At 40.8% G+C, this 142975-nt stretch overlaps 5 protein-coding genes, 1 long non-coding RNA gene and 1 pseudogene across 23 annotated transcripts; 5 read left to right on the top strand and 2 right to left on the bottom strand.

The window, feature by feature from the left end:
* Positions 1 to 3627: 3627 nt before the first annotated feature.
* Positions 3628 to 50858, top strand: SMAP2 (small ArfGAP2). Of its 7 annotated transcripts, XM_025419780.3 has the most exons (12): positions 4102 to 4241; positions 10517 to 10622; positions 13534 to 13637; positions 34098 to 34231; positions 35486 to 35571; positions 36555 to 36633; positions 39754 to 39840; positions 40851 to 40932; positions 42135 to 42244; positions 43033 to 43198; positions 43649 to 43965; positions 49489 to 50858. In XM_025419780.3, exons 5-12 carry the CDS (start codon positions 35489 to 35491, stop codon positions 49612 to 49614), a joined length of 1050 nt encoding a protein of 349 aa, XP_025275565.1. In that variant the 5' UTR covers positions 4102 to 4241; positions 10517 to 10622; positions 13534 to 13637; positions 34098 to 34231; positions 35486 to 35488; the 3' UTR covers positions 49615 to 50858. The 7 variants fall into 7 exon arrangements, with proteins under 7 accessions (XP_025275560.1, XP_048950489.1, XP_025275561.1 ...); XM_025419779.3 differs by lacking the exon at positions 13534 to 13637; XM_025419778.2 differs by lacking the exons at positions 4102 to 4241; positions 13534 to 13637 and adding an exon at positions 6851 to 6869.
* Positions 50859 to 70933: 20075 nt separating this feature from the next.
* Positions 70934 to 82966, top strand: ZFP69B (ZFP69 zinc finger protein B). Of its 3 annotated transcripts, none has more exons than XM_025419763.3 (6): positions 70934 to 71049; positions 71908 to 72302; positions 75719 to 75804; positions 77694 to 77820; positions 78083 to 78178; positions 81635 to 82966. In XM_025419763.3, exons 2-6 carry the CDS (start codon positions 72176 to 72178, stop codon positions 82798 to 82800), a joined length of 1602 nt encoding a protein of 533 aa, XP_025275548.1. In that variant the 5' UTR covers positions 70934 to 71049; positions 71908 to 72175; the 3' UTR covers positions 82801 to 82966. The 3 variants fall into 3 exon arrangements, with proteins under 3 accessions (XP_025275548.1, XP_025275550.1, XP_025275549.1); XM_025419765.3 differs by having other exon boundaries at positions 70966 to 70985; XM_025419764.3 differs by lacking the exon at positions 70934 to 71049 and adding an exon at positions 71547 to 71827.
* Positions 72243 to 108341, top strand: ZFP69 (ZFP69 zinc finger protein). Of its 7 annotated transcripts, XM_025419769.3 has the most exons (8): positions 91374 to 91603; positions 91948 to 92053; positions 92343 to 92473; positions 92642 to 93113; positions 94385 to 94467; positions 100567 to 100694; positions 100994 to 101092; positions 105571 to 108341. In XM_025419769.3, exons 6-8 carry the CDS (start codon positions 100673 to 100675, stop codon positions 106701 to 106703), a joined length of 1254 nt encoding a protein of 417 aa, XP_025275554.2. In that variant the 5' UTR covers positions 91374 to 91603; positions 91948 to 92053; positions 92343 to 92473; positions 92642 to 93113; positions 94385 to 94467; positions 100567 to 100672; the 3' UTR covers positions 106704 to 108341. The 7 variants fall into 7 exon arrangements, with proteins under 7 accessions (XP_048950487.1, XP_025275554.2, XP_025275553.2 ...); XM_025419768.3 differs by lacking the exon at positions 91948 to 92053; XM_025419767.3 differs by lacking the exon at positions 91374 to 91603 and having other exon boundaries at positions 91892 to 92249.
* LOC118350737 (uncharacterized) lies at positions 104334 to 110248 on the bottom strand. 2 transcript variants are annotated; one of them, XR_007402512.1, is made up of 2 exons: positions 108757 to 110248; positions 104334 to 105867 (listed from the first exon to the last, which is right to left on the bottom strand). It is a non-coding gene; the product is annotated as an uncharacterized LOC118350737 (long non-coding RNA). The 2 variants fall into 2 exon arrangements; XR_007402511.1 differs by having other exon boundaries at positions 104334 to 104531.
* Positions 110249 to 111489: 1241 nt separating this feature from the next.
* On the bottom strand, positions 111490 to 115320 carry LOC112642306 (adenylyl cyclase-associated protein 1-like; annotated as a pseudogene).
* Positions 115321 to 115587: 267 nt separating this feature from the next.
* On the top strand, positions 115588 to 121603 carry EXO5 (exonuclease 5). Its single transcript, XM_025419762.3, has 3 exons — positions 115588 to 115746; positions 116295 to 116467; positions 120067 to 121603. Exon 3 carries the CDS (start codon positions 120078 to 120080, stop codon positions 121206 to 121208), a length of 1131 nt encoding a protein of 376 aa, XP_025275547.1. The 5' UTR covers positions 115588 to 115746; positions 116295 to 116467; positions 120067 to 120077; the 3' UTR covers positions 121209 to 121603.
* Positions 121604 to 131034: 9431 nt separating this feature from the next.
* Positions 131035 to 142133, top strand: LOC112642299 (zinc finger protein 684). Of its 3 annotated transcripts, XM_025419757.3 has the most exons (5): positions 131035 to 131192; positions 132685 to 132723; positions 136811 to 136937; positions 137272 to 137367; positions 140573 to 142133. In XM_025419757.3, the coding sequence occupies exons 2-5, from the start codon at positions 132709 to 132711 to the stop codon at positions 141475 to 141477; spliced, it is 1143 nt and encodes a 380-aa protein (XP_025275542.1). In that variant the 5' UTR covers positions 131035 to 131192; positions 132685 to 132708; the 3' UTR covers positions 141478 to 142133. The 3 variants fall into 3 exon arrangements, with proteins under 3 accessions (XP_025275542.1, XP_025275543.1, XP_025275545.1); XM_025419758.3 differs by lacking the exons at positions 131035 to 131192; positions 132685 to 132723 and adding an exon at positions 138428 to 138471 and having other exon boundaries at positions 136805 to 136937; positions 137180 to 137367; XM_025419760.3 differs by lacking the exons at positions 131035 to 131192; positions 132685 to 132723 and adding an exon at positions 138428 to 138471 and having other exon boundaries at positions 136895 to 136937.
* The last annotated feature ends 842 nt before the right edge of the window (positions 142134 to 142975 follow it).

The raw sequence follows: 142975 nt of genomic DNA, 5'->3' as shown, positions 1-142975 counted from the left end.
ACTGTCACTTAGGGGTGTGATGATTCTGCCAGCAGGAAGGAAGCAGAGAAAATAACTCAGCTTCTCTCCACCTCTGCCCTCTGGTTTCCCATTCATGCCTACCATTGGCTGAAGCCAATCAGATGTCAGCCTGCCACGGGGCTGAGTCGCTGTCTTGCTCAGTAGTTGCCTCTGGGGGCAAGAACGGGGTGAAAAGTGGAATGGTTATAGAGGGGCAATGAGTCACAGCCAGCACAGCAGGTAAGAGTTTGAAATCTAGTGTAACTAAAAGTGTCTCTCTTCAACACAGCCTCTAGAGTAATGCTTTGGCTGATATGGAATTCTGGGTTGGCAACTCTTTTTACTCAGAATTTTCAAGGCAATATTCTATTGTCTCCTGGTTTCCAAAGTTGCTATTGAGAACTCTGTGCCATTCTGATTCCTGATCCTTTTTATGTGACTTGTTTTTTTCCTTCCTGGAAACTTAAGATCTTGTCTTTCCCCCCAGTGTTCTGCAAGATGGTAAGGGGTGAGTTTCTATCATTGTACAGCAGGGTCCGCAGAGTAGGCTCAGGCCAGGTATCCTTGCTCAGGTGCCTCCTGACTGAGCCCTGAAAATGCAAGAAATGTGAATATAGGTGCATTGTTATGTAGCTACAATCCACCAATCATGTGTGATGTCTGGTCATTATTATGCACCTCTGGACAACACAACACAATCCCATTGGTGGGGAGTGAGGCTGGGATTCAGATATTACCAATACAGACAACTATGTCTCCTCTCCCAGATCCATGCTGGTTGACAGTAATAGGCAGTTATATTGTGAAACTAGGGTTGAGGAGGGAAGAGACAGAGATATTTAATAAGAGTAGGGAGCATAAACTGTTTTGAAGAAAGTGGTGGGTTTGTATTGACATACAAGCCTGTTCCCATCAGGTTCCTTGGGTCCCTGGTGATGGGTCTGAACCCCCAGGTTAGAGGGAGAGGTTCAAAAGCTAGGCAAGCTGTCTTTAACAAAGACTGTGAGACTACATACAAGTAATTTGGGGCCCAAATGACGATGTATGACACAGAGTTGGGGAGAGGCCACTCTATCCCTCTTTGTAAGGGATCTCCTGGAATCCCAAGGAGTCCTGGTGCTATGAACATCAAGAAGGAATGCTGTTGACATAGACACCAGCTTTCTCATAGTGGGCTCCATCAGCAACAGAAAAGCATGGCTCTTCCAAGAGTGTCAGGCTGTGGAGATTGCTAGCCAGGAAGTAGGCTTTCACCAGACATGAAATCTGTTGACCATGGACTTCCCAGTCTCCAGAACTGTGAGAAATATATTTCTGTTGTTTATAAGCTAGCCAGTCTACCATATTCCGTTATGGCATTCTGAACCAAGACAACCAGTATTTTGAACGTTGATTGTTGTCATACTAGAGGAAAAGAGAATCAGAGGAGTCTTAAAGCAGCAAATAAATGATTTGGGTGTGAAGTGACACATATCCTTTCTGCTCAAACTCATTGGCCACATCCAACCATAAGAGGGCCAGGAAATAAAATCTATCATGTGGCCAGAAGGCAGAAAGTCAGAAATATTTACTGAAGAGAATTAATAGTCTGTCACTCACTTTGTGGCAAGAGTTGTTCTAAATATATTATAGGCCATTAACTTAGTTAAGTTTTGTAATAATTCTATGAAATAGGTCCTGTTAATATCATCATCATCCCCAATTTGATAGATGAAATAACTGGGGTACAGAGAGTTTAAGTAACCTGATCAAAGTCAAGAGCCACTAAAAGATTTTTAAGCGGGAGGGTGCGATTCAATCAGATTTGCTATTGAGAAAGCTTTCTCCAGAGAGTGGGCTGAAAAATCAAATTGAACTAAGGCTATGAGGCTATTTACATAGTGAAGGGATGGAATGAGGAGGATTGAACTAAGGCACATTTACAACGATTAATCTTGAGCCTCCGTTCCATCAACTTAAGCCTCTGTTTCATCATTTCTTGAAACATGATTATGGTAATACCCATCTTAATGGGTTTTTCTGAGGATTATAAAAAATAACATAAGCAAAACTGACAGTACTAAGGCTCTGGAATTACAGAGGTCTACGTTAAAAATCCCAGCTCTACTACTCACTAGATGAGGGAGCTCATTATTCTAAGTCTCAGTTTGCTCATTTATAAAACACATATTAAAGTCACAAACATTAAATAGGTTAAAGTAAGAAAAATGATTACACGCTGGCTACAGGCTATGCTCCTGGCCGAGCTCAGGAGAAATGCAGAATTCCTTCTAGAGAAAGAAGTGAGATTTTGTTTAGGAAAAATACCTTAATGAACTTATGTGTTTATGAAAGTCAGGTCTCCTAGGCACGCCTAGAAGGGAAGAGGTTTCGACAAAGAATTAAATAATTTTGATTAATAAATAGGAAATATTGGTTTCCCTCTGATGAAATGAAAGTTTTGAGGGAGCCTGGAGGGTTTTACTAGAGAGAACTATGAGCATCTGGTCTTAATCAGTTTCCTTGACCCATTCTTCCCACGGCAGCCAGTGATCTTTTAAAACCACTAATTGGATCATGTTGTTCCCCTTTCCCCTAGCCTAGTGCCTGATACTTAGAAGTTTCTCAGTAACAATTATCTGAGTGAATGAATGAATGAAAACATTAGCCAGGGAGCAGGTGAATCCCTAAAGAAAAACTACTTTTTTTTTTTTTTAAGATTTATTTATTTATTTTAGAGAGAGAGTGAGAGAGGGTGAGTGAGGGGAGGAGCGGAGAGAAGGAGAGAGAATCCTCAGGGAGACTTCCCACTGAGCACAGAGCCCCATGCAGGGCTAATCCCATGCAGGACCCTGAGATCATGACCTGAGCTGAAACCAAGAGTCAGATGCTTAACCAACTGAGCCACCCAGCCTCCCCAAGAAGAGGATTTTTGTGGAGGGGTTCTGTGTAGTGAGGGTGGCTTTGGACAGTGATGCTTAATAATCATTTTAAGTAGTTCCCTATCGTGTGTTTTGCTGTAATCACCCTTCCTCTCTAGCACATCCCTCCACATGACCTTTAGTGAACGTCTGCCGCACAGAACTGCGCTGTTTGGGGAGGATTTAAGACATGAAAGTATCCAGGCACCAGGTAAACAATGCCCTAAGATGGCAGGAAATCTAATGAACAGAGGAACCCAGAATTCAGTGGGAACAGTGAGAGGTGACCAGGATCCTCTGAAAACTTGGGGAGGATGTGCTGTCCCCGTTATCCCGGATTAGGGGGTTGGGCCCTCCATCTGGCTGTTGAGGAAAAGGACAAGCTGGATGACTTTGGAGTAGCCACAACCTTCAGGTTACATAAGAATGACAAATATTTAACTCACAGACACGTTTTGAGGATTATACTGGGATAATTCGTATAAAGCGCTTAACACAGAGCCTGGCACAGGGCAAGAACTCCGCAAGTGTTAATTGTCGAGGTCCTTCCCTCGCTTCCACTCCCTCCACTAGCTTTCCGCGCGGCTCCATTCATTCTTTTCCAAGGACGCGCGGGAGGCGTGGCCGCTCCGCCCCCTCCCCAAGCCCCGCCCCTCGCCGCCGCCGGATTGGCTCCCGAGAGGCGGAGCCGAGGGAAGAGCCCGGCGCGACGCGGTAGGGGCGGGGCGCATGCGCGGGCTGGGCTGGGCGGAGGTGGAGAGGAAGAGCTGCCGGAAGTAGGCGGCTGAGGTGGTGGCCGAGCGGGCGGCAGCTGCCAGGGAAACCGAGGCGCGGGACCCGCTGCCGGCAGACTGACAGACAGACAGGCAGACAGGCAGACAGGCGGGCGGGCGGGCGGGCGGGGGGGCGTCTCTGCGCGCCCCGTTTGCCCGGGCTGAGGGTCTCTAAGTCCGGCAGCCTCCTCAGGACTCGGGCCTTTCCCTGAGCCCGCCAGGGGGCGCCGCGCTGAGGGGCTGCAGAGTGGGGGGCGGGCGCGGCTGACGAGAGGAGGGGCGCAGGGCCCGGCCCGAGGGAGGGCTCCCCACCCCCACCCCACCCCACCCTCACCCTCACCCCTCACCCCCGCTCAGGAGGTGCCCCTGGGCGGGGGACCGGGAGTCCTCACCTCCCGACTGGGCAGGGGTTTCGGGGGGGGCGGGGAGGGCGCGTCGCCCTCTGCCCCCGGCGGCACCCTGGCCATGACCGGCAAGTCGGTGAAGGACGTGGATCGGTACCAGGCGGTCCTGGCCAACCTGCTGCTGGAGGAGGACAACAAGTTCTGTGCCGACTGCCAGTCCAAAGGTAGCGCATCCCTCCCGGCGGGCGAGGGGTCCAGCCTCCGGCCGCGCCGCGCAGGTGGCGTGTGTGGGGAGGGGGCTCCTGGGGCTTGGGCCGCCGATCCCGTCAGGTGGCGGGGCGCGTGCCCCTCCGGCTGGGCCGGCCGCTGGGCGCTCCGCGGCGCCGGCTCGGGGGGCGGGGGGCTGCGAGGGCGGGGGCGGGGGGCGCGCAGGTGAGCCGGTCGGCGCCGCGGGGCTCCGAGTGAGTTGCGGGCCGGCTGTCCTTCCAGGGGCAGCCCGGAGCTCGCCGCCTTCCACATGCAAAGCTGGGGGATGAACTGCAGTGTGTGTGCGTGTGCGTGTGTGTGTGTGCGTGTGTGTGTGGGGAGGTGACATGACGGCAGGAAAACCACTTAAAAATTTTTTTTTTTTTTTTTTTTTTAAGGCGGTGATGGTTGCTGCCCCGCTCTTGGCTGAGCAGCTTCCTCTGTCCTGTTACGGGCTTTGCTGAGACCTGGCAAGCGCATGGTGGGGGTGGGGGTGGGGGTGGGGGGCTTTCTTCTTCCTGGATGTGTGAAGTGGGAACCTGCCGTATATGCAGTGACACAGTGCGGATTTCTAGACAGCCTGGCCCTGGCCGTGAAGTGCGTTGGAGGCTGTGTGTGTGTGTGTGTGTGTGTGTGCGCGCGCGCGCGCGCGCGCGTGCGCGGGCGCAGGGCACGTGCGGTGGGAGAAACTAGCGGCAGATCGTGGCTGGAGTGCAGGATCCGTTTAATCAGTGGAGAGAAAGAAACGGGGTGGATGCATCAGATTTGTCGCTTCTGGGGTCATTACAAAGGCGAAAATGGTGAAATATGAGCGCTGTGAATTGTTAGAGCCATTTTAGTCTTTGCTGTGCCCTCCAAGACGCATGATTTGATCCAATAAAAAATCAGTATGATAGGAAAGCTTGGTTATAAGTGAAGGCTGGGTTATTAGCACTGAAAATTTATAGATTCAAACTTCTGTGAATATTGTTTCCTTAATTTTCTCTCTTTTTAAAAGATTTTATTTATTTATTCATGAGAGAAAGAGAGACAGACAGACAAGCAGAGACACAGGCAGAGGGAGAAGCAGGCTCCATGCAGGGAGCCCGACGTGGGACTCGGGCCTGGGTCTCCAGGATCAGGCCCTCGACTGAAGGTGGCGCCAAACCGCTGAGCCACCGGGGCTGCCCTTCTTTCTGCATTCTTTGGGATGTAATTGGAGAAGTTGGGGAAATTATTTTCCCTTTGGGGAGAAGGGGATAGTTCCCATTTTGGGAGCTATTGTTAATTTGCTCCTGTTCATAATGCAGTGGATTTACCACAGTTGTTTGCCATGTAACATTTGGGCACATGGTCTACAACAAAGATTCAAATGTATTTGTATTTATAGATATTGAGAAGGGAAGTACATGCCTAATTGATGCTCTTAGGTAATTACCTTTTATTTTAGAAAAATAAGGTTATGTTCTTAAGAACAGGGGAATGATACATTGGTTTAAACACCTAATAGTATATTTTAATGTCCTCTTCCAATAGATAAGTGGCATGTACTTTTAGGAAAGTACGTCCCCAGACTTCTCTCCTGAATTTTTGCCTTAGCAAGAATTTGCTTTAAAAAGTATTTTAGAATCTGATTATGTTGAGTAGGTTAATTTCTTATAGGTGACTCTTATTAAATCTTGTCCTAGACTTATTGGAACATTTCAGTGTAAAATTTAGGAGTATGTCTACTGGCTTTACTCAAATTCCCTTATGTCCTCAGTTAACAAATCTTGAGTCACAGTGAAGCAACCCACTAGAGTGACTCCCCACATTTGGGGAATCAAATGCCATTTTGATGATTAGTACTACCCCCAACTCTCCGTTTCTCCTACCACTCATACTTACTCATATTCCAATGAAATATAGCACATGGAAGGGAGAGCTTGATTCACCACTTCTTCCACCAAATTTTCCATTGCTCTTTATCAATAGCATCACTGGGGATCAGGTAATGAACATTAGTTAATTCTTGATGAGAATTACTAACTGCTGGGTTGTAAACTTTATCAACGGCTATTAATGGTAGAATCCTGGTTCCTGAAACTATTTATTTTCACAAATTAGTTTTACATTTTGGCTTGGTAGCTTCAGTAACTTGGCCATTGTATTAAACTTGAGATGACAAGATGTCCATCATCTTTCAAGTTATTTAAATAACATGTTGTTTAGGTCTCAGTTTATTCAGTTTGTGAATTCTCTGGCTCCTTGCACTCTTTCAGTCCTTCTCACTCGTTTTCCTCCTCCTTTCCCCTAATTTTGGTTGTTATAATGATCATACAGGCAACTATTGGATCATGGAAGGAAGAGACACTTGTATCAAATTAAGTTATGTTTTAGCTCTGGTAAAAAATACATGTAGTGGGAGGAGGTATTTAAAAGCTATTTGGTTTGGAAAATGAGATTTTGATCTGAGTTTATTCATCCCTGTGTCTCATGTTGTTTCTTTTCTTTTTTTTTTTTTTTTTTTCTGCCCCTCTCATGTTGTTTCTTACTTAGAAAATTAAGAGCTAATTGGACAGGACCTGATGAATGATTGCTGATCTATTAATATTAAATCAGATGATGTAGCCCTGGACTGCAGACCTGTGAGCAGTATTTTTTTGATGTTCTAAAATAACCCTTTGGCAGTGGCTCTTCTTTTTAAAATCTTATACTTGTTTAAGAATGTTATTATCTTCAGCTATGTAATGCGAACATCAGAGTAGAGAACAAGCATGTGTTTTCTTTACGAAGTACGAGTTTTGTTGGTCCTGGGATTTTTAACTCTCTTAAGCACAAGACTCACCAGTTTCTGGGACCCCTAAGACATTGAAGTGATTCCTGCGTGGCAAAGAGAGCTGCTTAAGTATTGCCTTTAAAAAAATGCTTTGACATACTTTTAGGCCTAAAGATATGGTGTCCTCATCACCCAAAGATATCGTGACCTTTAGGGTAAATTTTTGGACTGACTTACATAGTGATAGGACAAAGGACAAACATACTGAAAATTCCAGATATGTCAGTGGTAACTCTAACTAGTTTAGGCTGGGACCAATTTTTGGATAGACCCTTGTGGAGCTGTACTAGGCCGAAGCTTAATCTTTAGCTCTGCAGTTCCGTATTTTTTCCATGTGCCTGGAATAACTCTTAACCTCTTCAGAGACTGGTTTAAACTAGGCACTATCTTATTTACCATGTAAGAATTCTGTCTTTCTCATGACTTGAATACCTGTGTCCACTACTGGGACATTACTTCCTCCATATTGAGATTTATAAAAAAAAATTGAGAGCTTTTCAATGAGCAAAGAATTCAAATTCAAGAGATTTGATGGTCTTGTGGAATATTTACTTCAGGCTGTGAAGCACCACCTGGAATTCTGGAGTTTGACAGAAACTTTGTAATATTTTGTGCTTTTCTGCTACATCCTACCTGAAATGTTTTACCTTGAATTACCTAACCATTGCCTCTGCTCTAATTTCCATTATATACTCTTAAATTTAAATTTACTTTTTGGAAAAGGTAGCACTTTCATGTGTTCAAAATTTAAAAGGCGCAGAGGTGAACATGTACAATGAAAAGTTGTGTTCTTGTTCCCTGATCCCTTAGCCACCATTTTCCTTCCCTTCCTAGAAGGAATGGCTTTTGGTAATTTCTTATGGGACTTTTAAGAGATAATATATGCACAGGCAAACAACTACATTTAAATGTATTTTTCTGCAGTGTTTTTATGGAAGTAGTATATTACGGTTCATGGCACCTTGCATTTTTCAATCAGCATTATAACATGGAAAACGTGAAAATGCTGTCTCAATGCACATTGAGGGGTTCTTCATTCTTTCAAGGGATTTTCTAAGGCTATCCCTTAGGTTATCTTGATTAAGTTGAAAGATATGCTTAAGGGATTTGGAAACATCTGCTCTTGTTGAAGGTATCTTAGAAAGTGTCCTAGGCCTATCCATAGCCCGTATAAGCCTACCCTTCAGGTGGGAAAGAAGCAAAGTAATGGAAAGGGCTGTAGACTTGATGTTGAAATGTCTAGTTAAACTCCTTCACTCAGGTTATTTTAGCTTTGTGACCTTCAGCACTGTACCAAAGTTTCTCAGTTTAATTTTCCTCACTTGAAAAATCAAAGTGCCTTGTAAACTAAAGTGTCATACAAATTTAAGATTACTTATTACCATGATTGCTGGTCTTATTTACTCTATCTTGGTTTTATTTGTTTCACTTTCTGACTTTATTCCCTTAAATACTCTGGTTACTGGAAGCCATGGTTAGTATGACTCACTCAATAATTCCCTAGTCTTTAAGCCAAAACCATTTCCTATACATGGGGGTTCTGGCATTTTTGCAGATGTACTTTATGGTACTCTTGAGGATGGTCTCTGGATGTTTCCTCACTCTTTAAACTTGTATGAAAGATTAGACGAGGAAATCTTTGTGTAGAAATTTTCTAAAGTAGTCCTAAATTTTAACTCCAGTAAATTAATTTCTAGCTTTGTTTTATATTTATTTTGTGTTGATAGCTAGGTCATTGCTAGTTAAGTAGCACTCCTTAAAACATGAACTTTCCTATCAATTTTTGATTACTTTACCTATATCTGTGGCACCTTTTGAGAGATTAAAACAGTTCCATCAGATTTAGACAACAGAAGTTTTGTGTCCATCTCTCATTGTTAAACATCCTTCTCCAGCCAAGATCAAGTAACTTTCTGAGTTTTTACAGCTAATGCACCTTAACTTGAACAGTCATGGTTAGCTTGACACAGTTACACTGAATGTAATTTATCAAAGTCCTCATTAGATTGTCTTTTAATATGAACTTGTTAAGCCTGTTTTCCCTGGGAGATACTTTCCTATTTGTTCTCCTTGTCCTTTAAATATCATTCTGTGGCAGTGGGATAGAGAGTATAAAATGCCTTATCACTTAGAGGGAACTCTGCAAGCCTGCAATCCCACACTATATATATTCGTTCTGAAAATATTTGTTAAGCACTTACTTTGTGTCAGACACCGTATCAGGATATATGGTAGATTCAGATCCTGTCTTTGGTCTGAGGGATCATACAGTTGAATGGGGAAGCAGATGTGTAAACTGATAAAAGATGCAATGTAGTATTATCATGATGGCATTGCGTGCAGGGAGATATGAAAGCGCTGGAGAAAGCAAACAAGTCTGCCTAAGGAAGTCATGGTTTCAAAGAGACAAGTAGGCTGTGTCTTGAATGATAAGCATGACTTTGCCAGGTGAATTTAAGGGACTTGGCATTTTAAGCAGAGGAAAACAGAATGTACAAGGCCTCTAAGGTATTGAGTGTGTGTCAGTGTGGGGGGGATTATCTAGTATTTTGACTACATGTTGGGGAGTGGCAAGGGAGGAGGTAGGCAGGGGCCAATAAGGTAAAAATGCTAGCCCTGTAGTTGATTTGCTGTATCATATTGAGATAAATATGCTTTAGACTCTCTGTTGTGTAAGAAGTCCATACGATTGGAAGTCTACCTGCTACTCAAATGAAATTATAAGTATTGCGGACATGAGATGTTTTCTAACTGATGAATAGTTAGAAAGGTCTCAGTGTTGTGCCTACAAGACAACATGAAGTGTACCTTCATGAGTACATTAAATTATCTTAGAAAAGTCTAGTGAAGTGCCAGCAGTAGATACTATGTCATTTCTGGAGTTGATACTGATTTTTGAGGCTGAGCATGCTTATATACTCAAGTGGCCTAGGAGTGCTGAATATTTGATGTGTGCACTTAGTTGCTCAGTGCTTAGGAGGTATAAGCAGGTAGTGTAGCCTGATCTCTCAGTATACTTTTCAGCATCTATTGCTTTCCAATAAATCAGAAAACTACTTTCTGCATTTTCCCTCTGATGTCATTATGAAATGTAGGTGGCAGCTTTCTTGGGCACAGTTGTCTATATAACTGTTCACCACATGAGTCATTGTCTGTTTCTATTCTTCTGCCTGAAAATTCCATCTTGGAAATGATGTCATGCAATTAGTGACTGCTACACTTCTCTCATTATGCACATTGGCAGCTGGCTCTGTATGTTATGTTAATGCACCCTACCTATGCCACAGACAAGGGACAAAGTGACCTGTTAAATGGACTCAGACTCAACTGCTCCAAATGTTTTCTCCTGTAAAAAAGATGGCAAGCAGGAATCTGCATAAAACACACTTATGTTTTATATTCTAAGCATGCAGTGCCTAACTTCTGTTATTGTGTCTGCTTAAATCCTTATCACAGTTGTACTTCTGTTTGAGCAAGTGGCCAGTTTAAGTAGATACTAATTTTGAAGAAGTTCTGTATTGGCCCCTGGAATGTGACAGTTCAGCTTAACTACACTGAAAAGGTAGGAATCAAATCTATGTAGAATAGAACACCTTAAAGTTAATTCACTTTTACCAAATTCCTCTACTGTTAAATAAATATTCCTGTACTGATAAATTTTTTAAAATTATAATGTGCCACAGTTAACATGCCCCCTAGATTGTAAGCTCCATGAGGGCAGAGGTTGTTTGCCTGTTTCATTCACGTAGTATTCTTAGAACCTAGAGTAGTGCTTGGTATAGATGTAGCTCTTAGTAAATATTTGTTTGAATGAATGAACTGACCTTGTCATCTATAAATCCTTTGTTTCTTATTAGAAGAAATCATTAACAGGTTATCTGAATATTTGTTTAATTCTTTTTTTAAAATATTTTATTTATTTATTCATGAGACATACAAAGAGAAAGAGAGAGAGAGAGGCAGACACACAGGCAGAGGGAGAAGCAAGTTCCATGCAGAGAGCCCGATGTGGGACTTGATCCCGGGTCTTCAGGATCAGGCCCTGGGCTGAAGGCAGATGCCAAACCGCTGAGCCACCTGGGCTGCCCTGAATATTTGTTTAATTCTTAAGAAAGCTAAGTTTTAAAACATTTTTTTTATTTTTAAGATTTTGTTTATTTATTCATGAGACACACACACACACACAGAGGCAGAGACATAAACAGAGTGCAGGACTTAATCCCAGGACCCCAGGATCATGCATGACCTGAACCAAAAGCAGACGCTCAACCACTGAGCCACATAGGGTGCCTCTAAAACATTTTAAAGTCCAGGACCTATCAGGGAAACAGAAACCACTGTAGGTAGTAGAAGCAGAGGGAATTTAATCTACAGAATAGGTTACACTGATGATATAAGAGCCTTGAAGGTAAGTGGACTGGTGAGGTAACCGAGGGATTAGCAATACCTGGGAGCTAGTGTGCCCCTAAGGAAATTAGAAGGTGCTGGTGTCACTAAAGGCCAGAAGTCTGAGCTATCTGGTGTGAGCTAGAAGCATGGAAAGAAAAGCTGTTTGATGGCAGCTAGAACTGTGACCCTATTAAGAGAGCATTACCCTGGCTTCCCTCTCCTCCTACCTCTTACCCTTATCGGTTACCTCCCATTGATGGAACTTACTCAGAAACCAGTTGGCGGGGGAGCCTAGGAGATGTAGTTCCCACTGACAGAGTGGTGCAAGAATAGGATCTAAGTGGAAATAGGCAGAGGCCCAAAGACACTTAAAAAAATCTCCCAAGGGATCCCTGGGTGGTGCAGCGGTTTGGCGCCTGCCTTTGGCCCAGGGCGCGATCCTGGAGACCCGGGATCGAGTCCCACGTCGGGCTCCCGGTGCATGGAGCCTGCTTCTCCCTCTGCCTGTGTCTCTGCCTCTCTCTCTCTCTCTCTCTGTGTGACTATCATAAAAAAAAAATAATAATAATAATTTTTAAAAAAATCTCCCAAGATGCAATTCTTTCTCCTTGTAGGTCAGTAGTTATTTTGGACAAGAGATAAGAAGGGTTTTCAGACAGATACAACCCTTTGTGCTTCTAAAGAATCTTAACTGTTGCTGAAACAATACTTAGTCCCTGGAAGTAATGTAACAAGTCAGTCATTGCCTAAATAATTAGGATGTGACCAGGAAAATTGGCTTCTGTTGAATCTTCTTTTTTTTTTTTTTTTTTTAAAGGAAGGGCTTCCCCTGAGTTGTCCTTGAAGTGGTCTTTGATTTCCCCATTCCTTTTTTTTTTTATTTTTTATTTATTATTTATGATAGTCACAGAGAGAGAGAGAGAGAGAGGCAGAGACACAGGCAGAGGGAGAAGCAGGCTCCATGCACTGGGAGCCCGACGTGGGATTCGATCCCGGGTCTCCAGGATCGCGCCCTGGGCCAAAGGCAGGCGCCAAACCGCTGCGCCACCCAGGGATCCCCTGTTGAATCTTCTGACCAATTTATCATTGGTCGCTTCTACTGGTAGTTTATCATTTTGTTTACTCAGGAAATAAGTTCCTACCCTGTTGATCCTGGGATGCCTTGGGTGTGATTTTGTGTGTGTGTGTGTGTATGTACGTATGTGTATATACACACATACATTGAGCTTGTCCTATCTATAACTGAAAGACTTGAGTCAACACATGAGATGTACAAAGACAATTTTGAGGATTGCAGCCTCATGGTACAGATTAGACTTTCTTTGACAGGTAATTGCAGTAGAGCTAATTTTCTTTGTGCCACATATCATTTTAACTAGTCTCATTGGTTTGTTGGGGTATTTCCCCCACAGCTTCAGCTAGGTTAGCAGTGTGGGAGGGAGGTGAGACCACTGGACCAACTTTCTTCTCTACTGGACCTGAAAAATATTTTTTGTCTTACAAGAAAGGTTGGTGCTGCTCCATTGAAAGGCAAAGCTTTCTAAGTTATTGCTAGTAGTTTTCTTCTTGATTATAAAGTGTTTAATGAGTTACTTGATAGAAGTTCGGCACTTTCTAGAAGGGCTTTTTTTGTCAATCAGGTCACCTGCCTTTGGGCCCCTGCTACATTAATGGAATTGGTGGAACTAGGCCAGCAAAGGTTTTTAGTGGAGTGTGAGTACGTTTCTCTTTAGGCTGTTATTTTCCACAGAGGCCACAGGTAGGGGACTCTGAGTAAAGTTGCCATCTATAAAAATTGCATAGGTTTGGTTGTTTTTCCCTTTCCTCCAAAATTTAATTTCCTCTTGGCAGGTATAATTCACAGATGTAATTAAAAAGTAATTTGGTTCTAAAAAGCATATGAGGCTGCTTCTCAGAGTACCAGTTCTTTTCAGCCAGTTCATTTCAATTTAAGAGGTACATCTATGCATTTTTGAAGCCTCATGTTTAATAATTACAATATTTTGCTACTGTATTTGACTCTTCCATTTTCCAAACTTTCTCCTTCCCTACCCCACTCTTTTGGCTCCTGTATTTCTCCACAGGCTTTGTGGATGAAGGTCCATTGATGGCTGAACTGGAGGTCCCTTCCCAGTGGAAAACCCCAGAGATGAGCCAAATCTGCCTTCAGCTGTGGCCATCCATCAGTGTAAGGTTGCCCTGGTGGTTGTCTTCAGTTTGTCCGACACTCCTCTGCTCTACTCCCCCTCCCCCATTCTCCCTCCTGTGTAGCTGAAACTTGCCCTGGAATCCCACCTTTTTAACATATCACTGGGTAGTAATAAGATTTTAATATCGATGCTTCTTTTCATTTTCAAGTAATGTGAAGTAGTTCTCTGACCATTTTTGTTGACCATAGCCCTGTGTTCCCTGCCCCTCCCCCACTCCATTTGCATATTTCCTATGGGTATTCTGGTTTGTTTTTAAACGCATATAGGATATAATTTATTTAGAAAGTTTTGAATTTCATAAGCCCAATTAGAGAATGCTTTGTTGATTTCTTCTTTTTAATTTCAAGTCAGAGCTTTCAAAAAGAAATTTCTTAATTTGAAACAATGAGAACTGGATCTCTCAGGTTCCATGTCCTTTCTCCTCACCCAAAAAATAAATGTGTAATGTTCCCATTTTATTATGTGTTGAAAATAGTAAAACAAATACAGGAGTAAGAGGGACAATCTCTCAGCTGTAGCCAATAAGCTTGGCCTAGAGTGATTTGAGAGAACAGAGCGCCTTTTTTTTTTTTTTTTTTTTTTCAGACAAACATGCTGTCTTTAACAGCTAATGTTGGGAAGACCATAAAATCCCCAAGCCCCTACCACAGAGCTTACATCTTTAGATTCAAGTTTACATATTAATCCTACAACGTTACTTCCTGAAGTGCCCTCAAAATACATTTGTTGTTCACCTTCTTCCTCTTTCCTTGCCTTTCTGGAAGTCCCCCAATGTGTAGATTTAGAAATGAGTTCTCTAGTGTTTCAAGCGTTGAGTTAAACTTTTTAATATTGTTTAGATGGTTGCTTTTGTTCTTATGCCTTTAAAAAATAATTTCTTACAGAGTTTTCTGTGTGAGCTGGTAACATGCTGCAACATAAAGCTCATAAAGGAGAGGGTGCTGGTGTCTTCTTGTTGATACTTTACCACTTGGGGTATAACTAACACAAGCCCTTTGATGAGAAATAGGAAGGAAATTCCCTGTTCTTACCATGATGCTTTTGTTCAAAATAGCAGTAAAACAGCACAGTTAATGAAAAACCAATTTAAATGTGACAGCTGATTTGGGAAAGAAAGAGTGAAATGATTCAGGCTCTTCTGCTATGTTGAAACATGTTTGTCGAAAGAATAGCTGTTGAGCATGAGACCCTGTCTGTCTGAAGGTAGGCCGGAGGAATTTTGTTAGAGGAGCTGTTTTAGACCAAGGAGAATTGTGAGGAAAAACTCTTTACCGAAGTGTGAGTGCTGTGTTAACATCCTAGCTTGTAGGTGAGAGAAGGGAAGAATCATTAAACGCAGCATTGGGAGGAAGATTCTAAAGCAGTTCCTCTGAGCATTCTGACTTTATTCTGAGCCTAGTTTCTGAACAGGAGTCTGATACAACTGACTCAAATCAGGGGCGCCCATATTGTGGGCAGAGTAAAAATAGGGCTCAGTTTCATTAGACTTCTTAATGCATTTAAGGAAGAAAAAAGATTCATTACCATAGACCAGTTATTTTTTCTCTTGTGGGATATTGGGGGGTGGGGATGCATGAGGGTCCTCCTTATACTTACCGGCTAAAAATCACTAAATACTATTTCTTTAAAAAGCAAACACTTTGGGATGCCTGGGTGGCTCAGTTGGTAGGGCAGTTAACTCTTGATTTTGGCTCAGGTCATGATCTTGGTCAATAGGATCAAGCATCCCCCCCCACTCCACCCCACCTCATCACCCCATCAGGCTCCATGCTCGACACAGAGTATGCTTGTCCCCCCCCCAACCCTGTGCTCTCTCTCATAAATAAATACATAAAATCTTTAAAAAAAGCAAACACTTTATTTTTTTCTGATTTTGAAAGTTATATTTGTGAAAAAAATCTTTGGGAAGGATGAGAAAGCATAATGATGCAGAAGATATTTCACTTAATTCCTATCATCCAATTTTTTTTTACTTGTACTTATTCCATAATAATTTTATATCATTATTGTTTTAACATTTATCATAACCATTTTTATAACATTAATGACATTTAAATACCTTTATTATATTCCATTATTTGAATATGTCATTATTTAACTCTTGCCCATTGTTGAACATTCAAATTATTAGTTTTTCAGTATCATAAATAATGGTACAATGTAAATTTTTGTGTTGCTTTTAGACTTATGGGTTATTCATGTGATCAGAGGTGAGTGGTCACGTGAGCCCTCTAATTTTAAAAGGTTGTTAGGGAGTCCTCTGGGCTGAGCCCATGCAGAGACAGCCTTGCTGTGGATTGTCATTCTGAACTGCTTCACTGTAGTGGACATCTGTTGAGGCAATGGAGAGATATTGTGTTGAAGTATGGAGAATCCTGGCTTGACCATAAGGAACAGATTTATGGAACATGATCACAGCAAGATAGGCCAAGATATATTCATATCTCATGCACAATCTTCACATTATATGCTTTGAAATATGGAAATATTGTGTATTCATCAGCATCTTAATGTTGTTCACACTCTCCTCTCTCACTTAACCAGTCCACTGGGAAGGTGGATTAGAGGTCCTACATTGGTAGAAAGAGATTAAGACTACTGGGTTTTTGTTTGTTTGTTTGTTTGTTTTGTTTAAGATTTATTTATTTATTTGAGAGAGAGAGAGAGAGAGAGCAGTGGGGAGGGGCAGAGGGTGAGGGAGAGATAGTCTTAAGTAGACTCCATGCTGAGGGCAAAGCCTGATATAGGGTTCATTCTTAGCACCCTGAGATCATGACCTAAGCTGAAACCAAGAGTTGGGTGCTTAGAGCCACCCAAGCATCCCTGGTTCTTTTTTCAATAAGACCTTTCTTTGGACTATAAATTACATCAAGACAGGGACTGTGTTCCATGTGTATCTGTATACATAATGCACAGCATCTGGCACATACTGTCTATGCCTACATCATGAACCCTGTTACTTTATTAATGTGTGTTCAGATCATATTTTTTATTATTTATTTATTTGTAAAGATTTTATTTATTTATTCGTGAGAGACCCAGAGAGAGAGGTCAGAGATATAGGCAGAGGGAGGAGCAGGCTCCCTGCAGGGAGCTGGATGTGTGACTCTATCCTGAGACTCCAGGATCATGCCCTGGGCCGAAGGGAAGCGCTCAACTACTGAGCCACCCAGGCATCTCAGATCATATTCTTTTTAAAAAATATTTTATTTATTTGAGAGAGAGAGAGAGAGAGCGTGAGCACACAAGTGGGGGGAGGGGGAAAGGGAGAAGCAGAAGCAGGGTCCCCACTGGCAGGGAACCTCAATGCAGGGCTCGATCCCAAGCCCCTGGAATCATGACCTGAACGGAAGGCAGACGCTTAACCAGCTGAGCCACCCAGGCACTCCCAGATCATATACTTTATTTGTTTTGTTTTCTGAAAGTCATCCTCATGCTTTTAAACTCAGATACTTGAAGATCTGTGACATTCCGGGAAACTGAGCAGGTAAATTTCCTGGTTGCTTTGTTGGAATTAATTTCTTCATACCATTTTTATTTTGTGCTTCTGACACATGTGCCGCATTGAAACCTGGAGCCAGTCACAAAGCTAGTACTCTGCCCTCTCAGAGGTTTTAGTGTGACACATCATCTTGCATCTTGGGAGAAATGTAGCATGGAGTGTGAAACAGGAGGCTGAAAAAGCACTCCTTTAGCCTTTTTGTGGAATGGAAGTAAATATTTAGACACTGTTCTCAGGTGCTGCAGAAATTAATAACCTTGCAGCGGTTTTAGAAGCTCTTCTTATACCTACTGGAACAGTTTGTTTAATTTGAAGAACCTTGCTTTGGCTCTTTTGAAGTTGTGATTTTTTTTTCCTAGATACCTGCCCTGGGTTCCTCAACAGAATGTTCTGTTTGCGGGATTTCTCTATCCACACCACTGACATTTGCCCCACTCCCTTAGTACCACACCTTCTGACCTGAATCTCATTATACTCAATTCTGAAACATCTAGTTTTGAAACATGGTAGTGTTTTCGTTTTGAAACACTTTAGGCCAGGGCTGTTTTGATGACTAACATTCAGCATGCCACTGGACTAACTGTACTTTGATCCCAGAATTCATTTCTAGTCTGCTGTTTGTTTGGAAATGGAAGTTTTCTAGCTTGTTTGGGTATGGTTGTGATTCAATTAAACTGACACTGATTTTCCATCTGTTTGCCATTGTTTGGGGGCTCCTCTGTGCATTAGGAAAGTTGCTACACACAGTTGCAGAGAGGTCATGTGTCTGTGGGCTTGCACAGGGGTTTGTTTGTGGACTCAGGTTTTGGGTAAAGCCTCCTCTGGCTGAAAGACATGAGCCTCCCTTCAAATAATTGAAAGACATAATCTGCCTGGCCACTTGTTCTTGGGCTCTAGTATATTCCACTCGTCTCTACTTCTGGGCTTCCTTTGAGGAAGAAGAATGTGGGTAGGAAGGGATGTGAATAAGCCTTCATATCCAGTCTCAGATGTTGGGCTTCCCAGCAGCAGAGAGTGAATTGTATGTTGTAATAGAAAAGACCACCTAAAGAACAGGATATCAATTTAGGGACCATTATTGAACATCTATGTGTAACATACAGTTGGGGGTGTGTAGAGATGATTCTAATTCCATCCCAGCTAGTGATTTCTTCTCTGAGCTTAGGTAATGACCTCTTTGGGCCTTAGTTTCTCCGGATGTGCTTGGACTAAATAACCCTTAGGGTTCTTTCCAACTTTGGAATTCTATATCTAAATGTTTATCTGTTTGTTACAGAGCAAGAGAAGAGATTTTCCCACAAAACTGGTATATTCTTATAACTCACATGCTTCAAACTAAATGGCCTGGAAATGATACCTGTAGAGAAGGACTTCTCAACTTCAGCAGTATTGATGTTTTGGATACTTCTATGTTGAGAGATTGTCCTGTGCCTTGTAGTATGTTTACCAGCATCTCTGGCCTTGCCCACTAGATGCCAGTAGCATTCTCCTCCTACTCTCCGCCAGTTCTGACACCTAAAAATGTCTTCAGATGTTGATGTTGCCCCTGAGGGGATATTGCTTCTTTTGAGAAGCACTGCTTCAGAGAGAGAGAAGAGTGGTGCTTTTTGAATCTGGGCTATTTTTAATGTCTATTTTCATATTGTTCCTCTTCTGCTTATTACCAATCCTTGGATTGAATGAAGAGCAACCTTTTGGTCAAGAGCTATATCACTCTTCTTTAATAGCTTCTTTTCAAGATACGCCTTTCCTAACTTTGCATCCTCAGTATTTTTTTCAGGATATGAATAGATACTAATTATTGCCAAGAGGAAGTTAAGGCTTTAACCTGAAACCACCTAAAAATATATAAAGAAGTAAATGTCCCCAGGGGTTGAAGACAGTGACTTCTAATGAATCAAGTGAGCTTTTGTTACCTGAAGTGAGGTCATGAGTGATAGGAAATTTGTTTAATAACAAGTTTTGAAATATCAGGTCCGCCTGGTCAACTTTGAAATGGTTGCCTAGCTTTTAGCGCAGCGATCCCTCCGTGTACACCTCCTTCCCATAGCCTGCTGTTAACCATTGAGGTAGTGATTGGAATGTGCCAGTTCTCTTAGGAGATCTAATTTTAATACTTGTTACTTTTGCTGTAATATATTGGTTTTAGGTTGAATTACTCTGCATTTTCCCTCAGTGTGATCTTTTCCTCATTTCTTGTAAATCCACAGTCTTGACTGTGTTGGATACAGAATGACGCTGTTTGCTGACTGGGTAGAGTATGATTTGTGAGCATCCTTGCTGGGATGCTGTGGGATCCCAAAGCCATGATTGAGACACTTAAGCCTGTGTCAGTCCCTGTCCCTCGGTCCTGGCAGGCTCCACGTTCCATCCCAGCTGAGCCTTTGCTGGAGTAATTGCCCACATAGAGCCTGCAAGCCAAACAATTGTTCGTACTGAGATAGTCTCACTGTTTAGCTCCTAATGAAACAATCTCCTTCCTGCCCTCAATGAAAGCAGCTATTTTTTTATTTCCTCCCTCCCTTTTTGGAGACGCTATGTCTCAGCCGCCCCTCTTCTATCTTATTCAAAAATGCTTTAAGCAGAGTCTTTGTGCAGAGGAAATTGGCTAGAGCCAAAATATCACGGGCTAACCAGGAGACAAAGAGCATTAAGGATACCCTTTCCCTAACTTTTTATGTAGGATATTTAAATTAACTCTGTGTGATTTTCTGAGTAATAGGCAATTTAAACCTCAAGTCCATGTAAAAAAATACTAGGTTTTTATTTATTTATTTATTTATTTAACCTAAAAAACGTTTATTTGTTTATTCATAAGACACGCACACACACACACACACACAGAGGCAGAGACATAGGCAGAAGGAGAAGCAGGCTCTCCACAGGGAGCCCGATGTGGGACTTGATCCCAGAACCCTGGGATCAGGACCTGAGCCGAAGGCAGACGCTCAGTCACTGAGCCACCCAGGTGCCTCCAAATACTAGATTTTAAAAAATATACTAAGTTAGTTGTACATAAAGGAGCTTGCAGAACTAAGCAATAAGAAAAATAAAACCCAACAACAAAACAACCATAGATAGATGAGTGCCACAGGACAACAATAAGATGTTCTGGGAATCAGGGCAGGAAGGAGAAGAGGCCTGATTGGGAAAGTGGATAGAGCAAGTTTTTCACAAAATGATGTTTTGCAAATGCAAGTAGTGGCCCAGGTACAGCTATTTGTATTGAGATCCAAAGTTGACCAGGAAAGTATAAGTAGTCCAGTTTTCCATACCAAAATTTAGAACATCCAAAATATGAATTTAGGAGGGAGAGCCCAAAGTAGAAATGATAGGATCCCCAGGCAGCTCCAATGTGTCCTGCTTCTCTTTCCCTCTCTGGGTTGCTTCTTCTGGATTATCAATCCTTTATCACGTTGCTGTCTCTGTTCTGAAACTCTGGCTCAAATAGAGACACAAATCACTTCCTTTGGTTCTTTCCCCTTAGCCCTATTAAAATTGTTCAGAACTTTGAGTACAAAGGGAGAACAAAAAATGAATTTATTATGAAATATATGAAACTAAAAATCACCCTTTCATTTTAAAAATCATTTATTTATTTATTTATTTGACAGAATGAGAGAGAGCACAAGCAGGGGGAACAGCAGAGGGAGAGGGAGAAGCAGGCTCCCAGCTGAGCAAGGAACTCGATGCAGGGCTTGATCCCAGGACCCCAGAATCATGACCTGGCCTGAAGGTGGATGCTTAACCCACTGAGTCACCCAGGCTCCCCAATAATCACCATTTCAAAGCTTAATTGCTGATCCTGCTTTGGCTCGTGCCCTAGTCCCTGTTCTACTTCCTAATCCTAAAGTCTCTGTGCCTTAGCTTTATAGAACCAGTGTAGCTTCCTGGTTACTTTGTTTGATTTGTTTTTGCTGAGCATCATGCTCTCCTCTATGTGAAAGGTGCTATCATAGGATCCACCACCCAGGAGTTTACTCTCTAGAGAACTTGACCTAGAGGTAAAACCAAATTTGTCTTCTTGTGTTACTGCTCTTGTAGGGCTCTTTTACTCATTTCTCTGTAGTTAGGCATCTAGGCCTCTTCCTGAGGTAATCGACATAATTAGAGACCTCATCCTCCAAGTAGAAATGAAGGTTCTCCAGAAAGAGTGAGGCTTTCCACTTGGAGGCCCAGTAGTAGGTACCACAACTTGTATACTACTCTCTCATGGGAGGATTTATTTAACAAGAACTGTGTACATACTGTGTTTTTTTTTTTTAAGGGAAAACTTTTATTTTGACTGCATTAAAATGTAAAAACAGTTAAACAGCAAAGTACATTCTTTTTTTAATAGCAAAGCACATTCTAAATGAAGTAACAGTGGTTAAAAAGAAATTTAGAAATTAAGAAAGAAATAATTGCAAAATGTTAATTCCCCTAAATTAATCTATAAATATAGGGCTAAATGGATATAAATATTACTAAGTTTAGCCGGGGGAGGGGGGATGTTGTTTATTTTTTGCTTGTTTGTTTTTTAGAGGGAGGAGAGGCAGAGGGAGAGAGAGAATCTCCAGCAGATTCCTTGCTGGGCTTGGAGCCCATCTAGGGGCTCAATCGATCTCACGATCCTAAGATCATGACCTGAGCCGAAATCAAGAGTCAGATGCTCAACCAAGTGAGCCACCCAGGCATCTGTGTTGCACTGTTTTTAAAACTAATAAAAATTTATTGAGATAAATACTACGTTACTTTCATAGATTTTAAAATAACAGCTCATTGCATTTCCTGTATTGTTTCAGGTATCTCTACATGATTGTGTCAAACTTCAATTAATAGTTTAAGTGATAGTGAATATTTTATTTCCATCAAAGTGCAATAATTGTATGGCCCAATTTGGACCAATGAATTATTAATAACATGTTCCTAAGAATGATATTTTTTTAATTTGAATTCATTTAGCCTACATACAGTACATCATTAGTTTCAGTTGTAGTGTTCAATAATTTATCAGTGGCGTATAACACCCAGTGCTCATCACATCGTATACCTTCCTTAAGGGCCATCACCCAATTACCTAAGAATGATATTAAGCAGTATCTTTGAAATTATGAGAGCAAATGTAGCATGCATTAAATAACACCCATTTCCTAAAAAGAAATAAATCAAAATTACTTTTTTAAAAGATTTTATTTATTTATTCATGAGAGACACAGAAAGAGAGAAAGAGGGAGAGACACAGGCAGAGGAGAAGCAGGCTCCATGCAGGGAGCCTGATGTGGGACTCTATCCCAGGACTCCAGGATCACGCCCTGAGCCAAAGGCACATGCTTAACCACCTAGGCATCCCCAAAATTACTTTTAAAGAGAGGAATGGGCAAATGTCCCATGGATGGTTGTGGATGATCAGGGGGCAGCTCCTGTAGAAAAAAAATCAAACCTGCATGTGACCCTAGGTCCCTCAGGCCTCACGATTTAACCCTCCTCCTTCCTGGGGAACCTGATGAAGGAGAGGGATGCCCTGGCTCATTCAGGCCTCTGCTTGCTGAATGGCTACTGAGGGGAAGTTGGAATTTAAACTCTTTTGGCTAAGTTTTGTCTGCTGTGACCATTTTCTTTTCTTAGCTCATTGAGCTTTCCTCTCAGTCGACAGGGGCGCCAACCAACTTTGTTGAGTTTTTTTTTCTCATGGGACATAATCTGTCTTTGGCAGAGGAAGTGTTTCTTTCCAGTTCTCTCTCTAGGTCTTTGGCCCTTTTTTCATAGGAGCTGCTGCTGTTTTCATGCACTTTGGGAAGTTTCTTTATTTCTAAGCTGTTTATTTCTAAGTTATCCCCTTGATTAGCTTTCTGCACTTTTCATTATGTGTTCTTGCTATAGTTAGGTCAGTGTTTGAAGTTTCAGCTTAAGCTCTTGAATTTTACTTTTAAGCTATGAATATTCAAATTGCAAAGATGCTTGCTCAGTTTGGAAATTTCTCATTGGACCTGTAAGCTCTTTTTTCATTTGATTTTTTTCATATAGTTTTTTTTTTTAAATGTTCCATGCTTTTTTTCTTCAAGCTTTTTTAAGGGGATGTTTAAGTTAACAGCATGGATGAGTTTCTTCAAATCAACTTTGGACTCGTCTAGATGGTCTCTGTTTTCTGATCCACTCTTTTTGTCTAATCCCAAATTGCCATCATTCATGTAATCTCTAAAGAGAGCAGGCATGTATACCATCTCAGGACAGTTTCAGTCATAGATTTTTAGCTGGCTCTCTGTATCATTTATGCCTATTTCATTTTTGTCTTTGAGTTTTCAAGCATTTTTTTTCCTTCTGTTCCCACACTTTGCTTCTACCCTGCAGCTTCTTGGGAAAGCAGCTCTAGGCTTTCCTGAAGAGAAGTATTTTCAACCATACCATCCATTCTTTTCCTCTGAAGTTGTTCTACATTCTTCTGAGATGCTTTTAGTGTTTTTGGCACCAGTCACTAGGAATTGGAGAGATTTTGATGTATCTTTGAGTACCATGTATGTCCTTGAAGACAAACTGTCATCACTGCATGAAATGAAAGCTTAGGGGGCTCACTTTTCTGTTCTTTTTTTGAGAAAGGCTACTGTGTCTTCAAGTGAAGAGGTGAACATGTTCAGATTTGTTTTTGTTTTTGTTTTTTGCCATACTCTGTGTAACATCAGAGGACTGGCCTCCATTGGAGGCATCAGCTTGTGTAACCAGCCTAATCTTCTCATTGACTTTATGAGATTCTCCAACCCTAGGCTGAAAATCTTTTGACTAGCTCTTTCTCCCTCCTTAAAATATGTTGGCTCTTTACTATAAAAACAATCGTAGCAGCACATACCAGAACCTCTCAGGAAACCCCAAGAGACTTGGACCTTGTTTCAAGCTTTCAGACACCACCACCAAGAACCTTGCACAGCTGTTCCAAGACAGGCTGGAGGACCTCTGATTGGAATCAAGAATTCACTTCGCCCAGGAGTCCCCTTGTCTGTGTCCTATTCTTGAATGTGAAAAAGGCCTCTGGGTGTCTGTGGTTAAGATTTACCCTCAGACATTTCTCTGTGGCTGGAAATACCAGCTGGCACTGGTACACACAGTTTTAAGGGGAATTGGTGTCTTTATTGGTATATAGAAGTGAAGAGAGGAGTAATAAGAATTGATTCTAGAAAGGCCCAGATCAGACAAGAATTTAAGCCATACTTAGGAGTTTGGAATTCACTTGACCATGGGGGTCCAGTTATATGTCTTTTTTTTTTTTTTTTTTTAGTTATATGTCTTTAAATGAGGTGATAACATCAGAACATACCTTGCCAGAATGTTCTTTTTAGAGAGAGAGAGAGAAAAAAAAGAGAGACCATAGTAGGATCCATCCTTTCCCTTCTGAAATAATCTGAAGAGTTGAGTAATAATGATGCAGGTTGATTGACCTGGTAGGTTTTCATTACCAGAAACATCACCTAGGTATGCACTGGTTACTATCCACAGCTGGCACAGACAGAAATGAAGAGTTACAGTGTAACCTACAGTGAATCCCTACCTACTACTAACCAGGAAAATCAGAGTGGTGTGGACCTAAATTTGCTGAAAATTAACTTCCCTTTCTTTAGTCTTTTCAGAGTAGCTCAATGAATTTTAGAGATACTGTTACTACCTTTGAGAAGAGGTAGGTTTCAGAGATAATCTAATCTAGGTAAGGAAATTGACTCTTGGAGAAATGAATTGACTTGCCTGAAGTCAAACAGCTGATTAGTGGCACAGCTTAGATAACCCCTATCTTTAGCTGTGTGGATAGCAGGGGCTAAGTAAATAATATAAGCCGTGTGTAAGCATGTTTCGGACTAGTTCAGAGCAAGTACTGGTTTTGCTAGGATATCAAGGAAATGAACAGCCAGTGTATAAAGTTGCTGAGGAAAGCTACAGCTGGGTGCAGCTGTAGATATGTGCTTTGTTTTGGCCCCTGGCCCTTTGCCTATGTTATTATTTTGGACTTATTCCTTTAGGCTCTTTTTCAGTTGTATTTAATTTTTTGGTCCCTCTCTTGCCCAGGGCTGAGCACAGTAAAGCATATCCAGGTCTGTAAGCACTGCTAACACCTATGGAAAGATGAAGAATGTTTACTTGCCTGTTGATTTCTTAGCCTTAATAGTCTTTAGAGAAAACACAAGTTAACTGCTGAAATAGGTTTAGTCTTCACTAACCTTTTTCAGGTTACCTGGTAGGAGGATAATGTTGCTTTGCTTCATCTCCACTGATGTCCTAGCAATCTGATTGCTATTTCTGTTCTATCACTGACCTCCTGGGTTGAGTTGGCTCATTGTCCTCTATTTGGTTGAGTGTATGATTAGCTGCTATCTTCTGCTAGAATCTCCAAACTTCCATCTTTATCTTGCATACCTTGTTATTTTATATAAATATAGTAGCAGTCTAGAAGCAGCACCAGAAGATTCAAATGCAGAATAATGGGACTCAGTATAAGGAAGGCATCTCTTAATAGTACCAACCAACAGTAAACGTGACTACCTTTTATTTTTATTATCTATCTATCTATCTATCTATCCATTCATTCATTCATTCATTCATTTATTTATTTATTTATTTATTTATTTATTTATTTATTTATTTATTTTACGTGACTACCTTTTAAAAAGGTACATAACTTACTTAGCACTGGACCTGTTCAAGGAGGACCCAGATGGTCTCCTGTAGAAAGATCTCCCATACTCAGTCAGGGATTATTAGACTCAGTGACTTCTAAGGTTCTTTCTACCTCTGATTTTCCAATTTAAAATTCCTTGTAGTGGGATGCCTGGGTGGCTCAGCGGTTAAGTGTCTGCCTTCAGCTCAGGGTGTGATCCTGGAGTCCTGGGATGAGTTCCACGTGGGCTCCCTCCTCCAGGGAGCCTACTTCTCCCTCTGCCTGTGTCTCTGCCTCTCTCTGTGTCTCTCATGAATAAATAAATAAAATCTTAAAAAAAAATTCCTTGTAGTGTTTACCTTTATTCTCTAATCAATCTCAGAAATATTTCAACTTGCTTTTCTCAGACTTTTAAAAACTTAACTTCTGCTTTTTTCAAATACATGAACGTGGACAGTGTCTTTTTTTGTAAAAGGAAACAGCATTTTTGCAAGACAGACCGGATGGAAAGAAACTTTTCTTGCAGAACATTCTGAGAGCAGAGGTTGATTGAGTAAGCCCTTATTTTGATCTGATAGTTCCTTAAAATGTTCATACACACAGAAGTTCAAAGTTACTGTTTATTGTTATTTTGGAATAGAGAAGTAAGTGAATTTTCTTTTGTGTAGAGGAAAATAGGCTGGTAAACATACCTCTCAACAGCCTTACTTAATTTCTCCAAGATGGCATTTCTATGTATTCTTTGTAGTGAATTGGGGTGAAAGAGACATGATGAGTGGAATGAGGTAACTAGCTTAGAATTGTTCTTCATATAATCATTGCTTCTTCATCCCTTTGACTCCCAAATTTCATGTTGGAGTTAATGACAGGCCGAGCCAAATAACCTGTTTCAAACCAGAGTTTGTTGACTTAGCTTCTTCCTCATGTGTCTTTCACATTCATACCAGTTTTCAGTGCCAGTCACAGGGTCCATAAACTGAATTTGATTTAGTTCTTTAGGTTCATCAAGACCTAACATCTTCATAAATTGATTATCTCATGTTGCATTTTCAGAGCCATTGAACATCAAGCAGGAAGGGATTCCCCAAATTACCTACAAATCAGCTAGTAGAACTGTGGTAGTAGAAGTGACTTGGGGCTTGTGGTTTGCCCACCTGCTGGCCATCCCTGAGAGGTAGTCATCCAGCCTCTGCTTGAACACCTGCACTCACTGGATTCTCCCATTTCTGGAGAGGCTGCATTTGTTTTCACACAGCCTTAATTGTTACAGATTTCTTCCTCAGAGTGTGCTAAGGTTAACTTCTACTCAGTGGTGCTAGTTCTGCCTTTGGAGCCTCACCAAAGTAACCTAATCCCTTTTCTGTGTGGTAGCTTCACCTTTAAGGTGTTTGAAAACATCTTCTCCCTTCATTTTGCAAAACAGGAAAAAACGTATACCTTTATCTTATTGATGACTTCACTTTACAAATATTGATTTTTGGATGTACCATTTGCAAGCATCCTGCTAAGTATTTGAGATAAATGATGAAGGAGTATGGTCCTTGCCTTCTAGAGCCCAGTCTATTTAGGGCAAGAGAGGCTTGTAAGCAACTAGCTATAATAAGATACTAAGTATTAGAAGAGCAAAGCGTACTCTGACAATTAGCCATGAAGGTCAAGATTTATTCCATTTGAGGGCTTCACAGAGGAGGTAACATTGATTTGATGTTTGTGAAGCAGGAAATGGGGAGAAGGCCATTCCAGGTAGGAAGAATGGCATAGGCAAACAGGTGTGAGGTGAGTACATGGCAAATTTCAGAATGATGATTTGCTCAACATACGTAAAGCACAAGCTCCTAAACGGCTTTATAAATCATGTTAAGGAATTTCTGCCTTTCCTGCAGCCAATAAGGAGTCATGGATGGCTGTGTTGTTTTTAAAATACCTGTACTGTTTTTTTCTTATTATAAAAGTAATACAAGCTCATTGCAAATAATCCAGTGATTATCTATAAAAATATAGAGAAGAAAATAGATGTTTCACAACCCTACTACCCAGAAATGTAATAGCTTTTGTTATTTTACATATGTTCCTCTAGACATTTTTTCTGTGCATATGTATATATTTATTCACACTCTTCAACAAAAATGGAATTGTTCTGCATATACAGTTTTTTTTAGAGCTTTTATTTATTTGAGAGAGAATGTGTGTGAAAGAGAGAGCATAAACAGGGGGGAGGGGCAGAGGGAGAAACAGACTCCCCACTGAGTAGGGAACTCTATTCCAATTCTGGACTCCATCCCAGGATCCTGGGATCATGATCTGAGCCGAAGGCAGACACTTAACCGACTGAGCCACCAGGTGCCCTGCATATACTGTTATAAAACTGGATTTTAAAATTAGAATAACATGGGGGCGTGCCTGGCTGGCTCAGTTGATGGAGCATGCAACTCTTGATGTGGGGGTTTTAGGTTTGAGCCCTATGTTGGGTGTAGAGATTACTTTAAAATCTTTTATGTTGCAGTTAAGATATTTTCATTAATACAATCAGGATATAGAACATTTCCATTGGGGAAAGCTGGGGAAAGGGTACACAAGATCTCTGTATTATTTCTCACAACTGCATGTGAGTCTACAATTTTCTTTAAAAAATTAGCTAACATAAAAAAATAAAAATCCTTTTAAAAATTAGCATAACATGGAAATATTTATTCTGCTATATTTATATAATCTGTCATTTCTAATTTTATTAAATCATTCTTAATATATTAATGTTTTTAATATATTTCTTTGGCTTCTTGACCTCTTGTTTCCCTGATGAATTCTTACCTGTTCTTTCTCTGTTGAATTGAGTGGGTTTGGAGGGGGGAGTCAAAGGATTTACTTATTTTTAAATAATTTTTAAATAAATTTTGCCTCTGTGAGGAACTGTGCTGTGCCCTGGGAACATGACAGTGAACATCACAGGTCTGCTGTCTCTTGTGGCACTCACAGTTTAGTGGGAAAGATGTGTTAAAACATCACACAAAAATGATAAAGTGTGGTACGATTTAGGAAAAAGTAAAAGATAAATGAAAGTTTGTAACCTTTAATAAGTCCTATCTCATACTGATTTACATCAAATCATGTACAGATCAAATGGTATGATATTTGAGATTTGCTTCAAAATGTTCCAAGGTTGGGAGAAGGGAAAGTGTGTGGGAGTAGAGCTGAAAAACCATTGGCCAGAGGTTGATAATTGCAGAAGGTGGTGGTGAATTATACTCTGCTTTTGTGTGTTTGAAATTTTCCATAATAAAATGCAAAAACTAGAGAAAAAGATGGAAGAGAGATTATCGTCTGGTTTAGATTGGGGGGGCCAAGGAAAGGTTCCTTTGAAGAAGAAACTTTTCAGCTGAGACCTTGATACACATAGGAGTCCACCAGGCCACTAGTGGTGGATGGTGGTTGGGGAAGGAGATTTTTAGGCAGTGGGGTCAGTGTGTACAAAGGCCAAAGCCCTAAGTAAGGAACATGTTGGTGCTTTGAGGAAATGAAAGAAGACTGGTGTTAGAGAGGCTGGGGAAGTGGGCATGGGCCAGATCACTTAGATTTTGGAGACTGTGTTAAGGATTTTATTCTTTAACCCAACATGATAGGAAGAAGCCTTTCACAGAAAGGTTTGGGCAGCCGAATGACAAGATCGCTTGTGCCTCCCTAAGAGTTCAAGCTGACTGTTTTGTGGAGAATGGTTTTGGTTTAGGGCTAGAGGGACAGAGAACATAAAAGTGAAAGTGGAGAGACATCAGGAGGTTATTGCACAAGTCTAGATCTGGAGACTTCATATTAGAGAAATAGGGTTGCTGATGGAGAGGAGGGATACTGAACTGAGATATTTCAGTCTTGGTGATGATGTAGATATTGGGGCTGAAAGAGAAAGCTATACATTTCTGACCGATACAGATAAATGGGTGAAGGTGTAATTGACTAAGATCCTGAGAAGGATGGAAGAAGAGCAAGTTTTGTGGCAAGAGATTGAGAGCTCAGTTTGGAATATGCCATTCAGAAAATTCCCACCAGTCTTCATTTTCATATCTCTATATGAGTCCTGTGTAAGGTTTATATTCGGGCTTCCGATCTGTATAGATTTGAGTTTTAGAAAGATTATTCTGGTAGGAGGCTGGAGACCAGTTAGTCCATGAGCTCTTTGAATCAGGGGATCTCATCTCTACTGTCCCTGCCTCTGTATCCCTAGGACCTACGCAGGGCAAAGTGTTTGGCACATAGTAGGTACTCAGTAAATAATGTTCAAGGAATGAGTACTTACAGATGAGATAGATTTAAGTAGAGATTGATAGATTTGGGGAGTTTCAACAGGGCTTGGATGTAAGGTGTGTGTGTGTGTGTGTGTGTGTTTCTGGCAAGTCTCAGTAAATGTAGCCTTTGATTTATCAGTGTGTCTTTCTTTTGCTCAATATTTATTTGTTTAGAACTCTATAGGTTAGAGATCAGGAAGCTGTAATTATTATAATAGTAGTTTCAAGCTATCTGTTACTCTAGTTTTCTTCTCTCTATTGACCTCTCAAGCCTAGAACCCTTTAAAGCTAACAGCTCTGGTGGTGGGGGAAGTTGTAGCAGCAAAGGAAATGTACAGCAGGGCAGCAGTAGTTGGTATGTAGAAGTGGTCCAGTAGTTGAATGTAAATAGGATTTATTTACATGCTTTCCATTTTACAAATGGAAACATAAGCCCTAGAGAGACTTGTCAGAACACATGCAACTAGTCAGTGTAAGCCCAGATTTCCCTGATCCTGGGCTGGTACTTACTACAGCCAGATTCTTGACAGATCAGCCAAATCCAAATACTTAAAATTTTTTCAGTTTGCTTATTGCAGAGTGATTATATGTTAGTTTTAACATTACTTAATGCTTCTGGAGCCTGCTCTTAGGCACCTGAGGAATATGTTCACTTAACTATGACCTTGTTCTTGTGTTGCGCTAATTGCTACCAGTTTATATCATTTCTCTAGCTTGTTTGCTTTCAAAATAGTTCAGAATATTGCCTCCCAGAGTCTCTTTACATTTTCAGCTTCGAAGGGGTATCTTCTGTATTTCCTCCTCCATTGCCATGACCCATGTGTATTGAACAATTGTTTTATCTTGGCAAACTTACCAGATTTAAGTAGGCTGGCCTTGTTGCAGCAATCCCAGGTACTGTGGAATTCAAGTATGTCAGGTTGACAGTTTGAGGCCTTTGTAGGTTCTGTGAATACCTGTGTGGGCACAAAGGCAGGGTGGGGGAGGACAGCAGAGAAGGGGAATGGGTGGGGCTTTAGGTAGTATATTTTTCAAGGAATATTTTCAGGCAAATAAAGGAATCTGCTTATAAAATTTAATGGTTTTTAGAAGATTTGAAATTGGATCCAGGGTAATTTTTTTCTTTCAGATAGATAGTCAATTTTGGTTCAGACATTTTAGAACTGGAATTCATATTCCTGTCTAAAAAGAAGTATTCTGTGGTGTTGCATAGACTGTTGGCATATGCATATTAATGAGCTAACTAGCCTTTACAGGGAAGATGATGAATGGGAAACGGGTTCTGGAAATCTCATTCTACAGCATATCATTACATGTAGCTCTCTTATATTATCGTCCCTCTGTATTCTGTGAGGGACACATTTTATAGATGAGGAAACTAACAAAAAGTTTTAGTAGCTCTCTGAAGGTCACACAGCTAATTATTGATGGAACTGACATTCAAACCTAAGCTTTTTCTGGCTGCAAAAATTGTACTTTTAATAATGACACTGTTTTCCCACACTTTCAGCTATATAAAGTAACTTTTATCTTTTGCGTTTTCCTCTTCTCCTATTTCATAATCTTTTATGGAGCGTGCAGTTATTGACTAATCAATCTAGTAGCTTAAAACTAGAGGAGGCTGAGTGTCTGAGCTAGAACTGTCACTATTTCACTGGGAAGATGTGGACAGATGGATGTGGGAGGGGAGCAGAGGAGTTTCGTAATAATGAAACTATTATTGCCTGCATTTCTTTTTTTTTAATATTTTTTTATTTATTTATTTATTTATTTATTTATTTATTTATTTATTTATTTGAGACTTGTGTGCACGAGAGAGGCAGAGACAAGAGACATAGGTAGAGGGAGAAACTCTCCTGTGGGGAGTGTGATGCGGGACTGGATCCCAGGATTCAGGGATCATGACCTGAGCGAAAGGCAGATGCTCAACCACTGAGCCACCCAGGCATTCCTATTGCCTGCATTTCTGTACTGAGGCCTTGTTTGTGGCTCCAGAGTATCAGTTCTTGGTTTTGTATTCCTCAGAGGGCAAAGGGACTTTACATACTCTGTAATGGGAGCTGGAGAAATTCCACAGCTGTGACAGTGACTTAGATGATTGGAAATCACCTTCTCTGGACTTAGGGCCTGGAAGCAAACAGCGTAACATTCTACAGCCAACTCTTAGTTAGCGTGCCTTCTGATTGTATTAGCAAACAAATATATTTTAACTATCTCGTCATGAGTTCTAGAATCTAGACAAAGAGAAAATGGTAAAGAAACATGAAATACTAACTTTTGGTCCATTTTTAATTCTATATAACGTAAATCTTCTGCGTATCCCTTTATGAAAACTGTAGCACATAGACACACAACACCATAAGAAACCTCATTCATATCCGTTTAGGCTTTTCATTTTGTTTCTATATAGCTCCCTACCACTGAAAGATGTGTGTTAATCATTTGTGTGTATTAACTATATGGCAGATCTATGCCAATCTATATAGGGATTTCAAGGGACTGAAAGTCTTTTTATTTTATTTTATATTTATTTTTATTTATTTATTTATTTATTTATTTATCTGAAAGTCTTTTTAGAAGATAAATCTGAGCCTATCAAGATAGTAGCAATAAGAAGGTATTTGGATAAAATTTCAGGCAGAGATCACCACCTGGTGGTTATAGGGAGAATTTGAGCTTTCTGTATTCATTGTATTTGCATAATACCAGAATGATATAAAAAATTACATTATTTATAATAATCATGAATTCATATTTCTAAGAATGATTTTATGCCATACAATTCTAGCATTGCTTCATTAAAATGGTTGTCAAAACCTGCAGACCAACTAAGTGATTGTGTCTGGCAGAACTGAAGTCTGGTGCCCTTGGCTCCTGCAACAGGTCCTATTTATCTCTGTAAAAAATCAGTTGGTGTCTTTTCACTCTTTATTACAACCTCTAATTTTGATACCATACTTATTTTATGTGGTAAATTTCTGCCTAGTGGAATGATAGAGAAAGAAATATTAGTGATTTTTCAGTATTTTTTGGCAGGTATCATATAAAAGCAAGTTGTTTTTTTCCTGTATAAAAATTATGAAGAGAAGTTTGATAATTTTCCAGAGTGATTATTAGAATGAGCAAAGTTGTCAAGGGATGGGAGATTACATAACAGTTTTTTATTAAAATATATATTTGAGATTTCTTTTTTATTTGCAATAGGCATCTTTGTTATTTGACAATCTTGAATTGAGATAATTCTGTAGTTGGGTAAAGTAGGGACACCAGCTCAAGGGGAGAGGATCTTATTAAGTTAATCAGGATGCATATTTTATAGGCCAGGCGGGGAGGGGAAGATAAACAAAGTTTTAAATTTCAGGCTGAGACTTGGGCTGGCATGGCAAAGCCATGTATCTTTTTTTCCGGGTAGGAAAACTGAATCCAGGCCCCAGCACCACTGAAAAGTTTCCTGAGAGAAGGCTATTCATGCAAGATACTAAATAGAATGTGACATGACTTTGCACTGTTCTTCTGGGATTTTTAAAAATATAAATAACAGTATTATAACATCTGCCTTTTAGCAGTCATATTATCAGACACTGTAAAAAGCTGCTCCATACACATATGCCCACATATTGTATAATTCCACTTTCATGAAATATCCCAGATTGTCAAATCTATAGAGACAGAGACATGTGTTTGTCAGGGGCCTGGTGGGGAGGAGTTGAAAGGAAATGGGGAGTGCCTTGTATTAGGTTTGCAATTTCTTTTTGGAGTGATAAAAATGTTTTGGAATTAAATAGTGGTAATGATTGCACAAATCTGTGAATATACTGAAAAGCCACTGTACGGTCTATTCCCTTAAATTTAAACTAAACCTTAAAAGAAAAAAAAAGTGCTGATCCATGGAGGAATGAACAAATCCAATAAAAAAGGTGAATGTGGTAACCGTTCTCTCATTTATGTTCTAGCAGAATGACTGCCTGATAATCTAAATATACCAGCTTGGGTCTTGAATGTTGTTTTAATTTGTATTTTATTGCCCTGTTCCTGACCTTCACAGGGCCACGATGGGCCTCCTGGAACATTGGTGTGTTCATCTGCATTCGATGTGCTGGAATCCACAGAAATCTGGGGGTGCACATTTCCAGGGTAAAATCAGTAAACCTTGACCAGTGGACTCAAGAACAAATTCAGGTACTTACATAGCCCAGCAGTGAGTCAGCTGCTTCTATTTCCATGTAAGAGTAGTTCCATATGAATTTTCAGTCAAATTGGGCACAAAGATGAAGATAAAGGAAAAATTTAGTTGTGAAACACTTATGTCAGGTTTTTATACCTTAATAGAGAATTTTTTTCCTTTTTCTATTTAAGATATGAGTTTATTCCACCCATATTTTACCTTCTTCAGAACACAAAGTCTGTGGTCTAGGACTCCGTGAATATACCCCCAATGTCTAAAGGGGATCTTTGGATTATTTTCTAAGGCCCCTGGCATTTGCAGATCTAACATTTGTAGTTTTAGATAGTCACACACAAATCCTCCAACTTACAGACATAATATTTTATTGCTAAAACGTGTATGTGAATCTTGCATGCTGTTAGGTTGGTGGGCTGGGAGTAAGACACGTAAGTTAGTCTAGCGGACTTAAGATCTGCACCTCTACATGGCTTCATTTTTCTCTATTCTCTTCCTGCATAGAAACTTTTAGAAGTAATTAAAACTTTTTTTTTCTTTTTTGAGAAGTGGGGATGGGAGAAAGGGTCCAAAGAAAACAGTTGCTAAAGTTGGTGATAGAAATAAGAGGTTATTCTTAGCTAGAAAATGGCTTTAGAAATTAAATTACATTAGGCTGCTTTTATAGATTCACTAAAAGTCTAAAAGATTAGTTATATTTTTCAGTTATACTTTATCTTATGAAGGAATTTACATGCCATGGAGGTATTTGGGAATTTGAAAATTTAAAAACCTTGGGATTTGCCCCTCACAAGTGTTAAGGAGTCTATTTCAAAGGCCAAATGGGAAACACATTTATTGGTAATAAAGCTGAATAGTTTAATTAATAGTATAAACTCAAAATTGTAGTTATTGCTCAATTATTGCCTGCCTGATTAGGTACTGATTATTGCCTATCAAGTAGACATTTTAATTGGTAGTTATGTGTCTTGGGGTTTGAAATGGGGTCTTGAATTATTACTGAATTAAATGTATCCTGTCAGACAAATTTTTCAATAAAAAGAACTAAGGTGGAGGGGGCAGGAAGGACAACCATGAGGGCAAATGATTGGTAATAGAGACCATCGTGGGCTAGAAATCAGAGTATGCACATAGATCTTGGTTCTGCCACTGTCAGGTTGGTTCTTCAGTTATAAAATGCTGCAGTTGGGCGAGAAACTTTTCAAGTCTTTCCTCACCTGACGTTCCATGTTTCCACATCTCTCTGATTGCAGTGCATGCAAGAGATGGGGAATGGAAAGGCAAACCGACTTTATGAAGCCTACCTTCCTGAGACTTTTCGCCGACCTCAAATAGACCCGTATCTTTTTTGGAGCAAGTTAGAAGGCTGAGTGGTATTTTGGTGTTTTGGGAGAGTCACACAAGACTCAAGCCCCTTGATCTGCCTGGGCCCTCTCTATGTGGTTTAGTCAAAGTCTTGCTTTTCCCTTTCCTGCCACCAACACATACAAAAAGTATACTTTCTAATGTCGGAATAGTGCTGTCACACGAGGAAGACTCGCTCAGGAATTAAGACTGTAGTGGTTCACTGTGAATTCTCCCATAAAGTGACATCTCTGATAGTTTTTGGATCTTTGAAACTATTGTGTGTTAAAAGAATAGATTACTGTGCTGTATTGAATCAGCAAAACTACCATTCACTTTTTAATGCCTTTTCTATGTTCTGTGTGAAAGAATGAACTATTATTGACTAGTTAGTAACTTTCTTCCCTCATCCTTTCAACAGGGGATAGCGCCCTACTCACAAAACCAAACCTCCTAAAGGCAGTGCTTCTCTAAATGTGGTTTATAGACTGTCTTGTTAGAGTTTGCTTTTTTGTTGGGTGCAGGTGGAACCTGTTAAAATGCAGATTTGGGACCCTGCAGAAGACACACCAATCAGAATCTGGTAGCGGGGCACAAGGGTTTATAGTTTTAAGGGGTACTCAAGTGCATTTATTTAAGGCCTGTTGACCTAAAGACTTTAAAATAGATAATTTCCTGCTTTACCTGTATTCTAGAAGAGCCACAGGTTCCTCTTATGTCATTATGAAGACTAATCCCATTTGCTGCTGTGATTATCCTGAAGGAAACTCATAGGAAGTAGTGATTCCCTGCAGTAACCATGAAGGAGGCATTTTAAAGTTTTGGTCAGGGAACTGCATGTGAAGAAATACAGGAGCCATATGGAGAAACCAGCCAGGAGGGAGAGAGAGAACAACATTCCATTGAATACAGATCGACCTGTGATAGTCATACTGTGGGAAAGATTTGTTTGATTTACCCTTAATAAGCTTTTTCCAGAGCTGTCGAGGGATTTATTCGGGATAAATATGAGAAGAAGAAATACATGGACCGAAGTTTGGACATCAATGCCTTTAGGGTTGGTTATAAATCTTTCAAGCTTTGCTCAAAATGAGTAATTTGCTTTACATCAGGCCAGGGAAGAATTTGAGAAGTGCTACCAAAATACTCCAAAAACATTAAAAAAAAAAAAAAGTAGAAAGAAAGCCAGTTACTGAATCAAGACTACAAGATATCATGGAACAGACTTTCATGTCAGGGATGGAGAGGGAAAACCATCAGTGAGTTCTTTGCCTTGGTTTGTATTTAGGTTTAGTGATTCCCAGTTCCAGATTATTTCTTCAAATGGACACGTTGGCCATACTAGATCAAACAGTAATATGTGTGTATGTATGTGTATAAATGTGTGTGTATATATGTATTTTTATCTGTAAATGAAGTCTACAAAATTAACTAAATCATCAGAGTTTTCTTCAGTTTGACCAGCATATATTTCCAGTGTGTTGATGGACTAATTGCCAATGGGACCCTATTCCTGAGAAGGGTTTTAAAAGGGGACTACCACTTTCCATCTTAGGCATGTGGTTAGAATCTGAAATACAGAGTCTGGTAACTAGGACAAGTATAATATACAGGAGGAAATACAAATTATTCCTGGAAGAAGAAAAGGTGCCTGGCTAATGACAACTAAAGAGTTGCCAATATGACGACCTAAGAAAGCCTTTAGTAAGATTCTACAGTAAATTTGCTTAGGAATAATTGACTATTTCTTTAGCTTTAAAAGTACAGAGAGTATAGGATTATCCAGTTCTAGCAAGTCTTATCTACCTACCTACCTACTACCTATTTATCTATCAATCATCTATCTTGTTTTGTATTTTAACAGAGGATATACAGGCCTCTAAGTCCTTCCAGGTAACTTAAAGTCAAACTAATTGGAATCTGCTCCAGATTGATCTTTAGGCTGTGAAAAGGGGCATCAACTGGTAGGTGAGTTTCAATGTAGGCAAGTAGGTGCAAGGTAGTACATTTAGTTAGGTAAAGATAATTCCTTCCCAACTTAGTGTGAAGGACTCTTACTTCATAGTCATCCAGAAAAGGGACGTGGAATTTGTCATAACTGTTCTGTGAAATAATCAACCCAGTGTACAGCCACAGCTTGGATGGCATCATCAGAAAAGTTTGGAACCAAAGCACACACATTTCCTTTGCTTTGTAGAAAACTGTGATCTGTTTGCTTAGCTTTTGTTCATTGTACCAAAAGATATGAAATCACAACGAGGTCAGAAAAGAGTATCTGAGATAATCCAAAAGATGAGGGAGGAGGAAGGAGTTGCCAAATGAAGATAGTGTCCATTCATAATTATGTTGCAGGTGTACTGTACCCATGTAAACAGCCTGTTCTACTCACTGCATATTTTCACTTAGGAAAGAAATAGCTCCTGTTTACCAAAAAGCTTTTCCAAGAATTTTTTATTTAGTGTACTTAGTTTCTAAAAATATTCTTGTGAAGATTTATATGCCAAGAATTAATATTTGCTAAGTGAAGACAGTTAATATCAAATTGAAAAAAAGTGGCTCTGTTAATTAGAGTATTATTTTTAAATGGACAGTAAAGCATTTTTAACTTCAAGAAATAAAGTGGAAAATCCATGTCTACCTTTATAATCTTTACCAGTGATTATCACTTTGGTGTATTCCCTCTTTTTTGTAGTTACTTTTAGGAGGCATAATTATATAGTTATAACTATTATTTTCATTCAATTTAGCATATCCTGTATTTTTATGTTACTTATGTAGCATTCATCACTTTAATTTTTTTATTTATTCATGAGAGAGAGAGAGAGAGACAGAGGCAGAAGCAGAGGCAGAGGGAGAAGCAGGCTCCATGCAGGGAGCCTGATGCGGGACTTGATCATGGGTCTCCAGGATCAGGCCCTGGGCTGAAGGCAGGTGCTGAACCGCTGAGCCACCCAGGCTGCCCTTCATTATAACTTTGAATTGTTGCATCCTCCAGTGAGTAACTAGATCACAATATATTTTACCATTCTCCTTCTGTGGAGGAGACAATATAGAAGACAAGAAAGGTTGTTTAAATTTTTCTTCAGCATAAATAATTCTGGGATGAACTTCTTGGTGCATAGGTTATATTTCCACATTTTGGATTATTTTTTAAAGATTCATTACAAGATATAGTATTATCTAGGTCAAAGGGCTTCATTATTTGTCTCTTCCTATTTTTGCCAGTATACTTTCTGGAGGTTGTACTGTTTATACTGTCTTCTCAGCATTATATAAGAGTGCTAGTTTTACTCCATCCCTATCAACATTAGGTATTATTGAGATTTTTCTTTCCTCAAAAAAGTATTTTAGGTTTCACTTTTTCATCATTGGCAAGACTGAACATCTTTTTGAATGCACTTCGTTTTATATGCCTGTGTTTTTAAGTTTACTCAGTGTTTCTGTTTTGCATTTAGATGTTTATTTGATGTTAAAAATGAGACCAGTAGCATTATAATCTGTGACAGTATTATGAAACTGCCTCTGGAAGTAACAAAAACTGAGAGAGACTTTCTCATCTTTTATTTCTGATGTGCTTTTTTAAAATTTTATTCAGACAACTCATTTAGGACACTCTAGAAGGGATACTTTAATCCTTTAACTCTTTTTTTTGGGGGGGGGGCCTTATTTCCTTAATTTTTGTTTTCCTAATCTTTAAGCTTGAAATTATAGTTTCTGATATTAAAAAAAGGAGATGAAGATTGAGAGAATTTATGGTTGAATTTAAAATCACAAAGGATGTATGTCAAGTAAGATGAACATGAATTTATTTACTGGTGTACCAAGATGAGGGAGGACCCCTCAAAGCATGAGCAGGTTTAACTTAGGGTCACAGAGGGGCAGCAAACTGGTGAAACATTTTTAACTTCTGTAGGTAGCCTGGGCTCACATTTCAGGAGTCATAGGTAAGTCAGACAGAACGAGGAGATACTAAATGATATGTGAAAGATGCCTCTTAAAGCATTGAGGCTAATGTGGAAGAGGTAGTTCTGATGCCCCATACAAAGACACCCCCGAGTTTGTCAGACTCCTTAATAAGATTCAAAAATAATTTTTTGTGTCCTTTTTGCACATTTGGAATTATAATTTGTTACCATGGGGCCTGTGTTCTTTGTCTTATTTTGTTGAATCATTATAGAAAGAAAAAGATGACAAGTGGAAAAGAGGAAGTGAACCAGCTCCAGAGAAAAAAATGGAACCTGTTGTTTTTGAGAAAGTTAAAATGGTAAGTGGGAAAGTCCTTGCACTGGGTGGATGGCCTCAGGTGTGTTTTTATGTGGAAGGAGGGGGTAGCAGGCCTCCTGGTGGGTGGGGTGGGGTCGATAGCCTATTGCACCATTTTACCTGGGGCCAAAGGGTTCCACTGATGCCATTTCTCATGCTTTCCCATTACCTTGTTGTTGCCCAGTCTGCTCTGTGACACTTCTCTTTGGGACCAGTTGGGAGTTTGGGAACTGTATTTGTCCTGTCTGAGCAAGAGGCACATTCCATGCCATAATGTGGTGACTGTGTGATACCTCCTGAGCAGATGTTACCTGCATCGTTCTCTCATTAGGCCCTCTTTACCTCATTTTCCTGTTACAGTTAAGAACAGTCCAGAAGTCTGGCCATACTAACCCATTTTAATCCTTCTTGTATTCTTACTATGTCATATTGAAGTAGACACCTTTCTTTTTTCACAGGACATTGTGACTGTAGTAGTAGATACTCTTAAGAGCTTGCAATCTTGGGAGAGAGGACTTTTTACTATTTGCTTAAGGAAGAGTCTTTTATTATTCTGAATCACACTGTCTGCAGAACACAGTCATTAATGATACTGGCAGAATGAATTAGGTAATCTTTAAATCGATCTCCCTTTTGGTATTAAAGGCTTTCTAATCACTGGGAGATTTGTTGGCTCTTGGCTCTTGTACCATCAGACACTTACCTTTATTCTTTGCTTTTCCTGGGACCAAAACCTGCTATTTTTGTTGGATCTTTTGATCTGTGGTTGCCTTGGTTTCAGAAAGCCAAACAAGCACAGATGATTTCTTTTTCACTTTAGGTTTGGTTTATGCACTTTGGTTTCCTGACTTGATTCTTTTACCTGACACTTCCTGAATTTTCTTTCTTTGGTAGTAACTCCTTGAATAATGGTGGCCAGACCACAAGAACACCTGTGTCCTTACAGTGACAAAGGAAAAAAATGTTCAAAAACACCTGCTTATTTCTTTCTTTAACATATTTTCACCTTAGCCACAGAAAAAAGAAGATCCACAGCTACCTCGGAAAAGCTCCCCGAAATCCTCAGCACCTGTCATGGATTTGTTGGGCCTTGGTAAGAGTTAGATGTTTCCACTCCAATAATCTTACAAATTATGATGAATTCCCTGTCACCCTGGGAAGATAGGTACTGTTGGGATTCTTTAGTTTGTTTCTTCATCGTTAAGATTGTTCTCTTATGTTTTTCCTGTTGTTTTACATCTGAGCAGTTAGTCTAAGAAGTGTTTACACTTTTCAGAGCAATAGTGTAGTGGTTAAGAGCATGCCTTTGGAGTTAGAGTGCCATCTGTGCCATCTCTGCCACTGAGTGTCTATGTGACCTGGGTAGTTAACTCAACCTCTGAACATTGCTTTCCTAATCTGTGTAGTAAGGATGATAAGCATCTCTACTTCAAAAATGTTTTGGGGAGGATTAAATGAGATAGTTCCTCTCAAGCTCTTAGCCCCTTGCCTGGCACGAACTAAGCATTCAGTAAATGTTAGCAAGTTTCACTAAACCAGCAGCCATGAGCCATGCCCCCATCCCTCTCATTTTTTCAGGTGCAGCCTGTCTTTGAGATGACCTTGTGGTTATTTTTCTTCAACTTTTGAAACCCTGAACTAGTGGTTCTGCCCTTGTCAGAAATAGAGCCTTTTCTTTACCTTTCACAGATCTCATGGCTGTACTTTAGGTTCAGTGCATTTCTGCTGATTTAGGTTACTAGCTATTTAGACTTATGATTTCCATACCTTCCGTTTATCTCTGAAAAAGAGATAAAAGCTACACAGCTGTACCCCTCAAATAGCCAGCCAGCCCCTTTGGTATGGGGCTAATACAGCTTCCAGGCCTGGGTTTCTGCTGCCCTGTCCCTGATAGCTGGCCACCACACTTCTCCAGCATGCTCCTGGGAAGGTGAGATGCCCCATCCAAGCTAAATGGTTGCAGAAGCCTAGATTTCCGGGATCCCTGGGTGGCGCAGCGGTTTGGCGCCTGCCTTTGGCCCAGGGCGCGATCCTGGAGACCTGGGATCGAATCCCACATCGGGCTCCCAGTGCTTGGAGCCTGCTTCTCCCTCTGCCTGTGTCTCTGCCTCTCTCTTTCTCTCCGTGTGACTATCATGAATAAATAAATTAAAAAAAAAAAAAAAAAAAAAAAGAAGCCTAGATTTCCAAGTCCCTGATAGAACATAGAGGCTTTTTCTTCTTTGTGTCTAGAATAGGTGGAAGGCATAGGCTTAATGAGCAGTGCTACAGTTGAGCTTTGTTCTCTCTCTCCAGATGCTCCTGTGTCCTGCTCCATTGCAAATAGTAAGACCAGCAATACCCTAGAGAAGGATTTAGATCTTTTGGCTTCTGTTCCATCCCCCTCTTCTTCAGTTTCCAGAAAGGTGAGTCATGTGGGCTCCTTAGAATTAAAGAGCATTCTAAAAAGGATAATTTTGATAGTATGGAAGCAAGTCATACTTCCTTGGTGGAATTGGACTTTGGTTTTCTTAATTCTTCCCTTTACCCTGCATCATCTCTGTTACAACCTAGGATTGCTATTCATTCCATTTTGTCTCCCACCCAAAAAAAGTGGATCATTTGATGGGCTTTTGTTGAAGATGTGTCCCATTGTAAAGGCTGATATTTTAGGTTAGCTCCTCAGCATGAGGGTTACTGCCAGAGAATTTGTAGATGGGAAAGACTTGAAACTGTTAATGGCTACCATTCGTGGAATACCTGCTTATGAACAGGCACAGCACTAGGTGATTTTGTATATCAGTTTGCATATTTCTTTTATAACTTAAAATATTTACCACAGCCCTGCAAAATGGGTGTTTTATAGATGAGGATACATTAATTCAGAAAAATTATATGACTAGCCTCTTGTTATGCAACTAGTAAATGGCTGCATGGGGATCTAAACTCAGTTCTCTGTGGGTGCATCATTTGTAGGTTGTTTTTGTTTGTTTTTCACTAAATCACATTGTTTGTAGGACAAAGAATTGTACCAGAGCTTAACTGTCTAGTATTTTCAGATATTTGTGTGGTAGAAATAACAGGAAGCTATTAACTTGCCCATGAATTCTTATTGGAGATGTTAGAAGCAGCAGAGAAAGGGGGTGGTCCTTACCGAGACCTCTGTGAGGACCATTCCAATTCTACTCTCTCTTCCTGCCCTCTTTGCCCTCAGGTTGTAGGTTCCATGCCAACTGCAGGGAGTGCCGGCTCTGTTCCTGAAAACCTGAACCTGTTTCCAGAGCCAGGGAGCAAATCAGAAGAAACAGGCAAGAAACAGCTCTCTAAAGACTCCATCCTTTCACTGTATGGATCCCAGACACCTCAAATGCCTGCCCAAGGTAGATTTCATGGGGATGGTAGCATTGTGTCAGATAGAAACATGAGGACTTACATGCAGGAATTATTTGTTGTAATGGGGGCAGTTGCTTTGGGGGCCAGGACATTATTCTCCAAACAGGCCTGAACGTGATATTTCTTGTGAAGCTACAAAGTGTCAGTGGATAGATATTAATGTAACTCAGAGCCATACTTTTGTGGGGTCTGGTGTCACACCTCTGTGTAGTCTGACTGAAGAACTGGACCTGGAGCCTGAAAGGAAAGTGGCTAGGTCAGCAGCCCACTGGTAAGCCATTGCAAGTCTTGTAGGGAATCTCTGTTTTGCTGTGTAGAAGAGCATTCTGGGTTGAGTAGAAATGCTACTGAGAAATTTAGCTGGAAAGGAGTAGCCAGTGAGGGTTTAGATGGACACTTTCCTCTTAAATAGTACTCTATTTATGTTTTCTTGGCAGCAATGTTCATGGCTCCAGCTCAGATGGCCTATCCCACGGCCTATCCCAGCTTCCCTGGGGTCACACCTCCTAACAGCATAATGGGGAGCATGATGCCCCCACCAGTAGGCATGGTAGCTCAGCCAGGAGCTTCTGGGATGGTTGCCCCCATGGCCATGCCTGCAGGCTATATGGGTGGCATGCAGGCTTCAATGATGGGTGTGCCAAATGGAATGATGACCACCCAGCAGGCTGGCTACATGGCAGGCATGGCAGCTGTTCCCCAGACCATGTATGGGGTTCAGCCAGCTCAGCAGCTGCAGTGGAACCTTACTCAGGTAAGCTACCCCATTTTACTTGGGACAAGAGTTTTGAGCCTTCCTCAAGACTGTCTCACCTCATCTTTCCCTTATCCTTTGAACCCTTACAGTGTAAATGTGATAATGCAGACATTCTTAGATTTGCTACCCCACCCCACCTTTTCTTTTCTTTTCTTTCTTTCTTTCTTTTTTTTTTTTTTTTGGTAGAAGATCTACCTAATGTCAAACTTTCTGAGGAGTTCTGGGTTACTATGTAGAATGAGGGTAATTGCCTCAATCTAAATTTCTTCACACAATCTTCAAAAACAAAAGCAACTTATATAGGTAAATAAGGAATGCAAATAAAGCCCCTCATAACCTACGACTGCCACATCTAGTAGGCATAATACTGCAAACTTCAAATTACATGGCAGTAAACACCCAAATCCAGCAGAGCCAGCATCAGAGAAACTACGTAGAAAGAGGAGAGGGAGCAGGGGGCTGAAGGTGACAGAGCATAGACAAAATCACCCCCTGGAAAGACCTACCTTGACCAGAAGCATGATGAGAAGAGGTCTGAGACTTGGCAATTAGAACTCTTGTTATGTGGAGAATTGAAAATGAGGAGCTTGAAATATGTAGGATTAAAGATGATAGCTCTGGAAAAAGCTTTGCTTCTAGGGTCATGTGAGTGACTTAGGATCTTCAGCAGGCTCCACACCCAGCAATATGGAGCCTGATGCACGGTTTGATCTCAAGATCCTGAGATCATGACCTGAGCCAAAACGCAGAGTTGGATGCTTAACTGACTGAGCCACTCAGGCGCCTCCTATGGGGATGACTTAGAAGGAAGAGGTGCTCTGGGGGGACCTGATGATGAAAGGAAAGTAAGAAATGAGAAGTGGAAAAGGGAATCACAAAATGAGAAGATAAACCATCCTCGTCCCTCCTTCCATATAATCATATTATTATACCAACAGAAGAGGGCGCTCTTGAACCAAGAAATCTAGTAAACCTCCCCAAACCCTCACACCTTCTATTATTCCTTATTCAGAAAAATAAGGCACTACAAAATATACAGAAAGTGGCGGGTGACATTTATACAGAACTGCTATGAGAATTAAATAGAAAATGAAAATCAAACCAGGGATCCCTGGGTGGCTCAGCGGTTTAGCACCTGCCTTTGGCCCAGGGCGCGATACTGGAGTCCCGGGATCGAGTCCCACATCAGGCTCCCGGCATGGAGCCTGCTTCTCCCTCCTCCCTCCTCCTTCTGCCTCTCTCTCTCTTTCTCTATGTCTATCATAAATAAATAAATAAATCTTTAAAAAAAATCAAACCATATTAAGAAAGAAAATTCTCACCACCCCCCAAACAGGCATGAGCAGAAGAAAACTGTTATACAAACCACCAACCTGAATGAAATGTCCTTTAACACTTGAAGACAAAACAGCTTCAATCAGAAATTTAAAAACTTAGAACCAAGATGGACAAAAAACTGGAAGTTATGAAATGAAACTTTACTGAATTCAGGAAAGAAATTGAAAAAAGACACAATTGTCTTAGAAATGTCTGAATTACAAATTAGCCAGAAGAGAATAGATTCAACTGAAAATATATTTGGCATTGAAGAAATGTTTGACTCAGGTCAGAGAATGGAAACTAAATATAGGAAGCAGGAAAATAAATCCAAGTGAAGGTAATACAGATATTAAGCAAAGAAGGCCTAACATAAATATATTTGGAGACTCTCCAAGAAAAACAAAATAGTAAAGCAGAATTAATATATTTAAATCTATAACACAAGAAAACTTCCTATAAATAAAAGACTTGAATATAATATTGAAAGAGTCCATTGAGTATGTATGGAGGGTTGACCCAGAATGGTAAATTCTAACATACGTTCCAGGAAACTTTTAAACTTTATGGAACAAGAAAAATTCTCAGAGCTCTAACCATCTCCTTACCTCCCAAACCCCCAGGTCTGCCATTTTTATTATTTATTATTTATTAAAAATTTTGTTTATTCATGAGAGACAGAAAGAGAGAGGCAGAGACAGAGGGAGAAGCAAGCTCCCTGTGAGGAGCCCGATGCAGGACTTGATCCTAGGACCCCAGGATCACGACCTGAGTCAAAGGCTCAACCACTGAGCCACCCAGGTGCCCCCCTGCTATTTTTAAAGAAAAAAGAACACCCAGATTGATATTGGACTTTTTTTTTTTTGGACATTGGACTTTTAACAGCAACATAAAACATAGCAATGGGAGTAGTATTTTCAAGATACTCATGTACATGTGAGACAAGTATAGCCAGACAAGCTATCTTTCAAGGATTGAGGCTATTTTAAAAAATATTAAATATGCAAGAAATCAGAGAATATCATACTTATATCTTTCTTGTGGAATGTACCAGAACTTAAGCTACATCCATTTAAGAGATGACTGAGGACATTTTGGCAAAAGAACTGATGGTGACTAAATGTTTGAGAATCTAAAGGATAGAAAAAATATATGTTGTGCATATATTTTTTAGAACAAACAAACATAACAAGAGAAGGTAAAGGGAGAAGGTAAGAAGGAAGAGGTAGGATAAATTGATTATTGTACAGGAAAAGGTGGAAGTTAAACGATGTAATAAGGTGACATACCAAATGGTAGAAGCTTGAGGACAGGATAAAGGAAACTAAAGACAGAAATTATTAGTATAAAGGTATCCACTAGAAGAAAAAACAAAACTTTATAGATACCTAAGGAATATTTTACAATAAAATGGAATACATAGACTATGAAGTATAACAAATATAATAAACACAGTAAAAATGTAATGTGATAGAACTAAGAACAAACATATCAGTCATATCATCAGGTAGCTTTCCTATGAAAAGAAAAAGATGTTTAAATTGACTCACAAAGCAACGCCTAATTTTATACTACATACAAACAAAGCCAGCTGAAACAAAGTGATTCAAAAGTCTGAAAACAGGGACGCCTAGGTGGCTCAGAGGTTAAGTGTCTGCCTTCGGCTCAGGGCATGATCCTGGGGTCTCAGGATCAGTCCCACATTGGGCTCCCTGCATGGAGCCTGCTTCTCCCTCTGCCTGTGTCTCTGCCTCTTTCTCTGTGTCTCTTATGAATAAAAATAAATAAATAAATAAATAAAATAAAATAAATAATAAATAAATAAAATCTTTAAAAAAAAAGAAATGGACAAAGAGGTATTGTTGGAATGGCTTATGTGTGTGCCCACACGTGTGCATGTCTTTCTCAGGCTTGGGTGACAAGGTTCACCCGCTGTATGAAAACTATTTTCATGTTTTCCTTTCTCTATAGTCTGGAATGATTTATATAGTATTGTTCTTTGGAGATTGAGTGGAATTCTTATGTGCAATTGTATGAGCCTTGTGCTTTTTTGTGTAGTAATTCTTTGATTGCATTCTCTCTTTGTTCTATGAAAGACAGCTTTGGAAAACTCTGTTTACGTAGATTAGCTAATTCATCTAGGGTTTCAGATTCATTTATCAAAGGTTAAGCCAAGCAAGCAGTCTATCTCATGATTTTTTTAAAGTTTCTTGTTTCAGTGGTTATTTTTCCCTTGTCATGTCTTATTTTGTATGTTTGTGCTCTCCTTCCTCCTTGTCCATTCTTTCAACTAGGTTAACTAGTGGTCTATTCTGTTAAAACAAACAAAAAATATATATACATATATACCACAGGATTTTGTTTTATTTATTCTATATTTTTTATTTGTTTTTGACCTTAATTTCTGGTTTATCTTTATTATTTCCTTCTGTATGCTGCCTTTTGACTTACTTTGATCTTTTTCTAGCTTTCATAGTTGGGATTTTAATTCACTTATTTTCAGTCCTCCATGTTTATCTGTATACACAATGAAGTGCTATAAAACTGATGAGAACATGTCAAAATGACACATGGGCCAACTTCTGGAGGCTCCCACTGTCCAAATATGGGACAATTTGAACATCAAAAGGAATGACACTGATGAATTATAACACCAAAGGAAAAAAAAAATCCATGAGTCCATAGTGATATATTTTTTGAAATGAGTGTGGGAGAGAGGGAGGGAAAGCCTTCTTTATAGAAGAATGGCAACTAGTAATTGTAGAAAGAACAGGATATTCACATATTCTTTTAGAAGTACCCTTTAGATTAATTACTAATTACAGTGAAAAAGCCCACAGTGGATACTACCCTAGCCAAGTGCTCAGACATAAGATTACCAACAATGGGACAAATGAACATCATGTGCTTCCTGGTATCTTGTACTAAGAAGGACACAATATCACTGCCTAAAATGTTTAACTTGGATCCAATCATGAGAAAATATGAGGTAAATCCAAATTGAAAGATTTTCTCCAAATAACTGGCCTGGATTCTAAAAACAATGTCAGGAAAGAAAAAGTGGTGGGGGAATTGTTCTATATTAAACTTAGGAGACAAAGGGGATATGAAAATAAAATGTAACCTATATTAGAATATTGTATTCATGTTAAATTTCTTGTATTGTGATTTTAGGAAAGTACTCTTTCCTACGAGATGCCTCCTGCCTTACTAAGAAGTGAAATGTCAGGATACCTGCAGTTTTCCATGTTCACCAAACATTTACACATACATGTGTATGAAGATCCCACACAAGATACATAAATCTCAGAGAGAAAATGGGGCATGGTGTTAACAACTGAGAATTTAAAGAAGGATATATGGGTTTCATTCTATTGTTCTTTTTTTTTTTTTCATTCTATTGTTCTTTCAACTTTTCTATAAGCTTGAGGTTTTCTTTAAAGAAGTTGGTGGGATTGAAAAATAGACCTTCTCCTCAAGAAAAAGAACTTACACAGAAAGGTACCGGGCTTGGGAGATTTAAGGCATTTTTCTTGATAAATAGTTTCCTCTGTTCACTGCCAGAGGCCAGGCTTTCAGTCTCATTCATAGAGGCCCCGGCCCCACCCAGACCTTATTCCACTGATTCTTTTCTCCCAGCAACTTCCCCTCTCACACACTGAAGGCCCATTGGTCTTTTTTTTTTTTTTTTCTTCTTTTTTTGCCTGCCTTTGTTCATTCTGAACAGCCCAGTGTCTTTTTCCTTTTCTCTCCGCTTGAGCGTGCACGAGCACTTTCACTGGCCCTGACAGTAATAACTCTGCTGGAGATAAGACAGGAGCACTGCCACAGGGGCTCATCTGTGTACTCTCAGGGCTGGCAAGTTAACAATAGGCCCCTTCTTTTTAGGATGAGAGACCAGAAAAGAAGAGAATAACGTCTCATGCTGCTTTTATGTTGACTAGCTCCAGGACTCCTTTCCCTCCCTGAGCATTAGTCTCTGTCAACATCTCCCTTCTGAGAAGTCCTTCATTTATTTACGTGGTCTGGAGCCCTCAAAATGATCTATTATTAAGGTTCAGGGCAGATCTGTGCCATAACAGTTCCCCTTTGTCCTGTTGTTCTCCCCCTCCCCACAGACAGGAGGACTCCTACCCTGCTTTTTTTGCAGTAATTGGCTGCATGCCCACAGCCTGGTCTGAAAGTCTCCTCTCTCCCTTTCAGATGACCCAGCAGATGGCTGGGATGAACTTCTGTGGAGCCCATGGCATGCTGAGCTATGGACAGTCGATGAACGGCGGAAATGGACAGGCAGCGAATCAGACTCTCAGCCCTCAGATGTGGAAATAAAAACAAAACACCTGTATGGCTCCCACTCACCTCAGCCCCCTCTCTCCCAGTTTTCCTCCTTCCCCAACTTCCCCATCCCATTCCCTTTCCTACCTCTCTGTTTGGTTTAGAAATTGCTCAATCTGTTGCCTGGGGTTTGGCATTCTGCCCAGCCCAGCCACTTCCTGGACACGCAGACCTCTCTGTTGCTCTATGTTGTACATGTCCCCTAGCCATCCCGACTCTCTCTGCAGCCTCAACCCCAGTCCTCTCCTGGCACCAGCACCTTAGGAATTGTTGGCAGAAGGCACTTACACTGTGGGAGAAAGGTGCACACCTTTGAGTACTTTTCCTTTAGGTTAAACCTCCTATCAGACTCTCAGAAAGGTCTGGAGGTGTGGTTCTTTTAGGCAAAGTGGGGAAGCTTTAGAGGTACTTCTGTATGTGTTGCTAAGCTATTTCTACATGTTTAAATTTTTGGTTGAAGAGGGAGACGTCATGCTCCCATAATTATGGGAATGAAGAAAGTACTGAAATCAGATTAAATATACCTTGGGTTTTAGATCAGGTTGGCCCTAGCCCTGGGCCGAGGCAAACCCTCTCCTGTGAGGATGAGCAAAAATATTCTCCTTGCCCTGACTTGCTTTCTGGACCTGAGGCTTCAGGACTTGTCGCTTCAGTTAGCCTTTATTAGCACCAAAGACTTTATGAAGGTCCCATACAAGAACACACACCCTGCCCCACCTCCATCCTCCCTGCAGTGGAATCTGGCTCTATGGCTGGAGGACCAGCCCCTCCAGTGGGAATGCAGAGCTTAACGTGTGTACTGCTTGTGTGTGTGTGTGCGTGTGTGTGTATGTGTATTTCACCTCCCACTCTTTCCCCATCTGCTCTGGGTGTTTTTGTTTTTGTTTTAGGTTTACACAGAGAGGAGTTAATTTATCAACAGCCTAAAACTGTTACGACTTTTTCTTATAGTTTAAAAAAAAACTGTAATCTCATGGATAGCTCCCGTCCTCCTCCTCCCTCTCCCAGTCTGCCAATCACTCTTTCATGCCTATGTATCCCAGGCTGCTGTTTCCCCACCTTCTGCAGGTGTATGAGGTGGAGAGCTTGGATAGCTTTCCTCTCACTCGTTGTTCACCCTACTTGAAAATTAAAACAAGAAAACTTTGCTTCAAAGATTTCACCTGTGGGAACCACAATTCCTGGTTGCCTTTCTCCTGTGTATGTGTATATTCCTTAATAAATATTGCAGGGAAGGACCCTTTGCTTGGCTGTTACTGTGTATCACTCATGGAGGATGAGTTGCACCTACGTTTTCTGCTTTCCAGGAACAGGTCCCCTACTTCCTGTATCTTAAAAAATTTTATACTGAAAATGCCAAGGACCAGACCCAGGCTCAGGCAGTCAGAAAGGGCACCTTTTATGTCCTTTGTCCAGTGGTGTCTGGATTTGTGAGCTGAGGGAACTGTGGATATCTGCTCCTGCTAGAGCCACAGAACATTGAAACTTGAAGTCCCCTTTCTCCCCCACCAGATAGAGAAACTGAGACCGGCCTCCCTTCATCCCCACCCCTCCTTTCCTTTGAGTGTACTTTTTAAATACTTCCAGAGGCAAATGAGAGGATAGCGTAGTGGTGAAGAAAGTAAGCTCTGGATCAGGCTGCCAGTATTTGTGTCCCCTCCCAGGCAAGCCACTGAACCTTTGGGTCTCAGTGTAAAATGGAGCTTATGGTCATATTGGAGGTCAAATGAAGCTATTCCTGTGGTACATTTTGCACAGTAGGGGATCCTTGGCATTCAAATGTTGACTATTATGTGCCAGACCTATGTTGGGCATTAATTCATTCAATGAATATTTAATAAGTGTTTTTACAATGTGCCAAACACTGTCATAGGCTCTGGAATAAAGCAATGAATCAATACTCCCCAATTTCATGGGATGGTGTGGTAGGAGAGACAAATAAATAAGTAAACTATTTAATTTCAGATACAAGATAGGACCGCTGAGATGGAGTAGTCAGGAAGTTAGTTACATTTGAACTGAAACCTGAATAAGCAGCCACTTGCATAGAGATCTGGAAAAAGAATGGAGCAAGTGTACATGTCTGCATTGGAAATTGTTTGGCTGGAGGTGTCCATTTGGGAGTCATCAGAGTTATGGATGGTATGTAAAGCTGTGAGATCAGATGAAATGCCTCAGGAGAAAGGATAGAAGAGGATGGAGCCTTGGGGGCCCATCAGCTTTTAGAATTTGGGAAGAACAGATGAGGAAAAATGAATCTGACATAGTTCCTGCTCTCAAGAAACAGTCTCACAGGGCAACAGACTTAGAATTGCTTATACAGTAAATTATGGGATCTAAGGGTCTCCTAGCGCAGTCAGGGGAACTTCGCTAAAGATAAGGGTGTTAGAGCTGAGTCCTAAGGAAGAGGTAGGAGCTAACCCACAGGTTGGATGGGAGTGGGGAAAGGAGTATTCCAGACAGCACTGTGTGAACAAAGACAAAGACATCTGCACGAGCATAACCCGTTTGGGGAAGCACAAGCAGTGCAATGTTTGTAAGGTCTGATGTGGAAGAGATGAGACAGGTATGGCCAAGCCATGGGTGCTTCCCATACCCTAGGAGGGGGTTTGGCCTTAGTGTTACAGATGGTGGAGTGACATCATCTGAGTTGAGTTTTAGGCAGCTCACTCTTGCATTGCTGAGGATGATGTGTTTGAGGGAATAAGACCAGACCTAGGGGACCAGAGAGATGGCAAAAGCTGGACTAGGGCCCTGGTAGGTGAGGGATAGGGGAGAATGGAGTGGCTCAGAGCAGCAGCTCATGAGCTGCTTATGAGGCATATGAGATGCTAAAAGGTGTTCCACAAATACCCTGAAATAAGTTTGGGAAAGACTGCATGTTCTATCACCTCTTGTGCATCTAGAATATAATATTCACATAGTAATGGCTCTGGAAAGTCCTGTGGTAAAGGCTTCAAAAAAATTGATAGACATGATTTAAAGCAGTTTTAGGTTTACAGCAAAATTGAGTAGAAAGTACAGTGAGTTCCCATATGCCCCCTGCTCCCCATTCCCACAACCTCCTTCACTGTTGACCTTCATCCCATGCCACAGTGGTACAAACCCTCTGTGTTCTTCCTGTTTATCCCTCCTTCTTCTCTAGACCCTGTCAACCACTGATACGTGCGCGTGCACACACACACACACATACACTTTTTTTTTTTTTTTTTTTGCTGTCTCCATAATTCTGCCTTTCTCTGAATGTCATAGTTGGAGTCACAGAACATGTAGCCTTTTCAGATCTACTTCTTTCACTTAGAAATATGCATTTAATATTTTTCCATGTCTCTTCATGGCTTGAGAGTTCATTTCTTTTTAGCACTGAAGAGTATTTCGTTGTCTGGATGTACCATAGTTTATCAATTACCAATAGACATCTTGGTTGCTTCCGAGTGTTGGCAATTATAAATAAAGTTGCTATAAACATCCAAGTGCAGGTTTTTGTGTGGACACAACTATACCATTCATTGGGGTAAATATATGGAGTATGATCACTGGATATAAGTTTAAGAGTATGATTGCTTTTGTACGAAACTACCAAGCTCTTTTCCAAAGTGGCTGAACCATGTTGCATTCCCATCAGCAGTGAGTGAGAGTTCCCATTGCTCTGCATCTTCGCATTCGATGTTGTCAGTGTTTTCTTACTTTGGCCATTCTAAGAAGTGTGTAGTGGTATGTCATGGATTTAACTTGCAATCTCCTAGTGACCTGATGTTGAACATATTTTCAGATGCTTACTTGACATCTGTATACCTTCTGTGGTGAGGTGTCTGTTCAGGTCTTGGCTTATTTTAAAAATTAGATTGTTTTCTTAGTGTTGAATTTTAAGGGTTATTTCTGTATTTTGGATAACAGTCCAAAGAGTGTTTCTCAGAGTTGTGTTTTTTTTTTTCTGAGGAGTTTCTCCCAAGCTATGGTTTGTCTTCTCATTCTCTTGAGTAAAGACCTTTTTTCCCCATGGTTTTCTAGCATTTATCAAGACATATTTTTCCATGAAATCCATTTTTTTCTGGAATACCTAACAATTACATAATACTATTTGGAAAAAAACAACCAGAAAAAAAATATTTTAGGAAGTAGAACAGGGATGAGATGTGGGATGGAGGGAGAGAAAGGAATCAAATCTCCCACGTTTCTAGCTTGTGTGAGAAGTTACAGGAGGAGAAGCTGGTTTTTACCTCACAAGGGAGGAATATAGAAAATTAGAAGTTTGGTTTTAAGCATGTTGAATTTGTAATGCCTGTGATATATTTAGGTCTGATTGACCAGCTGGAAATGGAATTGAGTGTGAGGTTTGTTCAAGGAAGAAGCTAAGATGGAGAATTGAATTTCAGAATCAGCCCCTTGGAGGTGATAATTGATGCCATAGGAGTGGAGGGGATCATATGGGATGGATTTTCAAAAAGATTATTTATTTATTTATTTATTTATTTATTTATTTATTTATTTATTTATTTATTTATGATGGAAAGTGAGAGAGAGCAAGCACATGAACAGGGGCAGGGGGAGAGGGAGAAGCAGACTCTTCTGTTGAACAGGGAGCTGGATGTGGAGCTCAATCCCAGGACTCTGGAATCATGACCTGAGCCAAGGCAGACCTTAACCAACTGAGCCACCCAGGCACCCTAAGATAGATTTTTAAAATGAGAGCAGTGGGCTAGGCACAGAATCTTGGGGGAAATATTAATTCCTAATCAGGATTAAGGAGGAAAGGCCCAAGAAGGAGAGGAGGTGGTGTGAGAATGAGAAGTGTCAGAGAATTATGGAAAGCAAAACAAAACAAAAAAACTCCAAGAAAGTGCAGTGTCAAGGAACCCTAGGTATTAGAATGTCAAGAAGGAGGGATGATCACAAGTATCAAGTTAGCAGGAGAATCATTGAGATACTGATTTATAAAAGGACTGTGGAATTCAGCATTTGGAAACTTCTGGAGAAGCAGTTTTAGTGGAATGGTAGGGCCAGAAGCTGGGAAATAGTGGGTTGAAGAGTGAATTGAAGGAGTTGAGAAGGTAGAGAAACAGGCTGTATTCAGTTAAATATACATGGTAGGTTTTAAGGGCTACTCTTTTTCTTTTTTTAAGATTTTATCTATTCATGAGAAACACGTAGAGAGAGGAGGAAACTTAGGCAGAGGGAGAAGCAAGCTCCCTGTGGGGAGCCCAATGTGAGACTTAATCCCAGGACCCTGGTATCACACCTGAACCAAAGGGAGATGCTCAACCACTGAGCTACCCCAGTGCCCCCTAAGGGCTACTCTTAAGAATAGAAATAGAGTGTGTAAATCACAAACCAATGAAGAGGTTTGGAATAAGAAAATGCAGATAAGCGGGCAGCCCTGCTGGCTCAGCGGTTTGGCGCCGCCTGCGGCCTGGGGTGTGATCCTGGAGACCCCGATGGAGTCCCACGTTGGGCTCCCTGCGTGGAGCCTGCTTCTCTGCCTGTGCCTCTGCCTCTCTCTGTGTGTCTATGAATAAATAAATAAAATACTTTAAAAAAAGAAAATGCAAATAAGCAAAAATATCAAACTTCTTCCTTAAGCTGTCAGGCAAAGCAAGAATAAAAAGTAAGCATAGAAGGGTGCCTGGGTGGCTCAATTGGTTAAGCATTTGATCCTTGGCTTTGGGCTCTGCACTGAGCATGGAGTCTACTTGAGATTCTTGCCCTCTCCCTCTGCTCCTCCCCCCCACTTGAGCATACGTGCTCTCTTTCCCTTCTCTCTCTCTAAAATAAATAAAACTTTTTTTTTTAAGTAAGCATAGAAAAGTGGAACAAAAAAAAGTGGAACAAATAGAATTTAAAAATTAAAATACAATAAATAGAATATTGAAAATATTGAGATTATCAAATTGGATAATTAAAATCCATTCTCTGGCATCATAGGCCTTTCTTCTAAGACTGCTTTCCTTCAACTGGAGTATATCTTTTGGAAGTTCCTTTAGTGAAGGCCTCTTTGAGTCTTGCCTGAAGCATAAGGACGGGAAAATCTAAAATAAAAGAACGAAAAGAAAGAGCAGACAAATAATCAAAAGTAAGCAGAGATCAATATATTGACAAAACAGACTTTAAGAGAGAAAGCATTATTAGAAACAGGATTTCTATGTAATAAAGATTCAATTGAGAAGGAAAATAGAATTCTAAACCAGTATGCATTTTTAAAACCTCAAAATCGAAAATTTATAGAACTTCAAGGAGAAAGAGACAATCTACCATCACTGCATAAAACTATCTTCACCAGGCTTTTTTTTTTTTTTTTTTTTTTGTAGAAACTGGCAGCCTGATTCTAAAATTTATATGGAAATGTTAAGGACCTAGAATAGCATGATGATTTTGGAAAAAGAATAAACATTTGGAGAGATTTTACTACCAGATTTTAAAATTTGTTATGAAACTGGAGTAAGACAGTGAGGAATTGTTGCAAAATAGACATATAGACCGACAGGATAGAATACAGAACCCAGAAACAGGCCCATACACATTGATTTATGAAAGTAGCAATGCAAAACAGTGAAAGAAAAGTCATTCAGATAAAGGATGCTGGGACATAGATATACATATAGAAAAAAAGTGAAGGTTGGCCCTCTACCTCACACCATAACAAAAATGAATTCTAGATGGATTGCACATCTGAATGTGATATACAAAATGGTAAAGCTCCTAAAAGGTAATAGAGAATATTTTCTTCATGGCAGAAGGAAAAACACTGAAACATGAGTTAAAAAGCATTACTCATGAAGAGGTTTATAAAGTTGACTAGATTATTATTTTTTTAAGTTGGCTAGATTAAAAATAACAACTGTTTATCAAAAGATTCCATTAAAACGGTGGAAAGGCTTTCCACAGGATTGGAGAATATATTTGAAACACATGATAAAGGGCTTGTATCCAGAATATATGAAAAACTCCTGCAAAATAATAAAGAGACAGCCAACTTAGTGAAAACTAAGCAATGGAAGTTTGACACCACTTCAGGGAGAGACTTAAATGACTAACGGATATGTGAAGGGATGCCCAATCTCACTAGTAATTAGGGAAATACTGATAAAACCACAGTGAGACTTTACTAAACACCTACTAGAGTAGCTAAAATGGAGAAAGATAATACAAATGTTGACAAGAATGTGGAGCAATAAGAACTCTCTTATGCAGCTGGTGGGGGTATAGATGGATACAACCACCCAAATGTCCATCAGCAGAAAAATGAATCAACTGTGGTAAATTCATGTAACAGAATATTAAACAGCAATGGAAATGATCAAACTACAGTTCTATACAGCCACAGAAAGGAATCTCACAAACTTCATGTTGAACACATTTTTTACTATATCATTTGAAAGTATGCTTTGTAGGCATAGTGATGCTTTACCCCTAGGTATTTGAGCATGCCCACTAAGAATGATATAGTCTCCTATATAACCACAATGCCATTTTCATACCATTGTAAGTTAATAGTTCATATTTCAGTCCATATTCCAAAAATTTCCAATTCAGTCCATATTCAATTTTTGCCATTTATCCCAAGAATGTCTTTTACTGCCTTTTTTTAAAATCAAGATGCATTAAAAAAAAAAAAAAATCAAGATGCAATCTAGGTTTATGCATTGCATTTAATTACTATGTCTATTTGATTTCTTTTAGTTTGGAACAGTGCCAGCTTTTCTCCCCCATGGCATTGACTTTTTGAAGGGCTCAAAACAATCGGTAGAAAGTTCTATATTTTTGATCTACCTGGAAACTAAAAAAATTAGGTCTAGAGGCCCAGTTAGATTCAGGTTAAATATGTTGGTGAGACTATCTTGTAGTTTGTTTTGAGTACACCTTAGTACACCAGGGAGAAAATAATACCCAAAAGAATGGACTTGTATAGTCACTGGCAAAAAAAAAAAAAAGTAGCATTCATATGAAAATATTGAGAGTGTTCAATCAAGAAGAGAAGGATATAATTTACAGTATGGGGGTATTTATTAATATGGATGCACCTACCACAGATTTTAGATTTAATGTCATGGATCTAGTATCTGGGCATGCTTTATAGATAAAAACTAAACATAATATTGACCAATCCAAGAAGCTGAGATGATGGAATTTCTTTGTCTACTGTGGAGAAAAGAATCCAAGATTTGAGGAATTCTGGACCAAATATGTCACCCCTTTTCCCAACCTATCCCTATAAGAATCCTGGAGATACTCCCTTTACCAAAAGCTTGAGGCATATTTTGTTATAGGAGTACTAGAATCATTAAAACATGACTTAGGTGTTCCCTGTAGGTCAAAAATGGTAGTGTCATGACTTCCTATTTTTGGTGAAGTTAAGATATTCCAAAACAGAAGTCTTTAATAGTGACCTGTCTGCAGTTTATGATAATCAGAATGGATACCAAGATCTTTGGAGGTGATTAATTGATAATAAATGGCCACACACTTAAGTCCTATTTGTTTAGCCAACATTTCTCCAGGCTTAGAGACAGATGTCATCAAGATAGAAATGTAGCCCCGCATTCTGTTGTTAGATCTGCTCTAGTTCACAGATCTAGAGCCTACTGAATAATGCAGAGGCCAGGTATCCTTGAGGAGGGAGCTAAGTATAAGAGCCCTGTAAGTGTATATTTCTGGCTTTCCCCAAAGGGACCCATTACCATTTTATTGGGGCAACTATGCACTTGGGCAGCATTTGGATACTAGCTGTTAACTCACTAATTCCTAAGTCCCCAAAATGTCACTGTCCACAAGTTAGAGTGGGAGCATATGAAGATCAAGTAATGGAGTTTTGACCCAACTCAACCTCACCATAGGGCCTAGTAGAATCTTAAGTCCCTAAGTTCTTGGGTGTCTAGTTGGAAAAGCTGTCTTTATCAACTGATGGAATTCCCACATTGGTTTGCTGATCTGTGAAGTAAGAACTGTTAAGAAATGAATAAAAAAGAGGAAGCTCCTAGAGCTCTTCTCTGCCAAACTAATGAATCAGTAACAGTAGTACGGCTCTGGGAGGAGTTGTAGAGATTAGTGTTACCAGAGAGACATAGCAGATGCAGCAGTGATGATTCCTATTATATGTCCATTTAACTTGTCAGTCTAGCTGGTGCAGCAGATGGATGGGTTTAGGAGAATGGCAATAGGTTATCATTAACTTAATCATACTAAGAGCTCCAAACAGTGATACCCATTATAGCTGCTATTCCAGAAAGTCATTTCCCTATTGAATCAAATCAGGATAGCACCTGACACCTGATAGACATCTATTACCATGATAATTTGGGAGGGGGGTATCTATCCCTATTTGTGTATATATTTTTCCTATTTGTATATTTTTTAATAAAAATATTAGAAGCAGTTTGGCTCCACCTGATAGAAGTTTACCATCCCATCTGGAGAATATGCCGGTTCTTAGATCTATGCCAAATTTAGTCTATAGAGGCTTGGACTGCATGACTATGGTAGATTATATTTTCCAGGGGTGGCCACACCAGTGCATATCCCATCACACATGTTCATCTTATAAGGTGATGTTGGTATTCTTCCATTGAAAGGTGGGGTCATTTTCTCTCCCTTTGAATGAGTAGACTTTTATAACTGCCTTGACATAGAATGCGGCAGATATGACCCAATGTGACTTCCATGGTTAGATTATAAAACAGCAATATGGCTTATGACTCCCTACCCCTCCCTCAGGATTCTTGCCCTTCAAGCTCAGCCACCATATTTGGTAATGAATAAAACGTCAAATGATTCCAGTTTTTGCCTTTGAGTTTTTCAGTTAGGCTCCCAATGTAATAGAGCAAAGAGAAACTGTCTGCACTGTGCCCTGTCTAAATTCTTGATTCATAGAAACTATGAGAGATTGTAAATGATTCTTGTTGTTTTAAGCAGGAAGTAATAGGTAGTCTGTAATATAATCCAATTTATAGGGAAGTCCAGCCACATCAATGAATTATTTTAGATATGTTGGGAAGACCGCTTTAAAGTTCTGAACTCTCTTGGGTCCCTGGGTGGCGCAGCGGTTTGGCGCCTGCCTTTGGCCCAGGGCACAATCCTGGAGACCCGGGATCGAATCCCACGTCGGGCTCCCGGTGCATGGAGCCTGCTTCTCCCTCTGCCTATGTCTCTGCCTCTCTCTCTCTCTCTGTGTGACTATCATGAATAAATAAAAAAAATAATAAAGTTCTGAACTCTCTACCCTCAGTATTAAAAGAGAAGTATAGTACTTGGTGAGTCTCTGGATTTGATAAACACAGATATTGTGGTTGGGTGTGGTGCCCAGCCAATTACTGGACTGACCTGAAAAGTGTCCTACTTCAAGTAAAACCCAGAATAAGAGATGTTTCTTCTAGTTTATGCTACAGGCAGCTCTGCCCTTAGCCCTTATGATTCATTACATCAGTAGCAGATCAGGATCTGTGTGGAGACCCTCACCACCTCAATTAAAGAACCACCAAGGAGGCAACTATGGTTTTTGAAGCTATGCCCTGATTGGCAAGTGACTATTTCCCCACCTGGCCCTGGTGGGGATTGATTCCCAGATCATGAGACCTAGGTGCCATGGAACCAGAGCTGCCCAGCGTGAACTGGGCGATGGTCTGCCTGGACCATATCCTTGGGGAACCTTCAATGTCAATATACTTAGATCTTTTTCTCATAGGCTGATTGGAGTCACTAGAGACTTCCCCCACCCCAATCTGTTGCCCAGAGAGTATAGACCTGGCTGGAAGCATTCTGGAAAAAAGGTTGGGACTCTCAAGGTCAATGTGTACATTTTCATATATCCTTGCCCCGTTTCCTCTTCCATTGCCTCAGGTGTGCCTGGTGTCCTTTTGTCCAAAGACCCCTCTGTTTTATCCTCTTCTGAGACTCTTCTTCCAGTCTCCTGCAGAGAGGTGAAAGAAGGATAGTCACTTGACTAAATCGCGTAGAAGTGCTGGAAATCTAACTCTCTCTGCAATAGATTTGCAATCAATATTCTTTTTTTAGCATCACTTTTACTCCTCGTTTTCAGAAGTTCCCCAGGCAACCCGTTGCTTTGCTTTTTGGGACTCTGCAATATAAATTGGATTGCTTCTTGGCTTTCTCCACTGCTTGCCTAGGATCCAGCCTTTTCAGAACTCATAACTCTGTCATCATTCATCCATCTGTTTTCTAGTTTTGAAATTTTTTTGTTGTTTTTCTCTTTTCCATTCAATTTGTCCCTGTGAGTTTATGGCTTTGGTTTCAAATCCCTTTCTCTTTGTTATGATGGGATCTTGTGAGGGAGTGGGGACAAATACATGCATTGCATCTGTTGCCTTTAGCTAGACTGTAAGACCAAGAGACAAAGACTGGGGAGGTAGAAAGCAGGGGATGAGACCCTTTTTTGTGAAGGTGTGTTGGTGTGTTGTTTTCTCAGGGGAGGGAATTAATTGGACACTTAGAGCCTCAAAACAAAGGGCACCGGCGGGATGGGTTGTGACCACAGTCCTTGAGAAGTCCCATGTTGTCAAGTACTTTCTCTTTAAGAGATTTCAAGTTAATTACAAATTGAGTTCTGAATTTCCCTTACTCTTCCATAAAAACTGTCACAACTATAGTGTCTGGTTTATTCATTTGGGGGTTGGGGCTTAAGGAAAGCAAGATGAAGATGACTTTGTTCCGTCCCATTGTTTCCAAGGATAGAAAAGGGGCATTATCTTTGAGTACCCACCTCTAGTGAAACCAGTAGCTGTAAACATAAAACTCTGGAGATTGTTCCAGAGAAGATCAGAAAAGAGATAATGACTTCTGTTTACTCTCATATATTAATGAAGGTTGTTCCCCGAAAAGAAAGGACTTCAGCAAAATTCTGGAGTATTTAAGTGGGGTGACAAGATGACTTATAAGCTGAATGAATTCACTGGAAGCAGAAAATCAGAGCTAGGGGTACTGTGACAATCTTAACTGTTATTATTAACCTTTTTAACTGTTTAATTAGAGTGTATCCTACATATAGGAAAGCACACATGTTATAAATGTATAGCTTGATGAATTGTGTATGTATCTTTTTTAATGTGTACTAGAAGAATTAGAACTGGTACATTATATAGGCAGTTCTAAGAGTATTGCTTGAAACTAGGGTAATCATGCCTCATAAGGCATGATAACTCACCTTACAAGGACTGTGTAACTTATGGGATCATTGTTCATGCTTTCAATGACTGATCTGGGTTCTCTCTGAAGTAGACTCTGAGACAAGGGTGGAGTGCAAGTAGGGTATTTGGGAAGCACAGGAAATACCAATCGGGAAGCTGGAGGAATCAGACAGGCAAAGAAGATAGCCTACAGTAAAGTACATCATGCTAGTAAGCTAGTTACCACTGTAGTTGTTTTAGTCTCACCAAAACTCTGGGAAACTGCAAAATACAAACCTCAGAATTATGCCACCTAGTGGTGAGCAGACTGGGCATTCTCTTACTAACGCCAAGAGTCCTTGGTTGAGGGCTAGTGTTTGTGGTGCTGGGAGGGTAGTCAGTGTTAATTCCCCGGCATTGGAGGCAGCCCAGCTTCAGGCACAGAGGTGCAGACGCTGGCAGCTGACATCCACTGAAGCACACTGGAAGGTCTGAAGAATATGCACAGGACACAGACTGCGTTAGCTACTGTAACTACATTTTCCATCAAAAAAGCTTGGAAGTGTGGACAGTATAGATGATTCTGAGTGCTAGCCTGGATTTCTTCTGCATTCTCTTCAGCATTCTTCTGCTGGAAGTTGACAATCATTTGTCATGGAAAATGTGTAAAAGTCTATATCATTGTAAATTGGAATGGGGCCTGACTATTGATAACATTAATTTCCTTTTGACTCTATCATAAATCGGTGGTTTAAAAAAAAGGTGTTTCTAAGAGATAGAACTGAGAATTGTAATGAAAATATGAGCAGTTACGATGTCTTGAATAAAATATATTTATTATGCACAAGGAGACCTGGCGATGAACATTTTTGACAAGTACCCACAGCAGCTATTAATTGTCAGTCATTTGAGAGTGGGTCACTGAATTCTCCTTTTTTCTCAGTTCCATGAAGAGATGGGCAATGATTTCAAAACACCTTCTGTTTCACTCAGAAGCTCATCGGTTTTCCCATAGAAGAATCCCCATTTGTCTCTTCAAGATGATAAAATGACTTCATCTTTCTGGAACACAAATACTTTGTGAGAGCATGTACCTAACAGGCACTGGCTCACGATATATATATATAACTTTGTGAAAATGTGTTAAGGAAACCTAACTCAAATTGGAGTTGGGAAGCCATGAAGGGAGGGCCCTCACTTAAGCACCACTAGTCACAGTTTGCATAGTCCAACAGGAAGAAGGACAATTTCCTTGTGGCTGGGCAACAGCAAGTAACAGGTGCATGGCAACAGCAAGCTGCCCTTGCCTGCAGCCAGTGAGAAGCCACTGCCATTTCCATCTCCTGCAAGCCAGTGAGAAGCTACCACAACCTGAACTCTCCTTTTCCTTCAATGAACTTTTGTTCAAAGCAACCCCTCCCAACTTCCTTCTTTCCTCTATGAAAGGATGCTCTCCTCCTATGTTCTTTGGACTTGTCCGTGGTTTACCATAGTTTGCTTGTCCTGAATTACAATTTCTCTGCTATTCCGAATAAACTTGATTTTGCTGGCTGAATTACTCATTTTTCTCTTTCAAAATGTTGACAGCAGTCCTGCACGACAAGGCTTAAACCTATTTTCCACTTGAGAGATTGAGTGCATTAAATTCTATATTGTGAAACTGGAGTTGGGGGCATACCTCTTTAAAATGGTGAGTTGGGACCTTTTCTTTGGATGACATGGTTATTAACTCATCTGAACTACTATATAGAGTCATCTGAGTCTATATTTTGAAGATTATGAAGAGACATTTGAAAGACTTGATAAAATCTCTTCATAAGGGTTTTCCGAATCTAATAGCAAAGATGACTAGATAAGGAACCTTTTCCCCAAAATCTCTGTAGACATAAGCAAATAACTGGATATACTTTGAAGAACGGATTCTAAATATTGTGTTATATGTCTTACTGAAATAATAGTTTATTAACAAAAATCTCTGATAATTTCGGTGAGTTTCCAGTTCTATCAGAGAATACAGTTAAGTATCTTGCCTTCCTACACCATGCATGGGTTTTCAGTGCTGGCTCATATCAAAACTGAAAAACGTAGACTTATTAATATAGAAGCCCACTTTTTCTTGCTTTTTCTTTAAGTAAGTGACTTCAACCTAAAGCTTTCTCCACCTTTAAGTTGATAAACAATTCTATTCTTTGTGTTGTACATATTTTCAAATATGTACTTTAAAAATTGACTGGATTTATTATCACTTATTTTAATTGTTTTATTTAAAAGTTTAATTTCTTACCTTTAATATTTTTATCCTATTTTATGGCATTGCTGCTTTCCTATATACAGTAGACAAGTTATCTTTTTGAATACATTTGTTGAAATAAAAACAGCATTTGAGAGCTTCAGTAGGATACAGCTAACATCATTTGGCATAAATCCCCAGTTCAAGCTCAGTGTTATAATTGCCTGCTTTTAGATCATGTTATATTTCTTTTGTTTCATTGGTACATGTTGACAACCTAGTGTGTATTTTTTCTCTATATTAAGATAACCCTCACTATTATGTATGCATATATATGTATAGACACACACAGATAAATATTTATGGGATAATTATTAGGCTAAAGCATATGAAATTGCCTTTTTGTATGTTAAAACTGATTACATACCAGGAGCTCATGTGGTTTAATCTAATACTTTCTCCCTTGAAAATATCTCATGGAGGGGCACCTGGGTGGCTCAGTCAGTAAATTGGCCAATTCTTGATTTCGATTAGGTCATGATCTCAGGATCCTGGGATTGAGCCCTGCAGGGGGCTCCACACTCAGCAGGGCGTCGGCTTGATATTCTCTCTCTCTTCCTCTATCCCTCTCTCCCTGTTCACGTGTTCTCTCTCAAATAAGTAAATAAATATTAAAAAAAATATCTCCTGGAAATCCTGCCAAGTGAGGTATAGCTCTAATTCTTTTACAGGGCCTTGGTGTATGAGTGTATCATGATTTATTCAGTTTCTGTACTCTTGGGCGTTTACCTTCCCATGTTCTGCTGGTAGAAACAGTTCTGCAGTAACCATCCTTGTACAGTTGTCCTTTGTAACAGTGCTTTTGTTTCCAAGGGATAGATGGGGAGCAGGAATGCTTTGTCTAAAGAAGTATATATTTTTTGTATTAAGAGATATTGCTGGACTGATTTCCAAAAGACTGGTGTATACTTTTTTTTAAAGATGTATTTAGGAGAGAGAGAGAGAGTGAGAGAGAACATGACTGGAGGAAGAGACGGAGGTAAAGGAAGAGGGAGAAGGAAAGAATTTTTTTAGCAGACTCTCTGCTGAGAGCAGAGCCTCATGCGGGGCTTGATCCCACAACCCTGAGATCATGACCTGAGCCAAAATCAAGAGTCCGACACTTAACCACCTGAGCCACTCAGGCGCCATGGTGCATGCTTGTGGATGCTTCTATTAACAATGTATGGGAATGTTCTCTCTCTGCATTCCCAATTGCAATAGCTGTTACAGTTCTTATTTTTGACCGATTTGGGTAAAAATATTATTACTTTTAATTTCCACATTGCTATTTGGGTTTCTCTTCTGTAAATTATCTAATTATATCCTTTGCCCACTGTCCTATGGGGTTACTTTTTCTCCCTCTGCTCCCACCCCTTTTACATGGCTGAAGCTAACTTGAAATCAGTAGTTGAGGATATTTATAAGGATATTTATAAAAAGGATATTTATATATATGTTGAGATACTGTTGTCATCAACTGTGATCGCCCAAGCGTCAGTTATGTGCATTGTTGGTACTAGATGAGTTTAATTACTATTTAAAATGTCTTAATAGTTGCAGAGTGATTTGGCAATACAGTGAAAAAATTGTCATGTTCATAAAGGCAGAGAATCTCAGCAGCATAAGATGTGATAAAGATTGATGTGTAAAAGTAGTCTAAAGAGGTTTTTCATTAACTGTAGCAAAATTCTAAGCTATAAAAAAGCATTGTGCATTAATTTAATTGCAGGATTTTTCTGTGTTAGTGGTACATACATAATGGTGTATTTTAACATAAATGGTATTTTAGAGTCAAATACATGTTTTGTCTGTCATCTACATTACAAATATATTTCCTGTCATATTGATTTTGCTTCAGGCATCTTTTGCTTATAAAGGTTTTAAATTTTTATATAGTCAAGCATGTTGATTAGGTTCCCAGGCGTGGTTAAAAGCATTTCTCCCACTGTTAGATTAAATGTACTCTCTGGGATTTTCTTGCAAGACTTTTTTCTTGCAAGATTTTTGTTCTGTTTTTACATGTAAGGGCTTAATGCAACTGGAATTATTTCTTAATATGAGTTAAGATAGAGGTCCATTTTTATTTTCTTTCAGATTGCTAAATACTAAAATTCTATAGGTTTCATTGATTAAACTATCATATTTGTCATTTAATAAAATCTCACATAAACCAGAATCTATTTTTGGATTTCCTAGTCTGTTAGGTTGGTTTTCTTTGTCAATTCTCAGCAGTATCATAGCTACATGGCCATAATGAGTTTTCAGTTTGTTGTAGTATCTGGAAGGCAAGTCCTCCATCACTGTTCTCCTTTTCTCATTCCAAAAAGAGAATTTTTGTCTCTTCTTGGACCTTATTCTTGCATGTGAATCTTAAGATCCTTTTATCTAGTTCGGAAATCAAAGTGAAACCATGTTGGAATTCTAATAGGAATTGCAATGAAATTTTGTATTACTTGACAGTTATGATATCAAATCTCCCTCAAGTATAATATACTTTTTTTACATTGATTTAAATCTTGTTTCATGACTTTTTAATAATTTTTGTTTTCACTGCTTTCACCTACATTCTGATATAGATGCTCACTTCTTTCTTTCTTTCTTTTTTTTTTTTTTTTTTTTTAAAGATTTTACCTATTTATTTTAGAAAGAGAGTATGAGTGGGGAGGAGCAGAAGGGGAGGAACAAGCAGACTTTCTGCTGAGCTCAGAGCCCGATGCAGGGCTCAATCCCAGGACCCGGAGATCATGACCTGAGCCAAAATCAGGAGTCGGTCATTTAATCAACTGAGCCATCCAGGCACCCCTAGATGCTCATTTCTAGAACGAGGAAGATATTAATTTTGTGTGGTTTTTTTAATGAGGCAAGTCCCTCAGATGAAAGTCTCCTATTAATTGTAGTAGTTTTAATTTAAAACTTGGGTTTTTCTGGATGATCTATCATATATTATCAGCAAAAGGATATTTATATATATGTATCTGTTCTTTTCTAATATTTTTTGCTAGCTTCCTTGTATTACTGTATTTGATAAATCCTCCAAGACAATGTTAAAAAATACTGTGCTGGCAAATTTCTGATTTTAATCAAAATGGTTTTAGTGTTGCATCATTTTAGAATACTATTTGGTATGATCTTTTGTAAATAGTCTTTTTTACATTCAAGTAGTTTCCTTCTATTCTTATTTTACTTTGAGTTTTCAGTATATTAGAGCAATAGTTGACAAGGAGTAAGGAGTAAGTGCTCTATAACTACTTGTTAAATAAAGGTATATTATAGTGACTGCTAAAGGTTATTAATGCCTTTTTCATTGATTACTGACATGATCAATATGGTTTTTCTCTTGGCATTATGGATTGTGTTAATATATTCCTTGGTATTGGAACACCCTGGGAAAACCTTGCTTGGTCATATATATCTTTAATGCATTGCTAGTTCTATTTGCTAATATTTTATTTAGAATATGTGAAATAGTCATACATTTATCTATTTTTTGTACTAAAAATCATGTTTTGGCATTAAAGTTTCTGTGCCATTAAATGAATCAAGGAACATACATATTTTTTCTCAGTCTGAAACACTTCTTTGTTGAGAACTGCCCCCTACTCATGAGGGTGAGTGCTCAGAAACCAGATTGACTAGGACACTGCCTGCCCACCTGGTCACAGCTCACTGATTAAATGATCTTGCCAAGGTCTGGAATTTTGAATTGAGTGACAGACACTGGAAGTGGCTAAAACTGAACCATGGTAAGGGGGGTGGTGCAGAGGACATCCCTTTGGACACCAACCAGACATACTGGTTCCTCACCTTTCACAGACTGGGCTAATCACTTCTTCTTTGGATTCTCAAAAATACTCCAGAATCCTTCCCCATTATTATCACTATCACCACCACCACCACCACCATCATCCTTTTAAATTAGAAAGTAATTCTGGTGAACTTGTTACTTGCAAATAAAAGAGGCTTAATTACAAAACGATGTAGAGTCACTTTTCTTTGAATATTTCAATAGTTTTGCTTTTGTTTTCAAGCAAAGTTTGACTTTCCCGAAATGACACAATGTGTAACGTGTGCAGTAGAAACCCCTTTTTAAATTGGAAAAATTAAAAAAAAATTTATTGGAGTTCAATTTGCCAACATATAGCATAACACCCAGTGCTCATCCCGTCAAGTACCCCCCTCAGTGCCCATCGCCCAGTCACCCCAACCCCCCACCCACCTCCCTTTCCACTACCCTTTGTACATAGAAACCCCATTTGATTTGTTCCTATTATAGACTGAGTGTTTGGTGTCCTGGCCAAATTCAAATGTTTAAATTCAAATGTGTTTGAAGTCATGTTGAAGTCCCAAAGTGACTATATTTGCAGAAAGGGCCTTTATGGAAGTATTTAAGGTTGAATGAGGGCATAAGGATAGGATTAGTATCTTAATTAGAAGAGATATAAAAGACCTTCTTCTCTCATCCCATACACACACAAGAAGAGGTCATCTGAGCACATAATGAGATGGCACCCACCTACAAACCAAGAGAAGAGGCCTCAGATTGGCTTTGGATCTCCCAACTTCAAAACTGTGAGAGAATAAATTTCTGCTGTTTAAGTCATCTAGTCTATAGTATTTTGTTGTAGCAGCCCAAGCAGACTAATACAATTATCTCAAATGGCTAACTAGTGACCCAATGCTGCTTATCAAACAATCCATCATTACTAATTTGAAATGTCACTTTTTTAAAAAAGATTTTAAAAATTTGTTTATTCATAGAGACAGAGAGAGAGAGAGAGAGAGAGAGAGAGGCAGAGACACAGGCAGAGGGAGAAGCAGGCTCCCCGCAAGGAGCCCGATGGGGGACTCGATCCTGGGTCTCCAGGCTCATGGCCGGGACCGCAGGCAGTGCTAAACCGCTGCGCCACTGGGGCTGCCCTGAAATGTCACTTTTATATTAGATTTAAATAAATTATCAAGTCTGATAATTTCTGAGCTTCCAGAATCATTTCACAAATTTATGAGTGTATTTTAGCACTAGTTTTATCTTGATTATTGTCCCTCTATAATACAAGATAATATACCATATTGGTAGGGCAAGTCTGACTTTATAATTGTTGCAAAGTTTTATTGGCCGTTCTAGAATACCTACCATTCCAAGTAAACTTTAGAATCATTTAATTGAGTAAAAAGAAAAGTTGAGATTTTTGTGGAGGAGCACTGAAGTGGAGGGAAAGTGACATATTTAGGATGCTCTATTTTAATCCATGAATATGGTGCTTGTCACTATTCTCTCCATTTAAATCAGTAACTTTTGTAGTTTTACTTATAATGTCCCATTTAATTCTTGTTTATTCTTAGCTATATTTCCCAATATTTTTTGTGAAAATATTCAAACATACAGAAAAGTTGAAATAATTTTACAGTGTGCATCCATGTATCATTACCTACCATTAACATCTTACTCTACTTTATGCAGTGTTTTTATTAGGCAGTGAATGGGAGCATAGACTGCCTGGATTCACTGCCTGTAAACTACATAATGCAGGGCAAGTTACTTAACTTTTCCAAACCTGTTTTCTTATCTGCAAACTGGGAATTGCCTCAGGGGGTATTATGAGGGCCAAATAGATTAAAATATGTAAGGCACTGAGAACAAAGCCTCATCGTGCTCTGTAAACACTGTATGCCAACTACATTAATGTCCTTGGGCTGTTACAACTAAATATCATAGACTGGGTGGCTTAAGCAGAAATTTATTTTCTTGCATTTGTGAGGCAAGAGGTTACAGATCAAGGTCTGGCACGGTCAGTTTAGGATGAGAATTCTCTGGCATTAGATGCCACCTTATTTTTTTTAAAGATTTTATTTATTCATGAGAGACACACAGAGAGAGGCAGAGACACAGGCAGAGGAAGAAGCAAGCTTCATGCAGGGAGCCTGATGCAGAACTCCATCCCGGCACCCCAGGATCACGCCCTGGGCCAAAGGCAGGTGCTCAACCGCTGAGCTACCCAGGGATCCCCCACCTTCTTGCTAAATCCTCACATGATCTTTCCCAGGTGCCTGCACCTTCAGAGGGAGTGCGCCACTTGATGTCTCTTCTTATAAGGACACTAATCCTATGGGATCAGGGCCCCACCCTTATGGTTTCACTTAACCATAATTGCTTCCTCACTCCGAATACAGCTACACTAGGGGGTTAGGTCTTCAACATTTGAATGGCAGAGGTGGGTGGGGAGACCCAAAGACTCAGTCCACAACAGCTAGCCAAAACATAGTTTCATTCTATATTCTAAATTGTTGTTTTTGTAAGCTATTGATGTAGAAGTGTATTCGGAATGGTGTACTCCTATTTTGTTAAGGAAACAAAACCTACCAATAAAAGTGCATTACAGTATAATCATTTGTACAGAGAATACATAAAAACTCATGAAAAAAAAAATGGTGTGGTGTGTGTAGGTAAGTCTGCACCAGATATTAGCAGTGCTTATCTCTGCTTGATGAGATTCTAGGTAATAATTATTTTGCTTTTGGGTATTTTCTGGCACTTCAGAAATGCAAGAAAGGAATTAACCTAAGAATTTATTGAATGCTAGCATAAAAAAAAGACCCGATCATTCTTTTAGTAAAACACAGGATTCCGTTCCATTTTCAATCTTTTCCACGTACCTATGAAATAAAGTGGTATGGATTCGTTTACAGCAATGTTGTTTGGACAAAAAAAAAAAGATACAGATGTTTTCCTTTGGTCGAGGGTTCCAGGCTCCCCGTGGCAACAGTCCCTTGCCCCTTGCGGGCAGGGGGGAGACGGCTTCTTCAGCAGGTCGGGGTGGGGACGCGGCACCGGCTCCGAGCCCCCCCCTCCTCCCCCCGGCCGCCCGCGAGCCCGGGGTGACGCGGCCCCGGGGCGAGCATCCCGCGAAGCGCCGCGAGCCCCAGGCTGCCCCGGAGGACGCTGGGAGCCACGCGCGGAGGCCGCTAGCCGCGCAGGCGCACAGGTCGGGGCCGCGCTACGTGGGGGCGTCTCGACGCTGCGCGGAGGGCGTCGGGCCGCACGAGGGGGTGAGCGGGGCGAGGGGGGGCGCGCGGGGCGAGGGGGGGCGCGCGGGGCGAGGGGGGCGCGCGGGGCGAGCGGGGCGAGGAGGGCGAGCGGGGCGAGGGGGGCGCGCTGGGTGAGCGGGGCGAGGGGGCGCGCGGGGCGAGGGGGGCACGCGGGGCGCGCGGGGCGAGGAGGGTGAGGGGGGCGCGCAGGGTGAGCGGGGCGAGCGGCGAGCGGGGCGAGGGGGGCGCGCGGAGCGAGGGGGGCACGCGGGGTGAGCGGGGCGAGGAGGGTGAGGGGGCGAGCGGGGCGCGCGGGGTGAGCGGGGCAAGGGGGGGCGCGCGGGGCGAGGGGGGCACGCGGGGTGAGCAGGGCGAGGAGGGTGAGCGGGGCGAAGGGGTGATGGGGGGCGAGCGGGGCGCGCGGGGTGAGGGGGGCGCGCGGGGCAGCGGGGTCTGGGGCGGGGACCACGGCGAGCGGCGGCTCCTCCCCGCCGGCGTCTCCGGTAGCGCGCGGTGCGCCCAGCGCCCGGGTCAGGCTCAGACAAAGGCTGCGAGGTCCGGGCCTGGAGAAAGGGTTATTACTCCCTCCGTTGCGGGACGAGGGGGACGGGAGCGGGCGGGCAGGGGTCGGTGACTTGCGGCCCCGGCGACGGCCCCGGAGCTGGCATTCCAAACCTCCAGACTAGTGTAAGCATCGTGCACCTGCAGCGGAGTTGGCCAGCGCAGTGGTTTGGCCCGTGTGGGCCGTGCATGTCCACCGTCTCCATGTACCTCTCGTAAAAAGTTTTCACTGATCGGTGTAAGTTCTAGAATTCACTGTGCCACTGAGCGATTTCCAGGTCCTTTTGCCGACTAATGTTTTCTGTCCAACATCACCAGGGGGCTTTTGAGGTGGAACCTCCAGCTGCCTGCTGAGAAGACCGATGGAACTCAAGACGAGATGGGCCTTGCGAGCCTAGACGTTAAAAGGTCCCGACTCCGGATTGGGTACACTCTGTTCGCTGGGTGCCTGAGCGTGGAGGACTCCAGCACCACCGCGAGGCTTGAGTTTCCAGCAGTTTCCTTATCGAAGATGGCCATGCCCAAATAGGACCTTCTGCCTCGTGGGCTGAGGCGGAGAGCTCCAGAAAGGAGTGCTGAAGTCATCATGCTGCAGCAGCTCCTCATCACCCTGCCCACGGAGGCCAGCGCGTGGGTGAAGTTGCGCCATCTGAAGAAGGCCAAGGAGGGGGCGCCCCTGTGGGAGGACGTGACTAAGATGTTTGAAGGAGAAGGTGAGAATAGGCTGGTTGGTGGGAAGGAGGAAAAGCAGCGTCGTCCTCTAGTGTGAGAAGGGAGGTAGACTCCTGAGCAGAAGCATCCCTTGGGGTGACACTTGGGTAAAAGGTCTCTGGGGTTCTTGATTATGGCACCTGGCCTGGGGGTTTCCAGGATAGTACTACTGGTCAGTTCAACCCAAAACCAGTATGTGTCATGCCTGTATAGGTTATTTCTTTTCGTTTTCCCCCGTGGGTGTGTGAGGCTGGGAAGACTTGCCTGATTTTCTTTATTTTACAGTGATGAAAATTTTTTTTTATTTTTATTTTTTTTATTTTTTTTTTCATTTATTTATGATAGTCACACACAGAGAGAGAGAGAGGCAGAGACACAGGCAGAGGGAGAAGCAGGCTCCATGCACCAGGAGCCTGATGTGGGATTCGATCCCGGGTCTCCAGGATCGTGCCCTGGGCCAAAGGCAGGCGCTAAACCGCTGCGCCACCCAGGGATCCCTGAAAATTTTTTAAAAGATTTTATTTATTTATTCATGAAACACACACAGGGAGGCAGAGACATAAACAGAGGGAGATGCAGGCTCCCTGCGGGGAACCTGATGTGGAACTCTATTCTAGGACCCTGGGATCAGACCTGAGCTAAAGGCAGATGCTCGGGTAGCCTGGGTGGCTCAGTGGTTTAGCACAGCCTTTGGCCCCCGGGGTGTGATCCTGGAGACCCAGGATCAAGTCCCTCATTGGGCTCCCTGCGTGGAGCCTGCTTCTCCTTCTGCCTGTGTCTCTGCCTCTCTCTCTCTTTCGTTAATAAATAAATAAAGTTTAAAAAAATAAAGGCAGATGCTCAACCTCTGAGCCACCCAGGTGCCCCTACGGTGAGGAAATGTGAATCAAATGAGAGCCCTGTGCAGGCACTTAGTGGCTAGGTCAGGAGTAGAAGGCAGCAGGGAAAGACTAGGTGAGCCTGAAGTGTCTTGTGCTAGAAAGCAAGGAAGAGTGCAAGATGGACATGTATCAGCAGGTTGGGCAGTTTGGACAGACCTTTAGAAGACTGCTAAGTATCCAGATTGATTGTTAACACTGGAATAAATAAAATTCCATAAGTTCATGATGACAAAATAGAGGAAGGGGAAAAACTCATTTACTGACAGTGGTGTTGATTCATATGCTGATTTCTTACTTTGAAAATAAATTATTGTGGGAACAAGGAATAATACATTTACCTTGCTTTTGAGATCATTTTCAGTTGTTGAGGCAAAGCTTTTTACAGAAAATAGTCTGCCAATAAAAATGGAAGAATATTTATGATAGAATATTATGATAGAATATTTTACTATAAATGAAATAATGGGGAACAGGGTATTCACATGGTGCCAAAGTATTGCCCCCATAAATTACTTGCTAAATGCCAAGGAAAGAACACACCTTTCCAGTGGTGGTATCTGGGGGTCACTGTCTTAACCAAGTGTGCCACTAATGGGATAAGCTCACATTTTGTGCCTTCTGGATAATGTAGTATAAAGCACATGGTATCACCTATGAAGAATTCCGCCAAAATGTTTAACATGATCCTAAATTGAGCTTTAAGGCTGAACCTTTAAACCTTTTAAGGTTTAAAGAAAATACAAGGGATAGAGAAGGTAAACGTAGCACCATCAGACTGTTGGTCTCTTAAAAAGTCAATGTCATGAGAAAAGGGGAAGTACTATTCTAGAGAGATTGGAGATAACAGCCATTTTGAATGTGTGAATCTTGGTTGGCTCCTGGGTCAGAATAAATCCAGAATAAAAGATAATTTGAGAAGAGTTGAGGAAATCTAAATATAAATTATTAACTTGCTTAGATGTGATAAATGGTATTGTGGTTATGCAGGAGAAGATCCTTATTTGAAGTATTTTGGGGAGCGGGGGCACCTGGGTGACTCGGTTAGTTAAGCATCTGCTTTCGGCCCAGGTCATGATCCCAGTGTCCTGGGATGGAGCCTATATTGGACTCCCTGCTCAGCGGAGAGTCTGCTTCTCCCTCTCCCTTTGCCTGCTGCTTCCCTGCTTGTGCGCTCTCTCTCTGTCAAATAAATAAAATCTAGAAAAGAAAAGAAAATGAAATATTTAGGGATGAAATATCATAATGTCCGCAACTTTGAAATGGTTCAGAAAGGGGATCCCTGGGTGGCTCAGCGGTTTGGCGCCTGCCTTTGGCCCGGGGCACGATCCTGGAGTCCTGGGATCACTCCTGGCATGGAGCCTGCTTCTTCCTCTGCCTGTGTCTCTGCCTCTCTCTGTGTGTCTCTCATGAATAAATAAATAAATCTTAAAAAAAAGAAATGGTTCAGAAAAATAGATGAAGAAAATATGGCAAATATTAACAGTCATTGAATGCAGGTGGTGGATGCATGGGTGTTCAAAATTCATGATAAGAAGTGAGGGAAAAATACCAGGACAGCAATTCGTGTGCCTTAATTCCTAGTTTATATTTTTAATACGTCACGTTCAGCCAATATTTTGGAATTCTAGCAACCTGGCAGAGTATTATGCCTAACACTTTAGTAGATTAAAAAAAATGAACTGGATAGTTTCTACCCATATATTCATACTAATATTCAATTGAGGGAGATAATTATATAAATAAATATAATAGGAAGCAGTCTGAGAAAGATAGCAGAGTAGAGATAAAAACAAGCCTTGGAAGAGTACAGGGAAGAGAAAGCTTTCTTCGCATTAAGAGTGTTTGAGAAAACTTCACCTAAACTGGTCCAGAAGGACATCTGTTTTTCAACGAGTAGGATGTATGTTCAAGAACAGTGACTAGTTATGTGGGTTGGGTGTGTCTAGTGGATGAAGAAGGGTGTTTAGAAGGAGATAATACTTAGAGAAGCAAAGATGGACTGGTTATGGAGGATCTTGAAATCCATGGGAAAGTGTTTGGATTTTTCTTTCTTATCAGTGGGGAAGCTTTGAGGATTTTTGAACAGAGAAGTGGCCCAGTATGTCTGTGCTTTTGGACCAGTGTTGACCATTGGGAAGTATTAATATCCAAAGAAGTACACTGTAGCTCCTTTTTATTAAGGAAGCTCCAGTCAGGGCAGCCCGGGTGGCTCAGCGGTTTGGGGCCGCCTTCGGCCCAGGGTGTGATCCTGGAGGCCCGGGATCAAGTCCTGCATCAGGCTCCCTATGTGGAGCCTGCTTCTCCCTCTGCCTCTGTCTCTGCCTCTCGCTCTCTCTGTCTCTCATGAATGAATAAAAAAATGAAATGTTAAAAAAAACGAAGCTCCAGTCTGCTCTGAGTTGCTCTAAATGTCCCTATTTGTGAATGTTTTGAGAGAGGAGCTTGAAGTTCAGCAGGTCTGCAAGCCGGTTTTCTGTTTTCGGTGGTGGTGTGGGGGGGCAAGGGAGGCAAACCTTATGGCTCTTTTCCTTTCTCAGTTTTGCTCTCTCAGGATGCTGATGAGACCCAGGGAGAAAGTTTCAAGGATGAAGTGACCTCTGCACCCTCGACAGTGGAATCTCAGGTGGGTTGCAGTTTCCTGTCACTTTATTGAAATTGTTTCTCAGATTTTAAAAGCCTTGGACTTTGATATTCTTTGACTCAATTTGCTGGATTGGATTTCCTTAGCCTGTTCCAAACCAGGCCACATTGGTTGATTTCACAGGTAAGTTTCCCACCAATAGTAAGAGGTTCCTCATAATAGAAGTTCACCATAATAGAAGGTTCCTCAGGAACCTTCTTGTTTCAAGCAAACCTCTGGCCATTTATCCAACACAATTAAAAATCATGGGGGATAGGCTAAATGGAGGATGGGCATTAAGGGGTGCACTTGTTATAAAGAGCCCTGGGTGTTATATGTAAATGATGAATCACTAAATTCTCCTGAAACCAATATTACACTATTTGTTAACTAACTAGAATTTAAATAAAAATTTGAAAAAAAATCATGTGGGTGCGTGTATGTGTGTGTAAAAGTAATGTAGTCCTTGCCCTGAAATGTGTATGTGTGTAAAAGTATGTAATGTAGTCCTTGCCCTAAAACCTCACAGATGTCTTCTGGGGGGAAAGACAAAACATTGTAAAACATTTTAAGCGGCATGTAAAGATCAACAGAATGCAGTTCTGATATTCTTGGGAGATGTATATGCTTCTTTAATGACCTTTAAGAGAGGATATCTGGTTATGTTTTGGAGCAGAATTGTAGATGAAAAGGGAAATAAACTATTGGCAGATCATGAAGGGCACAAGCTAAATAGGCTGACCAGAGAAGGAGGGAAAATTTCCAAGAGCAGTAGGAAGTGTCTGTGTATCATAAATGAACTAATCATAAAACTATTGGCACTGGCAATGGACAAAGCTCTGTGCTACCAAAACCCAGAATCAGGGAAACTCAAGAAAAGCATAGATCGGGATGCCTGGGTGGCTCAGTGGTTAAGTGTCTGCCTTTGGCTCAGGGCATGATCCTGGAGTCCTGGGATCGAGTCCCACATCAGGCTCCCTGCACGGAGCCTGCTTCTCCCTCTGCCTGTCTCTCTCTCTCTCTCTCTCTCATGAATAAATAAATAAATAAAATCTTTTAAAAATTAATAGATTAATCAGAGAAAATCGATATAAAGGAGATATTCTTAGAGAACAGAAGAGTTTTATAGTGGAACGATCTTAGCTTCCAAAATAACACAGTATAGGGTTTAATCACCTGTCTTTAACATTTCTCAGATTCAGTTTTCTAATGGGTTAAATGTGGATGCTCTTGTCAGCTCATAGGCCTGAAATGCCTTCCAGAGTTATTTATAATATATAAAAAGCATTAGAATCATCTTCATACATAAAGAATGTATTGTTATCTTACTCTTCTGGGTTCTGGGTTCTTTTTGCATTTGGTAATATTTTTAAAAATAACTGCAAGGTGGTTATGTAACGTATGTAGGTCATACATGACAGGCTCTTGTACTTCACAACACAGTGTCTGCTTTGGTCAAATCTTCCTTACTGGGCAGAATCCGTGCTCCCTCCAGAAATGCGCTGTTCTCACATACTTTGCTCACTAACAGAAACACCCAGCTAATGCTGCTTTACCCATGCTGAAATGTTCTCATTTTAACAATTCATTCTCAGCCCAACCAAAGTCCCTGTCTTGAACTCTCCCCTCCCTCAAATAGTTTTGATCTTTATTGTCCTTAATCCAAATTACCATAGACTGTTCTGAGACCTACTTTAATATTTCATGAGTATTTCTCCTTCAGCCATATCATAAGTTGCAAAAGGCAACTTAGATGTTTTCTGCACTGTGTTGTAGTCTCCTGCAGAGAGTCAGCCAACTAATTTTCAAGAGAGTGTCCAAGAAAACTTGGCTAGAATCTCTTAGCATGTAGGCAATGTTAGACCTGAAAAGGAACATATTTGATATTCTAGGAACTGTTGACCTTCAAGGACATATTTGTGGACTTCACCCAGGAGGAATGGGGGCAACTGGCCCCTGCTCACCGGAATCTATACCGGGAGGTGATGCTGGAGAACTATGGGAATCTGGTCTCAGTGGGTAAGGATAAGTTCCCCTTATAACTAGAACCTACCTGTTGTAAGAAAATCTTTATTTCTAACCAAATTACTGTGCCCAGGCTTTGGGTTGTGATACAGGTTTCTAGTTCCTTCTAAACAGCAAGGCAGGATTGCTGTGGTCTTTTCTGCCTTGATCTTTCTGCCCTAGCCCTCAGCAGGCCTGAATACCAAAGAACTATCTTTTAATTCTTGGGTTGGTTCTTTGACCTCAGCACATGCAATATTTTCTTCTTCGTGAGCAGGATATCAGCTCTCCAAACCTGGTGTGATTTCCCAGTTGGAGAAAGGAGAAGAGCCATGGCTGATCAAGAGAGTGATTTCAGGAAGTCCTAGTTCAGGTAAGAGCAAAGCAGGTGGGGCCTCTGTCATGTTTGCTAGAGAGCTCCACTTGAAGCCTTCTCCAGGCTTTGGGGAAGACCATGCCACCCAGATGGGACCCACAGGAAACCTGATTACTACTCTGCACTTGCCTCTTCTCATTAGTTTCCCTGGAATAGGGGGAAAGAGATGCCTTTCTCATCAGAGTTAGTTTTCTTGACTAATTCTCCTGTCCCAACTTTCAAGATTTTCTTGCTTTCTCCCCCATTCTGAATCTTGCCCTCATCATGGTTGCTTTCTCCTGTCCATCCAGGTATTCATGGGTCACTCCTCATTAAGTACAGCACCTTTCACCAGATTCTCATGTTATTTTATCATGGATTTCACTCTTTCACAGTTCCATTAAAATTTCTTTTTGAATCTTACTTTGTAATCCTAGCTTCAATTCTGATTCTCTTTTTAATTTGTGTAATTTAACTTTTTATTTCAGGTAACTTAGGACTCTGTGAGAAATCCTCACAGAATTCCTTCTTACCAAATCAAATAGATTTTAACAGTCTCCTTCATCTAAGAACAGCAATAATGACAGCTCTTCATCAAGCTGGCCTCCATGAGTCCTGTGCATATGTTAGCCTCATCTTACAGAGGAGAAAAAGGCGGCTCGCAGGTTAAGAAATTTGTCCAGCATCACTTAGCTACTGGTCAGTGGAGTTGGTATTTGAATTCTAATCCTTCTTATTCCACAGTTTGTGTTTTTAACAGCAGTACTCTACTCGACAGCATTGGGTTCATAGACCTGGCCACCTTCTTGGTATCTATCCTTTCCTCCACCAGCCAGTTTATAATTTTTATCTCCTCTCTCTTTCTCTTCCTGCTTTTTCAGAGTGCTTCTCATCAATATCCTTTTTAACGCAGTTATGTCATTTCCACCTCTATTAGGATAGGCTAAACTACTATAGCAGATAGACTCTAAAGTGTGGCTCAAGCAGAAGAGGAATTTCTTGCTCATAGGTCTGGAGGAACTGGTCAGTCCAATAGATAGTTCTTTTCCACCCAGTGAATTGGGGATTGATATTTCTTCCACATGGTGGCTGCACCATTCCCTAGGGCCTCTTCCTCATCTAAGTGTAGCCAGCACAGAATAAGCACACAGGAGCTCATCTGGGAGGTTTTTGTGGGCCAGCCTGGAGTGAGTGGTTCACATGACTTTCACTCTGAGTCACTTATGGGAGAAACCTTTGTCACTTCGCTCAAATCAAAAAAAAAAAAAAAAAAAGAAAGAAAGAAAGATTGGGAAATATAGTGTAGTTGTGTGTCTAAAAATGGGAAGAACTGATTTTGGTGAATATCCAGTAGTGTCTGCCACAATCCTTGAGGGGCTGCTATTCTATATCTGCACAAATGCATTGTGATGGTTTTGGCTGTTCCTTGACACCGATATTCTCTATATTTTCATCTTTGTTTTATACATCCATATGAACTCTATTCCCATATATCCCTGGCATTTAGGACATTTCTGTCTGGGTGCTGTTGTCACTTCAAACCCAATACATCCGAAAACAGACCATCTTCTCTCCCAAGCAAATTTCTTATCCTGATTCCTCTATACTTTCAGTCTCAAAGACCACATATTATGGTATCAGCAAGACTGTATCATGTTTTTCTACTCTCAGTGCTTCCCTAATTTTTCATGCTTCTCTGATATTACCTGCTAGAAACACTTCTCCTCTTCATCTTTGGTGATGCAGTGCCAAGCCAAGTCCCAGCGTCTCATGCCTATTACTATGATTTTTCGTTGTATTTGTTAATGTTTTATTGTTTTTCTGAACCATTTTGAATGTCAGATTTGACCTCTTGAAATATGACATTTATCTTGTTCTTAATGCTGAAAAGTTAAGTGACTCCTTATTCCCTATAATAAGTAGTGAAAACATTACTATTTGTTTTTTTTAAGGATTTTACTTATTTATTTAAGAGAGAGTAAGAGTGAAAGTGGGAGAGAGGGGCAGAGGGAGAGAGAGAATCTCAAGCAGATTCCATGCTCAGCATGGGATTTATCTTCACAAGCCTGAGATCATGTCCTGAGCCAAAACCAAAGTGCTTAACCAACTGAGCTGCCCACCTCTCTCTTGCTTTTTAAGTCCACCCTAAGACTTACCAAGCTATTCCCGAGCATTTTGTATGTGCTGATCCTAAGGTGAGGTTAGAAATTCCGGGGAATGAGTTTGTTGTTGTGAACAGGAAATATTGGTGGTTTAGGATGGCAGAGTCCAAAATGGATGGATGGGAATGGAAAAAGAATAAAAACTAGAGAAACTCCCTCATCTCAAAATATTGTCCCATATATACTATGGATAGACTATATAGTCTCTATCCTTAAGATTAAGATTTCATAGTATAGTTAATAATATGTCACAAATTAAGAAGACCATGTTTCACCTCCTATAGGTATAGGCAAAAATTATGAAGATTGATAAAAATCCAGTGAACTTGAAGGGAAGGGCACCCATATTGAGAGGACACATGTCTCCTGAGAGCACACATACCCAGAACCGAATAATTCCTCTTTAGTAAGTTCTATGAAGTATTGACAGGAATGTAAACAAATGTTTCTATAATGATAACATGAAAAACTGGAGACAACTTAAATATTTGTCAGTAGAGAAGTCAAATTATTATATGCCCATCAATGGAATGCATGTACTTGTTAAAAATAATGAGATAAATATAAATATACAGACATGGAAAGGGGGCCTGTAAGATACGGTTGGGTTAAAAAAAAAAAAAAAAGATATGGTTGGGTTAAAAAACAAAACAGATAGATAAATTATATATATATTATATATATATATATATAATATATTACCTTTTTTGTGCAAATGTATATTTGTAACCATACATACATAAATACATTCACATGTACATACTTTTGGGAATATCTAAATGGATATATTCCAAAATCCTAGGAAACTAAGGGAATGGAGATGAAATGGAGAGAGGCTGTCCCTCCTATGTTATTTAATGTTTTCTTTTAATGTGTAGAAAGTATGAGATAAATACTTGAAAAAAAAACTTTTTTTATTATAGGGAAGATTTTGTCATAGAAATCTGGACTTGAGACAATATGGTACAAGAATCCTGTGTTCCTTAATCTCATCTCTTGCTATCTGCCCTTACAGTGATGCTCTTTTCTTAGTTGACTTCCTTCTGGAATTCACATGGATGAACTCCTCCCAATTCCTGAAAGTCAGCCCACATATTCTAACAGCTGCTTTCCTTTGACAATTTCTTCATTTATTTTTTTTTCCTTCATTTATTTTTATATTACTCTCTAGGGGGCAGAACTACATTTGAAGATAGCCCAAGGTTTCTATGCTTAGTACATGTTAATTTTTCCCCCTCCTATTCTCACTATGGCCATTTATTTCTTAAAGTGCACTGAATATGGGTCATTTGTATTTTGGGATTTCTTTCAGACTTGGAGAATAAAACAGAAACCAGCAAGTCCTCCTTAAAGAATGATATTTCATGGGAAGGATTACACCATGGCCTCATGATGGAACAGTCCACAAGAGGAAACACCTTATATTCCACATTGGGAAGAGTCTCCAAATGTGATAAGTTAGAAAGCCACCAGGAAAACCAAAGAATGGGTGAGGGGCAAATTCCCTTGACCCACAAGAAAACACTCACTCAGGAGAGAGGCCAAGAATCTAACAGATTTGAGAAAAGTATTAATAGCTCAAAAGTTATTCCAAGACCAGAAGGTCCTCTGAGAAAAAAAGACCATAAATATAAGATACCTAGAAAGAGAAATAGATACAATTTAGATTTGATTAATCATTCAAGGAATTATACAAGAATGAAAACCTTTGAATGTAATATTTGTGAAAAAATCTTCAAACAGCTCATTCACCTTACAGAACACATGAGAATTCATACTGGAGAGAAACCTTTCCGATGTAAAGAATGTGGAAAAGCCTTTAGCCAAAGTTCATCCCTTATTCCACATCAGAGAATCCATACTGGTGAGAAACCCTATGAATGTAAGGAATGTGGGAAAACCTTCAGACATCCATCATCTCTTACTCAACATGTTAGAATTCATACTGGGGAGAAGCCCTATGAATGTGGTGTATGTGAGAAAGCATTCAGCCAGAGCATTGGGCTGATCCAGCATCTGAGAACTCATGTTAGAGAGAAACCTTTCACATGCAAAGACTGTGGAAAAGCATTTTTCCAGATTAGACACCTGAGGCAACATGAGATTATTCATACTGGTGTGAAACCCTACATTTGTAATGTATGCAGTAAAACCTTTAGTCATAGCACGTACCTAACTCAACACCAGAGAACTCATACTGGGGAAAGACCATATAAATGTAAGGAATGTGGGAAAGCCTTTAGCCAGAGAATTCATCTTTCTATTCATCAGAGAGTCCACACAGGAGTGAAACCTTATGAATGCAGTCATTGTGGAAAAGCATTTAGGCATGACTCATCCTTTGCTAAACATCAGAGAATTCATACTGGAGAAAAACCTTACGATTGTAATGAGTGTGGAAAAGCCTTCAGCTGTAGTTCATCACTTATTAGACATTGCAAAACACATTTAAGAAATACTTTCAGCAATGATATGTGACATACATTCAACATCAAATAATCCTCATAATGGAACAAAAGCCTCTAAATCAAAGGTTTTCTGACTTGGATTTCAAGAAGCAAGGATTTTTTTTTTTTTTTTAATGACTCGACCCAGTGTTAAAAACTATCAGTTTTGCCATAATAAAGAAACTTCCTGTTACCAACATTGTCTCAGAAAAGAAAGGGCATTTTAATATTTTAAAATATAGGGAGGATGTAATCATTAGGAATAACCCTTAACATTGAATTAAGTTAGGTTTATGAAAATCTCCCAAATTTGTTTTTATTTTTCTCATTTCATTATGGGCCAGTGGAAGGTTCATCATGGCTATTTGGACTGGCTTTTGAGAATCACTGTTTTAATAATCCCTTAAATAATCAGAATAAAATATAACTTTTTTATTATAGCCCTTTATATGGCTAGAAGGGGTATAAATAAAAATACTGGTTGGCTCATTTCTAGAAGAAATAATCTTTTTTTTTTAATTTTTATTTATTTATGATAGTCACAGAGAGAGAGAGAGAGAGGCAGAGACACAGGCAGAGGGAGAAGCAGGCTCCATGCACCGGGAGCCCGATGTGGGATTCGATCCCGGGTCTCCAGGATCGCGCCCTGGGCCAAAGGCAGGCGCCAAACCGCTGCGCCACCCAGGGATCCCTCTAGAAGAAATAATCTTGAAGCTTTCTAGAATTGATAGGTAACCTACTACACATGAAATACTGAAGTATATTTTATGGCTTCTTAAAGGGAATTGGCAAACTTCATAAAGGGCCAGATAGTAAATATGTTAGGTGTGGGGGGCATATGAGCTCTGTCAGAACCACTCAACCCTACCGTGTTAGCGCAAAACCATCCAGAGAAATCCATAAACCAGGATATCTCAGCTTTTGCACTGTTGATATTTTGGGCCAGATGTTTTGGGCAGTTGTCCTGTGCACCATAATGGGTTTAGCAGTATATCTGCCCATAAGTTGCCAGTAATAGAGCCAATAATTCCCCCGCACCTATCGTAACAACCACCAAAAGTGTCTCCAGATGTTGCTAGATGTGCCCTGGGGATCAAGATTGCACTTGTGAAGTACTTGAAAACCACTGAATAAACAAATTGAGTGTAGCTCTGTTCCAGTAAACAATAAACTTAATGTAAAAAACACATTTGGTCACATTTAGCCTGAGAGCTGCAGTTCACCATTCCTGCTGTAGAGTACATAAATGACTGCCCCCAAATAAGCACAGCAAGAATAGTGATCTTATTGGGTTATTTTTTAAAAATCTGCTTCACTGGAACTTTTGATATGTCCTGCTATAATGTCTTTAACCATAGAAATTTTATATAGTTTCTGAAATACTTATAGCAATCTACCATAAAAACCTGAGGAGGCTTATCATCACTTATTTGACAATGCTTCCCATGTGATTTGACATAAGCCTAATAGTCAAAAAGACTTCATTTAGAAGTTGAGTTTTGGGAGGTTTGTCTGAAATAGCAGATTTTAAAGTACATCCCTAAATAAGCTTACATTTTATTTAAAAACAATAATTGGGACACCTAGGGGGTTCAGTTGAGTGTCGGACTCTTGATTTTGGCTCAGATCATGACCTTAGGGTCATGAGATTGATCCCTGTGTCAGGCTCCATGCTCAGTGGGGTGTCTGCATGAGATTCTCTGCCCCCTCTCCCCTGCTCATGCACATGCATTCTCTCTCAAATCTTTAAATAATCATCTGCTTAGCCAAGGTGGCAATATGTTTCTAAAGGCAAATACAGAGGATTACATCATTAATAAGAGCTTAATGTTGAGAAGATTTGATTTTAAAGACAAAATATAAAAACTTTGTTTTTCTAGGCTGATATAGAATAATCTTTGTTTACAACTTTAATAACCCAAGAAAACTGCGATATTAACAGAGGAAAACCAAACTCCAATCTTATACTGGTTTATACTTCCAATATCAAAACTCATCTTGGTAAGATGAAGTTTTAAAAATATTTGAAAGAGTGAGAGTGAGAGAGCGCGAGCTGAGGGTCGGAGGGAGGGAGAGGGAGAAGCTGTCTGTTGAACAGGAAGCCTGACCTGAGGCCTGATATCAGGACCTCAAGATCACAACCTAAGCTGAAGGCAGACGCTTAACCAACTAAGCCACCCAGGTGCCCCAACAAGATGAACTTTTAAAAAAATCATACAGGCCTTCCTTTTTCTTCCTTATCTCCCATGTTGATATATATTTCTTGAGACAAGTACATGCAAGGCACTGCTTGGATCTGAGTTTTTGTGGTGGGTGCTGTGATATGCTGACCAGAATCCCCACTAGGAATTACAGACTGTGTAGAGAATGTGGCCAATAGTCCTCAACTCTCACCTGCTATCAGGGGTTCCCTTAACTGAAGACAGCTGTCTTGTCAAAGGGCATACCCTCTGCCCAGGTTGTTAACATCTAATGACCATTATAAAAGTCCAGCCATTTTGCCCCATATTTAGGATGGTCTGAAGGGTAATCCAACTTTTAGAATTCCTCAGAGAGTCAATCAAGGCTTCTGTTGATATTGTCTCTCTTTAAATAACCAGTCTCACTTTACTTGCATCACATCTGTTTATTCTTAGATTATGCATAAAACTTCATGAGGCATCAGACAAACTTCTAAGGTTTTTCCCCTCTTTCCTGACAAATTTTGCAATGGAGATAACATGAACTTATTTGAATTTCAGTAAACATAGGTAGAATAAAAGTTTTGTATATAATGCTGATAATTCTAAAGACATTTCCATTTGATTAAGCCAACAACCTTAAATTAGCTTTAAGACTGAATATTTTTAAAAAAAGACTAAACATTTTCCAAGAGCATGTGAACTTATAAAACATTTGGGTTAGTTTCTATCTTTGAGTTTTAGAATGCCCAATTCCTACAAGCACTTGCTTTAAACCAACTAAATAGAGATCTTTTATCAGTTAATTTTAGCAATACCACCTGGAGATAGAGAAAATATCTCACATTTATAACATACATGGACACACAAGATGCAAGCAAAATCTTAAAGGCCCAATTTTCAAATCTCTCCTTTTTACAAAACAAATCTAATGGCAAGATGGTATTGTAATTTAGGGATCCACTCACTGGTCATTTTTCTCTGTATTGTGGCCAAGCAGCATTATGAAAAATAATTGCCCAACTTTGGAGAATACAGCCCAAAGGGTTGCATGTGGGGATCAAATTGTTGTTTCCCATTTTCCCATAGGAACATAGCCACTTTTATCCAAAGATACCAAGAGATGCAGTAACAAGCAAACCAAATGAAACCCAACCTCTGTAAGCCTCAGTTTCTCCCCAAAAGTCAGGGCTTCACTGACTCAACCAAACAGCTTCCTCATCAGCTTTTTAGAAAAGGAGGTCAAAAGAACCCCAACCCCCTATTTGGAGGCATTGGAAAGGGAGGAAAAAATAAGATCTAAACCAAACAGGAGAAAGAAAGAAGCTCACATGCCCTCCATATGAAATCCTCAGCTAGAGACTTCCATCCAAACCAAACCCAAAACTGTTTCCTTGCCACAGGAGTTAAATTAAGCTGGAGGCGCCCAATCAGGTTGGGGCCCCGGGGATGGTCCCCAGGACAAAGAGCCTAGACAGCTGTTAGGACCCATCACCGGGCTCCTGTTACAGGCTGAGGGCTGATGAGCCATGGACAAAGAGTTCCTCCCCAAAATGTAACCAAGCCCAAGTTCACCCATCTAATGGACAGCAAAGACAATCAGACATTGAGCATGCAGCAAGGAAAGGAGATCGGAGGGCAAATCTCAAATCCACCTCTCCCAAGGAGAGTTGGGGGAATTTAAAGGCAAACAAAAAGGGTAAAAAGTTGTGGAAGTGCTTATTAGCTTGCAGGTGCAATTAGTACCATCAACGCTTTGGTTACTGGTTTCACTAGTTTTCTCAGAATATTGAAAATGTAGGGATCCCTGGGTGACGCAGTGGTTTAGGGCCTGTCTTTGGCCCAGGGCGTGATCCTGGAGACCTGGGATTGAATCCCACGTCGGGCACCCGGTGCATGGAGCCTGCTTCTCCCTCTGCCTGTGTCTCTGCCTCTCTCTCTCTCTCTCAATGTGTGTGTGACTATCATAAATAAATAAAAATTTAAAAAAAATAAATAAAAAATTTAAAAAATTTATTAAAGTAGAGATTACTTTTAAAAAAAGGAAAATGTAATTCTTACTGGCAGGTGGTGTTTGGAGGTGGGCGGGGGATGCCAATCTGGACAATTTGGTACATAATATGACAGAGCTAAAATCATGCTTCACTGTCGTCCATTTCAGGGAATAACACAGTATTATTTGGGTTATTTCGAGTCTTCCTTGTGTGTGCTTTTATACAGTTAGGATCATGGGTTAGCTGCCTTTGGAACTAGAATTGTTCTTCACTGAATATTAGGTAGTGCTCAGATCCTAAACCTTCATGGCAGAGTGGTCAAGAGTTTGCATTCAGAAATCATAAAAATATGTATTCAAATTCCAACTCTAACTCTTCTAGCTTTGTGATCTTGGTCAAACTCTTTTTTTTTTTCATCTGTCAAGAGGCATTTTTAATAGACACCACACAACAGGTTTATTATTTTTTTTTAAAAGATTTTATTTATTCATAGAGACAGAGAGAGAGAGAGAGGCAGAGACACAGGCAGAGGGAGAAGCAGGCTCCATACAGGAAGCCTGATGCGGGACTCCATCCTGGGTCCCCAGGATCACACCCCAGTCTGTCGACGGCGCTAAACCGCTGCACCACCAGGGCTGCCCCAACAGGTTTATTATGCTAGGTACCCGTAGCCACTCAAAACCAGAAATTATTAATAATGCATTTTATGCTCTTTCAGCTTGTGATAAATACTCATTTATGAAAACACAGAGATATATAAAGAAAACAAACAGGACAGAACCCAGATATACCAACGTGAAAACTTTGATGTAAAAAGACAACACTGTGGGGCACCGGGGTGGCTCACTTGGTTAAATGTCTAACTCTTGGTTTTGGTTCAGGTCATGATCTTGGGGTCCTGGGATAGAGCCCCGAGTCAGGCTCTATGCTCAGCAAGGAGCCTGCTTCTCCTTCTCCCTCTGCTTGTTTGCGTGCTCTCTCATTCTCTCTCTCTCTCTCTGCCAAATCAAAAAAAATCTTTAAAAGAGAGTCTTTCTCTCTATCCCTCCCCCTCTGCTCTTCCCTCTACTTGCCAGTGGCTCTCTTTTTCTAAAATAAATTTAAAAATATTTTTAAAAGACAACATTATGTGATTCCATTTATATAAAGTATCAAAAGTAGTCACACTCATAGAAACAAAGTAAAATGGTGGTTCCCAGGGACTAGGGGGAGGGGAGTAACAGGGAGTTCTTGTTTCATGGGTATAGAGTTTTAGATTTTCAGAAATCTGAAAAAGTTCTGGAGGTCTGTTTCACAATGTGAATACAGTTAATGCTATGGAACTGGACACTTAAAAGTGGTTAAGATAGTAAATTTTATGTGTGTGTGGGTTGTTTTGTGGGTTTTTTATTTTTTATTATTTATTTATTTATTTATTTAATTTTTACCACACACGTGCACTCAATTTTTGGATGTACTTCTTTCCAGAGGATGCACTCTGGTACCCAGTCTGAAAAATTCTTCCAACCCACTTGTACCAACCCCATATCACTTCACTGACTTTCACTGGTCACATCCTCCCTTCCCTCCCCACCCAGCAGCAAGCACCCCCTACTCCATATATGTATGTCAGTAACACATTTCCTCATGGCAAAAGCATTTTACAAGTTGGATTACCCCCTGGATCCCGACTTTCTATATATATTCTTTTGCCATCTCTTAGACACCTTGTTATGGGCTGGATTGTGTCCCCCCAAGCCCTTGCCAAATTCATATGTTGAAACCCTAACCTCTAGTACCTCAGAACTAGACTGATTGAATATATTAATCACTTAAAGAAGTGATTAAGATAAAATGAGTCATTAGGGTATGCTCTAATCCAACCTGACTTACAAGAAGAGGAAATTAGGGCACACAGAGAGACACCAGGGACCTGTGAGCACATGGGAGGACACTGAGCGAGGCAGCCATTTGCAGCCAAGGAGTGAGGCCTCAGGAGAAACAAACTCTGCTGATGGAGGCAGGCCTGTCTAAGGATCCAGAGGGGTTCCTGCAGGACCAGCCAAGAGGGTCCTCGGCTCTGCACAGGACAGAAATCAAGCTCGAGCCAGGAGGAAGTGAGAGCAGAAGTTACTGAATAGTGTAAGTGACACAGTATAGTTGGCAGAGTGTCTGGGAGCCTCAGAAGAGGAGCGGGGAGTTTCTACGTTGTTTGGGGTTATGTGTTTATATTGGAAGGAGGTCCAGGATATGTGTGCCTTTAGGAATCCAAGTCTCATTAAAGGTGACTGTCAGGTGAACAATAGCTGTTATTCTAGAAATCACTGAAGACAGGGGGTATTGACGCCAGTGTTGACAGAAGGTTATTCAAAGCTAATGTCCTGGAGCTCAGATCCAGTTGTTCTTAGATGTTATCAGGTACATGGGGGCCTAGGACGAAACTCAGACGGTAGTAAATTTTCTTGCTTCCCCTCTGGAGTGGGAACATATAGCTTCCTCGGTTGACTCAGATGCAAGGTGAAATACAGAACATGAGGAAATGGGGCCTAGCAAAGCAACAGCAGAGATGGAGCCTTCCTAAAATGGATCCCCTTCGGGGAATCCCTGGGTGGCTCAGCGGTATAGCGCCTGTCCTCGCCCCAGGGAGTGATCCTTGAGACCTGGGATCGAGTCTCACATCAGGCTCCCTGCATGGAGCCTGCTTCTCCCTCTGCCTGTGTCTCTGCCTCTCTTTCTGTGTGTCTCATGAATAAATAAATAAAATCTTAAAAAAAAGTAAAATGAATCCCCTTCAGCTTCCCTATCTCTGCTGAGACCTGGATCCTGGACTTCCAGCCTTGAACTGGGAGAAAACAAATTTCTGTTGTTTAAAGCCACTCAGTCTGTGGCATTTTGTTGCGGTAGTCCTAGCAAACTAATGCACGCCTTTAAGAACATTAAAAATATAGATTTCAGACTTTTTTTTTTCTTTTTTCTGAGAGGGAGAGAGAGAGGGAGACAGAGGGAGTCTCAAGCAGGTTCCATGCCCGATGCTGCGCTGGATGTCACAGCCCTTAGATCATGACCTGAGCCGAAACCAAGAGTTGGATGCTTAGCTGACAGAGCCACCCAGGCGGCCGCAGACTTTATAGTTTTTTAATTTAATTGTTTTTGGAGGTGGGTTGATATAAATACATATCCCAGCCCCGCTATTATCAGAAAGATAAAGTCCTCATTATCCCGTTTCCACACGCTGCTCCCTCATAGCCCTCACCATCATGTGGGGTGACCTTTACCGGTCACCTGTTACCTATTAGGTTACTGCCTATTACATATATATATATATATATATATATATTTTTTTTTTTTTTTGACTGTTAAGAAGAAAACCACTGGTTCAAAATGGGGCCACTCAGGCCAAGTCATTAAACCAGGGCTTAGTACGCAAGCTAACTGCAGCTCTAACCACCCCCAGGAATGTAGTCAACCAGGAATCTGGGGCTCTGGCACCGCTAAGCTCACATGTCACAGGGGCCTCCCCAGCCTCGAGAGGCAAACGAGGTAATCCACCCAACTGCACCTCCAGCTTTAACCCCTCAGACAAGGGGACCTCCCCTGGAACAATCTTTTTTTTTTTTTTTAAGATTTTATTTATTTATTCATGAGAGACACAGAGAGGAGAGAGAGAGGCCGAGACACAGGCAGAGGGAGAAGCAGGCTCCATGCAGGGAGCCCGACAGCCTCCAGGGTCACGCCCTGGGCTGGAGGCAGGTGCCACACCTCCGAGCCACCCAGGGGTCCCCAATCTTTTCTTCTGCTAATAACTTCCTCGCCCCACCCTCCGTCCTATAAAGCCCTTCTATTTCGTCGGTCGCTACCGCTCCCCTCGGCCTCCCAGGTGCGGCTACCCCATTCACGCACGGGCGGGGCCGGGCAGCCCTGCGGCCGCACTGGGTTGGGTCTCTCGTTCGACATCATCACCTATTCGGTTCCTCACGGGCGCGGATCCCAGGAGGCAGGGCCTTCCTGATCCCCGCCCCACGCTCCGAGCCAGCGGAGGCTGAACGACAGGTGGACCAGGCCGCTCCGGCGCCGGGTTTTCGGACGCGCCGGCTTCCCGGGAGGGGGCGGGGCCTCGGGGCGGGGCCTCGGGGCGGGGCCTCGGGCGGGCTGGGGGCGGGGCCTGCGGCGCGCGGAGCCGCCGGAAGAGGCGCGCGCCGGGGGGGGCCTGCGCGGCCGCGGGGGGCGGGGCGGGGGCGCGGGGCGACCCGGGCTGCGGCCCACGAGGCGGGGCGGCGCGGGGAGCGGGCGCGCGAGGGCGGCGGCGTGATGCGGGCCGGCGGTCGGCCTTAGGCCGGCTCCGCGGGGAACCGGGAGGAGCCGCGCGGCTGCGGCGGAGGCCGAGGTCGTGCGGGCTCCCGAAGGAAGGCTGCGGGGTCGCGGGGCGCCTGGAGGGTCGTGGGGAGCGGGGGCATGTGGTCTGCGGAGGCCGGGGGAGGACGAAACCCGCCGGCGCCCGGTCCCCCGAAGAGGCGGCGGGTGGCGCCGGAAGGCTCGGGAGCGAGCGCCCTCGCCGCCGCGTCGGATCGCAGCCGCGTGCGGGGCCGCGCTGGGCAGGCTGCGCGGGGGCTGCAGCCTGGGTCCCGGGAGCCCCGAGCCCGGCCGGCTGCCAAGTGATGCTTCGGAAGTGTCCCCGCTTTGGGTAACTGGACGTTTACTTTGGGTGCTGGGGGCAGGATGTGTCCCCGGGCAGCGGGGTGCCGGGTGCGGGGTGCGGCATGCGGCTCCTTTCTGTGCTCGGGCCGGGCGGGGGAGCCCCGAAGCTACCTACCCCCTCCTCACAAACTTCAAGAAGTTGGGCCGGCTCCCGTGCGCGGAGCCCGGACGTGCGTGGGGCCCGGCTGTGCTGGACCCGGTCGCTGCGGAGGCACCTGCTCCGGGGCCGGGGCCGGGGCCGGGGCCGGGGCCGGGGCCGCGGCGCGGGGGGCGGGGGTGTTGGTGGAATGACAGGATAGATTGGAGTTGTTTGCACATTTTTCCCGTTAGAAGCGGCTCTGCAGTCCTCCTGATACTCCGAGTCCTGTATTCCCTCCATCCGAACCAGTCCCCCTCCCAATTTTAACCTTTCTGAAGCCAAGAGGCATCTTAACAGGTTAAAAGGACTTGCCGGATGCCGGGCATCTGCGTGGGTGGGGACGCATCCATCGGGCGCTGTTTGATGCTGTGAAAATGCAGCGGTGTGATTATCCCATCACTTAGGACACTGGAACTTTACACTTCGATCTCCAGTTGTCTTTAAAAAAGCAGCTTTAAAAGATAATGCTGTGATGCAGCAGGACCGTAAAAAGGTTTATAGGAATATTTACTAAGGGTTTGCTGTCTGCCTGACGTGGTTCCAATTCCTGTCACAGCCTGGTAGAGTATTGTTATCCGCTTTGTAGGGGTGAAGAACCTGAAGCTCAGAGAGTCGCAGAGCCTTAGAGATTTTAAATACAGCTGTCGGGATTTTAACCCAAGCCGTCTGGTTGGAAAGCTTGGCCTCCTAACTCCGAAGTCTGTACCCAGGCCGAAGGTACTTGCAGCTTGCAAGGAGGGAAGTCAAGGCACGGTTTATGCTTGTTTGTAGATCTTTGGCTGTTTGTGTATGTGCGTTTGGAACTCGGGGACAGCCACATCCAAGGGCATTGATTGTACTTATCCCCACATTGATGCCAAATCTTTGTTTTTGGATCCTTTGCAGTTTAAAATTTATTCCTGCAAGCTCTGGAGTTCTTACTATGTGATTGGTGCTTCTGGTTCCCTCCTCTTCTGCCTTTTGCTCCCCAAGAAGAATACAGAGCATGCGCTCAGGCCTCCTCAGCTGGCTGCCTCCCCGGGAGGCAGTGCTTAATTTAAGAGTGAAATCAGTTTTTCGGAGTTGTTAAATTCATAGGAGCCCCCAGCTTCTGGTGACGTGGGGACACACCAATGTCCTGAGGGCAGGAGATTGTGCTCAGAGGAGTCGACACCTGTGAAGCCTCTCAGTACACATCTGGCAGTTCTCTCCTGAAGTGGACAGGCCCCATTGTGGGGGGGGGGCATCGTCATGCTGCAGCAGCTCCTCATCACCCTGCCCACGGAGGCCAGCGCGTGGGTGAAGTTGCACCATCCAGAGAAGGCCAAGGAGGGGGCGCCCCTGTGGGAGGACGTGACTAAGATGTTTGAAGGAGAAGGTGAGAATAGGCTGTTGAAGAATTCTTGCTTTGTGTGTGAAAACTTCATTTGGTGTGTATGCTTCATTGAGGTGGTCTCTTGGGGGGGAAATTGGGGAAAAGCCTTTGGGGTTCGTGCTTGTGGCTTTTGGGAGGGGGATAAGTATGAGAGGAAATGTTGGGCTGTGAGCTTGGGCTCCTTGCACCATGTGCGCCATGCTGCTGCCTTCTCTAGTCCTCAGATCCAGCGCACAACGGTGTCCCCACCAGTGGCTCCCAAGTATATGTGATTCACCGACAGTGGGCCTACAAGTTTCTGCCCCCTAAAGCCCTCCCAAGGTCTTCCTTCATAAGTTTTGGTCAGTTTGTCCCAAAGCCAGTGTTTTTCTCAAGGAGCAGTTCCTTTTTCCTGAGAGGAAGGAATGCCATGCTTGGTTACTCTCAATTTACAGGAGGTCAGTGGGAAGCGTGTCCAAGGTTACATATTACCTGGTGGTCTGGTCAGGACGGATAGATGGACAGAGGAATGTGTGTGTCTCATGTGGTCTCTTAGTTCATACCTTTAACGCTCTAAGTACAGCTGACATCTATTCTAGTTGCGTCGGGCAGGGACCTTGCTAAGCACGTAGACCAATGGAAAAATGAATAATGTTTTCCAGTGCTATTTATTAATTGATGGAGAGAGACACATACCCACATCAAAAGCCTAAGAAAATGCTATGATAAACTTCTTTTGGAAGACGAGACAAGAAACATCCTTCTGATTGCTTTTATTGGAGAAATTTTCACAAAGCAGATAGCATTGGATTGGGCCTTGTAAGATGTCTGAGTTTTTTTGTAGAAGATTTGGGGAAAGGACGCAGAATGTGCCTTGAGTGGTTCACAGAATGGAGAACATCCTAGTGTGAGGGCTAGGAGCATGGTCAGTGTCCGTGTAGGACGGATAAAGGCTGGTGGATGGCGGGAACTAATGCTGGGAAAGCATGCTTCAGGTGAGCGCCCTGAAGTGCGTGGGAAGTGTGTGGATTTTTCTTTCTTGCCAGAACCCTTTGAACGGAGCAGTGGCCCGCTAGATCTGTGCTTTTGGACCAGCGTTGACCATCGGGAAGTAGCAGTGCTCAAAGCAACGCACTGCAGACCCTCCTCATTAAGGAGGTCCCACTGCTCTGAGTTGCTCTAAGTGTCCCTTACTCCGAATGGTTCGAGAAGCCACGTTCAGCAGATCTGCAGGTGCTTTTTCTCTTTGGGAGATTTGGGGAGATGCAAACCTCATGACCCTTTTCCTTCTTCAGCTCTGCTCTCTCAGGATGCTAAGACCCAGGGAGAAAGTTCGAAGGATGGATTCACCTCTCGGTTGCCAGCAGCAGAATCCCAGGTGGGTTGCTTTCCTTTCATTTTCTTGACCTCCTGCTTGGTTTTTAAGGCTATAATTTGCCTTTTCTTGTCTTTCTTTTTTTTCCCCCTTTGGTGTGAGGGTGTGTTGGGGCTAACAGATCCATTAGAGGGAGCTCCATACAAGCTCCTTTTGTACAGACAACTGGGCTACAGTGGTGGCCATTCCCCTACTCATAGTGGCTTGTTTGTGACCAACATCTAGATTGAACGCTGCACTAATTTCCATAGAGAAAGCAAAATAAGTGATAGAATTCTAGCGCCTAAAACCAAACAGATACCATGTGGAGTCAAAAGATGTACATCAATTTTTTTTTAAGTATTTCATACTCAAAAGCAAACTATGTTGAGGAAGATGAAAGTTCTGAAATCCTTAAGTGCTGTACACATATCGCTGGTGAACTTCCTAGGGTGACCGTCAGTATAATATTGGGAGCAGAGGTCACACTGCACCCAGAGAAGTAAGTGGGGAAGCAATGGTCTGTCCACACAGCACACGTTAGACAGGATGGGCAGTTATAATGGGGTGTCCTCACTGCTGGCTGGAAGCATAGAAGCCAGAGGAAAATTGCAGGATGAGTGACAAAGGAGGACTATTAAAGATGAGATATTATTCGGTGACAGAAGAGTTTTAAGTGAAAAGAACTTGGGTTCTGAGATTAGATGGTATAGGATTTGAACACATCTCTTGTATTTACTTACTCGGTGATGGGGGCAATTTTCTTTAGCTGTTTACAATCCTGATATCCTTGGCTGGTTCAGATGCTCATTTTAGGATTGAAATGCATTTCAGAATTATTTGGTAATAAGAAAGAAGTTATAATAGTCTAATTAAAGTTACCTCTACAACTCCTAACTGGGAAATGAACAAGGGGTGGTGGAAAGGGAGGTGGGTGGGGGAGTGGAGGCGACTGGGTGACGGGCACTGAGGGGGGGCACTTGATGGGATGAGCACTGGGTGTTATGGTATATGTTGGCAAATTGAACTCCAATAAAAAAATTAAAAATAAAAAATAAATAAAGTTACCTCTACATTGCACTTATCTGGAATTCCTGGCTTCTTGACATTTATCAAAAACTGCTGGGATTTTTAGCACTAGGAAAAGATTAATTTTCTTTAAATTGAGGTACAATTTACCTATAGGAAAATACACTTAAGAAAGTATATAGTTGGGCAGCCCCGGTGGTGCAGCGGTTTAGCGCCGCCTGCAGCCCGGAGCGTGATCCTGGAGACCCGGGATCAAGTCCCACATTGGGCTCCCTGCATGGAGCCTGCTTCTCCCTCTGCCTGTGTCTCTGCCTCTCTCTCTAGCTGTGTCTCTATGAATAAATAAATAAAATCTTTTTTAAAAAAAGAAAGTATATAGTTTTATTTTGGCATGTGTATACACCATGTAACCAAAATATAGATCATTTCCACCATCTCAGAAAGTTCCCTCATCCCCCTTTCCAGTCAAAACTTTGCTTCGTTCCCAGTAGAGAGGACCTGGGACCTCTGTGTTATTTCTTTTTTTTTTCTTTTTTTAAGATTTTATTTATTTATTCAAGAAAGAGAGAGGGGGGGGCAGAAGAGACACAGGCAGAGGGAGAAGCAGGCTCCATGCAGGGAGCCCGACGTGGGACTCGATCCTGGGACTCCAGGATCACACCCTGGGCGGAAGGCAGACACCCAACCGCTGAGCCACCCAGGCATCCCCTCTGTGTTATTTCTTAACAACTGTGAGTCAATCGGAGAAGAACAAACATTATGTGTTCTCATTCATTTGGGAAATATAAATAATAGTGAAAGGGAATAGAAGGGAAGGGAGAAGAAATGGGTAGGAAATATCAGAAAGGGAGACAGAACATAAAGACTCCTAACTCTGGGAAACGAACTGGGGGTGGTGGAAGGGGAGGAGGGCGGGGGGTAGGGGTGAATGGGTGATGGGCACTGAGGGGGGCACTTGCCGGGATGAGCACTGGGTGTTATTCTGTATGTTCGCAAATTGAACACCAATAAAAAATAAATTTATTATTAAAAAAATAAAAAAAATAAAGGCAAGAATGTTTCCAAGCAAAACAAACAAACAAACAAACAACTGCTTGGGGATCTATAATGATCTCAAAATAAAAAGGTTTTAAAGAGAATTTATATTCTGCAGTTGAAACCAAATGTCCATTAGTTTCAGTTGGCTGATAGGTTGTTCAAATCTGTATCCCTGATGCATCTTTGTCACTTGTATCAATTACTGAGAAAAGAGTCTTCAAATCTTCATCTCTCTCTCCCTTCAGTCCTGTCAATTCTGCTTTATTTTGAATTCTGTTAGATGTGTTCATGGGTAGGATTGTTGTCTTGATGAACCAACTGTTTATGGGTCTTCCTTATGACTGGTAATATTCTTTCTGCTAAGTCCACTTTGTCTGATTTACTGTAGTTCCTCCAGTATTTTTATTAGTTCTTGTTCGTATGGCATGGCTTTTTCAGTTCTTATCTGTGTCTCTACATTTAAAGTCTGACCTTACATACAGCAGTTCTTGCGTGTTTCGTGCATTTGCAGTTACCATAATCGTTGACACAGTGGGATTAAGTGTGTGGTCTGGTTCTTTGTCTGCTGTTCACCCATCTTTGTTTCTTTGATCCTCTTCTGCTTCCTCATGGATTGCTTAGTTTTTTAGTATTCCACTTCATGTCCTCTGATGACTTTTTTAGCTGTACTTGTGATTCTCTTTTAGTGGTTGTTCTGGCCATTGTAATACACGTTTTTAACATAGTTGAAATAATATTGAATTAATATTACACTGTTGAATAAATATTATACAGTCAAATTAATACTATACTGTTGAGTTGAATTAATACTAATACTATACTTTTAGATTAATTATTACACTGTTGAATTAATATGAGACTGTTTCACATATGGCATGAAAGCCTCATAATTCCATTTACTCTTTTCCATTCTTTGTATATTGTTATACGTTTCACTTTACATGTTAGAAACCCCACAGTACATTGTTCTTATATTTATTTTTTAATTTTTATAAAAGATTTATTTATTTATTTATTTATTTATTTATTTATTTATTTGAGAGAGAGAGCACACACATGCAAAAGTGGAGGGATGAGGTGAGGGAGAGAGAGAATCTCAAGCAAGTTCCCCACTGAGAGCACACTCCCCTCTTTTTTTTTTTAAATAGTAAATTGTTTTTAAGAAATTAGGAAAAGAAGAGGTGTCCTGGGTGTCTCAGTAGATTAAGCATCTGCCTTTAGCTTAGGTCATGATCTTAGGTCCCAGGAGGAGCCCCATGTGGTGCTCTCTGCTTAGTGGAGAGTTGGCTTCTCCCTCTCCCTCTGCGCTTCCCCCTGCTTTTGCTTGCTCTCTCTCTCTCTCTCTCTCTCAAATAGATAATTTTTTAAAAAAAAGAAATTAAGAAGAAGAAAGAGACCAAGTCTCTTCAGATTCTATGTAATTACCAATAGAAGCACTCTTCATTCCTTCTTTTATTTTCAAATTTCTAACTGGCATCATTTCCCTTCATCCATAGGAATGTTTAGCATTTCTGTAACGTGGCTGTTCTGATGCATCCTCACAGCTTTTGCTGACCTAAGATGTCTTTCTTGTCTTCCTACCTGAGGATCTTTTGCTGGATATAGAACTCTGGGATGACTTTTTTTCGTTTAAGCACTTTAAAAGTGTTCCATGATTATTTAGCCTGTATGGTTTCAGCTGTTAGTATTCTTTCCCTCTAGGTGACATGCGTTTGTTTGTTTATACCAACCTTTCTTGTTTTTTTTTGTTCCTCCTTTCCTACCTTCTGGCTACCTTCATGATCTTCCCTTTTGTCTTTGCTCTTCCTCAGTTTTACTACAATGTGCATAGGGATGATTTTCTTTGAATTTACTTTTTTGGGGGTTTGCTAAGCTTCTTGTATCTGTGGCTTGACTTTTCTTTTTCATCAAATTTGGAAAACTTTCCACCTTTATTTCTTAATTTTTTTTCAGCCCATTCTTTTATCTCCTTCTGAGATTCTAATTATATGTATATTAAACCACTTGGTATTCTCCTAGAGTTTTGTGGGGTTTTTTTTTTTAAATCTTTTTGGTGCTTCAGTTTGAATAATATCTATTCAATTAATACCTGTCTTAGGTTTCATGGATCTCATCTTTGTCAGGGTTCAATCTGCCTCTAAGTGTGTTCAGTGGATTTTTCAGGTATTATAATTCTCATTTGTAGAATTTTCATTTAGTTCTTTAGCATTTCTCTCTCTGTCCTCAATTACTCCCTATTCTATCCCTTTTTTTTTTTTTTTTTTTTTTAATGAGAGAGCAAGTGGGGCCAGGATGGGGCAGAGGGAGAGAATCTCAAGCAGGCTCCACGCCCAGCAGCTCAATCTCACAACTCTGAAATCATGACATGAGCCAAAATCAAGAGTCAGACACTTAACCAACTGAACCACCCCAGGGCATCCCTCTGTCCATACTTTATGGTACATTTTTTAAACATACGTTTAAATAATTTCTTTAAACTTCTTGTCTGCTAATTCCAATGACTTGGTCACCTATGAGTTTCCTTCTATTGATTTGTATTTTCTTGTATCAGATTTTCCTTCTCCTTCACATGTATGACAATTTTTTATAGTAGTTCAGATATTGGGTATTAAAGAACAGTAGGGGATGAAATATAGTTTGTTTAGTTCTGTTTATTTCCAGGAGACTAAGCCCTTTCCTCTGTCTGGTGGTTAAGGTGAGGCACTGATTATTCATATTCCCCCTACAGCTGTGACTGAGCTCTGGCTGAGATACAGCTTTTATTTGATTGAATTCACTTCTGATGAAGCCAACTACAAAAGCCCACGCTACCACAGCTAGGGGGCTGATCTTTTTCAGCTCTTCAAGTATTGAGCTAGGCTGCGGTTACACCACAGTTCCAGTTTTGTCATCTTTGCATTAAATTCTAGTGGGGCCCCAAAATTTAAGTTCAGCAGGAATGCATTGGTTGTGACAATAAATGCTTAAAGCCTTTCCCCTCCCCCCCCCCGATATCATCTCCTACTCTTCTTTCACCACCCTCTACCAGTGATGCTGTTCAGTCTCCTGTTCCTTAGACAAGCCAAGGATGCTCTCCTTTATTTTTATTTTTTTATAAATTTATTTTTTATTGGTGTTCAATTTGCCAACATATAGAATAACACCCAGTGCTCATCCCATCAAGTGCCCCCCTCAGTGCCCATCACCCAGTCACCCCCACCCCCAACCACCTCTCTTTCTACCACCTCTAGTTCGTTTCCCAGAGTTAGGAGTCTCTCATGTCTGTCTCCTTTCTGATATTTCCCACTCATTTTTTCTCCTTTCCCCTTTATTCCCTTTCACTATTTTTTATGTTCCCCAAATGAATGAGACCATAATATGTTTGTCCTTCTCCAATTGACTTATTTCACTCAGCATAATACCCTCCAGTTCCATCCACGTCGAAGCAAATGGTGGGTATTTGTTGTTTCTAATGGGATGCTCTCCTTTAGGTTCTTTGTACCTGCTTGGAATGCCCTCCCTTCAGGTTTCCACATAGTTCTTCCTCACTGAATTCATGTGTCTGGTCACATATCACCTTTTCCCCACCACCCTGCATAAAAGATTCCCCTCTACCCTCACTGTGATTCTCCACCTTCCTCCCTTATTCTGCTTTATTTTTTTCTTTTTTTTTTTTTTTTATTTGTTTTTAAGGTATTTATTTATTTATTTATGATAGTCACAGAGAGAGAGAGAGGCAGAGACACAGGCAGAGGGAGAAGCAGGCTCCATGCACCGGGAGCCCGATGTGGGATTCGATCCCGGGTCTCCAGGATCGCGCCCTGGGCCAAAGGCAGGCGCCAAACCGCTGCGCCATCCAGGGATCCCTGCTTTATTTTTTTCTAAGGCACATAGGACCATCTGATTTTCTAAATATTTATTTATGGTTATCTCTAGAGGATCTTCAAACACATCCAAAGGAGGATCCCAGTAAAACTAGTTTAGAATCTTCTCTCAGACCTTGGAATACTGTTAGAACTCCTTGGACCTTGATGGAAGTGGTCTCTTGTCTGAAAAGGAATATATTCAATATTCTAGGAACTGTTAACCTTCAAGGATGTATCTGTGGACTTCACCCAGGAAGAATGGGGACAACTGTCCCTTGCTCACCGGAATCTATACCGGGAGGTGATGCTGGAGAACTATGGGAACCTTGGTCTCAGTGGGTAAGGATGGGCAAAACATTGACCCAGAAAACCTGAGAGTCATTATTTTTAAATTATTAAATGTTGTGGATCCCCTGGAGCTTGGCCTTGGGTTCTGTATCAGAAATGTCGCATTCCTTGGGGGAACAGCTTTACTTGGTAGAGCTAGAGTAGAAACATTCTGTGGTGCCCCTTTCCATCTGAAGAGACCCTGAATACCAGAGGATAGAAATTCTGGGGATGGTTCTTAGAACTCAGCATAACATTCATGTTTTGGTTTTTTGTTGTTGTTGTTTGTTTTTGTTTTTTTACTTTATAAGCAGGATATCAGCTTTCCAAACCTAGTGTGATATCCCAGTTGGAGAAAGGACAAGAACCATGGATGACAGAGAAAAAGGGCCCAGGAGATCCCAGTCCAGGTGAGACAAAGACAGATAGTACATTTTAATATGTAGGCTGGAGGATCCCTGGGTGGCGCAGCAGTTTGGCGCCTGCCTTTGGCCCAGGGCGCCATCACGGAGACCCGGGATCGAATCCCACATCGGGCTCCTGGTGCATGGAGCCTGCTTCTCCCTCTGCCTGTGTCTCTGCCTCTCTCTCTCTTTCTCTGTGTGACTATCATAAATAAATAAAAATTTAAAAAAATAATATGTAGGCTGGAGTCCCTGAAGTCTTCCCACAGCCCCTGGACAGGACATGCACCACACTTGACTTTACCCCCTCCCTCTGTCACCTCTTTCCTTCATCTGACCTTGTGAAGGTCTCTCCACAGTTGGAGGGAAGGGGCTCTTGTCTTCATTAAAGCTAAACTTGACTTCCCTCTTTTCTTCAGTATCCTGAACTCTGAAATGAAAGCTCCTTTCTCTAAGCAGTCAGATATACATAGCCTTTCCTCACAGAAAACACATCTCTCTTCAGAACTGACTGCCTTCGACAGATCTTTAATTTTCTGTCTTGCGTTCTATTTCCACTTTTCACCAACTTCCATTTCACAATTTCAGCTTTGATTCTCACTCTTTTTTTTTTTTAAAGATTTTATTTATTTGAAAGAGAGAGTGCACAAGTGGAGGGGAAAGACCGAGAGAGGGAGAAGAAAGACCTGCTCCCTCCTCAGCAGGGAGCCCAACATGGGGCTCAATCCCAGGACCCCAGGATCCTGAGCCGATGCAGATGCTTAACTGCTTGAGCCACACAGGCGCCCTGATTCTCACTCTTTTAAACTCATGTATCTGTTGAATTTTTTTGTAACAACTGCTATATGAAAATTCTTGCAAGAGAAATTGCCACATGATACCTTCTGCCCAAATTCAGTGGTCTTTAATCAACCATCTCCTTAGACTTTGCTTTACCATGAAATATTTTAGGTGTTCACTAAGGCATAGAGAACATTGTAACAAGCTTCTATGTAGCTTCCACCTAGACTAAGAAAAAAGAATTGAGGCCCTGCAGTTACCTTCCTACCTTTTGAAATAACCAACTCTTCAGTTTAAATATTGTCATTTTCACATGTGTCTTCATACTTTTATTACATGTGTATATCCTAAAACAATATATAGTATTGTTTTGCATGTTGTCATTCTTTATATAAATGGTATATATACGTCTACTTTTTTCATTCAATGTGGTTGATACTGTTCTAGCTCTTTTATTTCATTTATTTCCCTTGAATTAATAAACCACAATTTATCAATTTTCCTATTAATATACATTTATATTGTTTCTAAAATTGGGGGTTACCAAAATGCAGTGTCTTCCTATGTATGTCTTCTTGTGTACATATGCAAGTATTTTTGAGATGTTTGGTGGGAAAAAAATTGTTGGGTCGTGGTGTATATGCACCTTCATTTTGCTTGAGATTACCAACTTGCTCTACAGAGCAGTTGCACCAATTTGTACTCTCATCAGCAAGCCATAAGTTTCCAGAGCTCAGCATCTTTGTCAACACTTGGCTTTGTCAAACTTCAAAATTACTGTAGGGGCACCTGGGTGGCTTAGTTGGTTGAGCATCTAACTCTTGATTTCAGCTCAGGTCAGGATCTCAGGTTCATGGAATTGAGCCCCATGCTGGGCTTGATGCTCAGCATAGAGTCTGCTCCAGATTCCTTCTCTTCCTCTGTGACCCCCCAAGATAAATAAATTTTAAAAATCTTTTTAAAAATAAAATTATTATAAATTTTTAGGTGAATATGGTACTTTGTCTTTCATTTTCCCGATTACTAGCAAAAGGAGCATACTCTTCATGTTTATTGACCAGAGTTCCCTGATGTAAAGTACCTGTTTGTATCCTTTGTCAATTGTTCTATTATCTTTTTTCTTGATATATAGAAAAGTTATATGTAATATATATTATCTTATATTTTTAAAATTTGGTTTTTCGTATTTAGAGTTAATTGACCTGGAATTATTGTATATGTAGTGTGATGTGAGGATCTCCCCACATGGATAATCAGTCCAGGAACCATTTAATAGTGAATGCCACACTGTTACCTGTCAAGTTTCCTTATATATTGGGTCTGTTCTAGGCACTCTTCTGTTCTTCGATTCTATCCCTACTCTAATGCCACACTGTCTTAATTACTATTATTTAATAATGAAACTGAATATCTGGTAGAGGTAGTTCTCCCGCTTTGTTCTTCAGAATTGCCCTGGTTATTTTTTTTAAGATTCATTTATTTATGTGCATGTTGACCATGTCTATGTCTTCCTCTGTGAGATTTCTCTTCATGTCTTTTGCTTATTTGAGAGAGAGAGAGAGCGCGTGCGCACACAAACAATGGTGGAGGGAGGCAGAGGAAGAGGGAGAAGCAGGCTCCCCAGTGAGCAGGGGACCTAATGTGGGACTCTATAATAGAATCCCAGGGTCTACGACCTGACCCAAAGGTAGATGCTTAACCAACTGAGCCACCTCGGTGCCCCATCTTGGTTTATTCTTAGCCTCCATACAAAGTATATAATGATGCACTAGATTTCACACACACATGTGTGTACACATGCAAATACTCTAGTGTATTTTGATTGGAATAAAATTGAATTTGTAGATCAACTTTGGGGGGAATTAACATTATGATATTGAGTTTTATTATCCGGAAACATGGTATATTGCTCCATTTATTGATATTTCCTAACTTTTAAAAATAAAGCTTCAGAATTTTCCCTATAAAGGTCTTGTACATATTATATCTCTTGTTAGATTTATTTATCTTGAAGACCTTATATTTTGTTATTGTAGATGGTATATATTTTTGAATTATGTTTTCTGTTATTGATATGTAATGGCACAGTTGATTTTACATATTGATCTTATAGCTAGTGACCTTGCTTTTGCCCCATTATTAATTCCAATAATTGGTTATATATTCTCCTGGATTTTTTCTTTTTTTCTTTTTTAAAGATTTTATTTATTTATTCATGAGAGACACAAAGAGAGAGAGGCAGAGACACAGGCAGAGGGAGAAGCAGGCTCCATGCAGGGAGCCTGATGCAGGACTCAATCCCGGGACTCCAGGATCATGCCCTGGGCCAAAGGCAGGCGCTAAACCACTGAGCCACCCAGGGATCCCCCTCTTGGATTTTTTCTTTTTAAACTTATAATAATGAAAATAATAAAAGCTACCATGATTTTCATCTAGATGATCCAGTCCCTTTAAATAATAATAACAGTTTGATTTTAGTAAAATGTTTAGTTTTATGGAATAACAAAAACTCCCAACTTGATTCCAAAGTTAAATCTCCTCTTCTTCAGTAGTTTGGTCCTTCTTCAGGCTTTGATACTGAATTGGGGAAGGGGCCATAGATGGCTTCTCTCTTTCCCTGTCGTCTTCTCTTCCCGCTCACATATTCAGGAGTAGAATCAGAAGTCTATAGAACATAGACTCTATTATTGCCTTTAGTCATTAAGAATCTGGAAGTACTAATGATCCTTTTGTGTTGACCAGAAAATCTTATTAGAAGTTATACCTTTCAGGCTATAGTTCTATCAGTTGAAATATAGGTAATGGATACAACAAATTATCAAGTAAAAAAGCCAGTCAGAATTTTAAAGGTTAAAAGATATTTTCAGGGGCACTTGGGTGGCTCAATCAGTTAAGTGTTCATCCCTTGAATTTGGCTTAGGTCATGATCTCAGGGTTGTGAGATTGAGCCCCAGTGAGCATGGAACATTCTTAAGATTCTTTCTCCTCTTTCTCTCCTATTCACCCCCTCAAGAAAAAAGATATTTTCATACAACATAGTAATAATAGCAACATAGTATGGTTTCTTACAAGTCTCCTTTCTAGAGACAGATTAATAACCACAGAAAATAGAACAATGTAGATATTAATACAAGTTTCAATAAAAGCTTAATGTTCTTATGAAAGTTCTTAGTTCAGACCTTATTTTTTGAACAAGCATCTCCTGCTGGTGTGGGGAGAGGGATATCTTTTTATCTTTCTGAGATTGTTTTCCAAAAGTAGTTGTCAATTTAAAAAGACATTCATAAGACATAGCTCTGAAATGTCATTGTTTAGTATTAGAAAGAACAAACAGGTCTAAAGGGCTCAAATTTTACTCTCTATATAAAATCATACCTTTTCCTTATTTACTGTTTCTTAGCTTTTAACATTTTCTCTTTTGTAAGAATATAGTATATGATAGGTAAACAAAAAATGTTAATTGACTTATCAGTAAGGCTTCTAGGCAATAGTAGGTTTTTTGGGGAGTCAAAAGTTGTACATGGGTTTTTGTACTGTGTTGGGGTTGGTATCCCAAACCCCATGTTGTTCAAGAGTCAACTGTAATCAAAATCTTGTGCTTTATATGTATAGTTCTCTAAATTTCTATTTCATACTCATTACAATAATTAATTTTTCAAAGCATAACGAATATGAGTTATTTGCATTTTTTCCAATTCTTCCAGACTTGAAGAATAAAACAGAAACCGATGCATCAACTGCAAAGAATGACATTTTCCAGGAACAGTTATATCATGGTATTATGATGGAAGGGTTCCTGAGAGATGATGTCATCTATTCCACATTGAGAAAAGTTTCTAAATATGATGGTGACTTAGAAAGGCACCCGGAAACCCATGGAAGAGATGTAAGGCAAGCCATCCTGACCCACAAGAAGAGTGGCCAAGAAACTAACAAATTTGGGGAAAATATTGTCAGTTCAAAAGTTATTGTAGAGCAGAGGCACCGCAAATGTGATACACCTAGACAGAGAAACAAATACAAATTAGACTTGATCAATCATCCAAGTTACATAAAAACAAAAACCTATGAATGTAATATATGTGAAAAAATCTTCAAACAACCCATTCATCTTACTGAACACATGAGAATTCACACTGGTGAAAAGCCTTTCAGGTGTAAGGAATGTGGAAGAGCCTTTAGTCAAAGCGCATCCCTTACTACACACCAGAGGATCCATACTGGCGAGAAACCCTTTGAATGTGAAGAATGTGGCAAAGCCTTCAGACATCGCTCATCTCTTAATCAGCATCATAGAACTCACACTGGAGAGAAACCCTATGTATGCAATAAATGTCAGAAAGCTTTCAGCCAGAACATTAGCTTGATCCAACACTTGAGAACTCATTCTGGAGAGAAACCCTTTACATGCAATGAATGTGGGAAAACCTTCCGACAGATTAGACATCTTAGTGAACATATAAGAATTCACACTGGGGAGAAGCCCTATGCATGCACTGCGTGTTGTAAAACCTTTAGTCATAGAGCGTATCTAACACATCACCAGAGAATCCATACTGGGGAGAGACCCTACAAATGTAAGGAGTGCGGGAAAGCCTTTAGGCAGAGGATACACCTTAGCAACCATAAAACTGTTCATACAGGAGTGAAAGCATATGAATGCAACCGCTGTGGAAAAGCCTACAGGCATGATTCATCCTTTAAGAAACATCAGAGACACCACACCGGAGAAAAACCTTATGAATGTAATGAATGTGGAAAAGCCTTCAGCTATAATTCATCACTTAGTCGACACCATGAGATACACAGGAGGAATGCCTTTCAAAATAACATGTAAAAATAGATTATTCAACATGAGAGCAAGAGCTAACTCTAAATCAGTGACTCTGTGCTTTTTAATTACATGATTCTAAATTTGAGGAATTGATATCATGATGCCAGCTTTTAATTTTGTCCATTGTGTAAATAAATAGTACATTGACTCCTGTAGATAACTACTATCTACTAACATCTCCATACAAAGTACTTAATCAAGAATAAAGGATGTTATGTTCCTTCAAATTAAATCCAGCATTATGGAAAATGCACATGTAATTGTTATCTTTCTGATTTCATGTGGAATAATTATTCACGTGCATTCACTGATTTATAGACAACGATTGGGAAGAACTGTTGAAAATATCACCACCCCTATTTTTTAAGTAAATTTTTATTTTTTTTAATGGGGAAACTTAAGAATCATGTAAAACTCAAAAGGCATAGACAGTTGTGTAAGTGAAAATCCTTTTCTTATATCCTCCACCATCAAATTTTTTATAGAGGGAATCACTTTTTATAACTAATTATTTTGTGCACCTGTCCAGAGATTTTTCTATTTGTATCCAAAAGAATACAAATGATGCAAATGCAGACTTTTTCTTTTTAAGCATAAATGACAACATTTTGTAAACACCTCTGCACATTACTTTTGTAAACACCTCTGCACATTACTTTTATTAATTAACCATGTATCATGAAGGTCATTACATATTAGTAGACAAAGTGCCTACCCATTCTTTTTTTAACAACTGTGTAGTATTCTGTGGTTTGAATGTACTTTAGTTTACTTAGCCACTTCACTATGGTCGGACTTTGGGATTTCCAGTCTTTTGTTGGAGTGAATAGTCTTAAACCTTGTCTTTATTTCTCACACTTGTAAGTATATATATATATATATATCTATGTAGGGTAAATTCTGAGAACTGGAATCTCTGTACTAGAGGGTATGTGCATTTGTATGATGGATATTGCCAGACTGGCTTTCATGCAGACATTGGACCAACTTATTTGCCTGCCAGCAAGATAGAGAACTGTAGGAGCCACCTGATGCTGAAGTATGTCCTGGACCAACTGCCCTTTCGATCATCAAAGAATTATCAGTTTGTCTCACTAACTTAGCGCAGAAGTACCAGCTGACCTGCATCCCCAAAAAGAGCGGTGCTTGCCATTCCTGGAGCCAGAGAGGAATCTGAATCTTCCTGAACAGCAGCCAGGCCCACCAAAATCTCAGCTGGAGGAGAAGGCCTTTTGCCATCAACTGCTCTAATGCCTGACTTCTGAGGCTGGAGCTTCTTGATCAATGAGAGTCCGTTTCCATCTGTCTTAGCAAGTAAAATCTTGGCTGTCGCCCCTCTGATGGAATGGAGGGACACTGACAGTTGAGTCAGGGTACTTAGGATAGCAGGGTGTGCCATGGATGATCAACTGCTTAGCATTTTATAGGATGGTTATGTTAGCAACTTATAGTTAACACACGTAGGAAGACAGAAAAGAGGTAGGGTGTGACTTTCTAATAAGCATTAATGAATGAATGAGAGCATTAATTAACATTGCTTATGTTGTGAAAGCTGAGCACCAAGATCAGGACCACATGGTTTTGTACATGTTCATTTTTCCAGCCTGGTAAACGTTTATTAAAGTTTTAGTGACTCTGAAATGTTAATGGATTTCCCCTCCTCTCCATCCCACAGCCACTACTCCAGTTGTAACCAAAGCCAGGCACCTAGATCCTCCGTTGTAGGTATTTTTTTAATTTTTTAAATTTATCTATGATAGTCACAGAGAGAGAAAGAGAGAGAGGCAGAGACATAGGCAGAGGGAGAAGCAGGCTCCATGCACCGGGAGCCCGACGTGGGATTCGATCCCGGGTCTCCAGGATCGCGCCCTGGGCCAAAGGCAGGCGCCAAACCGCTGCGCCACCCAGGGATCCCCGTTGTAGGTATTACTTTATAGCTCCATCTCTCATTTTTCTCCTTCCTATGGGGGCTCAGACTAAACTCAGGAGATATTCTAACAGCGGACTGGAACTAGGACCTGAAGCACTTCAGAAAACCCAGGCAGCTTTCTCTCACCTTTTCTGCTTGTGTCTTTTTAAGCACCTTGCTGCAAATCAGAGTTACCATCAGCTCCAGATTTTACATACATTGTTTCCATCACCCAGGAAAAAAATGCTGTCTTTCCTTTCTTACTTCCAATCTTAAAATCCTAGAGAAGGTCTCTTATTGGCCCAAACAGGTCAAGTACCCAATTCTAAAGTCAATGGTAAGACTGAGAACTGTGGGAACCTTGTGGATGGTGTAAATGGGGTGGGGGGTGGGATGGCTGGAGGTGCAAGAGAGCAGAAAGAGTTACTGTTTATAGAATTCCAGATTCTAATTTGTTCTTCAACACTAGCTCATAGGATCAGAATTTTAGAACTGGAAAGGGTCTAGGAATTTACTTAATTAGAACTCCTCACTTTATAGATGAAGACACGGAGAGTCTCCTTTAATTACTCATGTCCTTTACTTGAGTTAATTTTTTGAGCATTTTTTCCTCCAGGTTTAGCTTAGCTTTCCAAATACTTGCCCTTAACGGCTATGCAAAGCTGTTCTTTGCCATTCTAACAGTTTTGTTTCTTAGATCTGCTACTGCTTCAGGAGGTCTCTAACTTTAGAGCCTGTCCATTGGTTTTGCCTGTTATTGCTGTTCATTCTGGTTATCTTACAGGCACTTCTTCCTCTGCTGATCGCATAAATGCTCTTCCCTGGGGCTGTGTCCTTAGGCACATTCTTTTTATCAAGCCATACATTTTGTCTAACTGGTTTTGTTAACATCTCAGCACTTTTTAAATCTCCACCTATGTCTTAGGAATCTCTCTTGAGCTCCAGAACATACTCAACATCCAACTGAATATCTCCATTTGGATATCCCATTGTCACCTCAAATTTGTCTAAAACTCAGGTCGCCTGGGTGGTTCAGCGGTTGAGTGTCTGCCTTCAGCTCAGGGCATGATCCCAGGGTCCTGGATCGAGTCCCACATTGGGCTCATTTGGGGGAGCCTGCTTCTCCCTCTGCCTCTTTCTCTCTCTGTCCCTCATGAATAAATTTTAGAAAAAGGTTGTCCAAAACTCAATCTTTTCAATAAAATCTGTACCCTCAATACAGTGGTACCACCCTCCATCCAATTCTCCAGTTTAAACTTTCCCCACTTCTCGTCCATCACCACCTTCAATCACTAAATCCTATATGATCTATTTGGATCTCTTCACTATCTTCCTCTTCATTCCATTGTCAGCTCTTTTGTTAGGCTGTTAGCACGTTCTAACGTCTTCATTAGGGTTCCAGTGGTTTTTCTATAATACAGACTCATCTTTTTTTTCCAAGTTTGGCATTAATCTGATTCTATTTCCTGTATAACTTTAAGTACCTAAAGATTTATTTCCACAGGCCTCAGAAAATGGGTAGAGGTTACGGGACAATCTCCTCCCACTAAAAAAGTTGCATATTTTGGTAAGTGTCCTAGAGAGAAAAACTGTAATTTACATCAGCAGTGCTGTGCGAGATTCTTACATAAGACCCAAGACCACGGGAACCCTGGGTGGCGCAGCAGTTTGGCGCCTGCCTTTGGCCCAGGGCGCGATCCTGGAGACCCGGGATCGAATCCCACGTCGGGCTCCCGGTGCATGGAGCCTGCTTCTCCCTCTGCCTGTGTCTCTGCCTCTCTCTCTCTCTCTCTGTTACTATCATAAATAAATAAAAATTAAAAAAAAAAAGACCCAAGACCAGGCTGCAGTGGAGACTTTAGTCCTTTGATCAGGTGCCCGGACAGAAACCAAAAGCAGTTGAGCATGACAGGGCAAAGGAGGCAGTGAAGGTGGAGAGGCATCTAGCATGGAAGGAGGAAGGAATTCCAGATTCCTCCTCGGAATGGTGGGTTTTCCTTTTCTTTTCTTGTCTAAGTTGTCTCTATAGGAAGGTGCTGGGCAGGGACCCACCCCAGTGAAAGGAAGGGGCCAAGACTCCTTTAACTGGCCTGGGTGCAGGGCACTGCCAGCAGCTGATACAGGAGAACCTGCACTCTCAGGTTCAGGCCCACCCAGGGTGGAATGCAGAATAAAACGAATGTTTAGAGGAAACCATGTTGCTTGGAATGCTAGATGGCCAAGCTTCAGCCTTTGGTCCAGTGCAACCCCTGCCTCACTGGTCAGCAGTGAAAAAATTAGTTTGGTTAGAAGAACAGCCTAGAATCACACCAGCCTCTGCTACCTTCATGCTCAGTGTTAGAAAAAGATGAACTGGGGGGTCCCTGGGTGGCTCAGTGTTTTAGCACCTGCCTTCAGCCCAGAGCGTGATCCTGGCACCCAGGGTCGAGTCCCACGTCGGGCTCCTTGCATGGAGCCTGCTTCTCCCTCTGCCTGTCTCTTTGCCTCTCTCTCTTCTCTCTCTCTCTTTCATGAATAAAATATTAAAAAGAAAAAGGTGAAGTTGTGTGAACATTCTGATTGATCTGTTAATCCCTGGGGACTGCTTTATTCTTCCCGAAAGACTGTTGGTCAAATAACCCCCAAAGGCTGAAAGCTAAAACACACAGTCCTGGTGTGCGGTTCCCTAAGAATGGACTGGGGGTGTGGTTGGGGTGATAGGGAAAAGCCGTACCTTCCTACAGAAGATCAGCTGACCTGCTCTCCTGCCCCAAATCTCAGCCTGAGGTATATTTCAGCGAAGGCAGGTAGCTGGGCTTCTCAGAGCAGAGAAACAGTTTGTTTGTTTGTTTATTTATTTATTTATTTATTTATAATTTTAATTTATTTATGATAGTCACACACACACACACACACACACAGAGGCAGAGACACAGGCAGAGGGAGAAGCAGGCTCCATGCACCTGAAGCCTGACGTGAGATTCGATCCCGGGTCTCCAGGATCACGCCCTAGGCCAAAGGCAGGCGCTAAATCGCTGCGCCACCCAGGGATCCCTTATTTATTTTTTTAATCATTTTTTTAAAGATTTTTATTACGTGGGACTCGATCCAGGGTCTCCAGGATCACGCCCTGGGCTGCAGGCGGCGCTAAACCGCTGCGCCACCGGGGCTGCCCAAGAGAAGCAGTTTAAGAGCTGAAAGGAAATCTAGAAAAGAACTGTCCTGATACAGACTTATCCCATGGTGTGAGGGGGAGGGCAAAGAACCCAGTGGCACTTTGCTTATCCAGCAATTTCTGCCCATTCCATAGGATCTTGAACTGCTCAGGGACTGGGAATTCATTAAAGTCACTGCCTTCTGTAGGATTAAAGACAATCATCTCAGAAGATTTGGCACTGAGCTGTCGGGGTGGCTCGGTCAGTTAAGCATCTGCCTTCAGCTGGGGTCATGGTCCCAGGGTCCTGGGATTGAGCTCTGCATCAAGCTCCCTGCAGCAGGGAGACTGCTTCTCCATCTGCCCACCCTCCTGCGCTTGTGCACTCTGTCCCTCTCTACTTTTCTCAAATAAAATCTTTAAAACAAAGATTTGACACTATCTTGCAATCCAGGGAATTCTTGCTCAGGTAAACGTGTCAGCCATCTGTTTTGCTGATGGAAATCGTTGGCACTTTACCCACTACTTGAACTTTGACATCCCTGCAATTGGTTACCTTCATGATGCCCACCATATCATTGAACACCAGACCGAGTTTCTTACAGTTACCTACTGTAATTGACTTAATTTTGTCCTTGATTTGCAATGTCATGTTGACACACTTGGATATGTAAGCCACATGTTTCAGCTCTGTGTCATCATCAATCACTAGGTTAGAAACATGCTCCCGATTTCTCACTCTCCACTTCTTGCCCTCCAGTTCAGGTACAGCCAGATCCTTCTGAGTGGTTGGCTTAGGGGATGGGCTGACTCCTGGTTTAGGTGCAGAGAATGGCTTGGGGTCGCTTCGTACTGGACCACTCTGGGCCTTCAGGGCGGGGTTCTTGTGAGTCTTCACGTCATCAGATACATGTTTCAGGGCATGTGTGATGCTCTTCCCCTGGTTAATTTATGCAACAGTGCTGGGAAGCAGGCCCATCTGAGCCTGAACAGGTGGCTGTGGGGTGCGGGGGCGCTGCTGGAGGGAGGAAGAGGACCTAATCCAGCAGAGGGTCCAGATGGCAATCCACCAAGTTCTGCCACAGACTCTGTTTTGGTCTAGGCCAGTCCAGTGGTATAGAACTCAATGTAAGCCTGTAGCTCAGTCCATATACTCAAGTAAGCTTTGACCCAGTCCCCGTGCTTCTTATCAACATCTGTCTCCTTGAGGACTCAATCTGTATAAAACATGGCAACATTGTTCCTTTCTTTCACACAGGGACCAGGCTTGGGAGCCACAGTCACCCAACCCAGGGCCTGGATACTATCGCTGACAGCTGACAGGTGATTGAACAACTTGCTGCTTCTGTTCATCCTCTGGAAGGTTATCACTTCTTGGATCTGCTCTGAGATGGGTGCCAACAAGTCAGAAAGCTTACTGCCTGCTGGCTGCTGGCACTGAGAGGCTGCAAACAAGAGAGCTTGCTCCAACTTCAGACCCATGTGGACCACCTCCGCATGTTACTACACCATCTCCTCCAACCTCTTCACTGATCTTCAGGTACTCTGCTCCAGGACTGGCAAGCGGTAAGTCAAAGGCTTGCACATATGGAGCTGCTCCTGCTTTTGGGGCGCTGTCTCCATACCCACAGTGCATGTCAGAGGCATGGGATACTGCCTCCAGGCGGCCCACTGCCCTCTCCAATCTTTCCACCAGCTTTTGCATGTCGGCCATAATGTGCCACCTGCTCAGAGCTCCGCCTCACCCCTGGAGTTGGACTCATGTCTCTACCCTCTCCACTGTTGCTAGAGTGATCATTCCAAAACACGTATTTAATCAAACTTAATCTAATTAATTGAATCACATTGCTTAAAACCCCTCAATGGGTTCTCATAACTTGAAGATAAACTTCACCTTCTGTATTCTTCTTTTTTTTTTTGTATTCTTCTTAATACAGAACACTTGGCACAGAGCATTACTTATTTTTCTGGCAGTGGCTCCCAAACTTCCCCTCAAGCATATTTTGCTCCAGTCATAAAGATCTTATAGTCTTATAAATATACCATACTATTGCATGGTTTCTGGTCTTCAATTGTGCTACTTTTCTTCTTTCTGTCTAGTTTCTTTTTTAAAAACAAGTTAAAAAAAAGATTTTGTTTATTTATTCATAGAGACACAGAGAGAGGGGCAGAGACACAGGCAGAGGGAGAAGAAGCAGGCTCCATGCAGGGAGCCCGACGCGGAACTCGATCCAAGGACCCCAGGATCACACCCTGAGCCAAAGGCAGACGTTCAACCGCTGAGCCACCCAGGTGCCCCTCTGCCTAATTTCTTTGTTCAGTTAGCTCCTACCTATCCTCTCAGATTAAATCTGAGTCACGTCATCAGGGAATACTACACACAATTTATGCCTTCTTGGATGAACACTTGACTTTTTGGCTGAATTTACCAAATATAGAGATAGGTCTTAACTCACAGGATTTTTAAAATCAAAGACTGACAACATGAGGTTGTAATTTTATATTATTCTGGGACCGGTGTGTAAGACTATGGTGTCAGTACAAATACAGTATTTTCTATTTTATTTTTAAAGAAATCTTTGCCTTACTTGATGGGATGAGCACTGGGTGTTATTCTATATGTTGGCAAATTGAACACCAATAAAAAATAAATTAAAAATTAAATAAATAAAAAAGAAATCTTTGCCTTTTTTGAAGTCCAAACAATAGCTCACGGTATCATATTCCAAAAGCTTTATAGTTTAGCTTTTCACATTTAGGACTTTAATACTCCTGGAATTGATTTTCGTGAAGAAGTAAGAGGTTTCAGGTTTCATTTCATATACTTTTTTTCATAAGGATACCCTATCATCACAGAGCCTTCACTGAAAAGACCATTTTTCTCCGTTACTATGCGATGGCACCTTGACCGTAAATCAAGTCTCCCATACGTGATAAAACTGTCAAGAAATGCAAGAAAAAATAAAAAAAAAGAAAAGGAAAAACAAAAAGAAATGCAAGGAAGAGACTGGGCAAGGTCAGGCTGGTGGTTTGCTCAGGAAGGGGGCACGGGAGGGTATTTGGAAGGGGCTTGCCACTTCTCTGTTTTTGATCTAACGATGACATATCTTTTCAATACTTAAATTTACCTTTATTTTCTTTTTTTTTCTATTTTTTTTAATTTTTATTTATTTATGATAGTCACAGAGAGAGAGAGAGAGAGAGAGAGAGAGAGGCAGAGACACAGGCAGAGGGAGAAGCAGGCTCCATGCACCTGGGAGCCCGACGTGGGATTCGATCCCGGGTCTCCAGGATCGCGCCCTGGGCCAAAGGCAGGCGCCAAACCGCTGCGCCACCCAGGGATCCCTACCTTTATTTTCTATGTCAGACTAGAGCTGTGTTATAACGGTTAAAAGACGGGCGCCAGCATCTTTGCAAAGGGAGTTCCTGGGTGTTCTCAGCCGGGAGGGCGGGCGCGAGGAGCAGAGGCGGCGCGGGGCCCCGGGGAGGCGAAGCCAAGGCCGCGGCACTGAACGGACAGCGGCCGGGGCACGGGGACACGGGAGACGCTCGGCGGCGGCCGGGAGCCCCGCCGCGGGGACAGCTTCCGGGTCAGGCCGCAGCGCGCTTCCGGCCCGACTGAAGCCACACGCACGGCTAGCGGCGCGCAGGGACCGTCGCCCCGCCCACCGCCCCATCTCGCCCCGCCCACTCCCGCCCCATCCTGCCCAGCCCCGAGCCGACCCCGCCCCGTCTCCTCGCCCCGCCCCGCCGCGAGAGGGAGTCCGCTTCGGCCGAGGAATCGCGAGGACCAGGCGGCGCCGCGGAGGACTCTGGGAGGGGGCGGGCCCGGGCGGCCTCTGGGCATTCTGGGCGTCCTCCCCCGGCGGGGCGGGGCGGGGCGGGCCGTGGCGCGCGGGGCTCTTCTGCTGCAGCGGCGCGGGGTCTGCCCGGGCAGAGTCCGGGAGCGGTCCCGAGGCCGCGGCGGAGCCGGGTGGAGCCCGGGGCTCGGAGGAGCAGCCAAGGTTAGGGCAAGGCCGCGAGTGGGGGTGGGGAGCTGAGGGGCTGCGGTGCGGAGCGCAGGGGAGTGTCGGCACTGTTGCCGCGGCCCCGGGCGGGAGCGGGTCCCCGGGAGGGAGCGGGTCGCGTCTGCCTTCGCAGGCCAGGCTCCTTTGGGTTCTGGACCTTTCGCGGAGGTCCACTGGGACCCCTTCCCGAGGCCGACGACCCCTTGCTGTCTCCCGCTCCTACAGGACGTTGTAGGGGGTGCCCAGTAAACTTTAGGGCAGGCCCCTAGGGACTTCCTGGGGCGACAGAGGTTTGGGGCGTCTGGAAAGGTCTTGGCTCAAGGCAAGCGCTCGCGGAGCCGACAAGTCCGGGCTGCACCCAACAGGTCAGGATGTTGAGGGTGAAGGTCGTGGCAGTCCCACAGGCAGCAGGAACCCTTTAGAGAAGTAAAGCCTCTCACCTGAGGTCTCTGCTGAGCACTTGGGCTGAGGTTTGAGGCTGTAAGAGGGACCTGATCTTGGAGCTCCTGGGGGACTTCGGTTATTCTTGACTTTTTTGCTTGCAGGGAGCAAAGATTGGATTAAGTAACTGCATCCGGGGTGTGGGGAAAACGAAGAAGTCATGAAGAATTTGACCCAGGAGCAGGCCAAGCATTATTACCTAGCATTTGGGACGGGCAACAGCCTCTGCCCTATGAATCAGAGAGAAGGGAATGCTGCAATGTGATGGACTGATCAGGTGAGAAAGGACCAAAAGTCCCCGTTCTGGACAACACGGTGCAGAGTTGCTAATCTGGATTCTTTAGTGCAGACCTGGTTTTTCAGAGCTCCTTCCTCCTCCCCTAGCTGTGTCATTGTAGCATTCTGCACTTCTGTTGAGCAGAAGAATCAGCCAAGTCCCAGGGAATTAGGTTTCCTTTCTCCTGAAGCTTAATCTCATTTGTCAGGGGGAATAGAGTGTCCCATCTCTTCCTTGGGAAGGGGAAGGAGATCCACATTGGTTGAATGGTAGCATGTATATAATGCGTTATTATGTTGGGTAGCTGAGTACCTTTGGAAGGGAGTACTCTTAAGTGTCAGTATCTTCAGGAAAAGGAAAAACTTGCCCAGAGTACTCATGAGGCAAGTAGAATTCTACTAAATACCACTGACCTAGGCAGGTTAAGATTTATAATCTAGATCCATTGGACCCCCAGACTCTTGACACTGGTATCGCTGGTATTTCCCACACATTTCATTTCATTCACTTACCACCTAATAATTGTTGCCGTTCCTATGTACTACCTGTATCGTTATTTTCATATTTTAGCTTTTTTATTTTTTTTTAATTTTTTTTTATTTTTTATTTATTTATTTATGATAGTCACACAGAGAGAGAGAGAGAGGCAGAGACATAGGCAGAGGGAGAAGCAGGCTCCATGCACCGGGAGCCCGACGTGGGATTCGATCCTTGGTCTCCAGGATCGCGCCCTGGGCCAAAGGCAGGCGCTAAACCGCTGCGCCACCCAGGGATCCCTTTTATTTTCATTTATTTAAAAACCCAACTTGTTCTAAGAAACACTCTCTATGAAATTGTGCATTTAATGGAAACTCTAATAGCTTTATATTCTGAGATACATCTAACAATGTTGACCTTTGTACCATGTAAAATCACCTCATGTCCGAAGGATATAAACTGCATTTAGAGACACAATGCACTGCATCATGCTCTTGTCTGGATTTTTTTCTGCATAGGAAAGTGCAGGCAACGCATCTCAGTCTAAATTGTCCATCCCCAGTGTATTGTTTTCTTCCTTTAGATGAATAATTCCACACAGAAGGCCCCCTTTTTGTGTCTTCTGTACAAAACATTTCACTTAACCTGTTCAGGGCTACCCTATTTTCAGTATGTAAAAACAAGTACAAAGTCCATACCTTTCAGGAGCTTACTCTCTCTTTGGGAGTTAATACTTATACATGAAATAATCTAAATCAGTACTGTCCAGTAGCACTTTCTGTGATCAGGGAAATGTTCTGTATTTTTGACTTATGATGTGGGACCCACTTGCTACATGTAGCTGTTAAAAGCACTTGAAATGTGCATAATGCAACAGAGAAATTGAGTTTTAAATTTTATTTCATTTTAGTTAATTTAAGTAGCCACATGGGGCTAGGGACTACATATTGGCCAGTCCAGGTCTAAATATTTGAAATGAAATGTTTTCAAGGTCAGTTGCTTTGGATTTAGTGCCCTTCCCCTTGAGGAGGGGAACACTCCAAGTGTTTTTGTTTTTTTTTTTTTCAAACGTACATTTTAATTACCATTTAGCTTCAGTTTCTTGACAGAGGGTAAAGATTCTCTCCAATTTTCAGGGACTTCATAATCCAAATAACATTACTCATTTTAAAACTGTCATTATTGGGATCCCTGGGTGGCGCAGCGGTTTGGCGCCTGCCTTTGGCCCAGGGCGCGATCCTGGAGACCCGGGATTGAATCCCACGTCGGGCTCCCGGTGCATGGAGCCTGCTTCTCCCTCTGCCTGTGTCTCTGCCTCTCTCTCTCTCTCTCTCTGTGACTATCATAAATAAAAAAAAAAAATAAAAAAAATTAAAAAAAAAAATAAAACTGTCATTATCTAAGGCACATTTATAATTTAAAACACTTGTACACATGTGCAGCTTCTGTGTTTTCTTACTATTGAAGTACCCTATAAAGCAGTGACTTTATAGGATATAAGCAAAGGTCTTCTCATTCTGTTACTTTTGTTCATTGCAAATAACACCTCTGTTTTTTTTCATTAGGGACATTTAGATTATTTAAAAATGAGTTAAGTACAACCATAACTAATGTTAATGCCATTTTCATGGTATCATTTCTTAAGCTTTTAATATGGGAGTTGGCGCATTCAGTTTATTCATTACTTATTAGATTAGCAAAGAGGAAACTTGGCTCCTAGTTACCTCAATCAGTTTGAATTCTGTGTCAGATTATTTTCCTGGCACCCAAAGTTAAATACTGATAGACTGGTCATACTTCATTTTGTTTCATTTTGTCTCTATGCTAGGTTAGATATGTCAGGTTAGGAAGAAGGCTTAAGTATATCTTTACAAGATAATTTGCCTAGTTTCTTAGGATTAAAGATATTTGAGAGACAAAACAGATCAAACATGATGTGTGGTCTTTATTTCCTGGTTTAAAGAAAAGCTGCCTAAGACATTTTAGGGGATTTGGGAAAATTTGAATATGGATGGGAATATTAGGTAATTATTAATTTTGTTAGATGTAATAACAGTATTATAATTAATGTAGGAGAATGTCTTTATCTGGAAATGTATGCTGAAGCATTTGTATCTCAAATGTTATGATATCTATAATTTACTTTAAAATAGCCACACAAAAAAAATACACACGTGAAAGATGCAAATACAGCAACATGTCAACTGTCATTTATTTAGGTGGTATGTATATAGATGTTCATTGTTCTATTTCTCTGTATGTGTGAAATTTTTTGTAGTAAAAATTTCAGAAAGAGTACCTGTCCCACAGTAGAGTAGTGAGATATTGGATGGGAAGCACTTGGCTTGGTGTCCAGCACTCAATAACTGCACATTAAAATATTCACTATTATAGCAAATACAGTGGTATTTTATAGTGCTTATTGACAGATATTTTCCTTCGCAAGCTAATTTCTTGTGGAATGAAAAAATAAACCTGCTGGGAAACACCAATTTCAGTAATGTTTGGAGGGTAATTTATAAAATCAGTTAAGGGTAGAGCAGAATCCACTAAGCTTTTCCTCCTTGCCATTTCCTTAATAGAGCTTAAATATAAAAAGCAGCTGATTTATTCATGTTGCTGTGAACATCCTCTCTCATTACATCATGCCATTAATTTGTGTGTGAGCCGATCTACTTATCTATAGTTAGTCTTTGAATTTTGCCATACTATGTTCCTGAGAGCTATACTTAAATTAAAAACAGTCATTGTGGAGCTGATTTTTCTCAAGGAAAATTTTGTAATTGACTTTTATTTTCCTAGTCAAGGACTTTGTGTCAAAGGAAACAAAGTAGACATGGTTTTACCAACATTGCTCCAACATTTACAAAAATCTATACTCAAAATAATGTAAAATGCCCCCAAGTAGTAGAATATTGAAGCAGAAAAGGCAAACCTCAAATCTCCTTTTAAATGAAGAAATTGAGGCCAAGGCAACTCTGTTACACTACTAATTGGTTGTAAATAGATAGGCTTCTTTAAAGAATGTAAATAGTTACGATTCTTTTAATCTTATTAGAATCTGACAGTGCTTTGGAAAAAATTTTTATATGGATAATACATTTTTTTTTTAACATACGCAGTGCCTTGTGCCATGGCAGAGACTGGGGAAGAGGTGTCGGCAGAAGAGGTGTCAGCAGAGGCCTCAGGGTTCTCAGACTTGAGTGACTCAGAGTTTCTAGAGTATCTGGACCTGGAAGATACTCAAGAGTCAAGTGCTTCACTGAGCAAGCCTGGCCCTTCTTCTGAACTCCCTGGGAAGGATGACAAGCTCATAAGCTTACCAAAGTGGAAAAGAAGATTGGATGTCTCATCACCTATGGAGCGATTCCACCTTAAATACTTGTATGTCACTGACCTGTCTACTCAGGACTGGTGTGAACAGCAAATGGTATATGGGAAGGAGCTTCCTGGTTTCTTGGCTCCCGAGAAGGCAGCTGTTTTGGATACCGGTGCCAGCATCCACCTAGCTAGAGAACTAGAAGTTCATGATCTTGTGACTATCCCCATCACTACTAAAGAAGATGCTTGGGCAGTGAAGTTTCTGAATATATTATCAATGATTCCTATCTTGCAGTCACAAGGACGCATCAGAGAGTTTCCAGTGTTTGGAGAAGTGGAGGGTGTGCTGCTTGTTGGAGTAATTGATGAGCTGCGCTATACAGCCAAGGGAGAACTGGAACTGGCTGAACTTAAGACACGCAGGCACCCTATGCTCCCTCTGGAAGCCCAGAAAAAAAAAGACCGTTTTCAAGTCAGCCTATACAAATATATCTTTGATGCCATGGTTCAAGGGAAAGTGACCAGTGCTAGCCTAATCCACCACACAAAAATATGTCCAGATAAGCCACTGGGACCTTCAGTGCTGAGGCAAGCCCGGCAAGGGGGCTTCTCTGTGAAGTCCTTGGGTGACCTTATGGAGCTAGTTTTCTTGTCTCTAACACTGTCTGACCTCCCACTTCTTGATATCCTGAAGATTGAATATATCCACCAAGAGACTACCACTGTGCTGGGTACAGAGATTGTGGACTTTGAAGAGCAGGAGGTGAAAAGCAAAGTGCAGCACTATATGGCCTACTGGATGGGCCACCGAGAGCCTCAAGGGATTGATGTAGAGGAGGCTTGGAAGTGCCGGACATGCAGCTATGCAGATATCTGTGAGTGGAGGAAGGGCGGTGGGATGCCCAGCTCCATTCTAGAGCCCCAGGCCAAAAAAGTGAAATGAACAGAAGGATATGCCTTCAGGAACTTTGATCCTTCCTGCTCCTAATATACTCAGCAGAATAAAAGAGGGCCAGTCTTTGAGCTTGGCTCTCACGGAGAGTGTTCTTATTTTGGATCTTTTTATATTTCCTCAAACTCTGATGACTAAAATCATGACCAAGATTCAGGAGTGAGTGGGAGGAATCTGGGATTATATGGTCTCTGGAACTGTGTGTGAATTGCCAAGAAGACAGTTGCTCATCATGACTGGAACAAAAGGTATCCTTTAGCCATCATTGCTTTCCTAAGAAGATTCTAAAATTTCTATTAAGTCTCTTCCCTATTTTTTTTTCTTAGTCAAAGCTTTCTGCATTTTATATAATAAAATAAAATGAAATGCTGTCCAGGTCAGTTGAACTGATGTTTTGTTTTTTGTTTTTTCATAATCTCAATCTTTCAAAGATGACCACTATAAATAGTTGTGTGTATGTTATTCTATGCCTTTAGTACATAAATGTATTTCTGGAGCAGAATTAGTGGAATGAGCAGACTGAGAATTTAAAATAGGCATGATAAATATGCTCAAAGAAATAAGTGAAAATGAAGCAGGAGTAGAAGACCATAAAAAAATGAAAACATTAGATATAAAAAATATAATACACAAAGTAACATGTAACATTTACACCTTATAATACCACACCTCAGGATATGCCAAGAGAAGCTCTTACATACATACAACAGGAAATAGGAACAAGAATACACTCTGTAGTAGTTTTACAGTAGTAAAACCAGAACCTAGAAACTATCCAAGGGCTTATCAGAAGCGTGTGGATGATGTACAGCAGCTAAAAGAAATGAGCCACAGCAACAACGTGGGTGAATCTTAGCACAATACTAAGTGAAAAAAACAAGCCCCCTGAAGTTGCATACAGTACAGTGCCCTTTTAATAAAGGGAGAACCAACAAAAATAAAAACATTTTAAGAAAAATGTAAGGATGGTGGAGAGGAATCTCAGCGTATTTTAGAAGGTGGTGGAGCCCTTACTGCAAACATTGCCAAAGAGGCTAGTGGAAAATGATTTGGATATCATCCAGAAGAAAAAAGCTTGTTTATGCAGATACTACTAGAGAATTTGCATAAGTAGATGGAGGGGGAGAAGAGTTTGTAAGGGTAGAGGTTTCTGTATGAACTAGAAGAACATCAGAACCATGATGAATATTGTTAATGTGACTCCATGTCTACATGAGCTGGTAAAAGTTGAACATTTTTGGAGTTACAGTAGATTACTTCTGGAGGGAGGCACCTGGGTGGCTCAGTGGTTGAGCGTCTGCCTTTGGCTCGGGTTGTGATCCTGGGGTCCTGGGATCGAGTCCCATATCAGGCTCCCCACAGGGAGCCTGCTTCTCCCTCTGCTTGTGTCTCTGCCTCTCTCTGTGTGTCTCTCACAAATAAATAAAATCTTAAAAAAAGATTATCTTTGGAGGTGTTCTGAGCTACATAGAAACTTTTCTTATGGATAGTGGGAATCTTGTAATGATAATTCTCATTTACTGAATGAGTATTATGTGCCAGGCACTGTACTAAGTACTTATATGATTAAATCTATATATCCATTATTATCTCCGATAAGGGAATCAAGGTTTTGAAGGGTTATAAAATTTGCCCAAGATCCTACAGTTTGAAAGTGGTAGACTAGCCTAGATATGTCTGAAATGCAGTGCTTATGCTCTTAACCATTATACTGCAAAGTATTTTTTGCTGTTGTTAAACCTCCTATTCTATATCTTATTCTAGGCGTAGGAAGTTTGGAATCCAATTGGGGGCATAGTAAATAAATTGGACTTTATAGGATAAATAGTGTTAACAGTCTTCAAGAAAACAACTTGCTTGGGGTTCTATTGGCATCATCTCCGTTATACTAAAAGCTTGAAAAGAGGGGCATCTGGGTGGCTCATTGTGGTGTCTGCCCTTGGCTCAGGTCATGATCCCAGGGTCCTGGGATTGAGTCCTGCATCAGGTTCCCCACAGGGAGCCTGCTTCTCCCTCTGCCTATGTCTCTGCCTCTTTCTGTGTGTCTCTCATTAAAAAAATCTTTAAAAAGAGGGAAAAAAAATCAGTTGGTTTCAGATAGTGATATTGTCAGAATTCAATCGTTCTGTAATTCAGTAATACCCTGAGCTCTCAAATCCTTATTTTTTAAGAAAGATTTTATTTATTTATTCATAAAAGAGAGAGAGAGGGAGAGGTATCTAAACTCTAAATTATGGAGCTCTTCTATATTTGCTCAGTGAGTGAATAAATGAAGAGACATCATAAAAAAGCTCTTCCTTGATTTAAAAAAAAAAATGCTTCCTGGGCCAGAGAATGGATTGAATACTTTAATTAGGACTAGATTCAACTGTTTATAGTAGAATTTGCTAAAAACAATACTGGTGAAACAAAATAGAAATTATTTTATGACAAAGAACCTATATATAGTTAGTCTAGGTCTGAGGTGGCACTCCATAGTGTCAGGGACCCAGGTTCCTTCTCTCTTGTTCCTCTAGCATCAACAGGTTATCTTCCTACTTCATAGTCCAAAAACAGCTGCCCAAGTTCCAGTCACCCATACATATTCAGCATAAGGCCGAAATATGAAAAGGGCATTATGTTGGATACACTTTCTAAATTTGCACCACCGTTTCCACTATTCAGATAAGCTGGGAAGCTGAGTGCTATTTATTGGTAATTTGTATTTCCTTTAAGAATTGACTGCTTAGGGATGCTTGGGTGGCTCAGTGGTTGAGCGTCTGCCTTTGGCTTGGGGTGTGATCCCATCATGCTGGGATCGAGTCTGCGTTGGGCTCCCCACAGGGAGCCTGTTTCTCCCTCTGTCTGTGTCTCTGCCTTTCTCTCTGTCTCTCATGAATAAGTAAGTAAAATCTTAAAAAAAAAAAAAAAAGTTGAGGGCAGCCCTGGTGGTGCAGTGGTTTAGCGCTGCCTGCAGCCCAGGGTGTGATCCTGGAGACCCAGGATCGGGTCCCCTGTTGGGCTTCCTGCGGGGAGCCTGCTTCTCCCTCTGTCTGTGTCTCTGCCTCTCTCTCTCTCTGAATAAATAAATAAATAAATCTTAAAAAAAGAGAGAGAGAGTTGACTGCTTATATTTACTGCACATTATGAATGAAGATTTTAATCTTTTAAAATGATTCTTAAAAGCCAGTTTATTGCATGTCTTTTAATTGCCTCGATGGTAGATTTTTCTGGTTAAATAATACATGTTCATTATAGAAATGTACTAAGATGTAAGGAAGAAAGTATTCTCTTTAAAATGTTTTCAACTATTGCTTTTCTGTGTAGGTTATTCTCTGTTTTTATTTTTCTCTTTCTGCAAACTGTTACATATATTTCTATTATATATACCTCCTGCATCTCCCTACTTTTTCTCATTATTTTATACTCTGTCATTTTCTTTTAGTACTGAAAATTTTGTGCTTTCCTTCAACTGCTTCAACTTAGAAAGTATTTCTTTGCTTAGTATTCCTCTGTTCTCTTCTGGTGTGCCTGTTATATGTAAAATTTCCTTGACCTGCCTTCTACATCTATTATCTTCTCTTTCATATTTCACTCTTTTTGTTTTCCATCTTTACATTCTAAGACTTCTTTTACCCAGGAGTCTAGTTAACTGAGATTCCAGCACTTCCAGTTTCCACTCTTCTCTTCTATTCAAGTAGCCATTGAAATATTTTGTCCAGTGATTTTATTTTTCATGTCCACCCCCAAACATAGCAAGTATGGTAGATGCTTCAGCCTGAGTATCGAGCTCATCAGAAAGACCATACAGAAACCTTGTAAGTTTGATTGACATAGTGGGGATTCAAACAGAGATGGATCTTTGCTATAAAGAAAAAATTCACACGGGAGAAACTGTAAATGTGATATATATATATGGTAAAGGCTTCAGTTGTAATATAATTCTTCATGTCCTGAAAAGAGGAAAAAACCATTTAAATGTGAGGAATGCAGAAAAGTTTATGTGCTAACTCAAATGTTCATATTCAACAGAGAATCCATATGGTTAGAAACCCTACAGGTATGGTGAATGTGACAAGAGCCTCAGGTAGAATTCAGGTCTTCAAGTTCTTTGGAGAGATTACATAGGAGAAAGGGCCTCTAAATGTGTGAAGAGAGGTAAAGGTTTTAGTGATAACTCAAGACTTCACATCCGTCAGAGTGCAGGTGAGAGAGGAACCCAACAAATGTGTTGTGCATGGTAAGAGCTTCAGCCAAAATGCAAATCTTTCTTCATGTACATCAGAGTCCACATATGTGGTAGTTGTGGAAAGGCCTTCAGTTAGACTCAAGTCTTCACATTCATCAGAAAGTGCATTGCAGAGGAGTTTCAGGAGCTTTGGCCAAAACTTAGATGATCATGGGGCACCTGGGTGGCTCAGTGGTTGAGCATCTATCTTTGGCTTAGGTTCTGATCCCAGGATCCTGGGATCGAGTCCCACATCAGGCTCCCTGTAGGTAGCCTGCTTCTCCCTCTGCCTGTGTCTCTGCCCCCTTTCTCTGTGTACCCCCCATGAATAAATAAATAAAATCTTTTAAAAAGCTTAGATGATCATAATAATCTTTTCACACATCGGGACCTATGAAAAAGTGAAGAATGTATCAAGATTTTTAGAGTGCAGGTCTTCACATTCATTGCATAGGCCATATAGGAGGGAGAGCCTATAAAAATGAAACTAATAATACAATAATAATATGGAACTTTAACAGCCCACTTACCTCAATGGATAGATCATCTAGACAGAAAATCAATAAGGAAACACTGGCTTTAAATAACACATTAGACCAGATGGATTTAATAGGTACATACAGAACACTTCATCTCAAAACTGCAGAATACACATTCTTTTCAAGGGAACATTCCCTATGATACATCACAGGTTAGGTCACAAGATAATAAATTCAAGAAGATTGAAATCATATCAAGTATCTTTTGCAACTAATATAATATCAAACCAGACACCAATTACAAGAAAAAACTGGAAATAACACAAACACTTGGAGACTAAACGCCTGCTGCTAAACAAGTAATGAGTCAATGAATAAATCAAAAAGGAAATAAAAATTAAGACAAATGAAAATGGACACTCTGCATTCCTAAATCTATAGTATGTAGCAAAAAGCAATTCTAAGAGGGAAGTTCATGTTGATACAGGGTGACCTCAAGAAACAAGAAAAATCCAAAGTAAATAACTACACCTAAAGGAACTAGAAAAAGAAGAATAAACAAAGCCCCAAGTTAGTATAACAAAGGACAGAAGGACAGAAATAAATGAAATGGAGATTTAAAAAATGGCAAAGATCAATGAAATGAAAAGCTGATTCCTTGAAAAGATAAACATAATTGGTAAACCTCTAGGCACACTCATCAAGAAAAAAAAAAAAAGAGGACCCAAGTAAAACCAGAAATGAAAAAGAAATTACAACTGACAGTACAGAAATATAAAGGATCATAAGAAACTACCAAGAACAATTATATGCCAACAAATTGGAAAACCTAGAAGAACTGGATAAGTTCCTAGGAACATACAGCTTTCTAAAACTGATTGATGAAGAAATAGAAATGTGAATAGACTAATACAACTGATGAAATTGAATCGGTATTTTTAACCCCTCCACACAAAAAAGTCTACGATCAGATAGCTTCATAGGTGAAATCTATCATTTAAAGACAAGTTAGTACTTCTTTTCAAGATATTCCAAAAAATTAAAGAGGAAGGAATACTTCCAAACTCAGGTCAACAAGTACATGAATAGATCCTCAACATCACTAATCATCAGGGAAATGCAAATCAAAACCACAATGGAAAAAAAAACCCACAATGAGATCACCTCACACCTGTTGGGTTGGATATTATTTAAAAAAATGTTTAAAGAAGAAATAGCATGTTGGCAAGGATGCAGAGAAAAGGTAACCTTTATACACCGTTGGTGGGAATGTAAAGTGGTGCAGCCACAACAGAAAACAGTATGGAGATTCCTCCCAAAAATTAAGACTAGAACTACCATGTGATCCAGCAATACCATATCTGGGTGTTTATCCAAAACAAAACTCAAAAACCAAAACACAAACACCAATTTGAAGAGATACATGCACTCTTACATTCATTGCAGCATTATTTACAATAGTCGAATACAGAAGCAATCTAAGTGGCCATCAACAAATGAATGGGATAAAGAAAATGTGTGTGTGTACAGACATACACACAAATACACACACAAAATGGAAAATGGAATATTAGTCATAAAAAAGAATGGAATCTTGCCATTTGTGACAACGTGAATGGACCTAGACAATATTATGCTAACTGAAATCAGTCAGAGAAAGACAAATACCATATGATTTCACTTACATATGGAATCTGAAAAACAAAACAAATGAACAAATAAAACAGAAACAGATCCATAGATATGGGAAACAAATGACAAATTCCATGACACATTTATGGAAATAAAACTATAGACAATTACACATTTATTTGGAATTGCAAATATTTATTTGGCACCTATTATGTTCCAGGTTCTGGAGATACAGTCATGAACAAAACTAAAATTCTACTTATACCAATTCCAATCTGTGGGTTTTTCCCCACCACCAAACAATTTTCTGACACCACCTGGTGATAGTGTCAGATCCCACAGATTAAGGAATCAGTCCTACAAGTCTGGCTCTCTCTCCCAACCTCAGATGCCAGTCACAAGTCCAGATTTTCACCTATGCTTTTAACCCACTGGCTATATATTAGAGCTTCCAACAACTCCTCCTTGGGTTTGACCAATTTGCTAGGTAGCTTATAGAACTTGGAGAAACACTTTATTCTCTAGATTACAGTTTATTAGAAAAGGATATATAACTCAGGAAGAGTCCATGGAAGAGATGCACAGGGCAAAGTATGGGGAAAGTGTGCCGAGCTTCCATGACCTTTCTGGGTCATTACTCTCTCTGTCCCTCCATGTGTTCACCAACCCAGAAAGTCTCTTGAGGCTTCATTACATAGGCATGATTGATTAAGTTATTGGTCTTTGGCAGTTAATTCAACCACCAGCCTCATTCCCCTCCCCAGGAGTCAGGGAGTTGGAACTGACCTCCCACCCTCTAATCATATGGTTGGTTCTCTTGGCAGCCAGCCAGCCACCCATCCTTAGGTACAGTCCAAAAGTCACTTCATTAATACAAGAAAAGACACCATTATCACTTAGGAAATTCCAAGAATTTTAGGAGCTCTGCATCAGAAACAAGGATGAAAATGAAATATATATTTCTTCTTATAAGTCACAATATCGCAAAACAAAAATATATGCTTTCCTAGAACATATATACAATGAACGAAAGAAAGGAAAAAGAATTAAGAGAACTCAAGGATGGCTCCTAAATTTTTACTTAAATAATGAAGTGGTGAGGGTATATGTATTGAACTAGAAGTGCTAGAGTGGGGGATAGATGGAGGGAGCAGGAATCAGTTGGTTTGGAGATGTGAAGTTAGAGGTGACTCTTAGATATTTAAGGGGAAATTTCAGGTAGGCATAAGGAATTAGGGGTCTGCTATTCAGGGGAGAAATGAAAGCCGGAGAATACAGATTTTTCAGTCATCATTACATAAATGGCGTTAAAGATCATGGGATCAAATGAGATCATTTAGGGGAAATTTTCAGAAAAAGTCCCAAGGTCAAACCCTTGAGTATTCAAACATTTGGAGGTGGAACAGAGGAAGAGTTTTAGTACAGGAAATACAGAAGTATTCTTAGTGAAATGAGAGAAACTAGCTTTCTTGACATGTTATAGAAACCAAGATAAGGAAGTGTTTTAATAGTGTTGAATGCTGTTGAAGTCTAATATGAGGACAGAATTGGAATTTCATTGGTAACTTTACAAGATCAGTTTCCGGAGAGGAGAGTCAAGAAGCCATTAGAGTGAACTGCAGAGAGAATTGGGAAAAAATGTGAACAACAACAAGAAGCAACTCTTTAGGAAAATTTTTCTACGAAGGAAAGTTAGGAAATGGTGCAATTGCTCAAGTGGGCTACAGATCAAAAACGGATTCTTTTTTTTTTTTTTTTTTTTAAGTAGACTTCATGCCCGCCCCGCACAGGGCTTGAACTCATGACCCTGAGATCGAGACCTGAGAAGAGATTAAGAGCCAGATGCTTAACTGACTGAGCCACCCAGGCACCCCAAGCAAAGATGTTTTTTAAAAATGATATATAAAAATATGTTTTTATGACACTGAAAATGCAAGTCAATGGCTAACTATATCAAGTGGGCTGTTACTGCTACCAAGCAACAGTACTATATTTCCTTAATCTTTTTTTAAAGATTTATTTATTTATTTATTTATTTATTTATTTATTTATTTATTATAGACATAGAGAGAGAGAGAGGCAGAGACACAGGAGGAGGGAGAAGCAGGCTCCACGCCAGGAGCCCAACGTGGGACTCCATCCCGGGACTCCAGGATGGAGCCCTGGGCCAAAGGCAGGCGCTAAACCGCTGAGCCACCCAGGGATCCCCTATATTTCCTTAATCTATTCATGCTCCCACATTCCTAAATAACTAACATTAGAATCTCAGATGCCATTGATTATAAGGTACATAAATATTTCATATACTCTAAAAAAAGAAAAAAATGCTCCAGTTAAACAATGGCATGGCAACATTTGTAAGACAGCAATTTCACATATGTTAAAATATGAAAAGTGTATTAGAATCAATGTAATAGAGTATTTCTTTTCTCAAATGTCCAATACCTTCCCTATCTTCATTTTTCAGCTTCCTATTTCACTAAGAAAACAGAAGCACTCAGAAAAGGACATCCTCATTCTCCTACTAACAAATCTGTATGCCTATCTGTGTCTGTAACCTATAAATTCTGCCTCTCTTTTTATTTCAATCCATGAGTGGTCCATACTTACAACTTATCCTTCTGTTGTGTACTGGATTCCACCCCCTTTCTCCTGAAGGACTTTCTTCCTGCAATCGTCTTATGTCTCCTGTATTGTCAATTTCCTCCTCTACTCTATCATTTCAGTTAGCATACATAATTTCTTCCAGCTTAAAAAAAAATTCTGGACCCAAAATCCATATGCAACGACAGCTATCTTTTTCTTTAAAAAGCCAAACATCTAAAATAAAAAAAATAAAAATAAAGCCAAACATCTTACAAGTACTTTCTATATTTGCTTTGTACACTTTCTCCCATTCTTTTATCCAACTCTTATAAAATCCTTATCAGATTTAATCAAACTTCTAACACTACACCAAAACGGCATGTTTTAACAGTCTCCACCATGCTAAACCCAATGGTCAAGTCTTAGTTATCATCCTACTTGATTCATCAATAGCATTTAACACAGTGGATCACTCTCCACATCTTGAAACATTTTCTTCCCTCGATTTTGCAGATCCAAACTCTTCTACTTTTAAGTCTGTCTCACACATTATCCTCTCTCAGTCGTCTTTCTTGGGTCCTCTTTATTTCCTTTGTTGGGACCTAAACTGGAGCATTGCTAGAAGAAACTGAACTAAGGGTAGATTATTATTTTACACCATTGATTTAGATTTTCTTGTTTTAAAAATTCTGATGTCTTTTATATTTTTAAACTAAAATCCTATATACACCTCCCTTTTACAAATAAGCATGGTTCTCAGGGAAGCCCCAGAGATACCAACCCAGGAATCTCCTCCCTAAGAGGCAGATGCTCTGACGCCTTCCGGAAACGAGCTCACAGGCCTTATGGGAAATGTAGTCCCCTATGACTAGCCGCACCGCGGAGGGACCTGGGAACCTGGGCGTCACTTACTTCCGCACATGCGCAGTGGGGCGGCAGCCGGTATTCCGTAACCTTCCGAGCTGCGCGGAGTGAAGGGAGCGTGCGGCTCTAGCCGCGAGTCTCTAGGAGATCTCTGTAACCTGATCTCTTAGAAGCAAAGCTGGGAGCGTGGCGGTGAAAGGCTGGCAGGTATGACTCTGCGGAGCCTGGGGACGGACGGGAAGGGCGGGGAGAAAGACAGAGACCAGTTTATTGGCTTACCAAGCCGAAGACAAAACTTCTCAACCCCCACGTGCGGCGATTTGGTGTTTGGGCGTGTGGGTCCTGTGCAATTCTGGAGTACTTCAGAGAAAGCAAGAGGAGGGTCTGACTGCCACTCATTGGATTCCCAGATTCCGGGTGGGCTGGGACAGACTCAGTTTGCATTCCTGCTCCAGTAGGTAGAGGTCACTGTGTAGGAGCATGTGCATCAGGCTGTTACCTTTTCTGGTTGCAAGAACATCGTTGGCCCTACCAGAGCTTGCAAAAGGTAGTATTAAACCATTCAAAGGGATCTAGGAAGAAAGCTTTTCTAGCGAAACTGCTATTTGTGTATTTTCACAACAATAATCTGAAGTGTTCTCTCCATTTTGCATATGAATTAACTGAAGCTGAGAGAGCTTAAAGTACTTGCTTTATACTGAAGGCTTAGTAAATGGAAGAGCTGAGATTCAGACCCAGATGAGTTCTCACCAGATTTTTTTTTTTTTGAGCATAGTTGACACACAATGGTACATTAGTTTCAGGTGTACAACTTACTGATTTGACAAGTTTATACATTGTGCTATGTTCACCACAAGTGTACTTACCATCTGTACCCCCCCCCCTTATTTCACTATTACAGTATCATTGACTGTATTCCTTATGCTTTGCTCCAAATTTATTCTTTTTTGCAAAATAGCACCCTGCAAAAAGAGTTGAGTTTATTCTCCTTCTGAAATATTTGAGCAATGAATGCTAAGTAAATTTGGATTTGTAGTCTTTTTTTTTTTTTTTTTAAGAGTCTCTTTGAATCTGCAGATCTTCCAGTGAACACTGTAAATAAAGTTGGGAGTCCCTTTTGCATATATTAGTCTTTCTATGCCCCCAGTTTTGCTGGTTGGAATTTCTAAAAACCAATACTGCTCTCTTAGGAGACGGTGAATTTCCAGGGAGGGGACAGGTTTAGAGTTTAAACTGAACATGCTCCAGCTTAAAAAAAATCCTGGTCCAGCCTTCTCAAGAAAACCCAACCTAACTTGAGCTTTCTTATCCCAGCTTCAGGGCAGAGATTTCCAGAACTACTGAGTTTCAGAGACCAGGCTTTTAGTTAGTCTTTTAACTCATTTGTTATTATTTTCTTAGGATAAATTTTTGGGAGGAAAAAAATGTCCCTGGTTCAGAGATTAACTGCTCGCTGTTAGATCAGCAGGACAGAAATGTACAACACTTATCCTACCTTCATATATTCATAACAGAATCACCAGTCAAATTTGGTGTTTATAAAATATGGACTTTTCTGACATCGCCTAGAATCCTCATTCTCCCACTAGGTGGCATTTACTGAAACTGCAATGTGAGTCCTTCTTTTCTGTGCTTGTTTTCTACATTCTTTCTAGTTTTTCATGCCTTTCTATTCTTTTTCCCATTTTTACTTTCATAGATTTCTGTGTAAGAGCTGCAGAAAATGATCAGCTTCCAGGTAAGGTATCCATTTATTTAGTCATTTAAATCCCACAAAAATCTATTTAAAAAGGAAATGTAAAGACAGGGAAAAATGTGGATTGAATAGATCATGTCCATTAGAAAATTTGATTAAGTTGATATCCAGGTCACAGGGGCTGCACATAGTTGGAATAGATTTGAGTTGCATATGTGGACCCAGTCTTTATAGCAATCACAGGAAATTGATAGCCACTTAAAAGTATTGGTATTATCTGTGAAGATGAAGCAAAAACAATTCCTCAGATAAGTAAAGATATTCCTGATTCAATTCTTTGAAAAATATATCTTAAAATGGGTGTTCATAGAGATAATATTAAAAATAACATTCACAGCAACAACCCTGTGATAAATTTAACATCAGATTTCCTTTGACTTCCTTAAAGTGTTTCCCAGAGTAAGCAGAGAACATAGTGCCAACAAGCAGCACTATTTGAACTTAATTTGTAAGTTCAAGTACATAGCCTTTCTTATATTCTTCTGGACCCATATGTAAACTTTGTACCTTTTCCAGCATCTCCTGGTATGCTCCAGCATCTTGTCTTCCGTGTGAATTTTATTTTATTTATTTTATTTTTTTTTCCGTGTGAATTTTAGAATCAGCTTGTCAGTCTCTATAAATGGGGTATATTAGGTGTTATAATTGTGATTGCAGTATACTTTTACATTAATTTTTAGAGAATTCATGAGTTTTCAATAATGTATTCTCCATTTAATCTTTCATACAAGTCCTTCTTTACATTTTTATAGATTTATTATTATAATTTCTGTACATTTCTTGTAAAATTTACTCTTTTGGTTTAAGTTGCTGTTGAGAATGGGATGAATCTTTTTTCATTATATTTTCTAATTGGCTATTTTGGTGTATAGGAAAATATGCATTTATCTATTTGACTTTTTGTCAACTTACAGAACTCTTATTAAGTCCAAGATGTTTTTAAGTGATTCTTAGATTTTCTAGATAGACAGTCATATACTCTTCAAATGGAGTTTTGTTTCTTACTGCTCAATATATATGTCTTCAATTTTTTATCTTGTCTTATTGCAATGGACAGGACTTCTAGGAACTATAATTTTCAGGTGTAATTACTAGCCAATATCTTTTTTGTTCCAATTTTAATGGGAATAGTTCCAGGGTTTCATTGTTTCCTGTTGTATTTCGGTAGATAGTTGGGTTTTGTTTTGTTTTTTTGTTGTTTTTAATCAAGTTAAAAGACTTTAGCTTGTTAAGATTGTTTTCATAAATTGGGAACTTTTTGCTTCATAAATGTTTCAAAATGCCTATTGGTAAAATAATATATTTTGTCTTCTTTAATATAGCAATTTTAGAGAATTTCTAATACATTTCTTAATACTGAACTATCTATGCATTCATAAGACAAACCCTAACTAGTCTTCTAACTTTTTAAAGGGCCAGATAGTAAATATTTTAGGCTTGAAGGCCATACTGCCTCTGTGACAACTATGCAACTCTGACTTTGGAGTTGAAGTAAATGAATGGGTGTAAATGTTCCAGTAACATTTTTTGTACAAAAACAGCAGGTCAGTACATGGATTGTAGTTTGCTGACCCCTGTTCTATGTGGTTTTAACTATCTCCATGATAGACATGTAGTTACATGCCTTTTTAATTTCAGCTTACGTTAGTTAAATATGATTTTGGCTTTATGGTTGAGAGGATATATTTTTATCATGTTAAAAAACGCCATTTTCTATTTTGTTATGGTCATATGAGTCTGACATGTTAACCTTATAGCCCTTCTAACTTACGTATTTACTTTGTAGTGTTTTACAGATTGTAAGATCTCTGAGACCAGTAATACCTTTCTTCTTTTTTGTATCACTAGTGCAATGTCTGATAAGTCCTTATTAAACATTTTATGAGTAAATGAATGAAGGACAAATAAGAAATATTTTAAATAATTTTAGTGAGACATAATTAAAATAGTACAGATTGACCCATTAAAGTATATACAGCTCAATGGTTTTTAGTCTACTCACAAATTGTAAAACCATCTCCACCATCTAACTTTAGAATATTTTCATTACCCTCAAAAGAAACCCCATATTAGCAGTCATTCCTTGTTTCTTTCATCTCTCAGCCCTAATTTGTTTTCTATTTCTATGGATTTGCCTTTTCTGAACATTTAATGTAACTAGGACAATATAATATGTGATCTTTTTTTATATAAATTAGATATTTTTAAAGATTTTATTTATTCATGAGAGACAGAGAGAGAGAGACAGAGAGAGAGAGAGAGACGCAGAGACATAGGCAGAGGGAGAAGCAGGCTCCATGCAGGAAGTCTGATGTGGGACTTGATCCTGGAACTCTGGAATCACGCCCTGAGCCAAAGGCAGAGATCACCCAGGTGTCCCAACATGTGATCTTTTTTGACCATCTTCTTTAACCTAGCACAATATTTTCAAGGGTCATTGATGTTATATGTATCCCAAATGATATTACATTATATGGATATACCTCATTTTGTTTATCCATCTATTCATCAGTTATGGATACTCATATTGTTTTCACTTTTGGCTGTTATGAATATTTCTCTGTGAACATTTGTGTACAAGTTTTTATGTGGACATATATTTTCAACTTTCTTGGGTGTATACTTAGGAGGAATTCTGGGTCATATGGTAGCTCAGTAGTTTACATTTTGAACAACTCTAAAACCGTATTCCATAGTTGCACCATTTTACAACCCCATTACCAATGTATGAGAGTTCCAGTTTCTCCACATCCTTATTACCACATGTCATTGTGCATCTTTGATTTTAACCATCATAGTGGGTGTGAAGTGATATCTCATTGTGGTTTTGATTTGTGTTTACTAATAATGTTGAGCATCTTTATACGTGCTTATGGACCATGTGTGTCTTTGGAGAAAGTCTGTTCAAATATTTTGCCCATTTTTAAGTTGAGTTATCTTTTTATTGTTATGTTGTAAGAATTTTTTTTTTTATGAGTGGGAAATATCAGAAAGGGAGACAGAACATGAGAGACTCCTAACTAACTCTGGGAAACAAACAAGGGGTGGTGGAAAGGGAGGTGGGCAGGGGGTGGAGGTGACTGGGGGGGCACTTGATGGGATGAGCACTGGGTGTTATGCTATATGTTGGCAAATTGAACTCCAATAAAAAAAATTTTTTTTAAATAAAAAAATTAAAAAAATAAATTCAAGTTAGTTAAAAAAATAATTTTTTAAAAAAATATTCTAGATACAAGTCTCCTCTCATGGTTTATGATGTGAACATATTTTATCCCATTCTGTGGGTTGTCTTTTCACTTTCTTGATGCTGTCCTTTGAAGCACAAAGTTTAAATTTGATGATTTCCATTTTATCTGTTTTTTCTTTAGTCACTTATACTTCCTGTCATGTCTAAGAAACCACTGCCTAATCCAAGATCAGAAAGATGTACTCCTGTGTATTCTTCTAATAATTTTATAGTTTTAGCTCTTGCATATAGGTCTCTGATCCACCTTTAGTTTATTTTCACATATAATATGAGGTGTTTGTATGTGTGAAGAGGATCTAGTTTCATTCTTTTGCATGTGGCTATTTAGCTGACCCAACACCATTTGTTAAAAAGACTATTCTTGGGGATCTCTGGGTGGCTCAGTGGTTTAGCGCCTGCCTTCAGCGCAGGGCGTGATCCTGGAGTACCGGGATCGAGCCCCACATCAGGCTCCCTGTATGGAGCCTGCTTCTCCCTCTGCCTGTGTCTCTGCCTCCCTCTATCTCTCTCTTTCTCTCTGTCTCTCGTGAATGAATAAATAAAATCTTTAAAAAAAAAAAAAAGACCATTCTTTACCCAGTTGAATTGTCCTGACACTAGTGAATATTTTTAATGTCATTTTTGTTTCTTTCTTTCTTTTTTTTTTGTCATTTTTGTTTCTATCACAAAGTCTATTTCTGAGTCAAGCATATAAAACTTATCATATATAACTTTTTAAAAACTCAACAATAAATATGATATAATCATAAGAGGCTGCCATGATTCTCTTGCAAGTCCCCAAATTATGCACACTGTAGTTTGAAGATCAATATGCTGTTACAGGGATCAGTGACATTCCAGGATGTGGCTGTGGACTTCACCCCAGACGAATGGCAGCTGCTTGACTGTGATCAGAGAACCTTGTATTGGGATGTGATGCTGGAGAACTTTAGAAACCTCATCTCAGTGGGTAAGGACAGTGGGTGATAACTCTTCAGTTTAAGAATATACTCATAAGTGCCCTTCCCTTAGGACTTGTGGAAGCTGTGGACATTCTGAAGCTTTCCTAAATTCAGCCCTGAATGTTAGTGGTCACAGATTCTTAATCCCCTTTGAGATCATGCATAAACAGATAGTGTGTTTATGCTTCTACCTCCCAAATGGAGGAACAGGGTCTTTTCTGTTCTAAAGTCTGTTTGTCATTCTTTCCAGGCCCTGAGACTCAAGGAGGCAGACCTGAATTGTGAGGTAGTCGTTTGTCTCTAGCACTTTGTCTCCAGTTCTGTGTTGTTTCTCATGAACAGGGGACCCAGTTACCAAAACAAAAGTGATCTTCAAGGCAGAGCAAGGACAAGAGCCATGGATGGCAGAGAGAGAGCAGCCATGTTGGCACTATCCAGGTAAGTGAAAGAAAACCAGGCAGATGAGAGTCCTTGGAATTGAGATTCCAGTTGATCAGTGAGGGACAGGTACCTTTAAAGCAACTCTTTCAGGAAGCACCTCTTAAAAGCCCCACACCTTTGGAAGTGACTGGGTGCACTTGACATAATATCGTCAGATCCCCAGATGACACCTTCGCTGTCACTGCCCACATAGCTGCTCTTTCTCTTTGCCAGCTCTTGTATGGAGGGATATCCCTCTCCCCTGTGCCCTGGCTCCCTGCACCTCCTGTTCCATGTCGGTCCTTCCTTTGTTCTTTCAATTCGTGTAATCCTCATTCTTCTTCCTTCCTTGGTGTATTCACAGTTGTTTTCCAAACATCTGGTTCTTGTAAGGTAGTCAGGTCGTGTGGGTTTGAAGTCTTACTCCACCAGTCAATATCTAACCTAATTATTTTGTAGCACAACTTTATTTATAAAACAGGGATAATGTTAATCCTCACCTCTGGTTTCTCTTAAAGATTATACGAGTTAATACATGTAAAACCCTTCAAATAGTTGGCATATAGTAAGTGTTCAGTATATGTTGGTTTTTATTTCAAAACTTTAGTAACATTATGCTCTAATTATTTCCCCTTTTCAAAAAAAAGTCTTCTCTTCGTATAGCATATACCCTACCTGTGTTTCCCACCATTGGTCATCTTTAGTCTACTGCTGACTTGTGGTATCTACCTTATTGTGCATCTCTGCTTCACTTGGTAATACTGATGTCACTTGGAAATTCCCCAGCTTCATTTGAGTTGGTTCCTTACTAATCTGCGCTCACCCTCACTTACTCCTTCTCCATTTGCTTCTTGCCTTCATGGCTACCTTCAGAACTTCTTTCACAGTAGCTCCCTTGGAAATTACATCCCTCTGAAGAACTAACATGGTTTTCTTTGTGCTCCCTGTGGCATCTCTGCCTCTCCAGTTTCCCATTCCCATACTCTTCCCTCCCTGGCCTTCATCGTTTTTTTTTTATTTTTGTAGTAACCATTATTCAGTATTCTACCTTCATGTTTCTGTTTACATTATAATAAAGGTGTAATGACTGGCCTGCCGCTTTGCAATCTCCAAATCACTATGGTAAGCAACTTAGCTTTTTTCTCTCAAGGATGTCTCCTTAAATCCTATTATGACTTATTACCTATGATTTCAACTACCAGTTGTACAAGACTGATAATAAAATAAAATTTTATTTTTCCACAGACCCCATAAGAGACATGTATTTTAAGTGATTAAGACACAAATTAAGTGTATTTTAGGTCCCTTAGGATCCCAACTTCTAATGACATAGACCAAATGAATTTTAACTTCTGATGTGATGTCTAGACTGTTCATGATTCTATATTGCCAATTCCATTCTTTTTCTGGTTTATCTTAGATGTTCCTGCAAGATGTATCCAAATCATTACATTTTCCTTGTTACTCTCCTAACACAAATTATTTCCTTATACCTTGTATTGTGATATATAAATGGCTTTTAAGGCCCTCTTTAGTGTGATTCCATTTTATTTAACCAGAATGGTCCATCTTTTCCCTATGCCATGGCAATTGGGCTCTTTAGCAAACTTTGTACATGATTTTCTTCTGAGCATCAGTTCTTTTGATGCTGATGTGCTCTACCTAACTAAGCCTAACATGCTATTAAGTCTGAATTCAATCTTCTCTTTCATGGCAACTCCAGCCTAGATTAATCTCTACTTTCTTGGAGCCTCCTATGACTCTATCATAAAAACTTGATATATATTCTCTTAGTTTTTTTTTTTTTTTTTAACCCTGTGGCTTTAAAGGCATGTTTTCTCGTGATAATGCCCTGAAGAAAAAGTCCTGTACCATTTTAAATTTTTACACCATTGCTGAGCACACAACAGATATTTGATTAACATTTCATTAATTTACTGTTATAAAGTCAGCCACTGTAGGGATGTTTCTTATTCTTTCAGTGAGGCTTTTTTATGTTTCCTGAGAATGATTCAAAGAAAGCAAAAATCTCAGGAGTGGGGAATATAATCTCTTCTCCCTAGTTTTTTTTTTAAGCTTATTTGTTTATTTGAGCAATCTCTGCAGCCAGTGTTAGGATTCAAATGCATTACCTTGACATCACAGGGCACATGCTTCTCTGACGGAGCCAGCCTGGTGCCCTCCCCTTTTTAATGGAGAAGTGGTTGGAGATTTTTTTTTTTTTTTTTTTAATGATAGGCACGCAGTGAGAGAGAGAGAGGCAGAGACACAGGCAGAGGGAGAAGCAGGCTCCATGCACCGGGAGCCCGACGTGGGATTCGATCCCGGGTCTCCAGGATCGCGCCCTGGGCCAAAGGCAGGCGCCAAACCGCTGCGCCACCCAGGGATCCTGTGGTTGGAGATTTTTAGGGTTTTGAGGATGAGAATGAAAAAATGTGACTTCAGCAGCTTTTTGGGAACTAGTTTGTTAGGTAGATTGAATGAAAATGTAAAAACAGTACTTGTCAAATGGAAATATGACAAATGGTCATATGTAGGAGCTTTCCCCCTCACTCCCCAAAATAAGAAACACAAACAGAACAAAAGCAATAGCAAGCAGACTGACTTTGTGCCGGGGCTTACAAGTACATGGGAGAATGAATCTCAGCTGTTGGAGAGTTGGAGCCCTGTCTAAAGGCATGTCTTATCTGTGATTTGGTTGGAGTTAGAGGACTAGAGATGTTAGAATGTTCCTGAAGGTAACTGCCATTGTGCCAGGTGATTAAGAGGAAAAAGAGATATGAATGAGGGACATGGGGAGCTGTCCCACCAGGGTAATCTAGGACTGAAGTGGTGAGGACTCTAGATCTGCCATCTCCAGATCTAATTTTTCCTCTGCTATTTTCGCTTAGCTCCCTAGTCTCTCCTTCCTCGTCACCTCATCCATTGGTCAGATCTCCACAGTGGGAGATCTATCTCTTCATGTGAGATAACTGTGTATCGATGCTTGTGCCCTATTCACTGTGACTTGTGTCTATTTCATTATCTTTCCATAGGTCATCTATTCTCATTATTGTCTATCATCTGATCCTACTTCCTCTTTGGCAGTTTTATTCTTAAAGCTCAGGAGCAAAGCAAATACAGGGTTTGTTTCAGAATCAGATACTAGATTTGAAATAATGTTTGTTTCTAAGATTGTTGTAGAAAAAAGTAACTAGGCATGTTTTGTTGTACTCCTTTTTAGAAGCTGATTACATGCTTGTTGGTGAATCAGAAAAGCACCAGGAAAAGAAAGACAATTTTTTGAATTCAGTTTTGTTCACATTCAATAAAATTCTGACTATGGAAAGGCTCCATGATTATAACATGAGCACAAGTCTTAATCCTACAAGAAAAAAATCATATAAATGTAAATCATATGGGAAGAGTTTGCAACCTACTTTAGACTTGCTTAATTATAATGGATGTTATACTGGAGAAAACTCATATGAATGCACCGAATGTGGGAAAGCCTTCAAAAAGAAGTTTCATTTCATTAGACATGAAAAAAATCATACAAGAAAAAAACCCTTTGAATGCAGTGACTGTGGGAAAGCCTATAGCAGGAAGGCTCACCTTGCAACTCATCAGAAAATCCATAATGGAGAGAGACCCTTTGTGTGCAACGATTGTGGGAAAGCGTTTACGCATAAAGCACAACTGGTAGTCCACCAGAGACTTCACACTGGAGAGAAACCTTATGAATGCCATGAGTGCGGAAAGTCATTCACCTGGAACTCCTCCTTTACCCAACATGTGAAATCTCATACACTTGAGAACTCATTTAAATGTAAGGAATGTGGGAAAACCTTCAGGTATAGCTCATCCCTTTATAAACATTCTAGATTTCACACAGGAGAGAAACCCTACCGATGTATTGTATGTGGCAAAGCCTTTGGTAACACATCTGTGCTTGTTACACATCAAAGAATTCATACAGGAGAGAAACCATATGGGTGTATTGAATGTGGAAAAGCCTTCATCAAGAAGTCACATCTCCTTAGACATCAGATAACTCATACAGGAGAAAAGCCCTATGAATGTAATAGATGTGGGAAAGCATTTTCCCAGAAGTCAAATCTTATTGTACATCAGAAAATTCATACATAATATTTATGTTGTGAATATGATAAAGCCTTAAATATTAGATTAAGTCTTATTAAACAGATTTCATGGTGAGAAATCCACCAATTTGAATGGAGTTGGAAGACTAGATTTCCATAGAAAATAATGTCAATCATGTTCTGGAAGTGATAATAAGGTTTTTACAGAAAAAGATCACAGAAAACATCTATTTGTAAATAATAGAGCATAGAGCTTAGTAAGCATCAAGGAATCTGTGAAAACTGCATTTATTATCTCTGACTTTTTTATTTTTATAAAATTATGGAATTATACAAGTGTGAGTATAAAATGTTTATGTATTACATTAAATTATATCAATCAAGGGTGAAGTGCATGTTTTTTTCTTCCAATCCTAACAACATGCAAGTGACAAAATGTGGTTTAATATGAAATATTAATTTCAGTAACTCTATCCATTTGCTGGCACTTTTAATGGGCAAGGCAGTGTTACAGCATCTCAGTCCCCTCTTCAATTATAAAACTTGTTAAAAGATATTTTCCTATGTATGTAAACAGCAAAACAAACAACTTAAGACACCAAATGAGAGGGAAAAGCAGTTGTATTCTGGATTACGATAAGTATTCAGTTGAGGAGAATAAGTATTTAAATAAGTTTGTAAATAAAACATTTGCACTTCAGATATTCCTGTTCGTTTCTTTGGTGTATCTACATAAAATATAAGCTTAGCTCAAGTGGTGTTTAACAGGGGTACCATCTGTATTTGATTTTAGTAGAGTTGGGTGTCATGATACTTTGCAACTTTGGGGGAGTGAGGTTTTGGGTATGTTTTTGTTTTCCTGTAAGAAATTGATAAAGGTTTTTGTTTCTTTTGCCTTCGTGGATGTATCTTGCAAGAAGTTACTATGGCCGAGTTCAAAAAGGGTGTTGCCTGTGTTCTTCTCTAGGATTTTGATGGAATCTTGTCTCACATTTAGATCTTTCATCCATTTTGAGTTTATCTTTGTGTAAGGTGAAAGAGTGGTCTAGTTTCATTCTTCTGCATGTGGATGTCCAATTTTCCCAGCACCATTTATTGAAGAGACTGTCTTTCTTCCAATGGATAGTCTTTCCTCCTTTATCGAATATTAGTTGACCATAAAGTTCAGGGTCCACTTCTGGATTCTCTATTCTGTTCCACTGATCTATGTGTCTGTTTTTGTGCCAGTACCACACTGTCTTGATGACCACAGCTTTGTAGTACAACCTGAAATCTGGCATTGTGATGCCCCCAGATACGGTTTTCTTTTTTAAAATTCCCCTGGCTATTCGGGGTCTTTTCTGATTCCATACAAATCTTAAAATAACCCACCATTTGCTTCAACGTGGATGGAACTGGAGGGTATTATGCTGAGTGAAGTAAGTCAGTCGGTGAAGGACAAACATTATATGTTCTCATTCATTTGGGGAATATAAATAATAGTGAAAGGGAATATAAGGGAAGGGAGAAGAAATGTGTGGGAAATATCAGAAAGGGAGACAGAA

This window comes from Canis lupus, chromosome 15, assembly GCF_003254725.2.
Source record: "Canis lupus dingo isolate Sandy chromosome 15, ASM325472v2, whole genome shotgun sequence".
Lineage (NCBI taxonomy): Eukaryota > Metazoa > Chordata > Mammalia > Carnivora > Canidae > Canis > Canis lupus.
The sequence above is the reverse complement of the archived record's forward strand: the minus strand, read 5'-3'. Positions and strand labels throughout refer to the sequence as shown.

Bases quoted from the DNA above. Each gene is read 5' to 3' on its own strand.
- SMAP2 (XM_025419775.3), top strand. From the start codon at position 4,139: ATGACCGGCAAGTCGGTGAAGGACGTGGATCGGTACCAGGCGGTCCTG. The intron at 36,634-39,753 runs GTTGGTTATAAA...GAATCATTATAG, and splicing joins TGGACATCAATGCCTTTAGG to AAAGAAAAAGATGACAAGTG. The intron at 43,199-43,648 runs GTAGATTTCATG...TTTTCTTGGCAG, and splicing joins ACCTCAAATGCCTGCCCAAG to CAATGTTCATGGCTCCAGCT.
- ZFP69B (XM_025419763.3), top strand. From the start codon at position 72,176: ATGCTGCAGCAGCTCCTCATCACCCTGCCCACGGAGGCCAGCGCGTGG. The intron at 72,303-75,718 runs GTGAGAATAGGC...TTCCTTTCTCAG, and splicing joins TAAGATGTTTGAAGGAGAAG to TTTTGCTCTCTCAGGATGCT. The intron at 78,179-81,634 runs GTAAGAGCAAAG...GATTTCTTTCAG, and splicing joins TTCAGGAAGTCCTAGTTCAG to ACTTGGAGAATAAAACAGAA.
- LOC112642299 (XM_025419757.3), top strand. The intron at 136,938-137,271 runs GTAAGGACAGTG...TCTCATGAACAG, and splicing joins TAGAAACCTCATCTCAGTGG to GGGACCCAGTTACCAAAACA. The intron at 137,368-140,572 runs GTAAGTGAAAGA...ACTCCTTTTTAG, and splicing joins GCCATGTTGGCACTATCCAG to AAGCTGATTACATGCTTGTT.
- EXO5 (XM_025419762.3), top strand. From the start codon at position 120,078: ATGGCAGAGACTGGGGAAGAGGTGTCGGCAGAAGAGGTGTCAGCAGAG.
- ZFP69 (XM_049094531.1), top strand. From the start codon at position 92,987: ATGCTGCAGCAGCTCCTCATCACCCTGCCCACGGAGGCCAGCGCGTGG. The intron at 94,468-100,566 runs GTGGGTTGCTTT...TCAATATTCTAG, and splicing joins TGCCAGCAGCAGAATCCCAG to GAACTGTTAACCTTCAAGGA. The intron at 100,691-100,993 runs GTGGGTAAGGAT...TTACTTTATAAG, and splicing joins CTATGGGAACCTTGGTCTCA to CAGGATATCAGCTTTCCAAA.